Below are 144179 nucleotides of genomic sequence, written 5' to 3'. Positions count from 1 at the left end.
GAGTAGTTGGTTAAACGACCACGGTTGGTATATAGCTAGCAATGGAAAGCAAACTGCAAAGGCTGAGAAATGATGGTTTTGAACTAATGAGTCTTTAATTTAAGTTAAGTTTATAAAAAACAGAAAAGCGAGATGACATACACCTTTGAAGAAAATGTGGATTGTCTATTGTTGTGCACACTATGAAGGACGCTGCCGGACCGCTGGTTCTCGGCTAAATAGCTGTGTATTTTTCTATTATGCAAAGAACACGAATGATTAGACCGGCCCCAGGGTTGTAGGCACACTGCTGTATTTCAAGGACACGATCAATAAAGTCTTGCAACCAAAAAAAATATATATATATTAATGCTGTATAGATATTTCTCCATTTACATTCCAATCGATGATAAATTCTGTTTCCAGTGCACTTCCCAAAAAATAAAGCTGGACAGTTTTGTAAACAGAGGGTCCTGGTAATACCTCGCACTGCCATAATTAATCTTAATCCCAACTCTGCGGGGTGGCATCTGGTGAGCTAACACTTGACCATCCTTCAGCTGGAGCAGAAATGTCAGCAGGTCCTCAGGCCCGGTCTTTTTCTGGACACATAATCTGTGGAGGCCCTCCTTGCCCTCAGCAAGGAATTCCACATCACCCAGTAATGCAGTGCCTGTGATTCTAAAAAGGCTCTGGCATAGAACGTGCATCATGCATGCAAGCAAAAGACAGGTTTGCGTTTATACAAGTAATAAAGACACTCATCAGTACACATCACAGGCAACAACAGTGGTACAGTTCCAGAGGTATTGTGATTACAATCGTCACATCATTCGCTAGAGTAGGAAAGCAATTAGCCCATTCGTGTCATATACAAATATATCAATAAAATGCTAAAATATGTCATGCATATCCGTACAAGGGTGCTGTACACAGCTGTGTTTACTACATGCATAGAGAAAAACAAGCAAGACAACACGAGAGGCAAGTGTAAAGGAGGTAAAAAAGTGTTATAAGGCAGCTTTTCTTTTGTTATGGGGTAGGGTGCCAACACTACAACAAGAACGAGAGGCAACATGGAAATTGGCTGCGAGGGAAGAACCAAACACGACAACAGGAGGGAGGGTGCAGATAAGGGAAAAATACACAACAAGCCATCTAAAAAAGATGCACTCGAAAGGGTGGATAATGCAAAAGAAAAAAATATCTCCTAAATGGGCACACAGTGTAAGGACACAAGTGTATGAGCCTTGCTCCAGGGGAGGGCCACACAGAAGAAGAGGAAGTAGCCACTGCAGAGATGCAAGCAATTAAGAGTGACATGAAGCCAACCAATGGTAAGTAATGGGCGGCCTCCAAGCCCATTGATTATAATCAAAATGTCTTGAAGAGACAGCACATGTGCTGCTTAGCCGAGACCTAAAAAGGTAACCTTGAAAAATGTTACACTCTTGCAATCACTTCAGGTGTGTGGATGGTGGCAAGGACATAGTCTAAAGTGGTGGTGGATGTGTACTAAACAAAACACCTACAGATAGCTATTGCCTCTAAATCCTTCGTCCCAGTCATTACTTGTGAGTAAGATGACCACCTAACCTAGAATAGAGATACCTACTACCTCTAAATCCTTCATCCCAGTCATTACTTGTGAGTAGGATGACCACCTAACCTAACATAGAGGCAAATTTTGGGCAGGAATTGTAAAGCAATCAGGACAAAGCGTGAACATTTCAGGACAAAATGTCAGTTTTATAGACCCTTTAGTGGAGGCCAAGCAAAAATATAAAAGTTAGTAGACGGCTGACACAAGTACAAGTTTAAAAAAAAAGTTTTTGTTCTTTGCTTCGTATAATGGTACTGAGAAAACATCATTTTCATGTATCTGGGCTTACTTAAAAAAAAAATTTTAAACATAGCACACATATGCACATACTCCTTAGCCTGTTTTACACACTCTCATTTCTTTTATGGAACATGTAACACTATGAACACTAGGCTACACTCACCTGGTGTAGGCTTAGGGCCTATAGTTTGTGGTAACTTGCCAGGGCTAACACACTCCAAGAAAACACCAACAGGGAAATGACTAGGTTGCTTCTCCAATGGTTAACGTGCATCAGTGTCTCACCAACGGTTAAATGAACCTAGGTAATAGCCAACTGGGATGTATGCACAAAGCCCTCACCTTTGTTGGACTCAGTCTAGGGAAACCATCAATAAGTAAACGCATACCAGATATCCCAATGAAAGGGAACCACATACCAGGGTACCAGCCAACAGTGAGACACATGCCAGAGAATGCTTGAACAGGTTGATACTTTATAGGAGTCCATCAACAGAAGAAAAACACTCAAAGTAATAAACAAAGAAGGAAATAAATACTAGGAAGCCCATTATCTGAAGCACAAATGTTGTGTAATAGCCAATGGGAATCTGAGCTCCCAGGTCTTAGCTAATGTTGAAGAGTACACACGATAATGCACCAAAAGTTAAACAACAGGGAATTATGCACCAGGTAAACTGCCAACAAAAAATGCGCTCTAGGTCATCCACCAATATGGAACCATGTTCCGCAAACCCAAAAGATAAACAACAGGGGCACATGCACTAGGTAAGCTGCAAACAGGAAACGGCACTCCATGCCACCATCAAACATGGAACCATGTCCCTCAAGCCTCATGGAATTCATCAGTGAGAAGCCCACACAAAGCAAAATATAATCCACCATCGTGCTTCCTCAGAACTAAGCATCATCACTCACTTCCTGATGGAAGGAAGGTGCTAAACACACATCTGGGAAAGTCTCCATTGATTAGCTGTTCCTTTCTTCCACGTAAAGGCTCCTTCGGATCTCCTTCGCCTACATCCTTAGTGCTGTTGAGTTGTGGGGGGCGGTTAAGGCCAGGTTGCTATCTTTAGATATACCCCTTACAGTGGCGCTCAATGGAAGGGGCCCCAGCTGGACGATCACCACATAGACACCGCTCACCACACTATCCATCATGTCATACATCCACTCCGATGCACTCACCAACCCATACTCTTGCCAGTTGTTCAACCTCAGAACCAATCCCAACAGCATAAAACTCACCAGCATCCTCAACACCTCCATTACAACAGCAGTTTTCCCTGACAAACGGAAACAAGCAGCAATCAGACCTCGCCGAAAGAAACCGTCCTCTGACCCCAGCGAACTAAAAAAGTACAACCGATCTCTCTGCTCCCCTACCCTGCCAAAGTACTTGAGTAGGCCATCAATCAACAGTGTACCAAATACTTGGAATAACACAACCTGCTGGACATCTCCCAATCAGGATTTCCATACCAACTACAGCACTAGAACTGCACTCATTGCAGCCACAGACATTATCAGAACTTTCCTCATTCATGAGCCGTCCTCTGCCTCGATCCTTCTCAAACTCTCAGATACATTCAACACTGTTACCTACCACACCTTTATCAACAGAGTCCACAACATTGGCATACAAGAGAACGCTCTCAAATGGATCGCCTTCTTCCTGACAGGACGTAATCAAAGCATCCGGCTGCCTCCCTTCGCCTTCCAACCCAAGAACATCATATGCATCTTACCCCAAGGATTAACCCTCAGCCCCACATTATTCAACACCCTCCTTGCTGACATAATCAGATCCCATGGTCTCAAATAATTTCCTATGCAGATGATATACAGCTCATCGTATCGCTCAGCAAAAACCCCTCTACCAGCAGAACAAACATCCGCAACACCGTGACCAACATAGCCAAGTGGCTGAAAGCACACTGCCTCAAACTCAACTCAGACAAAACAGAAGTAATTATCTTCGGGAGAAATACATCCATATGGCACCACAGCTGGTAGCCAGCCAAACTGGGACCCACTCCCACGCCAAAAGATTACGCACACAATCTCAGCACCATTCTCAACAGCGAACTGACCATGAAGCGACAAATCAATGGAGTCACCTCCTCCTGCTTCCACACCCTCTGCATGCTCCACAGAATCTCCTGATGGATCCCAGTCAACACCAGGAAAACCTCGTTACCCGCTGCCTCGATTACGGCAATGCACTCTACGCCAGCATCTCCAAACCCAACTCCTCAAAAGACTCTAGATCATACAGAACGCGGCAGGTAGACTTATCCTGGACCTCCTCAAAGTGGCCCACATCACCCCCTACATCAGAAAACTGGCATCCAATCCAGAAGAGATGCCAGTTTAAGATCCTCACACACCTGCAAGGCCTTACATGATCAAGGACTAGCCTACATCAACCACCGACTGAACTAACACCAACCCGCCAGACACCTGCCCTCCGACTCACTAGCCCTTGCACACACCCCCCGAGTCTGTCGCAGCCTCAGCGGTGCCGTTCCTTCTCCTACATTGCCACCAATACCTGGAACAACTTGCCCCTCCACCTCCTAACAGCACCCTCCCCTGCAGACTTCAGAAAGAAACTCAATACCTGGCTTTTCGACAGAGACCTCGCACCCTAGCGCCCAGATACTCCCAGGGGTGATAGTACTGTGTTCTATAAATACTGATTGATTGATTGATTGATTGATTGATTGATCATCTGACTCACCTACTTCAGTGCTGATGATGTCCAATTGTAGGAGGGGGTCACGAGCAAGCCAAACCAACGTAATGCCCAGGAACCCAGCCCGACTGGCACTGCCCCTGCTTGGCAGGTAGTTTCCTGCACGTTATTAGAAGCAAAAAAAACCTCTGTTGATTAACACCAAGCACACCAACACCCTCCAACCAACTCAAGTCACTGTACTAAACTTGGTCAGTCAATCACCCATCCCTGCACCAAGGTGAAACAAGCATTTGCAATGCAATAGGTCCCGCATTTCTTTTAGAGTTAGAGCTGTTGACATTGAAATGGAAATGTTTTTTCATTTTGTAAATTTGGGCAAATTACGTATTCTGCCCTCTGCCCACGCTATATGAATGTACAAATTTACTTGAAAAAAAAAGCAGCAATCTTGTATGGGTGGTGGGGGCGGGCAAGGAGTGTTGGGGGAGGGATGAAGGAGTGGGAGAGAGGTCACAGGGCGAAAAAAGTATAAGCATTGCAATTTAAATAAAATAAAATAAACAATCTTGGAGAAGTGGTGTGGTGGGGTGGGCAAGCAGTGTTGTGGGAGGGGTGGGGTATGGGAGGTACAGCACAGGAAGATCATGTGAAAACAGGACAAATAAAGCTGCAGAAGCTAAGTAAATAGAACATTTAACCACAGAGGCAGGGTAACAAATAAAGAAGAGTGCTCTTGAAGCTCTCTACATTGCATCACAACTTAGAACACATGTAACAGGGGCCGTCAAAAAGGAGGGACTACTAAGGGTATCCACCAAATAAAAGCCAACATTTCCAAAGGACAGAAAGAGGAAACAATTGAAAAGATGGGCGGTCCTAAAAGGGGGCGCTAGAGAGCCCGAAGCAGGATGGTCGCACTTTAGTGCTGCTCTGCAGGTCGGGATCATTATCTGTCTAACATCCTGTAAAATCTGGCACCATCCACGGCTGAATGTGGTAAGTAATAACTCCTGAGGCGAAGAGAAATGCTCTGCGATCTGTAAATTGGCTGCCAGATGCCCCTAACAGCACAAACACCACAAGACCTTGTTCGATACAAGATGGCGGCTCCGGAGGACGCTGGCTGCTGAAATCCTCTCCCCAATACGGTGCTTCACACTCAGGGAGCCCACCTGGCGATACTGATCTGCCTACCCGCTGATCAACCCTCGGCACATTGTGAAGCGCTGTATACTGCGCCCTACTGGCCCTGCGACGTGCTGGGCGGCTGCCATTTTGCGACTCTGGACACTAAGGTGAGGTGTTCGCTCTGCGGCCCCTACCTGCTTCGGTGGCCGAGGAGATGTGAGCCGCACTGGGAAATTGAGGGCTGCGGACTTACGAGCAACACACCCGTCGTCTTCTATTGGCCCGTAACACTTATATGCGGGCCTGTAACTCCCGTACGCCTGTGTTCAGTGTCATCCACATTGAGGCCCCTGCACTGACGGCTGCCGCGCCCCGAGTCAGCAGCGCGGCTTCCCAGATAGTACCAACCACAGGTCTGACCTCATACGGCTCTCTGTGTGGCGTTGATCTGCGCACCTTCCAGCTGTGTTACGAGCGTGGTGCCCTTGCTGACGACATGTTTTGGGGAGTGCTATGCTTGAACTAGCTGGCTAATCGTCACAGCACCAGCTGTGGCGCAATCCCATATATCGCTTGTTAAAGGTCCTGGAAATGCTGCTAGACGGAGTTCAATAGTTGTGGGGGCTGAGATCCTCATTGTGCTCTCGGCTGCAGTGTTCACTGCTCGGCGCACCTCACGGGTGAGCATAGATTCCAGTTCTGCTGCTGCTGACAATGCCTAGTACCACTACTATACATCTGCCTCTAACGCAGTTGCACCTGAAACACTGTTAGCTCTTGCTGCCCACGCCTCGCCCACCTATTAGCGCTGGGAGTGAACATAGCACTAGGCCAAAGCTGCATGTACCGCCATTGAATTGCCCTGTGGCTGACCAGACCCATGTGCTCTGTTCTCCGCATGGTGCCCCAGTTAATTATGTCGCCGATTGAAAGCATCTAAACATGGGGAGAATGGACAAGCAGCAGAACAAATTGCACTTCGAAGCCAAAAAACACACTGAATCTCACACCCCGAACGCCTAGGACACTGACCCAGATCCTGAATCTGGAACTTCTACAAAGCTGGAGTGCCTGATGTTAACTATGCAACAAAGCTTGCAATCCATTGACGCTAAAATTGATCACCTCAACTTGCGTATGGATACCATGGCGGCTAAGATCGACAAGCATGGCTCGCAGATCACAGAGGCGGAGCATTCATTTTTACTACGGAGGATCGCATGGAGGTCGTCAGCACAGCGTGTACCAACACAGAGAAACTACTGGAGGTAATAAGTGCGAAGAATGAGGATATTGAAGCCCGCTCCGGCAGGAACAATCTCCGCATATCCGGTATTTCAGAAACCAACATCAACGGTCCCATGGAGACATACGTTGAAACGCTACTCACAACCCTGCTGGGAGCAGAACACTTCTCTAAGGTGCTCATAGTTGAAAGAGCTCACCGTTCCTTAGCTGCTCGGCCAGTCCCAGGTGCCCGCCTTATCCCATTTGTGAGAAGTTGGCCTGATATGTGATGTCCACTATTCTAGTGGGCACCCTGTATCAGTCCAAACAACCCTTATGGTGATGGTTGTAAAGTCAACCTTATAGATCAGCTATCCTAGAGGTAGCATGGACAAAGCAGTCTTAGGCTAAAACTTCAGAGGGCATGTAAAGCCAGCTGTTTTACCATATGTAACCCCTTGAATACCAAATGAAAGGACACCACACAGGTTATATATAAAATATATATGTATTTATTACTAAACAACCCCTCTGAGCTCTTTATGAGATCAGAGGCACAAGCATATAACAAGATACTCAATTATCATACAATAAGTTGCACAAAATTAAGTAGGGCCCCAGGGGCACGCTAAACCATATACTAAAATAGTGGTATAAGAACCACGTCACGGACAATGGATAGGCCTAGGGCCTAGGGAATTGCTGGGGCTACGCTGTACTACCAAAGGATAGGAAGCAGGAGGCCCACGGGAGGCGTGTGCAGTGTCTTTACACACACGCGAGTTACCATAGAGTTAGAATGGGAACGAAAGAAATGGAAACTAGTTCTTTAAGGACACTTCCGGATGGACTAGGAGATAGCTACTGAAAGCTGGGACACTAGGATAGTCAATACCCACAGGAGCACCGGAGTACTCGCGTTACCTCACCCACAGGAAGCGGGTGCATAGGTGTCAAAGTGTGTCGGGTTTTGTCGCTGAATCCTATGGAGCCTTGGAGAAAGATGCTGCAGGCGACCAGGAGAGAAGTGTCCAGGTGGATCCAAGGGCGGATCGAGGATGAAGAGTACCTGAAAGCAGAAGCGACAGAGTCTGGGTCACTAGCCAGTGACCAGGAAGGAACCAGGAAGGAATCAGGCCCCTTGAATACCAAATGAAAGGACACCACACAGGTTATATATAAAATATATATGTATTTATTACTAAACAACCCCTCTGAGCTCTTTATGAGATCAGAGGCACAAGCATATAACAAGATACTCAATTATCATACAATAAGTTGCACAAAATTAAGTAGGGCCCTAGGGGCACGCTAAACCATATACTAAAATAGTGGTATAAGAACCACGTCACAGACAATGGATAGGCCTAGGGCCTAGAGAATCGCTGGGGCTATGCTGTACTACCAAAGGATAGGAAGCAGGAGGCCCACGGGAGGCGTGTGCAGTGTCTTTACACACACGTGAGTTACCACAGAGTTAGAATGGGAACAAAAGAAATGGAAACTAGTTCTTTTAGGACACTTCCGGATGGACTAGGAGATAGCTACTGAAAGCTGGGACACTAGGATAGTCAATACCCACAGGAGTACCGGAGTACTCGCGTTACCTCACCCACAGGAAGCGGGTGCATAGGTGTCAAAGTGTGTCGGGTTTCGTCGCTGAATCCTATGGAGCCTTGGAGAAAGATGCTGCAGGCGACCAGGAGAGAAGTGTCCAGGTGGATCCAAGGACGGATCGAGGATGAAGAGTACCTGAAAGCAGAAGGGACAGAGTCTGGGTCACTAGCCAGTGACCAGGAAGGAACCAGGAAGGAATCAGGCGATGTTGTGAAGCAATCAGGTGAGGTCGGGCAGCTTGTCTCTGCAGCCACGTGGACCAGTATGTGTTGACGATGACCAGGAGCTGGGCACGGACTGTCCCACAAAGGATCTCGCTGTCGGCGATGTCGGAATCCGGATTGGAGTCAGCAAGCCTTGGCAAAGGCAATCCACGCAGGAATCGAAGATGGCTTCTGGATTAGACCAGCAAGGTCTGATGGGCTTCTTCTTTTCAGGGAAGCAAGGGCCAGCCTGGAGCAATCAGGCCAGTGGTGGAAATAAATTTGTAGGTTCATCGTCACAGAGGCCACTAGCCAATGGGCAAGTGACCGGACAGACGCGTCGAGCAGGAAAATGTAGAAGGGCCCCACGTGGCACTCTTGGAGTGTGGAGGGCTGATCTTTGGAGCAGATGATGCTCGGGGATGGGGCTTCTCAATCCCCAATGCACAACTTCGTGGGGGCCTCAGAAGTTGCACGGTAAGCAATTCGCAGGCTTTCCAAGATGGCCGGCCCCACTTCTCTCGTCACCTCCATGGGTCTCAGCTTTGCTGTGGCTATGGATCGGGCTGAAGGAAGTCTGGAAGTCTGGGTCTTGTCAGGCTCTGTGCTTGGGCTCCGGCGGGAGTGTCGACAAAGCAAACCGTTGATCGCTTGATGGTGCCTGCTTGCACAGGGTGGTCACTCCTTGACCACAAGGGAGATTCTTCAGTCTTCTATGTTGAGTAGAATGTCGAAGGTCCAGAGGTTCATTTCAAGTTTCAGTTCAGGATAAATCTAAAGTCTCTTGACTCAGCTCCTACCTATATACCAATCTGAGGGGCTGGATTACCTGCTAGGTCCCTCCTATGGGTGGGACCAGGGAAGGGGGTGGTTACACCCCTTTCCCTTTGTCCAGTTTCACACCAGAGCTGGGGCTAGAGTGCCCCAGCAACTGGTCTCAACTGGACTAGGCATGGAGCATCTTGTGTGCCCCAGGCAGTGTCTCATTTCATTCAGCCCTCCCTGCCCCAATACACTATGGCCTGTCCGGGGTGGTGCTAGCACCTCCCAAGACAGGTCAAGTCAAGTCAAGTCATAAAATTTGTATAGCGCACTACATACCCAGAGGGTTTCAAACCTATTGTCCAAGCCTCCCTCGCTGGAAGGACTCCCAGCAGCAGGAGGTCAGACTTGTGTCTGTGGCAGCAGCATCCATTTTGTGATGCTGAGGCTCTGGTTAACTTTAACCGGGTTTACTAGGAACAACATGTCTTCTCCCTCTAGAAGGGTGGAATGCTACCCCCGTTGCCAGAACTGGCGAAGGGGTAGTATTCCAAAGCGTATGGCACCTTACACGACATGTTTTGATAGAGCCAAACCAAAGTTAGCATTCAACGGCGAGGATGATAATGCACTTAAGAGTATATGGTATGGCTATATCATAGAACAGCTATAAGGACATGGTTCCGAAAGCTGCAGACAGGCTCAGCTCATGCTAGAGCCTCATCTCACATAAAACCAAGCCCTCTGCCTCCAGGATTGTTAAGGCCTGCCATAGGAGTGATTTATAGATGTTTATGTGTCTATATATATGGTTAGATATAAGTATACTATATCTAAAGAAAAGGGTGATTACACCACCTTGCCCCAGCTGAGTGATCAGCCAGTTGTGCCAATTTGGATGGCCAGCCAGGGGTGGCATAATACATGCTGCAGCCCCTGGGTAGGCCTTGGATGCACCTATGCCCTGGGTACCTAAGGTTCACTATACAGGGGCTCATACGGTGACCCAATGTTCAATTGGAGATGTACCTAAAGTACATGGAGTCCATTTTACAGTGAGAGCAGATAGCCTGGGGCCCTGATTAGCAGGATCCCAGGCCAACTAAGTCGAAAACCAGCTAAACAAAAGGCAAAAAATCTGGGGTAACCATAGTCAAGTATCCACCTTCCTACACCATTATCGCCAGACTTTTGAATTACCAGGACCGGGACACAGCACTCCGCCTAGCTAGAGAAAAGAGTAATCTCGACTACCAAGGGATGAAGGTGGAACTCTTTCCCGACTTCACTGTCGCCGTGCAACAGGCTCGCCATGAATTTCAGTCAAAAAGAAATTGCAAGCTCTGCATATTTAATACGCAATGCTCTACTCTGCCCGCCTACGGATTCAGCATGCTGGAAAGGCACGTATCTTCACGACACCCAAGGAAGCACTTCAATATACCCAGCGGATTAAGGGTCAGGAGACACTGCGAGAGAGGGGTGTGGACTCAGACTCTGAGGGATGAGCATGTGAGACTTATACTGGTCATTGTACCTAATTGTTATGTTGCTCCTGCTTTGTAGTTTCTCACATGTACTATGTTTGGTTTACCTTTGATCGCAGAGTACCTCCTGATCTTTGTTGGATCTTTGCAGGTCTTCTTAGTTTGGTACGATTTTTGCATGTTCACTGTATGTAACTTATGCTCCTGACAAGGTGGGACACTCATTGTCTGATATTGAGTCATAAAGGGCTTTTTGCCCTGTAACCTTGCTAAATGTCACTATGCCCTGGGCTGGTTAGCCTATCTCTACTTGTCTCGACCCACCCTATACAACGGGGGGGCTGTTGGCTGCTAGCGACGCACAGTATGGGAATTCCGCAAAATGTTCTGTCTTCTGGTTGGGCGCCCTTTGGAGCACCTGTAGGGTTGAAGTTTTTTTATTTTCTTCTCATGCTATAAGATTCATGGATGCTATTGCTTATTTACTGTTTTGTTCTGTGGGGGGATACTCATGGCATGGTTGCAATGCTGAAGTGGGGGGGTCTGTTGGGGAGCACTTTTAAATTGTGATAGCATTGGTTATGGTATGCTGGCAGAATTTGAACTGTATGACACTTATTTTCTAGACAGTAATGCAGACTTTATCAACAGAATTTATAAACATGGCTGAATCCAGACTTTCTACAATCTCCTGGATAAGTTGGATACGGCAGGTGTTATCCTATCTGGACCGGCACCATATCCAGATTGCCTTATTAGCAGGAGACTCATCTTACCAAGCGGGCAGCCACGCACATAGCCACTAGATGGGTGGGGATACGGTTGGCTGCCTCATATTCCTCGTATGCGCGGGGAGTTATGATTCTTGTAAACAAAAAAAGGCATCCCCTTTGTTCCGACGCATGTAGACGAAGATGAAGGAGGGCAATATATTATAGTCCAGGGAACACATTATAACACAAAGCTGACTATTGTGAATTTATATGGACCCAATGTTGACGACCCCACATTTTTTGATACATTATGGGGTAAGCTCTGCAAACTATCTTCCTCAGCTCTTATGTGTGGAGGCAATTTAAATGTGATTTTGGGTCCTGTAATGGATAGGGTGACTGTTGCTGATCCCCTTCCTAAGAGAGCTGCTATATCAGTGCGTGATGGTCTGTGGACAATAGGCCTCACAGATGTATGGATATTGAGACACCCAAACAGAAGAGAGGGTACATGTCACTCATATGTGCGACAGTCTTGGTCTCGCATAGACTACTGGCTGGGCACATAGGAAGTCTGCACATGGACTACACAGATTAAACACTTGCCTAGAACATTGTCGGATCACTCTCCAGTAGTTCTTAGCATGATTCTGGCATCTCACACCCCTCCTCCCTTTCAATGGCGATTGCATTCGTCCGCCCTATTAGATCAGGTCTTTCAGGCGGGGATTCGTGAGGCCATATCTGACTACTTTTCGCTTAATACTGGGTCTGTCCAAACTATGGAGATACTTTGGGAGGCCTTTAAAGTGACAATTCGGGGGGCATGCATAGGTCTTCAGGCCGGGGTTCTAAAATCTCTGCATCGCACCATGGCAACGCTTGAACGTGAGTTGTACGATTTAGAGCGCAAATACAACGAACAGGCAGATCCCACTACACTGGCGCTTATTAAAGGGAAAATTATAGAATATAACGAAGTGGCAGATCAAGAGATTAACCTTCTGTCGCGCCGGGGCAAAGCGCATTACTATGGTGAAGGTGGCCAACCGGTAAGAACATTAGCTAGCCACATGAGGAGCCTCATGCTAAAGCATGTATGGTTAAGGCGATCATTGCAGATGACACTACGCATTATGACATGCCTGCTATACTGAAAACATTTGCGGATTACTACGCCGGGATGTATGCCCATCGGCCAATTGCAGATGGGGCGGAACTCGCGCAATATCTTGACGATGTCGCTTTAGTATGGCTATCACGTGGACAACAAGAGTTCTTGATGCATCCGATCACTCTAGATGAAGTGCGGGACGCAATCATCGCTTTGCCGAATGGGAAGTCTGCGGGCACTGATGGGTTGCCAGCAGAGTTTTATAAAGAATATATCGATCAGTTAGCCCCATGCCTCCTTCAAGTATATGAGGAGGCATATGAGACTCAGTGTCTGCCACCAACCCTCCGCGAGGCACCAGTGGTCACGCTCTTGAAACCTGAGAAGCCGCTGGATAGGTGCGATTCTTATCGACCCTTATCCCTAATCAACACAGACGTAAAAATATTAGCGAAAGTGTTGGCAACTAGGTTGAAATTACTGCTTCCCATCATGGTGCTTCCTGATCAGTCGGGGTTTATTCCAACCCGATCTATGTCACATAATTTGCGTACGCTTTTTGCTGTGATGCATGTGCTAGAGCCTACTTTACCGGCAGTATATTAAACAAAACAAGAGCCAACACTGGGGTGTCAAATTTAGATGACTGGTCAATTTGTGGCGACGGCTGCTTCGATTGAAACAAAAACAACCTATTTTCCTTTAACCACAGACAAATGTATTCTATTAATAAATCAAACTTTTTGTCTTTTTCTGTTTTTTGAGCACACTATTCGTCGTGCATGGAAAATACGAAATATACAAAACAATGAATTATATATACAAAATATACAAACAGATAAATATACAGTTTCAGACACACTTGGCCGTACATTCATACAACATGCATTCACAACAACAAAAAATATATAGAGAAACAATACGTCCGAGCATCGGTCATTCAGTTCAATGGAGAGAATTTCATTCTATGTTTTAACGATCTGTTCTAGTTGTAATTGTCACAGTCTGTCTTGTAGAACCAAATGAATCGAACAACTGTTCCAACAAAAATTGGTGACCAGATGCGGGACAAAGAAGCTGGTCGACGCGTTTCGAACCCCTCTTAATTAAATGGGGGTTCTCCTCAGGACCGGAATGGTTCTGAAACAAAATAGAAAGGGGAGTGGCTTAGGCAAACAATTCAGGATTTAGATGAATAAAAGGGATCAACTCCCTGTGTTCAACAGGGGCTCCATACCTTAATCCAAAAGTATTAAGAACTCAAACAATGGCGGGCAGGTGAAAATCCAAAGTGGAATAGTATTTCCCAATAGGCGTGATCAAAGTCGCTGTGGGGGAAGACAATACAAAAGACTACATTTAGTGTCTACTCTTTCGCAATGGTTCATTCAGCTCTAGAACGTTACGGGGAAGCGGTCGGGTTCATGAAGACTTACCCGTTCGTAACTTGCTTCGTGCTCGCTGTTCTATCAGCCGGTGTCTGTACGCCCGCTCGTCTGCTGCAAGATGGAGCGATGAGAGTTGTTAGGAGGTTAGCGTGGGAGACGCGTGTGCATTGAATGGAAGGAATGCGTGAAAACCTACCGATGCGGGAGCTAGGCGGGGGACCTACTCCTTCGGCGGTGTCCGTAGTTCACACTGCTCGAGTCGTCGAGTGGAAGTGGTGCCTCGGTGCTTCCTGATTTGGATATGGAGGCCTGGGGTTGCTGGGACTTGTAGTCCAAAACCGCGATTTTTGGCTGGAGAATAAAACAAAGGCTGGCGTGGACTGGCTCATGGACTGGGCTTGTAAATTTCAGAAATTTCGTTTAGTCCCCGTACGGCAGTGTTAAATTTCATTATGAGCATAGCTTCACGTTGGGACAATCTAGCTTCAGTGTCACCACCCCTGGGGTCTTTTTCTATTTTGGACAACACTGTCCATCGCAAATCCATGTTCTCATGCTTACATTTGATCCAATGATTGACCAATGGGGCATTTTCCACCCCCCTGCGGACGCGAGATTTATGTTGCGTGATCCTGTTTCTGATTTCCTGTGTGGTTTTCCCAATGTAGACTAGAGGGCAAGGGCAAATGATGGCATAGACTACGTTTTTGGATTTACAATTAGTAAAGGTATCGTGTTTCCAATGAATATTGTCAAATGAAAAAACTGATTCCTCGATAGTCTCATCACAACAAGTGCATGTCCCGCACTTATGATGTCCTTTAGGTGGAGGTAATCCGAAAAGGCTATGTAATGTAGGTGCCCTCGTGATGGGTAATGCTGCCCTAACAACATAGTTGGCCACACTTTTATCCTTTTTGTAAGCAAAAAGTGGTGGTGCTGTGAAATCCTCATGCAGGTTTTTCAATAAGTGCCAATTGGACATGATCAGCTTTTTATGTAAGTTTGCAGCTGGACCGAAGGTGGTAACACAGACCATCCTTTTGACATCAGGTTTGACTCTTTTCTCCAACAACGCCTGTCGAGGGGTCCACCACGCTCTTTTGAGGGAGTTTTTTATTAGTTTTTTAGGGTACCCTCTCTGAATGAGTCGATTTTTCAATTGTTCAGCATGGATAAAATATTCTGCTTTGCTCGAACAATTTCTGTGAATTCTCAGAAATTGCCCATAGGGCAAGTTCTGTCTCAGGCTGCGAGGATGGTTACTAGTAAAATGCAGCGCTTTGTTCCTATCGGAAGGTTTCCGGAATAGTGTAGTGCTCAAACCTCCATCTGAAGGTTCCACTTTGACATCCAAAAAGTTGATGGATTCATTTGAAGCTGAGACTTAAAATTGGATGTCAGTCGTTCTCGAGTTTAACCAACATACGAATTGGTCCAGGTCATCATGTCCTCCTGTCCAGACCAAAAAAATGTCGTCGATGTATCGCATATAGTGTGTTATGCTGCCGCCAAAAGGATTAGATTGGTAAATGAATTTCTCCTCAAATAACCCCATGAACATTACAGCTAGCTCCGGGGCAAAGGGGCAACCCATCGCCACCCCTTTAACTTGATAAAAAAATTCATTGTCAAACGTAAAAAAGTTATTTTGCAATGCAAACTGTGCAAGGTCTAGGATAAACTTGGTCGGGACTCTGACTGGTCTTTCCCTTTTGTCAAGGAACACTGTTAAGGTTTCCATTGCTTGTTCTTGGGGTATCTGGGTGTATAAAGACACCACGTCCAGTGTAACTAGGAGTTGCCTGTCCTGATCAAATTGGATGGTCGAAATGCGGTTTAGAAAAGCAGTGGTATCTTGGAGATGGGCCGGGATGGTCTGAATGAAGGGTTTCAAGAAATGATCGATATATTTGGCTATAGGTTCAAACAGAGATTCGCATCCTGAAATGATGGGCCGTCCTGGTGGATTTTGTTCGTCCTTGTGCAATTTGGGTAGCACGTAGAAAACAGGCGTTCTAGGGTTTTTATTTTGTAGGAATGCTAGCTCCTTTGGTCCTAAAAATCCTTCATCAAAACCTTTTTGGATGATGTCAAATAGTTGATTCTTTAATTCATGTGTGGGGTCCTTTCCAATGCGTCTGTAGCAGTTCAGGTCATTGAGCTGACGATGTACTTCCGATTTATATTTGTTAATGTCCCATAGGACCACAGCTCCGCCCTTGTCGGCTTGTTTGACAACTATGGTGTTATCATTTTTCATTGATATTAGTGCATCTTTCTCTGCTTTGGAAAGGTTGAACTTCACAAATGGCTTCTTTTTTTCAATTGACGTAATACCTGATAGCACGGTGGTTTCGAATGTTGAGACTTCCTTCGGGATTTTGGGTCCTTTAGGACAAAACGTAGACTTTCTCTTAAGGCCTGTGGTTTCCTCATGGGTGTTCTCAATAGCATCTTGAAAAAAGGTTTTTAAACGGATTTTTCGACAGAATTCCATTGTCTCAAGTTTCAATCTTGTGAAGTCCGTAGGTCTAGATGGTACAAAGTTGAGCCCCTTAGTTAGGATAGATGTTTCTGCTGGTGAGAGCGTCCTATCGGATAGATTGTAAATTGGTGAGGGTTCTAGTTGTTGTAGGATTTCTGGCGCGTCCTCATTTGCCATGGTTGTGTATACCGGGCTCGTCCTCTGGGTTTCGGTTGACCCCGTCCTAAAAAAGGCTGCTGATTTTGGGCTTGTTGTTGGAATTGGTTTGGTCGGTTGCCTGCCCTATTTTGATTTGATCTATTGCTGTTATCTGGTTCGCTTCCAGAGGAAGATGTTGTATCTGAGAAAGTTAGAAATTTTCAACGTGATCGTCCTTGGTTATCCTGTAGGTAGCGTCGTGAATCCGAATAGGTAAAGAAGTCTTTGTTAAGGTATGGATAAATTGATTCTAATGAAAAGTTTTTTTTGTCCACTTCAAACTTATTGTTTTTTTGAGTCACCGTGAAGTCTTTAAATTCAAGTATTTCTTTGTCAATTTTCTCTAAAAGAGACTTAGAATCAGTAATCAATTGGTTGGTCTCAATTTCCTTTGTTAAAGTTTCGATCTCTTCTAGTTCCTTCAGTGATATCCTGTGTGCCGTCTCTATGGTGAGGACCATGAGGTCCCTGCTGCACTTTGTTTCAATGCCGCTGAAACCTTTTTTGTACAATGGATCGTCTGTGAATACCACTGGTATGTTACGGATCACTAGACCCGCTGGGATGGTACCAGCCCGAAGGTGTTGCAGTGTCAGTGCTTTTTGACGCTGCAAAAGCTTTTGATTCGATATCCTGGTCCTATATGCTTGCAATTCTACATCGCATGGGAGTTCTATTTGTTTTTACTAATTGGATAAAATTATTGTACACCAATCCTGTAGGACAGGTTAGAATTAATGGGGAACTATCGTAGAAGATTCATATACAGCGTGGCACACAGCAAGGATGTCCGTTGTCGCCCTTGTTATTTGCTCTCATACTTGAACCGTTAGTTTGTATCTTAAGGCAGCGCCATGCTCAAACTGCCTTATGATTTTTTCAGCGTCCTCTTGCAGTCTACATGTATGCTGGTGACATGGTGCTATATGTTCGCGACCCTGCAAGGTACCTTGCACAACTTATACGGGAATATATCTGATTTGAACGATTATCAGGACTGGGCATCAACTGGTCTAAATTGGTTATATTGCCCCTTATGGATTGTACACATCAATTTGACATGGAATACCCACTAACATGGTGCACAGACACTGTAAAATACTTAGGAATATGGCTCCACAGGAATCCGCAGGCTGTCATACAATCCAACTATGGCACAGCCATCACGCGACTTGAGGGACAAGTGAACCATTGGATTAAGTTGCCCCTGTCATTTGCGGATCGCAGAGCGCTGATGAAGATGGTAATCCTTCCACGCTTTCTGTATCTTTTATCAAACATTCCTGTGCACTTAACGATATATTTTGTTGACAGGCTCTGCTCCCTTTTGATCACATTAGCCTGGGGAGGTGAAAAACCTCGTCTTAAGTGGGAGGCAATTACCCTTCCTTATGATCGTGGGGGGTTCGCAGCGCCTGACTTCCATCTTTACCATCTCTGCGTGCAGGCGCATTACGCCTATTATTGGCAACACGACCCAGCATATATTCCTCATGTGGCGGTGGAGGCGGGTGCTGTGCACCCATTACCGCTCAAAGCCATGAACGTCAATAGGCACACGGTTTTTGAAAAAGGGGAGTTCGACACCGTACAAACCAAATCTAGGGCCTGGCAAGAACTGGGCAAGCGAGCACAGAAGTTGCCATTATATGCGCCTAGCATGCCACTACTGCATCACTCAGAACTATCTGTCACTAGGGAAATTGGCACATTAAAGACCCTTAAAGATATGGATATGTCAACAATGTAAGATGTGTTTCCTGGGGGTCAATTCATAGCTTCAGATAATATAAATGCCCGGGGCACTGCCACCACCATGCAACTATTTGTATACACTAGGCTGCGCTCTGCTTTGCGTGCAGTCTATCTGCAATTTCCTACAGAGCCACCGGCACTTGAAGCACTACAAATTATATATGCTACCACAGTGTGGCTCACTGGTTAGAGGCGGCAGACCTGTAAGCAGAGAACGGCCCGGGACCAGGGTTCAATTCCCGACACGGCAGGGTCTTGGACCAGGGTCAACGGACTTGATAATTCTCGCCTCAGTGCCTACTCTAACCAGGGAACACACTTGGCAACTCTGGGCATTAAGCTTACCTCATCTCCACAACGGCCCCCCACAGATGCCGGGGATGCCTGGTTTCACCCTGGAGATACCCAGTAAGGGACCATCTCACAGGGAAAACCAGGACGTGTTCCCCAGCGGTCTATAGCGCCAGGACACTCGGGTAGAGTAACAGTGCGCTTTACAAGTATCCCACATTTACATTTACATCTAGAGCCAAGCTAGTCACTAGACTTTATCAGGCATCACAGAGGGATGCAACTGCTATGGACACATCTGTGTTAGCGAAATGGAATGCCATACTGCCTGATCTGCTTTCTGAAGATGAGTGGTTTGACAGTTGCCATTTACCAGATCAGTTGACGGCGAATGGCAATTTACGATTAGTGCACTTTACATATTTACATCAGCTGCTTTATACTCCCGCTCAGCTCCATAAATGTGGGTTGCGGGATGCTGACAATTGTAAACGTTGTGGTGCGCCTAGTGCTAATTGTTATCATTTAGCTTGGGTGCATGAGTACTGGAGTTCAGTCACACAAATTTCACGTCTGATGGTAGATGGTCCCATTGAATGTACCCTACAAGTAGGCCTGTTGGGTGTCGTCTCTAATATTAAGGCGTCTAATAGGAAGTTTGTGGCCATAGCAATATTGTTGGTTAAGCGCAGGATCTCCATATGCTGGGGGGGGGGGGGCAGGCCTGTGCCTACCACTAAACTATGGTTACAGGATCTGGCTAACTGTCGGGATCAGCTCACATGTTATGCGGCGGAACTGCCTACGACGTCCAAACCAGGGGATATCTGGGATCCGCTCACGTCTTATCTGTTATCGATAACTGCTATTTGATTCCCATTATGTTTTGTAAGATTGTTTTGCCTAACACGTCCACACAATGCACTTTTAATTAATGTCATGTCTGTATGTACCTGTGCTATTAAGTTCTGTGATACTATGTTCTGCAAAATTAGATATATAACATGTCCATGCTGTACCAATACTCTGATTTGGATAACTCTATGCTGTTTATCACTTTTGAAAAATCATTAAAAAAAAAATGTTTTTAAAGATGGGCGGTCCTCCAAGACCATATTCTGAATACAACGCATCTCGAAGAGACAGAGCAAGCTCTCACTAGGAGAGACCTAAAACTAAAAATTAAAATTGATTCCTCACTCCAAAGTTACCCTTGACACCCAAATGTCATCTGTTTTTCATCACTACGTTTACCTTCTTGGATACCATCTCTCCCAGAAGCCACCTGAGAGAAGGGCTCTACCTTCAACACCCAAATAAGGGGCTTATTACGAGTCTGGCGGTCCATGGACCGCCAAACAAGCAGCATGCACAGCAGTGGCGGTCTTCCAACAGCCCTATTATGACTAGGGCAGATGGTCCGTCCTGGGACCACTGCAACCGCCAGGGATCAGAGGTCCCTGGCTGTGGCTCGTCGGTCTTGAGGCCACAATATGCTTGGTAGGGCTGCTGCGGGCCTGCCAAGCATATTACGAGTTTCCTCGTTTCCATGTTTCATTGCGGTGCAACTACCACGAAAAGTGTGGCGCAGTGTGCCTCAGGGCCATGGGTTGCATGCAGGGGGGCACACGTTGTGCCACCCTGTGTGCATGCGCCCCAGTACCTGCACAGCATGGACTGCAGCAGTCCATGCCATGCATGGACTGATTTTGACGTTCTGATTGTGGTGACTATTTCATAGGCACCATTGTGGGAATGCCAAAGAACCGCTCCCCAGACAGAAGACAAGTCCTAATCTGGAAAGCGGTTCAAACACTGGTTTAGCTGTGTGGGGCGGTCCCACTCTCGCACTGCTAAACTCATAATTCCCTGAGTTAACTCACTTTAGCTTGGACTACCCAGATAGCCACCAACCTTCTTCTAAAAGATCCAAAAAACTACTACGGGACTAGTAGAAGGGAAACAGCATTAGGACTCCATCTCACCAACATTGAAATCTCTACTCTAGTTCCAGTTAATTCCTGAGCCACCTCAAAAATAACAGAACCAACATTATAACACAACAACCCTTGATATGCCATATACTGTTCTGACAAAAGCCTTATCCATATTCAAGAACCCACTGCAGCAGATCAATACCTTTTTTTATTTTTTTTATTTTACGAAGTTTTATATAGCGTGAACTCGAACCGGTATCAGGTATCAGAGCGCTTTACATAGCACCAGTTGCGTTACATGAGGACACTTTCATTTTTGTTAGCCACAGGAAGATTAAGTGATTTGTCCAGAATCACAGGATGTTCAGCGCCATTGCAGAGACTCGAACCCGGTTCCCCAGATTCGATGTCGACTGCCCTAGCCGTTAGGCCAACTTCCAAGTCAAGAGCCTTTACTATTGAATACTCTAAATTAACATATTGAATAAAACCAATAACCTCTCTGCAAAGTTACACACCCCACCCCACCACAAAGAGTCTTGCAATAAACCCAATCACCAAGCACTGTATAGCATAGCAATTCCACATTCTCACTACAATGCTGACAACCTCACAACAAAGCTGACCACAAAGCAACAAGACCAATGACCAGCAAATACACTCACCATGCAGCAAAGCCACTCATCATCCAGCAAAGATGACTACCTTGCATCAGTGTTCACATCCTCTCACCAAAGCTAAGCACTTCTTTCTGAAACAAAAGCTCTCAAACCTTGTGTTCTGAACACTTCTTTTTCCATCACAGCTCTAGGAACAAAATGAGTCAATGCAATTTACATAGCTATGCTATTTCAGTGTTTAAATTCATTGAGCTATTGCCTACAAATCCTCTAAGTAAATTCCTTTGCACAACAGTTTTTGAACCACCGTTACCAGCAATCAAATCTCACCGTCACTGCTGTGAGAGAAATGCAAGCGATGGGAAATTATAGCTAAACATTGCATTTCAATTTGCAAGGCTGAATGAAAAGACTGATTGGCCCGATATAATATTAAACAAGGAATATGAAGACCTCGTGAAGTCAGGTTGGGTGGATTCTTTCTTAATTTCTTTAACAAAACAATTGCAGGGTGCATTCTGCAGTGAAAACACAGAGGAAACAAGGATGGAATCGCAATCTATTTTGTTTTATAAAAATAAAGTTTATTAATTTTCTCAGGGTTGACATACATTCCAGCATGTTACCACATACACAACAGTTGCATTTCTCTGTACCAACAACAGTACAAGTCAAAGAAAACAACAAAATCCCCAACTCGCCGCCTCCCCTATCGCGGCTCCCTTATCAGTATTGTCACATTCATATTTCCTACCTGTAAGCAATTGGTACGGTCTACAGTATCCATATCAGTGATCCATATATTTTCCCTTTACCTTGTCTGTGTCCTCTATTCCCCAGCTCCAGCTTCATCAGACAACATCTGCTTCCATGCAGCCCGGTCATCTCCCAGGCACTCATCTTTTCTTACGTATTTCATTCTTATTTCTTCCATCACAGCCCACACAACCACACAAACATATTGCGCAGCCAATTAACATAACTGTTGTAGTGGTTCAAAAGGAATAAAATCTAGACAACTCCAAGATGAAGTAAGCAAGTATTTAATGGACCTTCTTGAAGATCAGCAGTGTAACTGACTACTGACTGATCTTCAAGACATAACATAACATAACATAACATAACATATTCAAAGACATACAAGTGAGAGATGGAACATTACAAGGGAAAGAATGTAGGAGGAGTCTACCTAGAATGAGCTTGGAGAATTCCAAGGAGAATTCTCAGCCAACACATAATACTACACATCCCCTCCCTTTATAAAATGAAAGAAAAGTTGAAAAACAACTTAATTTATCTATACCATACAAAATCATCAAATCTTTTAGGTAAACGTTTTTGTCTTTTAAATGAACTTTGTACATTAGAATACATATCAGAACAAGTAGGCTCAATATTATACAGCTAGATTCATGATAGGAAATTGCGCTCGCAAAGGGCCAGATTCTGAGAATCTGGGCCTTTGCGAGCGCAATTTTTGCATTTGGGATTCAACATCCCAAATGCAAAAATCGCTATTTGCGAAATCGCATATTTGCGAGGAATTGCATTTAAGGAATCTCTATTAGAGATTCCATAAATGCAATTCATTAACCAATTTTAAATTGCGAATTCGCAATATTTGGCCGCTATTTACCATGAAGTCTGACTTCTTGGTAAATAGCGAAAAAATAGAAAAATGCACTTTAGTGCATTTTTCTCTGTTGCATGTTACACACATACATGTCCTTTGGACATGTGTGTGCGCAACACCTGTGTAAATTTGCATTTCAGGGGTGCTACAGGGTGTCCTTTGGACACCCCTGGCACCCTTGAAATTGCTATCTTATTTGCGATTAGCAAATTGCTAATCGCAAATAAGGAATAACTCCCCATTCATTCCTATGGGTTATACTCCCCATTCATTCCTATGGGCCTTTAGGCCCATAGGAATGAATGGGGAGTTATTCCTTATTTGCGATTAGCAATTTGCTAATCGCAAATAAGGAATGTGTAGGAATCGCAATTTATTTAGCGATTCCTACATGAATCCCGTTTTGCAAGTCCTTAATAGCGATTCCTTAATAATCGCTATTAAGGACTCGCAAAACGGCTCTTTGATGAATCTAGCTGATAGTCACTAATCCAGTGCTCATTTGAGGAAACATTGTTTTCTTTTTCTAAAACAACATCATCAATTGAAAAATCAGGATCAAAAGATAATTGTTTCTTGAAAATTTATGGATCTACTTTAGCAATTCTTGAAATGTTCCACCAAGAACCATAATCCAAGAGAACAGAAGTTTAACCAATTTTACAAATTACATAAATATCTGAAAATTTTGATTGACCTTTTTTAACAAAATAAGGTAATTTTACTTTCACCATGTCACCAACACATAGTTTTGAATTAACACAGCAGGTGGGGTTTTTAAGTTTTCAGAAAGAATGAGCGCACTACCTAGTGTACACGTAAAGGTATGGAGAAGTTTATGGTAGGGTTGTGATGCGGAAAGGCGAGCGGATAAGACCCCTTAACCGTTCTAATGTGGGTTAGAATTCTAACCTACAGGACAACAAATAACTACAATGCCCTCGCACACACAAAATACAGTATGACCATATAGTAGGCAAATTACAACAACATTCAAAGTATAGAGCTCAATTGAGACAACTGCAATCCTGAGCTATAATTTTTCTTAGGTGATTGAAGCACAAAAGGACATAATAGTATCATGGTGTTTCATGAAACAACACAGTAAGCACTATGAAGCATTCTGAAGTTAGATGTTTTTCCCTATGTAGATGTGTAAATTAAGGAATCCATACTGAATTGCATCCTTTTGCACCAAAGAAAAATGTTGTTTCTAGTCTGCACAACGTGCCGTATACTTCTTTAAATTATCACTATAATGTAATGTTTGACATAATCTAAGTTGCAGTAGACTGTGATGAACCACACGACACCCCATATGTTCCGAATAGTCATAGAAACAATTGTATGTTTAACAATATTATTTGTTTACAGTCACATTGAGTGGGGTGATCTTTGCGTGTTCTCTATGACACATGTGTGCGGTCAATCACCTTTATCGAACACTCGGTACTTTGACAAATATAGGAAAGATTAAACACATCGACAATCCGGTCACAGCTGACACGTGTTTATACTATCCGCTGATTTAATCTATGATCTATAATTGTAAAAAAACCTCTCACGCGTTTTTTTAACATAAGAGTATCTACTTTCACCAAAGGATAACTTTTAAGATACTTCTCGGATATCTCTAGATTATATTTGAGGCCGGCATTACTATGCTGGTTCACGCTCTAGTCTTTTAACATTGGAAACTATTTAATTCCACTCCGTTTCCGGTCACGTGACCGTATTTGGAAAATGGCGACCGGGAACCACAGGAGGAGGGATAACACGTTCACGGTGAGTCTCTCTCTAAACGAAATACGGAACTAATCGACTTCAATACTTAAGATAACGTCCTAAGACTCTTTCTAACACTATGGTTCAAATTCTATTATTGCAGACTTTCCGGCATCAGGTAGCAAACACCTGACCCGGAACCTGCCCCAGCATCCCCTCCCGGTCTACGGCTTGATGCACACTAATATCAAGGTACCCTACAGTCTTAACTCTGCAGTCCCAACCCTTTTTTCTGCCAGACCTCTGATCGATCTAAAAACAGAACCCGATTTCACATTCATTTGTGTTGTACGTTTTTTCTTGTCCTAGCACCATTGACGATATCAGTCCTAACTAGACTGCTCGACAGCATTATAGAGATGGGACACACACATGATTGAGAATTAGAATAACTTATCCTTTGGACCACTCACAACTACGGTGAGTAGCTTTTTAGGGTCCTTTTGTCAGTGTCTCGATTTAATTCGAAACAACTGGACCACTCTTACTATAGATATTCTGATACACATAAACCCCATTGTGTTTTTATAATTCGGTTGTAGGAGGGAACCACCACACCTGGGACCCAGTAGATAACAGAAGCTTTCCTACCTCCATTTCTTCCGCCATACCAGTGTCTTCAAAACTCGAACGAAATTGCCAATATTACTACGGTGAGAGGCTATATTAGTTTAAGACGAAGGTCTGCGCACAATGGCAGACCCACATATGAAATTTTTTTAACTAATCATCCAGGATACACACCTATGGATGATTCTCCGTTGTATCTTCTCCGTTCCCTTTCACACCCTTACACTTATATTTGCCCTTCTTTGTCATTTTCCTTGTTGCAGCAATCAGACTGTATAGACACATCGACCGAGACAGACAGGTCTTTGGGTCGTGTCATAAGGTATGCAATTTTGAACGTGTCAACAATCTCACTAAACCTTGTCTAAAAGTTGGGCTCGCATGCACGCACGCACGTTACAACACATGATCAACGAAGAACCATACAGTGCATGCCACGTTCCAACACCAAATATTCTGTGGTGTTTCTTTTCTTCGCTCTTGCTGCTAATTTTCTGGTCTTGGTAAAATCTATAACTCTTTAACACCAAGTATTGTTTTATCAGGAATAAACTTGAAATGTAGTACCCCCTTTTTTTATGTATATAATTTTGACAGATTATAATGTCTTTAGGTTCTCCATACTAGCACGGTGCTCAACTGACTCTTGTGCTTCACTAAGGGACGATCCAGGGGATTTCTTTCTATCCTCTCTTCTTCTCTTTGACACGATAGTCACCAATATATACCGACCGATGTACCTAATGTTAAAGAGTTATAAATGCTGAATCATGTGTATACATGCTTTTACACAATACAAGTACTCTGTACCCATACTATTGTGCTTCCTTCCCAGCCCTGAGGAGTCGCAGTGATCTGTTCCCACGCGACAAAACACGTGTCGGCTGGCTTTTGGAACCAATAAACCTACATCTGATTCCCTAATATACAGTTTTGGATTGCAGTTGTCTCAATTGAGCTCTATACTTTGAATGTTGTTGTAATTAATTTGCCTACTATATGGTTATGGTCATACTGTATTTTGTGTGTGCGAGGGCATTGTAGTTACATAGTTTTTAATTAATTTGTGAAGAAACCATTGTTTTAGCAACACAAGTATTCTCTTTAGCTCTTTTATAAATGCTATTCAAGTCAGATTTCAAATTAGTTTTTTCTAATCATGAAGGAGAAATTTCTTGCTGGGGATTTCTTCCTTTAAATAACAAAAATGGAGTAAATTGTGTGGAAAAATGTGGAGTACACAAATAGGCCCAAACTAAATTTGCTACATGACCTTTAACATCAATATGACTTTTAAAAGCCAATTGTATTCCTTCCACTAAAATCTTGTTAAATCTTTCCACAAGACCATTCAAGTTCGGAGAATATAAAGCAGTTTTGATATGTTTAATGTTAGACTTTTTAACAAAAGTATTAAACAAATAAGAAGTGAACTGTGTTCCATTGTCAGAAACAATAGTTGAAGGTAAACCTTCTCTTTTGAAAATATCCTTTAAAAAACAAATTACAGCGACAGAATCAACTTGTGTCAACCATTTATATTCGACCCATTTAGAAAAGTAATCAATAGCAACAATAATATACACTTTGCAAGACTCAATACCTTCATAAGGACCTAGAATATCAATCGCTATCTTACTCCAAGGAACATCAGGAATCTCAATATTTTCACACTTAGAGTGCACAGGTTTTAAAACTTTATCCGAATTCGCACATAAAGAACATTTCTTAACAAATTGAATAATGTGCTCATCCATATAAAGCCACCAAAAAATGTCTCTTACTTTTTTAATCGTGCTAGATTGACCTAAATGGCCTAAATGGCAATAGAAATAATTTTCTGTCTAATAGACATAGGAGGTACATAGCAATCGCCTTTTAAAATAAGACTATCATTGCAAATTAGCTCATTTTTAACCTTCCAAAACACAGCAAGCTCTTTAGAAAGATTTTTCTCAACAGGCCAATCATCCACAATGTATTTAGAAACAATCTTGAGATCTTCATCCAATTCTATGGCTTTAGACCACTCTTCCTTTGTAATTAAATCTGCCATAGACAAAACAACATCCTCAACCGATGCTACAACACACTCATCAAAATTTTCACAATCATTAACAAAACTAAGCTTTGGCAATAACCTTGAAAAACAATCAGCTCTCAAATGTTGTGAACCAGGAATATAGATAATTTCAAAATTATACTCATACAGTTTTGCCAAAATACGCACCAATCTAGAAGAAGCTTTTCCAACACCATTGTTAGATAACAAAGAAATCAAAGCTTATGATCAGTCTTTATTTTGAAAGACTTCCCCCACAGATACGTCTTAAAATGTTCAACCCCCCATGAGCAACCTAAAGCCTCTCTTTCGATAGTGGAATACTTAGATTCAGCTGAGGTCAAAGGTCTTGACACAAAAGCAATTGTCAACTCTTTATCACCCTTAACTTGGCTCAAAACAGCACTCAAACCAGAAGCACTTGCATCCACCGTTATCACATTTGATGCAAAAGGTGAAAACTGAGAAAGAGGTTTACAATCAATTATTGCAGATTTCACAATGGACACAGCTTGAGAATGTCCATTAGTCCATTAAAACTTGCAACCCTTTTTTAAAAGTGACCTTAATGGTAAAACAATATCTAGAATAGTATTCGCACAGTCCTAAAAAAGATTTGAGTTGATCTTTGTCTTTAGGCTCACACATATTTTTAATGGCTGAAAGTAAATCATTCTTTGGATGAATACCCTGAAAATTAATCATATGTCCCAAATATTCTACTTCAGATGCAAAAAATTTGCACTTATCTAACCTAATTGTCATGCCTCTTTCATCCAAAAATGATAAGACCTCGTCCAAAGTTACTTGATGTTTTTCAACAGACTCAGAAAACACCAAAATGTCATCCTGAAATGCAATAACATACCTTAGTATTTTTAAATAAGGAATTCATTCACTTTTGAAAAACAGAAGCAGCTGATGAGATTCCAAAAGGCATTCTGATATATCTAAATGTACCATCAGGGGTAATGAAAGTTGTAATATCCCTTGAATCTTCTGTCAACTCGACCTGATGGTACGCGGATCTTAGGTCAATAGTACTAAAAACTTTTACCCCGTCTAACTCTGCCAACAAGTCTTGTATTTTAGGTAACGGATGACACTCCATCACAATTTGTTTGTTAACAGACCTTAGGTCAGTGCACATTCTCAACTCGCCATTCTTTTTTTTAACTAAAACAATCGGAGAAACCCATTCTGAGGCATTTACAGGTTCAATAACTCCTTCTTTGCATAATTTATCAATCATTTCAGATAACTCCCCTCTTACTGATAATGGCACATTTCTCAGTTTATGTTTGGAAGGAACTGCATTTTTCTTCAAAACAATTTTATGTGAAAAACCCTTAACTTTTCCAAGTTCCTTCTTAAACACATTGCTATGTTTACCAATAATATTTGAAATAAGACTCTCCTTACCTTCGTTTACAACACTATTTACAAACAAATCTTCCATAAAACACACTTGTTCTTTTGCATTGGGGCGTAAAATGATATTAAACCTTCCTTGATGTTTCCAACCAAAAACTTGCAAGCCATCAACAGCAACATACACTTTTCCATAAATGGTTTTATGCTTAAAATTTATATCTGAAATAAAATACCCCAAAATTTTAATTTCCTTACCCGCAAAACCAAAAACACGAATATCATTGGGCTTCAGAGTTTTGTTATCCTAAGATTTATAGAAGAAAGAATCTGAAATAATAGTATAAGGAGACCAAGAGTCTGCCATAACTTCAATATTCCTGCCTTCCACTGTAATGGTACACATAGGCGGAATGTATGGTTCAGAGTCAACATCCATTTCATTAGTCATAACTTGACCTAATCTATGAATCTCTGTTATCGCAAGAATTGTATCCTTATCAGGATACTCAACAAGAACTTCTTCTTGAACTTCCACATCCGATAGTAAAGCTACACTCTTGTTTGAGATAGTTACCAAAATGACCTATTTTCTTACACTTAAAACATTCTTTTCCTCTAGCTGGACACTGTTTGAATTGAAAAGAATGGGATCTTGAACCACAACGATTGCAAAATATTTTGTTAGGTGGTTTAACATTGCCTTGAATGAAAGTTCCTCTCGCATTATTTCTATATTTATCAACAACTTGAAACTTTGTGTCTTTAGCATTAACAGCAGCTATCCCAGAAGAGACCTTCTCAACATTGATAGTGTTGAAAGATAAAATAGATCGTTCCACACTTTTTGCAATCCTTATTGTTTCATCTAATGAGGGATTTTGTTGTCTTAACAACTGCTCTTGAATTTTTTATTAGAACAACGAATAATTAATTGGTCTCTAATGTAATTATCAATTTGGTCCCCAAAATCGCAATCAGCAGCTAAAATCCTAAGACACTCAACATAAGTATCTACAGGTTCATTGACTAATTGATGTCTAGTATAAAAATGATATCTTTCCATTACTATATGAGGTTGTTCAGTAAACCTCTTTTTCAACCTATCAATAGCTTCATTAAAGCAATCATAGTCTCCGCTATCCATTCCAGCAGGAGTGAGAGAAACTGGTAAATGTATAAATACATCTTCTGCATGACCCCCTAAGGTGTTCAATAAAATAGCCAACTTCCTAGAAGAAGAAAAACTTGCACCATCAATTGCCAGTAAATAGTGATCAAATAACCTATACCATTTTTCCCATTTCATACTGGGCTGATTAGGACCTGAATAAAAAGGAGGAGGTGGTGTGCCACAAACTGTACTCATATTGGACCTTAAAATTGTTAACCAAATTAAAATAATTAAAACATTCCCTCTGAAAAATAACAATTACCTTACTAGTTTTCCTCAGTATTTGTTCCTAATAACTTCATAAAATAAAACATATCTTGTTGTAAACAAATAAAATCCTTCAAAGAAAACGCTCGCAAAAGAATTTATAAAGATCGTGTGGTTGCTAGGCAACTAAGATAGAAACACAAATGGCCACAAATGCCATGCACGCGTGGGTTCGTATCCCATCCTCGTCGCCAATATGTTGTTGTGGTTCACAAGGAATAAAATCCAGACAACTCCAAGATGAAGTAAGCAGGTATTTAATGGAGCATCCACCTTCTTGACGATCAGCAGTGTAACTGACAACTGACTGATCTTCAAGACATAACATAACATAACATAACATATTCAAAGACATACAAGTGAGAGATGGAACATTACAAGGGAAAGAATGTAGGAGGATTCCACCTAGAATGAGCTTGGAGAATTCCAAGGAGAATTCTCAGCCAACACATAATACTACAATAACCCAGGGGTGGAGTTCTCATCCACTTCATGGCGATGCACCTTTTTGCTAATTACAACCCCAGCATAAAAAATGCACAATTTAGGGCCTGATTACAATGCGGGCTGAAACAGCTTTGACCGTCGGTTGGAGCCCTTCAGTCCACATCGTAATTGGCTGGTCGGATTCCTTTCCGACCTACCCATTTTGATGGGGTCAGTCGGAAGGGAATCTGAATTGGATTTCCAAATGGCCTCAGACGGGCTCGGAGAGCCCGTCCACCATTCGGAAAGCCTTCAGTAATCCCTCGGCTGTCTCTTTCCGGCTGAGGGATTACGATGACAGATTCCCAAAACCTGTCTGTGCTGACCTTTCTGACACAGAAAGGATTTGGGAATCTGTCTTTGGGGACCCAGCAGGGCCCCCATGGGTGCCATGCCGCCGAATGGCAGCCTAGGGGGCACCTATGGTAACGCCCCTGCTGATCCCTGAACCCCCTGGGTGCAGGGATGAACTGCACCCCTGCTCTTTACAGTGAGAGCGTGTATTCCGTTCGGAATGCATGCTCCCATTGTAAAGTATTGGATTGCGACTGAACAGGGTTCGGTCACATACTACTTGCTGGGCTGAACCGACGACAGGAGGTTATTTGGTTCCAGTTCCCAACTGATGTCGGATGGACTCCGGTCCATCCAACATCCGAATCAGCCCCTAAGTTTCTTTTTTGGTGGGACCGTTATCAATCCCAACATTACTGCTTTCAGGCTGCATGTTATCTCCCACCCAGTGGCCTCACTGAGATTCTGCATCACCTCTTCCCAGTAGTGCACCAACAAGGAACAGCTCCATACCACATGAGCAAAATCCACAGCTGGCACAGGACATCTAGCACACCTATTCGATCGTGTCATGAAGTCGCAATCTTAAAGAGGCTGTGAATTATTGGGACCCAATGCAGTACGGAAAGAGATGAATGAACAGTCTAGGGTGCGGGTCATGGCTGATACTGGAGAGTGAGGCCCAAAAGTGGCACTGAAAGGTGAGGATCCATTGCTGCCACTGCATGCTTAGTACCCTGGGCTGGAACTGCACGGTGAGAGCTCTGTGAGGTGAGTGACTCGTATTCTGAACACAATGTAGATCTATCCGAGCATAGTATGGTATAGATAGGGCTGAATCAATGCAATATGAGGGCAACGGCTGGTACTGGAGAGTAAGGCCCAAAACTGGCACTGAAATGTAAGCTCTGGGCTGCCCGCACTGCATGCTGAGGGCACTGGGATGACACTGCATGGTGAGGGCACTGTCCTAACTTTTGATGCCGAGGGCCCAGTGCTGGCACACTCTGGTGATGATCTAGTGCTGGCAAGGCAGGGTGACTGGCCAGTGCTGCCAATGCATGCTCAGGTCAACCGTGAAGCGGCAGTGGCAGAGCACCACTGGTTGTGCTGGTGAAGACAAGTCAGGGGCCTGTCGCGTCACTGCTTCATTTGCCTTGTTGCGCACGGACTGGGTCTTGTGTTCATCAATCAATCAGCCAAAAAACAAAGAGAGGCCAAAAAAAGGGCCTCATGCCTCAAAGTAAATGCAAGCCAACTAAGGTCATCAGGAAAGTAGGGTGGACAGTACTAGGATTAGCTGGGCTATTTGCAAGCGGTTCACACAGTGTGGCCTCGGTCCAGAGTGCCATGTGGATGGTTCATACTGCCATATGATTGGCTGCCGTGCTGGAAATGGAAAACAATATTCCATGCCCCCCACAGGTGGAGTACAAGTTGAGACAACAGAAAGGGGATGGACGAACCTTGGGCAGAGTCAAGAAAACCAGAGCAGAGTCAGACACATATGAAATGTCATATATGAAAGTAATTTATGAAAAACTGGGCTAGGGCCACTTTCCTAAATTCTGCTGTTGGGGATCTGCAAGAACATTTGAGGTACTGTCCATCTACCGTTTGTTGTCTTGTTTGTTGTTTGAGGCCCATGGACTAATGTTGTTTAGGTCTCCGCCTGCGAAAGACTGCGCACATGCGCAATCTCGCTGGGGAGACTTAATGGGATAGAGTGAGTGTCTCTAGCGAGGTTAAGCCCTGCCCCTCTTCTCCATTGGCTGGACTCCTAAACGGTGACCAGCTATTGGAGAAGAGGTTCTAGTGACATTCTTCTTTCCATCTAAGCCCCTTCATTTTTAGGTTTCGCCTGGCGTCCAATGCGCAGCAGTGTTCGCGCAGGCGAAATCTTATGTTTAGCAGTACAGGGCTTTGTCCCGCCTCTCTCTTCCATTGGCTAGCTCCATAAATGGAGGCTAGCCATTGGAAGAGAGATCTGTCCGTAATTGTCGGAGCAGATTTGTGGGCGTTCCGGTGATTTTTCCGCTCTCTGCCCCTTTGTGAACGTCATTGCGGCGGTGGGCGGTGTTTTTTTTTTTAAGGTTTGTTTTGGTCATTTCTCCGAAGATGGCGACCGGACAGTAGCTTACTTGTTAAGTCTCCTGTTTATTTTTTTTTAACGTTCACTTGTGTAACAAGTTTCTCATGTAAAGTAACTGGTCCTATTGTACAGCGCTCTGACACCTTTGGGTGCTGTCCGCGCTATATAAAAATGCCCTAAATAAAAAATAAATAAATACTGCTGTGCTGGTCCTTTCGGATCTCCGACCCTGCTGCCCTCCTTGCGGAAGTCGTTCCTGTCCGTTGCAAATCCATAAGCTGTCTTGAGCCAGTGCTGTACCCCCACGGTCTTCTTCACGACACCACCACTCGTGCTCACGGTACCCGCAGGCATTACAACCCCACAAGCAAGCTAATATGCCAGACACATGAGGAAATACGCAACGTCTGAGAAAAGTAGGCTTAGAAGTACAAAACCTCCACCAGGCACGTCAGTGGTAGTGACTGTTAAATGAATTGGAACACTGAAGCACAATCTAGCAATAGCGTGCTTTTCATTAGTCAGTATGCAAGGAGACTTGACCTTAAGAACATGACTATAGAAACTAGACTGTCATTCATTGAAATGGAAGACGGCCGGTCACTTACCACACCACACGCTGTATTATGGGATGGCCATATTAAGCAGGAAAGAATTTAGGAGTGAGCGACCGGAGACATCTGCTGTGACTGGAGCATGAAGGAGTGGTTTAAACGCAAGTCAAGGAGGTGGGCAAGTCACAGACTATTGTAATCGTTTAATATATATAATATATATTTATCCCTTCATTCTACACTTTGACAACATGATATCGATTGCAAATTGTTCAAAGGCGCTTAGTAAAAAGTGAAGCTTTGAGAATACGCGTGTAATTTAGTCGTGGCAGTAAACCATCGCGGTGCTGTATTTCTTTCGGGGGGAGGGGGTGAGCGCAGGCATGTATATAACCACTGTACAATCCAATATGGCTCGCAGGGCACCTTTCAAAATGCCACTGAGTCTTGTGTCGCTTTCATCTACTATCTAGCGCTTACGTTTAGCGGCCATCTTCGAATAGGTCTCCTTCTGTCGCATGTTATAGTCGTGGCTACTGCTTAAAACGCGATCTTCCCTCGTTTTGACGCTGTACTGTGGGATAGCGGTTATAGTTGGAATGGATGGATACACGGATCAGTTGGCCTGAGCCCTCATGCGTACAAGTGCCACTCGGTTGAGGCAAGCGAGATTGATTCGAGAAAGGCTGCGCCCACAAGTCATTCCATCAAGACTTTTATAAATATCTCATACCACTAATCAGGGTCTTCAAGCTTCCCTTCTGAAAGGAACACACAAAATCACCCAATGAAAAGCTTTTCTGGCTAAGTACATGACAAGACGTCCAGTAACCAATCCAAGGTCGCTACACTTACCACCTCTACTAGACTGTTTCCTTCTACGTGATTGGGTGTGAGCACCTAGATGCCACTGTAAAGCGTTGGGCCCCCTTAAATGTAATTGCGGAACAGAAGACTTCCGTTACAAGAGAAAAAATAATGGAGAACGAGCCCATATTCTTAAATCAGTGAGCAGTTTACTGTATGTGATTGCATTCTGTTTTGTACTCTAGGTTGATGTGCGTAATGCCCCATGGCTGTAAGCTGAGTGCTCAGTATGACACAGATATCAGCGTGCTCAGAAAAGTATTGTGGTTGGCAGCTAGGTTTTTGTTTTCCAGCTGGTGGAGCTGATTTTGCACTGTGTATCGTGGGTGACGGGCCTGGGCATGCAGTGTATTTTGGTATAAAGCTTCATGTGTAGGGTATGGTCGTTGAACTGCACATCATAGGCTACATAGGTGGGTGCTTGCAGTGTATTTTGGTGACATAGGTCTGCTCAGTATAGGTGACATAGCAGAGTGCTTACAATATGTGAACAAGCTAGGTTGAATATATATGTACAAAATAAGCATGCATTCTTTACAGTGTGCAGCTGCCTGCAAATGTGTACTCATTACAGAGCGTTGGTGCACAGTCCTCAACTTATTTTCTATACTGTGTGTGTTGGGGCTGTGTGTGTTGGGGCTGTGTGTGTATTGGGGCTCTGTGTGTGTTGGGGCTCTGTGTGTGTTGGGGCTCTGTCTGTGTGGCCAGCTTTTTTTGTAGGTGGCTCTATGTGTGGGTGGCTCTGTGTGTGTGTGGGTGGCTCTCTGTGAGTGTGCGTGTGGGTGCAAATGCAATAGGTCTCGCATTTGTGAGAGATTAAGCTATTGGCATTGTAAATGACATTTATTTATCTGTTTTCAAAACCAACACATAAATAAAAATGTGTCATTTACAATGCCAATAGCTCTAACTTTTACAAAGGCGAAACCGTTGCATTGTAAATGCTTGTTAGATTGGGGGCGTGTTTTTGACTTTCTTACATTCTTTGATGTAATAACAACAGTCATAAACACGCCCCCCAGTCTGAAAAGGACGGGGCTTACAGACAAAAGGCTGGTTCCGCGTCTGACATGATCACATGCGCTCGTGAATAGAGCCTGCCTTTCTCACAAACCGTCCTTGTTTGAAGGGTGCAAACCTCCTCTCACTAATTTTCACCCTCCATGCGAGCAAAATGCCTCCCGTGGACTGTCGTGTCGGTCGACCCAGGAAAACCACACAGCACGAGGTCTTGGTAAACAGGTATGCCTTTATTATTTCTATTCCATCATGTCCAGAGCGCGACCTCTTCCCCTGAGGTCCAATAGCAGAGTGTTCCCTCTCCCCACCCCTTGACCGGATGTGGTGTCCGGTGTCCCCTCGCCCCTGCGCTGTCCCAGGGTCCTAGTGCCCTTGTCCTGGACAGGACATCTCCCCCCTTGTTGCAAAACAAACATTTTTTTTTTGAAAAAGGAAAGAGAGAGAGAGAGAGAGAGTGAGAGAGAGTGAGAGAGAGAGAGAGAGAGAGAGAGAGAGAGAGAGATGTTGTTCGATGGCCCATAGGCCTCTTCATTTACACCTCCTCAATTAGTCTCTTTTGTTCCATGTTTATCCTTCTTGATCGCTGTTTTCTGATGTCCGCTTGAGCTTCTTCCTTTGGTGTGTCTTTCTACAGTTCTTGCTTTGACCTTTCCGCTTCTCTTGCTTCTGCCTTGCTGACATGCGAAAGGTGCCCTGTGACGTGACACTGGCCAAACTGCCGCCTTTGCCATCCGTTCTTTTGCTTTTGTCATCTTCAACTTTCCTCCTGGGATCTCGTTGCTCCATTTCCTCGCTTGTCCTTCTTTGACCATCGCGATGCCTCCTTTCTTTCTTTTTCGTTTCGTCGCATGTCTTCCTTTCTTTTCATGGGCCTTTGTTGTTGTGTTTGCTGTTTGAGCTCTTGCAGCAGTGTCTTCTTGTTCCACTCTTTTTACCCTTCTTGTGTGTGACAGTCTCACTCTTCTTGATTCCCTCATCGCCGTTCCATTTCTGCTTTCTTGTGCCACCATCTGTCTTCGGTAATTTTTTTCTTGTTGATGTTGTGTCACCTTTGCTATCAGTTCCATTTTGTTGCCATCTGAATTTGGCTCTCTGCGCAGCCTCTGGTCAGCGTGTGCTGGGTCATCCTCGGCCGTCATAACAAATCTGATCTCTTTCAATTCTTTGTGGTGCTCTTCGGTCCCTGTGAAAAGTTTTCCTTTGTTTGTTAGCCCTCTCAGTGAGGTGCTTGTGGCAGTATCATCTTCTTCCAGTCTTTCAGTTGCCATGAGACCCATCATTTGCGTTGTGATGTTGCTCAACAGGCACGGCATTGTTTCTTCTGTGAACTTTCCTCGCTCCATTTCCTTTGCGTCTGCTGTCGCTCTAGCCTCCGCTCTTGCTAGGGCCAGGATCTTTTCTAGTGACATTGGCTCTTTTAGTATTTTTGCACGGAACCCCGTGTCACGGCAGCCTTCTATGATTCGCAATCTTATTGCTTGGGTATTGTCAAATTTGTCAAATTCACAATGTGTTACAAGTTTCCTCAGTCTGGTCGCAAAGTCATCTGGTGTTTCGTCTATTTGTTGAGACGCAGTTGCGAAAGTGTATCGTTCAAGATCAATATTTCTTTGCTGGTCAAATTTCGCTGTTAAGCATTTCTTTAGTTTTTTATAAGTAGTTATTTCCTTTGTTGGTAACGTCACTAGGAGGTCCTCAATGTCATTGCCTGCAAAATTTAGTAGTAGACCCAGTTTCTTTGCCTCTGTCACATCCGTCGCTTCCATGTATCTCTCCAGACGTCTGATCCAATTCTCCCACCTTGTTCCTACTTGTGGCTCTGACAAGTTGAATGGTGGTGGTTTTCTGTATTTTGTACTTTGTCTTTCTGGCTTGGGGTCTGTCATTTCTTCTTTTCTGTCTTCTGTGCTCTTCCTGGCACTCTTCTATTCTCTGTGCTCTTCCGGCACTCTTCTATTCTCTGTGCTCTTTCTGGCACTCTTCTGTTTTCTTCTATTGTCTTTTTCTTTCGTCCTTGTCACCCTTTGTACTTTCTTTATTATTTTCTTTGTCTGTGCTTTGTTCTCTTGTATCTTCTTTACGTGCTCTTTTAGTCCCTTATTCCTTTATTTGTACTTGTTCACTTTGCTGTTGTCTTCTTTTCTTATGCTTGCACTTCTGCTGCTTATTCAATACTTATTTATTTATTTGTTTATTTATTTATTTATTTATTTTGTACCCCTTTTGCCTTTACTTGTGCTTATTTATTCCTTTTTTTGTTTCCTTGTGTCTTTTCTTTTCTTGTTTATTTTTTTCCTTTTCTTTGCCCCTTTTTCCTTTAAATATTCTTCTTATGTCCACTGTTGCCACTTACTTGCCTTTATTTGTCCTTATTTGTGCCTTTTTCTCTTTCATCGGCACTTTCCTATCCTTTTTCCCTTTTTGCCTGACTCCAAAATGGCCGCCGCACTGTTCCTCGTTCCTTATTGGTCACTTTGCCTGACTCCAAGATGGCCGCCGATTTTCTCGCAGGATTTCGCAGCCAATCGGGACGCTGCCTGATTTCAAAATGGCCGCCTCTCTATTCTTCGCTCTTATTGGCTTTCGCGCCTGATTTCAAAATGGCCGCCGAGACTCTCGCGAGAGCTCGCGCCAATTCTTCAAACTTCGCGCCTGTAAACAGCGTCTTACCGGCACTCGTCGATTTCGTTTGCAGCGATCGGGGTGGGCTCCCACGTCGCTGTTCTTCTCTTTGGGGCAATTCTTCTTCAGTTGCCCTTTATGGGCAGTATGCGATCCACGGTGGGCTCCTCTTTTTAAATTGCCAATATTTCTCGTCGATCGTCGATGGCCACACACGATGAGATCGTCGCCGCCCTCGTCACCAGATGTCGTGTCGGTCAACCCAGGAAAACCACACAGCACGAGGTCTTGGTAAACAGATATGCCTTTATTATTTCTATTCCATCATGTCCAGAGCGCGACCTCTTCCCCTGAGGTCCAACAGCCGAGTGTTCCCTCTCCCCACCCCTTGACCGGATGTGGTGTCCGGTGTCCCCTCGCCCCTGCGCTGTCCCAGGGTCCTAGTGCCCTTGTCCTGGACAGGACATGGACTTCATTAGAAACATCCGCCTTATAGCACTTTATCAGTGCCTAAATGTAAACTTGGGTGTGAAAATACATTCCTTCCATTGTTAATAAAGCACAAAATAATAAAGCAATTACAATTACTTACAAAAAAAAATCCTGCCCACCAGAACAAATTACCCCTCTGATTTCAAACCAACCCTCCCATGCCCCCCCGCCCCCACCCTTTACTGCCCGAGTTCTTGCCCTTTCGGAACCATCACAACTGGGTACCCCAAAGATTTGTTTTTTCAGTTGACCTCCAGGCAGGAGAGCGCCCCCCCCAAATGGGAGTATATAAAGCTGGCATTAGTACTCAGTTTTCCACAGAACATAGAAAGTACGCTGGAGTCTAAGGCAGAGGGGGTTGGCAGGCAAAACACTTTTGTTTTACCCTAGTCAACAATTGATATTAATACTGTAGTCAAACAATTAATTATCTCTTAGGCCAATCACAGGGTTATAGAGCATTTGGTGGCTCAGTGAGCTGACTCAGAAGGTGAAGGTGACATTTATTGTGCTCTGAAGAGTACAAGTTCAAATTAAGGCGTTTCGACGTTCCACCCTACCGAGGTCAGTAAATTGGGAACTACTGGATTGTCTTATAGCAGCACAATTTATTTGCAGTTTTAAGTGCTTAGAAACAAAAGAAGAGTTTTTTTGAAGCGCTATATAAAAAGATAATAATATTTATGTTATTATTATAATCTAGAATTACTCTTCACCTGCTTCGGCCGGCGTCCGTGGTAACCAGTAGAATGCATTGTTCAAAATTAAACCACCCGCGTGGGCTATCTGGCCTCCGATTGGTCTATTTAAATCACAGCTCTTCAAAGCCAAAGTCCTATTTTAAATGATGCATTCTCATTTGTCCTGCTCCAATTAACGAAGACGCTGGGATATTGTTGTGTTTACATATGAATCCAAAGCGCCAAATCCAACGTGAGAATCTGGATCCTGGCTAGGGATGGGAGCAAGCTAGACATGTCTGCTTAAAAGGTTGTGAGGAGAGAGTCTAGGAATGGAGAGCACGTTATGGCAGAAGGAAGGCCCGACCGTGGCACTGCTACTTGGCTTCTTGTGAGGGGGACTAAAGCGGGGGTGCTGGGCCTCGGCAGTTGGTACCCCCAGGGTTTAGCCACACAGCAGACATTCTGAGCCCCCCTCCCTGCCATGGCAGATGCTATTGCAGCACATGGGTTACAGCATGCGCAGCCACCGTTCTAACGTCTTTCATACATAGAAAGGGTACATACAGGCAGCGGGAGTGAGCAGCCCTCACACACAATGACACAGAGGTGCCGCACAGGCACCGGAAGGGAACAACTCTCATACACAGGTGCAGCACAGGCACCGGAAGGGAGCAGCCCTCACACAGAGGCGCAGCACAGGCACCAGAAGGGAACAACCCTCAAACACAGAGGTGCAGACCGTGCAGCACAGGCACCGGAAGTGGGCAGCCCTCACACACAGTGGTGTACCATGTGCAGTACTCACAGAGGTGAAGCACATGCGCCAGAAGAACATTTTGGGCACCTACACTTCTTCTTTTCAATTTCTCACACAGAACAGCTGGAGCACAGGCAGCAGCAGCAGGGCAGGTTTAACTCGCGCATAGATACATATGGCGCAGGCAGCCACATTGCAAGCTTCCCCTCACACACACAATACGCACAGCACAGGCATCAGGATTGCGAGTTCCTGCCACTCGCAGAGGGAGAGCACGTGCAGCAGCAGTGCTAACTTCTCTCATGTCTAGAAGAGGTGTAGGGCGCAAACACCAGGCGTGCAAGCCTCAATCACAGAGTGATCGGCGAGATAGGGGTAGAGCACCGGCGGTAGACCACCAGTGGCGCAGCAGCATTGGTTTAAGACCCCTCACAGCGACACGATGTACAGAAGGTGCAGCAGCAGTGCAAACCACTCGCATATGTAGTCCGCAGCAATGAAAGCTTCTCGTGCACTGACCAGTCCAGCACAGACAGTAGCAGAACAAGCTTCTCTCATACACAGTAGTTTTACATTCAGGTATGGTAAAAGCTTGACATATGGTTCGTTCAGTGTTGAGAGAGCGCAATTTGAGTAAAATGTAGAAGTGCACCATATTTACAAGCACGTTGCACGAGTTAGTTAAAGGAACACATAAGAGTGTCGAATATATAGAGTGTGTACACATACGAGTGTTTAATTAATATAGAATGCATAAATCAGTGTGAAAAACTAATGTAGTAATGTTTAGAGATGTTAGAATGTTATTAGATTCCATGTTATGTGACTGTTGCAGAAGAGAATGTAATGCTGCCAAACGTAGAAATGTGTAGGCCTCATGGCAGTGCATTAAGAAAGAAAACGTGCCTTTACAATTTCACATAAGATGGACTACTGTTGTTATAATTCAAAGTATTATCGATCATAGACTGAAAATATGTTTTATAGAAGTGTTTCCTATAATCAGTGTGTAATAAGTTAGAATATTGTTTTAAGCTGAAAAATAAAGGTTTATAAAATGCACAGGCCTGTTTCATGTAATTTAGTAGGCCTGGAGAGATAAAGTCGTTTCTTTTGATCTGCATGTGCTAGTTAAAATTAGGTCATGTTAAGCATAAATTGTGGACCATGCTCGAAGTTTTATGACTTGTGAGATAAGCTGGAGGCCGGGATCTGGGGCCCACTTCATGGGTGTCTGTTTGCAGGTGCGAGGGGGTTCCAATCAAGAGAGTGATGAATAGAGCTCCGTTCTGGGAGACAGGCACAGGCCTGGAGGAGGCTTCAGGAATTTCCTGGGGGGTACCATCTTGCCGAGAAGAGCCTGAGAAGCAAGGTCAAAGCTAACAAGGAGCCCAGAGGAGTATCAGCATGGAAAAAGCCAGAACCGACACCACGTGAGAGGTGTACGTGAGGGGCGTCTCTGAGGGGCGTTTCAACTGTAATTGTGATTTTGTATTAGGGACAGCATCCTTGGGTGGAATTAGAGCAGATGGCCTGAGGAACCTTAGAGAGCGGATGGGTAGGCAGAGAGGGCATGACTGCGATGCACAGATTTACAACAGAGACTAAGGGAAAGTGAGTGATCTTCTTTGGAAGTCACCATGGCTGACACCTTTTTAGGTTAAGATCCTCCTAAGTAGGGATGTCACTTAGTCTAGTGTAGGGACAGTCTAATCTGGATTTTTTCTCCTTTTTGTAAATGACGCTCAAGTTACAACTTGTGTCTATTCTTGCAAACTTGCTGATCTTTGAATTAGTCTTGGTGATATTCTTCTGTCGCCTAAGAGCATTTAGAGAATTCATGTTTGTATTGATGCCAGTATATCTTTTGAACCTTATATTGAGATGTTTGTATCTCCAGTTATCTTTGGCTTTATAATAAAACTTTAAAACTTATTCGTGGTAAGTGGTTCTTCAGAGTTGCGTAAAGTCTTGAGCTGATTAACCTGGTAGTGGATTGCTTTTTTTACTCTATGACAGGCAACAAAGGTTCAGTCGACCTGAGTGGGGATCTAGATCTATAGCAATCAGATAAGAGATCAAAAATCCCGCCGTATCAGTTGGTAGCAGATGAGGATGGTTGCCTTCTAGAGGAAGGTGATCTAGACTAGGTTAAGATTACACCGAGGCCCCTAGAGATCGAGAGATGAGCAACGGAAGAATCGCCTCCCGAAGAAGGTGCTGACGGCGCGAGAGAAAAGCAGCAGAGTTGGTCGACAGTGAGTATAATAAGGGTCATGCGTTGCTAGATTGCGGTGTTTTGTGTCGTATTTGTGTTGTACTGTCATGCGGTGTTGAATGCCTGTAGTGTGATTGAGGCAGGGTTGTGAGTGCGCGCAACATGGTAAAAATCTTAAGTTCAGGGAAGAGCTTAAGTGGTTCGGGTGTATCGGACATCCAGAGTAATTGTCGACCATTGTAAAGGGGGTCATGAGGTACCATTGATCGCCCGCAGGACCGAGATAGGGGGAACGCAAGAGTGAGTGTATGGGTAACGGACGCTTGTCGGAAGTTACCATGTGTAAGTAACCTATCAGTTAAGGCGATTGTCTGGACGTTCACGGAAAGACATTTCGTCAGTTAAGGTGACAATTACAGTTAGACTGTGGGCGTACAGTCAAGAAAAGTGATTGCTTGGTCGGAAGTAATCATTTTTCAGAGTATGAATGGGACGCATGCATGACCGGGAGACGAGCTGAGAAAGGAGGGGAACTGCTGCGAAGGGAGACGAGTGACGTCAGAGAGAACCGCGCTGTGATAGGCCGGTTGGTGTGAAGTCGCGCTGTGATAGGCCGGTTGACGCGAACTGCGCTGTGATAGGCTGGTTGGCGTGAAGTGGCGCTGGGATAGGCCGGTTAGCGAGAACCGCGCTGGGATTGGTGGATTGTCATCAGGAAGTAAACGAACGCAAGGAAATAGGAAAATCTTGTAGATTCCGAACATGAAGTGTTTTAAATGTTTTAGAGCGATCTTTAAGCGAAAAAGGAGAGAATTGTATTACGGGGAAGAGGCCCCGCCAGAGGGTACACCAGCTCATTATATGGCTACGAATGTTGGGTTGCATACTATACTGTGGCTTAGCACTTGGAGTAAGATTACAGAAGGGAACGAGGAGCTGACGTTTCCGAAATACGGAACGTTTAGATTTGAAGTGTTGCATCAGCTAAAAGCAGTTATGTCTTCATCGAGACCTTTGCCTAGACCAACACAGTTTGAAGCCCTTAATGCGTGGATTAGAGCGGCGCACGACAGGAATCAGAACAGGCGTAAAGAAAGAGTGAGACGATCGGTAAGAGCAGTACAAGATGCCAAATGGGATGCGGAAGCCAAGAAATGGAGAGTGCAGACTATTGAAGTGGATAAGTTGTACCCAGTGATAGAGGTTACAGGAGATAAGAGAGCCCCAGAGGAGGATGATGAGAGCGAGACAGAGGATAGCCTAATAAATAGGTTGTTGATAGATAGACCGCCTCCGTACAATAGAGAGATGGAAGGTACCGAGCTCCCAAGGGAAGATAGGGTTGGCATAGGGGAGTATAGACCACTCCCTATAACGGATTGGGAACCCACCAAAGGTGAGGAAACACCTCAACCTAGTCCAGTACAGAGAGTAGTCAGAAGGTTTGTAGTACAGAAGGTGCCAGAAACGGAGCGTGCTGAGTCTTATCAATTGCCAGATGCTCTCCAAGTACCCGTTACCATAGGTCCTATAGTATCGATTTATAACCCAGAGAAAGTGCGAGAGGAGGAACAGGTACGGCTAGACAGAGAAAAAGCAGAAATGGAAAGAAGGAACAACATGATAAATGCCCGGAGGCAATTGCCAGGACCGAGATAATGGAGCACCCCATTAGATTCAGCAGTGGATCCCAGAACAGATCAGGGGGGTCAGAGAGGACCGATGGATCTGAGAGGACCACGGCCGAAATCCTTCAAGGAGTTGAGAGCTGACATGAGGGAGTGGGATGCTACCACAGGAACACCGAGTAATAGGTCAAGAGTGGAAGCTGAATGGGGAAGTCAGGGCAATGGGACATTGTCTCCCTGCGGGGCTAGCGAAAGCGGTCAGGAGTGGGACGGAAAGAGTCAGGAGGGTAGACGAGAGATCCGTCATATTCCCGGTGGAAGTAAGCAGGAGCGAGAAGGTGGAAGTACAGAGTGTGGAAGGGCGTCTCGTCTCATTCACAGTGAGGGAGACTGAAGGACGCAGGAGTACAGGGATAGCTTTAAGTGCACTCACCATGCATCTGGCGATATCAGACAGCATTGGAATCGCGGGAACATGGGGAGCCACGAGGTGTCTCACCATGCGTCAAGCGATCATGGACAGGAGCGGGATCGTGGGAACATGAGGAGCTGCGAAGGGTCTTACCATGTGTTGAGCGATAATAGACAGCAGGGGAATTGCGAAAGCATGGGGAATAGAGCAGTGTTTCACCACACACCAAGAGGGGATGGAACTGCATGGGACCTGGAGAGATGGGCGCATGGTAGGACTCCCCATAACACGCCTGAGACCAGACGTAGGACTCAGAGTTGTGAAGGGAGAGACGTAGATGGGCTCTCTAGAGACGGCACACTGAAAGCTGTGACAAAGGCAAAGAGGCTCGATGTAACCAGTTTAAAATCTGACCTGGACGAGATAATAGATGGTACGTTGCCTTTAGAAAGGATTGACATGTACGAGCAAGATGAGGTGCTGTTTATAGCAAAGGATATTACTCGGAAGGCGAGAGCAATTCACGAGAAATTATCTGAACTGGCAGACACGTATATGGTAGACTTGTCGAGAACAAAGGCATTACAGGGTAACCATAGGCTGCATTATTCAGATCAGGACCTCGATGAGAGGAGGACAATTGGATTAAAAACACACATTAGGGAACTGATCACAGGAATAAGGACATGGAGGGATCTGGATAAATGGGAAGAAAGGTGGTCCAAGAAAGGGACTGTCAGGAGGAGCGCGATTGTGATGTCCCCGGAGGGAGGGCCACTGCGGATGGAGGCATACCCTTTGCGAGAAATAGCGAATGGGAGTTATGTACATGTGCCCTGGAGTAGGGGAGATTTGGCTGCATTTACCAATTCATTTCCTAAGTTAAGAGAAAATCCAGTAGAGTGGTACAAACAGGTAGAGAGGTTTGTGAAAATCTCGAAGGTACTGTGGATTGATCTGAACACCTTATTTGATATTGTGGTCCCAGGAGACTTGTGGACAGCATGCAAAGTTAGTGTCGAATGGCCCACAGTAGAACCAGAAAGAAATGCTCAGACTAATGGACCGTCAGAAAGAGTAATGGAAAAATATGAAAAGGTGATGACATGGCTGAAAGAGAAGGTGCCACCGCAGGATATAGATTGGGTGAAAATAGACCAAACTAGACAGGAACCCAAGGAGACAGTCCATGAATTTTATGAGCGATTGCTGAAAACGTTCAAACAATACGGTGGATTAGATGTAATGGATCCCAAAGACATAGGACAGTTTGTATCGAAATTCGTTTTGGGATTGAGACCTGATATTTGTTTGATGATTCAGCAACATTTAATTTGCTGGCAAAACAAACCATTGGATGAAATTTTGAGATACGCAAGGTATTGCAGTGACGAAATAGATTCCAAAGCAAAGAAACTTAAGGAGAAGTTGATGAGGGTTCAGATGCAGTCGGCTGGAAAGGGTGGACAGCAGCAACAGGGAACAGGGACAATGGGAAGGAGATCAAATAATCAGAATAGGGACAACAAGGAAAATCCGAGACCTAGAGTAGACCTTGCTACCTTGAAAAGGACGACAAAGTGTCACCAGTGTCACCAGGTGGGACATTGGAAACGCGAGTGTCCCTATAATCCTGAAAACGGAGAACTGGAAGTAGAGGAGGAAGAAGTTCAGACCATTCCAGTAAAAGGGGTGACATTACCTAAGGGTAAGGTGGTCAAAGGGGGGACATTGGCTCCTCGAGCCTAGTTCCCTCAACCACCAAAGATTGCGACAGGAGGAAAGACCTATATACAAATGCCTCTTTTAGTAGGAGGAGAAGAGTGTTACTACATTGATCCACTAACTGGACGGCGAGTGAGTAGAGAGGAGGACTGTACTCTCGGGGCAGTTCTCGAGGTGGACCAAAGGGGACCGTTTGATGAGGCTGAGGTGGCAGGATGTCCTACGACATTCTTGGTAGATACTGGGGCTACTCGATCAACTTTGAGATCAGCAGTGGTTCCGGACCTGCCAATGTCGGGGGAGACCATTCAAGTGGTAGGAGTCGCAAATAGGAGAATGACTAACCCTTTGACGGAACCAGTGCTAGTGAGAATAGGGAAATACAGCGATGAACATCAGTTTGTAGTATGCGATTCTAGCCCTGTTTGTCTGTTAGGAAGAGACTTATTGTGCAAGCTAAATTGCACAATATATTGCACGCCTCAGGGAGTAGAGGTACAGACTAACGACGATGATGCCGCCTTTAAAATTCAAAGGTATGCGTAGAGTTGTATCCTACCCTGACGGTGGAAGAGCTCCCTTGGGACTTAAGGGATACTGTGTCATCCGAAGTATGGGATTTCACTGGAGAAGAGATAGGATTGATTAAAGGAGTAGAACCAGTGAAAATCATGATAAAATCAAATGTTGAATATCCAAGAACGCCTCAATATAAATTGACCCCGGAGACGATTGCAGGAATAAAGCCCGTGATCGACTCCATGATTAAGCAGGGAATACTGAAGGAAATCGTGGGTAGTCCATGTAACTCCCCGATTATGGGTTTGCAGAAACCTAGTGGGAAATTCAGAATAGTTCAGGATCTCCGAAAGATTAATAACATAGTTGTTTCATGTTGTCCAGTGGTACCGAATCCATCAGTGATATTGTTTCAGATACCATTCCAAGCTGAGTGGTTCCCAGTGATAGACCTTTGCCAGGCCTTCTTTTCAATTCCATTAGATGAGGAGAGCCAGTTTCTTTTCGCATTTAAGCTGGAAAACCGCGTCTTAACATGGTGTCGTATCCCACAGGGGTATACAGAAAGCCCATCGATTTTTAACCAGCTGCTGAAGAAAAATCTTGAAAGTCTAGTACTGCCACAGAACTCGGTTCTAGTTCAGTACATAGACGACCTACTTGTTGCGTCAGAAACAGAGGAAGCTTGTAAGATAGACACCATCACCTTGCTGAACCATTTAGCTGAAAATGGACACAAGGTGTCTCCGAGCAAATTACAGTACTGTCTGACAGAAGTACAGTACTTGGGTCACCGAATTGAAAAAGGGAAACGGAAGGTGTCACCAGACAGGATAGAGGGGATCATGAAAATGAATTCGCCCACGACACAAAGAGAGGTCAGGATGTTCCTAGGAATGGTTGGTTATTGCCGACAGTGGATAGCTAACTTTTCCCTGAAAGCAAAACCCTTACAAAAACTGACGCACAAGGAGGTGAGTGATCCGGTACCATGGGACAAGGATTGTTTGATGTCATTCCTACAGCTGAGAGAGGACTTGTGTCGTGCTCCTGCTTTGGGAATGCCAGATTACGAAAAACCATTTTTACTTTACTGTTGTGAAAGAGAAGGTTGTGCTTTGTCAGTCCTAGCTCAAATTCATGGAAATGCCCGTAGACCAGTTGCATATTTCTCGGCTACTTTAGACCCAGTAGCCGCAGCGTTGCCCGGATGTCTCAAATCCGTTGCTGCAACGGGTGTCAGCATTGAGAGGTGTGAGAGTATAGTGGTGGGACACCAATTAGTGGTGTATGTACCTCATTTTGTGCAACTGTTGATGACCAGGACCAAGACACAGCACCTGACCAATAATAGGCTCATGCGCTACGAGCAAATTATTCTTGCTGCGGAGAACGTGACCCTTAAGAGGTGCTCTGTTTTGAATCCTGCTACTTTGATGCCACTCCCTAATGATATAGAAGACGAGGAATGTGAAGATCACGATTGCCTTGATGTGACTGAACTATGTACCAAGCCAAGATCAGATATTGTGGATGAGCCGTTGACCGACCCTGATGAAATTTTCTTTGTTGATGGCTCATGTGTAAGAGACAATACTGGTCAGTTGAGAGCAGCTTATGCTGTTTGCACCATTACTGGAGTTGTGGAAGCCGCTTGCCTGGAAGGAGTACACTCCGCTCAGGTAGCTGAAATCATTGCATTGACACGTGCCTGTTTAGCAGGTAGCAAAATTCGAGTCACCATTTACACAGATAGCCAATATGGTTTCGGTGTAGTTCATGACTATGGGCAATTTTGGTCTCAGAGAGGTTACATGACCTCCTCAGGTTCACCTATTCAAAATGGGGAGTTTGTGCGACTATTGTTAGAAGCATTACAAGGTCCGGCAGCAATTGCCGTTGTTAAATGCGTAGCACATACCAAAAATACGGATTTTGTGTCCCAAGGAAACAGGTATGCAGATGAGGTTGCTCGCTACTGCGCAGAGCAAGGATACTCTTTCACGGAAGTGGAAGTAGGTGGGACACAGGAAAAGACAGAGTTAAGCATGATGTTAGAAACAGTTGATACTTGGGACGATCTAAAAGGCATGCAAGAGAACGCATCAGATTTTGAGAAAAAGACATGGGAAACTGCATGTTGTGTAAAAAGTGAAATGGATTTGTGGATTTCAGCAGATGGAAGGGCAGTATTACCAAATGAATTAGTGAGTCCAATGGCACGTCAGATACACGGTCCAGTACATGTAGGAAGAGATGCCATGTTGCGGGTATTTAGGCAGACCTGGTATAACCCCAAGTTTAGAGTAGCCGCAGAAGCAGTGTGTCAGAGGTGTTTAACATGTCAGCAATTGAACGTAGGGAAAAGGACACCAGTTACATTGAGTCACATTGGGAGGTCGGGTGGGCCTTTCAACAGAATGCAATTAGATTTTATTGAGATGCCGAAATTCAACCGTCTCAGGTATGTTCTGGTGGTTGTATGTATATTTTCCAGATGGGTCGAGGCATACCCTACACGCAGGTGTGACACACTCACAGTAGCAAAGTTGTTGCTTAGAGAGTTAATACCACGCTTCGGGGTGCCGGCCTCTTTGGAATCAGATAGAGGAACACATTTCAACAGTGAAATTGTGAAGATGCTTTGCTCTGCATTAAATATTGATCAGAAGTTGCACTGTAGCTATCGACCAGAGGCTTCGGGAATTGTGGAGCAGATTAATGGGACGATAAAGTCCCGAATTGCCAAAGTGTGTTCATCGACATCCTTAAGCTGGCCTGATGCTCTGCCATTGGTACTCATGAGTATACGTAGCACACCAGACAGCAGAACAGGTCTCTCTCCACACGGGGTTCTAATGGGGAGGGCAATGAGACTTCCATCTGTTCCAACTGCAGCTTTGTTGAATATCACAGATGATCTGATCCTGGATTATTGCAAGGGACTTTCTGATGTCATTCATTCTGTGTCTCTTCAGGTGCGGGCTGCTGAAATTCCATCTTCCAGAGACCTATGTCATGACCTGTGCCTAAGCATGGGCGGAAAATCCGTTTCGCTCGCGGATTTTGCGGATTTTCGGGAAATTCGCAATCCGCGAGATTCGCAAATCTCCCGCAAAATCTGCAAATCCGCGAGCAGCGGATTTTGCTCGCACTGCTCGCACTGTTCGCGTGAGTTCGCGGCTTCCCAGTACAACTTCGCGCCCCGCGAATAAGTGCTAAATTGCAGAAATACGATCTTAGCAAAACTGAAACTACTTACCAGGTTCAAAAGTTCAGGCTCATCATTAGTAGCCATTTCCTGTAGTGCTTCCTGAGGGGCCCCTCCAGAGTTCAGTTGCCAGTTGCAACTATTATGTGACCCTGCTCTGAACCTCAGAATAGTTACACATATGCCACAAAGGTCCTGAATTACAGCTAAGGGAGAGAAGCAGGAGCCAGGCTGGAAGTTAAAATCCATTAATCAGCCCCTAATTCATTATTGTCAGTTGGGGCAGGGCAGGTGTTGTAACTAATTTTGCAACAATGAAAGCACTTAGCAAGTGCAAAAGATCACTAATCAGGGCGCACTAAGGAAGCAGGTGCCAGCTAAAAAAATATTCTGTGACACATTAATCAGCCCCAAATTAATTCAGGTCACTTGAGGCAGGGAAGGTGTGCTTTGCTTTGCCGAAAATAATGTACACTGGACAACCAGAGGGTGTGGTGATGAAACAGAGGGTGGCATGGGTGGGCCAGAGGGTGGCATGAGTAGTCAGAGAGTGGCAGTGGTGACAGAGAGTGGCAGTGATGAAGAAGAGTGTCCCAAACAGGCTGGACACGTAGAAACAACAAGTTCGCAAAACTTGCGACCCGACAGGTAAGTTCGCAAATTGCAAAATTGTAAAAACCCTCGCGAACTGGCAGAAACACGGGCGAACACAAAAAAAAAAATTCGCGGGAATTCGCGGATTTTGCGGATTGCGAGTTCGCAAATCCGCAAAATTCGCGAACGCGAGATTCGCAAAATTCGCCCATGCTTACCTGTGCCCTGGTGATTGGGTGGTGGTGAAGAAGCACGTCCGGAAGAACTGTCTAGATGTGCGCTGGAGAGGACCCTACCAAATAATCCTGACAACGAATACTGCTGTCAAGTGCGGAGGGCTGCCAAATTGGATACACGCCTCCCACACTCGAAGAGTTCCAGCACCCCTGGAAGAAACAGCTCCTCTCACAGATGAAAATCCAGTTGTGGACGATGAATCAATAGAGGGGATCAGTCAAGCTGTGGGGGTGTCGGAGGAAGCTGGGAGCGCATCAGATCAAGCGGAAGAAAGACAGGACGACAGTGAAACTGACGTTGCCACAGAAGGAGAAAGTTGTTGTGAATACGACTCAGACACTGATCAAGCCACAAGTGACCAAGAATCGAGTGTGAGAACAAGAAATAGGAGAACAAGGAGTGGAGAAGCTAGTTGGCCTGAAAAGAAGAAGAGGCCGAGCTTGAAGCCAACTCCAGGAAGAACCCTTGCTCCTATATCCGAAGACTCAGATCTGGACGAAGGTGCACATAATCAAGAACAGGAGGGTCCAAGAAGATCAAGGAGGGTGCGCGTGCCCTGCAGAAGATACGCCACTCCTGAGTGGACCTACCTAGCAGCAGATGTCTTGTGCACGGAGATCCGGGAGGGTGAGGGAAGTGACAGTGACCAGTACTGACCCAATCATAACGTTGGAAGTGGCATTGTTGGTACCTGGAGTTGAGGCCGAAGGGTTGCTGACACTCACTGTCCCCAATCCTCCATATCTGAGTAGAATAAGAGAACTGGTTTTAAACAGAGTAGAATTTCCGACTTTTGGTTCAACGGTACCAGCACTCGAGGAAATCATCCTTCGCTTGGAACTTTTAGAATACGTGATTAGAGCTGCTGGAACCCGCATGATTGTAGACACCTAAAGACTTTGTAAATAAACAAGATTGAGAAGATAACCTAGCGCCAAGTGGAAGAAGAAGAAATTTAGGGACTCTCCCATTTAGTGGATGGAGAAGGGCTAGGGTTGTCTGTTGCTATAATTCAAAAGACTGATTTAGCAAGAAGGATTGTCAGCTTCCAGGTGTAATTCGAAAAGACTGAATAAGCAAAGAAGACTGTTGAAGGAGCAAAGAAAAGAGACTTTGTGTTGTAACAGAAAATTAGAACTACACTGTCTTGAGATCATGGAGGCCGGCAATTCGAACCGCAAAGCAAAATGCACAGTAGGCACACTTTTAGTGGGAGTAATTTTTCTTATAGTTCTAGTAGTTACCGTATCATATATAGTGGGACATGAAAATGAAGTGAAGGCAACAAATGAAGCAAAGGTTGTAGTAACATCGAAACCTACTACTGCTGGTAAAAAGGGGGACAATACAGAGAAAGATAAAGCTTTACTAGCAGCAGAAGCTCGTAGGTTGCACGTAGATGAATCACAGGGAAACTTCAAGTCAAATGCCTATGCTAAATTACTGTATGAATACATTGATGCCATGGATGCAAAAGACTGTTACGTCTGCATGCAATTGCCAGCCTCTGTAGACTAAGGTATTAGGTATCATCATCTTCCATTGACTTATGAAATTACATGTAGTTTGTTGCTTAGTATATTTTATGAACGCGATAGCTTTGAGTATTATTTTTCAAATTTTGACGCTGTTTTACCAGAAGTCCCGGCCTACAAGCACATGAATAGATGGGACTATTACAAGAGTGAGGATCGATTAAGGAAATTTTTCATTCCTTGGAGAACGCTAGATACTTCATATGCCCGAAGAAATAATTTGACCTGCAAAGTGTCAGAAATTGAGAAAAAGTTTATAGGGCAGGTGGATGATCGATACAGGAGGCAGAAGATTCTAAAGGCTTCAGGTCAATGGAAAACAGATTGGACCGAGGAGGAAAAGTCGCACAAGAGGAAGGGTAGTAACGGTCCAATAGCTTTAGATCGAGAGCAAAGAGGGAAACTATGTATATACAGGGGTAAAACCTACTATGAGAATGTGTTTGTGGGACAAGTAAGTTGTGAACATGCTTTCCAAATAGAGTATTATACAAAGGATTTCTTGAAGGGAATGCAGGTGATTCCGAATGTATATTTTGTCTGTGGAAGAAATGCATACGTGAAACTGCCGGATAATTGGTACGGATCATGTTATTTAGCAATTGTCTTCCCCAAAATATATCATGCGAAGGATCTAGAAATCATAGCGGGAAGAACTCAAGCCAGAGGGAGAAGGGATGTAAGCAATGATGAGGTAGTTGGGGACATATTTGGTGCTATGTTCCCTCTTTTAGGGTTAATACTGAATGATGTCAAGATCAGGAGATTGGCAACAGTTGTAGATAGATTATCTGCCAGTACTGCTAGATCATTAATGCTGGTGGAGGAAGAGATGCAATTGATAAGGGCAATGGTTCTCCAGAACCGAGTTGCGTTAGACGTTCTGTTAGCCAAAGAGGGCGGAGTCTGTAAGGCTTTGAAGGTCCAGGAATGTTGCACTTACATTCCAGACAATTCAAAACCTCTTGAGAAATATATACAGAATATCACTGAAATTCATCATGAGATTGAGGATCTGACAAAGGTCACTGTATGGGAAAAAGTGGGTCATGGAATGGGTAAAGTTGGAGGTTGGTTTGCCAACCTAGGGAAGAGTTTCATTTGGTACATACTGAAACCTATCATCATAATAGTGATTTGCGTAATCACACTGTGGGGATTGGTGAGGCTGTATCAATGGTATAGGTCAAATAGGTTGCAAAGATCCATGAGAGAGCAGGAGCAGAGGTTAGCTGTGATGCAGGATAACCAGTACAAGAGTCTGAGGGCTCTAGAAATGATAAAGCGAGGGAGTGTTGCAACGAGTTCTGTTTGATTCAATTCATTCCTTCAGGGATGGTGTTGTGATGGTGATGACCTCTAAAGGTCATCAAAGGGGGGAACTGAGAGAGCGCAATTTGAGTAAAATGTAGAAGTGCACCATATTTACAAGCACGTTGCACGAGTTAGTTAAAGGAACACATAAGAGTGTCGAATATATAGAGTGTATACACATACGAGTGTTTAATTAATATAGAATGCATAAATCAGTGTGAAAAACTAATGTAGTAATGTTTGGAGATGTTAGAATGTTATTAGATTCCATGTTATGTGACTGTTGCAGAAGAGAATGTAATGCTGCCAAACGTAGAAATGTGTAGGCCTCATGGCAGTGCATTAAGAAAGAAAACGTGCCTTTACAATTTCACATAAGATGCACTACTGTTGTTATAATTCAAAGTATTATCGATCATAGACTGAAAATATGTTTTATAGAAGTGTTTCCTATAATCAGTGTGTAATAAGTTAGAATATTGTTTTAAGCTGAAAAATAAAGGTTTATAGAGTGCACAGGCCTGTTTCATGTAATTTAGTAGGCCTGGAGAGATGAAGTCGTTTCTTTTGATCTGCATGTGCTAGTTAAAATTAGGTCGTGTTAAGCATAAATTGTGGACCATGCTCGAAGTTTTATGACTTGTGAGATAAGCTGGAGGCCGGAATTTGGGGCCCACTTCATGGGTGTCTGTTTGCAGGTGCGAGGGGGTTCCAATCAAGAGAGTGATGAATAGAGCTCTGTTCTGGGAGACAGGCACAGGCCTGGAGGAGGCTTCAGGAATTTCCTGGGGGGTCTTGCCGAGAAGAGCCTGAGAAGCAATGTCAACGCTAACAAGGAGCCCAGAGGAGTATCAGCATGGAAAAAGCCAGAACCGACACCACGTGAGAGGTGTACGTGAGGGGCATCTCTGAGGGGCGTTTCAACTGTAATTGTGATTTTGTATTAGGGACAGCACCCTTGGGTGGAGTTAGAGCAGATGGCCTGAGGAACCTTAGAGAGCGGATGGGTAGGCAGAGAGGGCATGACTGCGATGCACAGATTTACAACAGAGACTAAGGGAAAGTGAGTGATCTTCTTTGGAAGTCACCACGGCTGACACCTTTTTAGGTTAAGATCCTGCTAAGTAGGGATGTCACTTAGTCTAGTGTAGGGACAGTCTAATCTGGATTTTTTCTCCTTTTTGTAAATGACGCTCAAGTTACAACTTGTGTCTATTCTTGCAAACTTGCTGATCTTTGAATTAGTCTTGGTGATATTCTTCTGTCGCCTAAGAGCATTTAGAGAATTCATGTTTGTATTGATGCCAGTATATCTTTTGAACCTTATATTGAGATGTTTGTATCTCCAGTTATCTTTGGCTTTATAATAAAACTTTAAAACTTATTCGCGGTAAGTGGTTCTTCAGAGTTGCGTAAAGTCTTGAGCTGATTAACCTGGTAGTGGATTGCTTTTTTTACTCTATGACAGGCAACAAAGGTTCAGTCGACCTGAGTGGGGATCTAGATCTATAGTAATCAGATAAGAGATCAAAAATCCCGCCGTATCAGTGTGAAGCCTGACAGTGCTTCACACTGCTATTGCGATGTTTCCAAACAAGACGATGAAAGGTTTATAAATCTAATTCGAGAAAAGGAATTCAAAAACATCCATCCAATGTATTTAAAACAAGCACTGGCAAAAACAAGAGGTCTTGCATTGGCTGCTGGACTTTTTAGTTCTCGGCCTGCGAAAGACTGCGCACATGCGCAGTCGAGCTGGCGAGATTTAATGATGTAGGGAGAGTTTCACTAGCGAGGTTAAGCTCCGCCCCTCTTCTCCATTGGCTGGCCTCCTAAACGGTGGCCAGCCATTGGAGAAGAGGTCCTAGTGACGTTCTCCTTTCTCGCTAAGCCCCGTCCTTTTCAGACTGGGCTCCTTGACTTACGTTTGTGGTAAAAGCTTTCTTATCTTCTTTATGGGGCCATCTGTTTTGCCCCATAAAGAAGATAAGAAAGCTTTTACCACAAACGAAAGTCAGGCCAAGCCAGTCTCAAAGGAACAGGGTAAAAGAGAGGAAACTGTCATAACGTTCCACAGTAGAATTCTCGCAGTGCCCCAAATACCGCGAGAGCTGGGATCTCAGCCGATAATCGGCGATGTGTGGTGCTGGGATCAAGTATCTTTCACCGTCTCACCTGAGGCACCGCGTGACTGGGGCCGCGGTTTGTTAGGCGGGCCGCCCACTAATCCTTATGCCCAGCGCCGCTGGTCTCGCCTGAAGATGGCTCGGCGCTCTACTAGTGCCTGGTGGGACGGCTTCAAGTCGTCCCTGCTGAGGCAGAGGGACGCGCCGCAGTACCTCAGGGACAGCAAGTGTATTACTTCCGCAAGTATCCCGGGGGCGCAGACGATGAGGACCTGCCTTGGTTTAGCGAGCTCCGAGTGGTGGTGGCGGCCGCGCCCGGGCAGGGAGGCACTCTCTCCTCCAATGATGACTCTTTGCTGGACCGAGACCTACTGAATGCCTGCGTCCAGCCCTCCCCCCTGCGAGCCATGCACCGAACACCGGGAACTGTCCAAGCTTCGGCGGGTCCGCAATAGACTGGTGGCGGCGGCAGCTGGGCTTTACCTGGTGTTCATGGTGGGGGAGCTAGTGGGTAAGGTGCACTTTCACCGGCACTGCCAGTCTGCGGGGCAGGCTGCTGCTTTGCATCCCCTTTGAAGGGTGGGGGGAGGGGGTTGTTAAATTCCATACTAATACATTACGAGGGGGGATCGGTGGGATGAGCTTGGTCCAGTGGAAAGAAACTGCTCCTGCCAGAGCGCTATATTAACAGGGCACTAGAGTGCCACATTTCAGCGTGAGGGCCATTCCATCGCATGGGGTAGAGAGAGCTTGTACTCCGTATTTACCACTGGAATCTAGACAAAAGTAGCTGGCGCTGTTCACTGTCCATGCAGACACCTTCTTCCTAGGTTGTGGGGTGTATTAGTGGTTGTGGAGCAATTTTCAGGGTGAATGTTGCAGAGATCGCGATTTCATTAAGCAAAATGTTAATGTGACATAACAACCCTTTTGAATGATGAGAACTGGGTCGTTGGCTTTCAGCTCTGCTTGTGCGTGCAGTAAGTGTGAACTGGAAATATTCAAGCAACTTCTTAGCATAGTGATTTGGGCTGTAATCTCGTTTTGTAATTTGGGGGGGGGGGAGCAATTCCCCAGTCATTGTCTGTTTTTTTTTTAAGCTTGATGGCATCAGCACATCTTCTCACTTATTGAGAGAACCTGTTGCACGCTTGAGATCACACAAACACACTTGCCTGAAAATGTTGAATGTTGGTCCCTTTTGAAGTGCCCTGGAACACTTTGAGTAGTGGTACCACTAGAGACTTGGCCATGGTCAGGTAGAGCTGATCTGCACTGGGTCTTTAATGGGAATCTTTGAGTGCGGTCAAAAAACCCTAATCTGCAATACGAGCAGTCTTGTGTGATATTTCCAGACTTTTTAATTATAGAAACTGATATTTATATTTGGTAAATCTTCCATTAATAGTACCGCTTTTTGTGATAGATTTGTATGATTTCAAGAAACCGTACTACTCTGTGTGTGTGTGTGTGTGTGGCTCTGTGTGTGTGTGGGGCTCTGTGTGTTTGTGTGTGGCATTTGCAAGAGATTAGGCTATTGGCATTGTAAATGACAATGCCATTTATTTAACTGTTTTCAAAACCAACACATAAATAAAAATTGTCATTTACAATGCCAATAGCTCTAACTTTTGCAAAGGCGAGACCGTTGCATTGTAAATGCTTGTTCTACCATTACAATTTCTGACTAGACCTACTTCTATATATGAGCATGGGCAAAAGAAAAGGAATTCCTGGTGCCCCGAGCGCGCCACCACTGCAACCTACATGTTCAACTATCAATAATTATCTAAACCGGGCTGTGGATATGGTCTCAAACAAAATAGGATTGGTGGAGCGACGCCTCTCATTTACTCCAGTGGACCATGCTCTACACTTGCCTCGGCCCCATCCCTAGTCTAACAATCAAAGTCCTCCAGAGCCTGTACATCCGGCCTTAACAAATGTGTACTCACAGGGGAAAGGGCCCAAGTTACCAAAGTTACTAACAATGCGATGGCCTCTCCGTGGCTGTGTCACATTTACCAGTAAAAGGAAAGGGAGCTGACCATAGCGACCAACACTGTTGAATGGATCCAGAAAGCAGTCCTAAACCCAAACGCAGGAGAAAAATCACAAAAACGACAGCAAATATCCTCAAGGGTAAACCGAAGCCTCGAAATACGCATAGCAATGAGGAAGGGTCAGTGCCAGCATCTTCCATTATCGAAGATACTTGAAATCAAATAAGCAGTCGTATAGGTGACCTATTGGACTCTAAATTACGACCCATTATTGATCGCCTAGCACTAATTGAAGACACACTAGCGAAGTTGATTTCCCCCAGGAGAGCCAGTGCACCTTCATCCCTCCCCCCAAAATCAGAATTTTAACCATGGGGGTGGAGCAGTAAATCAAGCCACTGCAACCAACTTTAGTTTGGCTCCAAATAAATCTGCTCGGAGTAGCATGGTGTATCCCACGGATAAACTAGTTGTCAAACAACCGGAAATATGTGATCCCAGTCTGGTTTCTCTTCCTGTGATTGATCTACCCCCGCATCTGCTCCCTATGTTATTGTCCTGGCGAATGTTCCCAGACTTCCAGCTGGCAGCACGGAAACCACAAGGGGACACATGAATAAAAGTATACACTGGCCGAATGCTAAACTTACTGGTCACTGGGATATATCTAAAGAGTCACTACTGTCTAGACACGTGGGGGGTATTGGTGAGAAGGGTAAAATGTACAATGGCGATGAGATTGTGGTTAATTTAACCAACCCTATGGTTGTTCAAGATATATTGTGTGAAGCTAGTGTAGGAATGGTCAAGACCAGCATGGTCAAGTTACTGGCACTTGGTTCCTTTTATAAACTTTTTGCCATTCCATTCTATAACATTGATGTGCCAAGCGATTTAAAGAGTGTATCCTTTAGACCTTCCCTGTAACCAACAGTACCCCTGAAAAATAGATTAACTGTTTTATCTGGATTGGAGGATGACGATTGATGGTGCAGTAAGGAGCGTGACTGCTCCAGTGTTCTGGAAAAGGGTGGGGAAGCCTCTAGTACAACTTCCATTGCACAAGCTCAGAATTATCTCCTTAAAGGGATATTTCTGAGCCTTTAAAGGGATAGTAGCGAGTGGATCCACGTCAGAAGGTTGCACAGACTCTGCATGTATTAACGGACAATCTTTTCTTTAAAATGATGACATAGTTTTTATGCAGGAAACCTGGGACCAGAAGGAGATAGCCTTTGATGGATTTACGTGTTTTATTTTGCCAGAAGTACTGTCGTCTGCGGGTAGAGCCAAAGAGGGGTTGACCACTTGTTTCAAAGTAGGTATTGGTTGCTCTATTTCTCCTCTACTCTTGGATCAGGGGGAGGCACAGGTTCTTTGACTTAGCTGTCATGATAATCTAAAGATTTATATGGTGAATTTTATAATAACATCTTTTCCAGTAAAGGTAATGGTAATTTCAGGCTCTTTTTTTTAGCATTAATCTATATGCTAGTGGAAATCGAGCGTCGGGCCGAACGCCCCCTTAAATTGCTGGTGGCAGGTGACTTTAATGCCAAATTGTGGCAAGCATTTTGGAACCATCGAACTGTGAAGTTGATTGTAATGTAATGGATACTAGGGGGTGGTATTATTTTCCCTGTTGGTTGAACGGGGTTTGGCCAACAAGATTTTAAATCATGCTGGCTGTGACGGTCCTACCTTTATAGGGAGGGATTTTGGAAGCACTATAGATTATATTTTTATTTCCTGGAGCATGTCCCCAATTATAATAAACAGTGAGGTCATCCCTCTGCTCTATAGTGACCATAATCCAATTTTTTCACAATTAATTATCCCTTTTGTGTGGCATACGTTTAAGCCAATGCCTCCCCAGGATTTATTCAGTAAATTTATTTAGTAAGGATGCGGGGCACAGAGTGGTGTGGCATTCTGCGAACTTGCCAAACATTATATCATAGGTAATCTGCAATAGCATGGCATTGGTAGATAGTTGCAACCCTGTTACTTGTAACCCATCCCTTACCTTGACTTATTTTACAGACCTTTTATTGTGGATAAAAGAGAAGCTTTCTAAACCTGTTGTCCAGCCATGCCTCCAGATCAAATCATGGTTTGACAAAGAATGTAGTGCAACAAATAAATCACTACGTAGGGCCTTAATGCAATCCCCCAGAGATCAACGTGTTATTTCAGCCTGAAGAAAGAGCTATCAGTTAGCTATAAAGAGTAGAAAACTATCAATGAAGGAGGAGAAATGGGAGTCTATAACTAAAGCCTGTCAATTAAAAGACCCACAAGCCTTTTGGAAAGTGGTGTGTTCTGTTTTATCACCTTTATTATCTCGAGACAAAGTAACAGTCCATATTTTGTTCAGCTGATGCTTGGTTGGCAAACTATTCTGGGATGTATTCTATCGATAGCAAGGCTGACGATGCATTACAGCTGCTGGTCCAATTGCATCCAAACCTTGAGATCAGGGAGGAAGAGGTCTTTAAAGCGATTTTAGACAGCAGATGTAAGAAGGCTCCAGGGCCAGATGGAGTCCAGCTAGATTTCTGTAGGGAGGATCCAGGGTTTTGGACTCCAATTCTTACATCATTATTTAATGCAGTCTGTAGCCTGGGAGTGCCCAGGTCGTGGCCCATTTTAATAATCGTCCTCATTTAAAAAAAAGGTAATGTGAATGATGCTAAGTGTTATCGTCCGATTTCACTTTTAGATTCCACAGTTAAAATCATTGGGAGAGTTAGTTCTGGACCGTTTACTTGACTAGATCAATAAAAAAAAGTATACTTGCCCAAAGTCAGTATGGGTTTAGAAAGGGGCTTGGGAATATTGAACAGTTCCTCAAGCTTTTGTGGCAAAATATAAATATGCCAAGGGAGTCTCTATCCATTTGACGTTTATGGATCTGTCAAGTGCTTTTGAGTATCCAGATCAAAGCTGTGGGCTATTTTAGAGAGTATGGATATTGATGCGGGTTTGGTTTCCTTTTTAAGACACTTACATCATGATCTTACAGCATCAGTCAGGTATGATAGTGCTGGCGAGTGCACAGAGCCATTTAGCATCAAGCGTGGGGTGCGCCAGGGAAGTGTCCTATCCCCAATCCTTTTTCTCCAATATACGAGCAATCTGGAGAAAACATTGATATCTGTTGGGGCAGACGTTCCGTATGTGGAGAAAAAGGCGGTGGCCGCACTTTTATATGCTGATGACACAATCCTCTTGGCAAGGACAGCCAACAGCTGTAAGAAGCTTATTTTTAGTTATGGTAGTTTTATGAAATACCTGGATCTGGAGACCAACCTTAAGAAAACTTTTACCATGGTATGTAGTCCTAGAAATACGAAAACCTGTAACTTAAATATCAATGGTAAAATATTAGATAGGGTCAGTACCTTTTCTTATCTGGGCCTAGATTTCGATGATGATGGATGTACATGGTCAACTTGTACTAAAAATAGGATAACTCGTAACACCCATGCTGTGGGTACCACCTCCGCGTTTGCCATGTCCATTTGCAAAAAAACTATCGTCCCGATTTTAGAGATATATTATTGGAAATGCCTCTCAATTTTAAAATATGGAATGCATATTTGGGAATGCAGGGATGTTCATGCGATGCATAAGGACGAGAATAGATTCTGTCACTGGTTATTAGACGTTCCACCCTCAACCCCACATTTCCCACTGCATCAGGAGCTAGGCATGGAGTACGTTGAAGATATCATCAATGCCGCCCCGTTAGCTCTTTATAATAAAGAAGCTACTCCTAATCGGGGCGTCCTTAGAGACTGCTTAGCTTGTGCTCATGGTCTGGCTATTCCATGGCCAAAATATATTAAAGATAGTTTTTTGGCCCTTGGTTGTGTCCAGATGTCCGAGCATCCTGAGTCCATACAAAAAATGGACAAAAAATGGATTTAGGATAGCTTTCATAAGCTTAAACAAGAGAAGAGGGAACTAACGGTAGTGTCCAAACCTCAAGTCAGAAATTATTGTATTATTCAAACAGTGCCTAATATCGCTCCATATTTATTATATGTGATCAATGTGTATGAGAGAACACTGTTGGCAAGATTTAGGCTAGGTTCATTTGTGCCGGGTAATATGTTTTCCCTTAGGCCAGTACTCACCTGCCTCTATTGGCATCCGTCCCTGTGATGAGCAATCTAATCAAACTATTTTACAATTTGTCTTTTTTTGCCAATTTTACTTGCCGTTCACTAGGAAGTTTTTATTACCTTTGCTGCGTAGATACAAATTTTCCAAGTGCAAAGCTGATCTATTCTTTTTATTGCAACTTCATGACTGTAATGTATGCTACGCAGTTGCTAGTTTTCTGAAATGCCCTTTAGCTAAACGAAGGAGTATGATGTTTTGACTAACAAGCTTTTATATTTGTCTTAATTAGGTATTTCTGGCTGTGTACTGCAAAAAGTATACTGTTTTTTTTATATTCCTTGTTTTACATTGTGCAGTCTCATCTGGTCTGATGTTTTTGGAATTAACTTTTATGCAATGTCACTTTTCAAAAGTGATTTAACTAATGATCTCTCCTTTTTTAACCATGGATGCTTCTTTTAAATATGTGTTTGTTATAATGTACACTTATTTAATTGTGTGTATCTTTTATGATCTGCCTCTGCAAGACCGAATAAAGACAATTGGTTGAATCAGAAGGCTCAACGTAGATTGCGATTTGCTAGAGAACATGAATTATATACCCACTTATGAAAAATGAAAGGATGTTATCACCCTCAATCAACCTAAACTTGGTAGCAAGGGCACGAATATTTACCAAGCATTGGTAAAACCAACAGGTTGTGCCTTTAACGTATTGGCTTTGTCAATGGAGTTTGCTGATGCTGTAAAGTATTAGCAAACAGAAAAATGCACACACATTCCAATCCCTTGATTCTCCGAACATGCACATACATCACCACGAAAGTGCATGCAAGCCTACAGAATGGAGCGGGTGCCGCCATTTTCCCTTTTTTTTATTGACTAACCCAAGATGGCAAACTCCACTCAGATCAGTAAATAGAAAAATTGTTTTTTTTGTCTCAAAAGGTAAAATAAAAATAAAAAAGGACAGTGGGTGAGTGGGGTCAACAAAGGATGTGGGTGGAGAAAGTGGAACACAGCACACAAGTAAGAGAGCAACACTGGGGATAGGGGAGAGCACATAATATAAAGAGCAACACAGAGCATGGCCGAGGTGGGAGGAAAGAAGCACAAGAGCAAGACAGAACACAACACATGAGAGAGAGAGAGAGAGCAAAACGTGGCCGGCGGGGAGAAGCACATGAGGTAAAAAGTAATAGGGGCCAGAGAGTTTGGGGGAGAAGCACATAAGAGAAAACGAACGGATTACAAGGGAGAGAGCAACAAAGTAACAGGGGCACTGGTATATGGTGGGTGGAAAAGTACACAAGGGAGAGAACTGGAAAACACATGCACTCCCATGGAGTGCTTAACCAAAAAGGAAAAAGTTGTTCCCTAAATGAGATCTGTGGAAGGATAATCAAAAGGATGGTAGTGAGACTATGCTCCAGGGGAGGGAAACACACAAGAAGAGGAAAGAAACCCAATGAATAAGAAGCAAGCAAATGAGACTGACAATAAAGCCAACCAATGATAAGCAACAGGTGGGCTGCAAGCCTACTGTAAGTTAACAAAAGGTCTTTCACAAGCAACAGGTGGGCTGCAAGCCTACTGTAAGTTAACAAAAGGTCTTTCACAACCAGAGTAGTTGAAACCTAAAATGAAGGTGATGATATCTCGAGCTGGGGGTAATTTACTTCAAGACAGGATAAAACCAATCTATCACTTTTATTCATCGAATTCTTTAGCAAAATGCTACAGTCACTTCCATTTCACTTGTGTCTGAGACCACCACCATGTTTGGTTTTCTCCTCTCGGAGAATAACAGAGGAGGGTTATTTCCAGTTCATAAACCTTGTGAACATTACTTAAATTTCTATCCAGGATAAAATCTGAGAGAATTTCCCCCAACTCATGACGTTTTTGTCGTGAGACACCTGGCTCCTTAAGATGACCATACTCCCAAAATTGGTCAAAGATAACCCTGACAACTAATTTCGTGTTACATTCACCAGCTAAAGCAATGGAAGGACCTAAGCTGATTTCTGAATTATAAAATAACAACTAAGCATCAAAGAAATTGAATAGCCTTTAGAAAGTAGCATAATTGTTAGGGACAAAATTATCATTATAAACATTCAGCAGAAGGATGTTGTATTTCCTGTCATGTTTAATGGACTAGGGCTGAATATTTGAATAACTGATTTACAATGAACTTACAATACAGCCTAAGGAAACCACCACCCAAATAATTAGCCCCCCCTTCGCCATCCTAGCTGCAGAGGCAATACTAGGCATGGTATATGTTACATATCTATCTAGGTGAAACTCTAAGATGGCCGAGGTCTCCTGAAAAAACACAATGTGAAAGAGTTTTATAAAAGTTATCCATTCTTCATTGCGCACTTTTATCATGAGATCACCATTATGTTCCATGACAATATTCTCAAATCCCCCTTTTTAAGAGTGAGATATGATTTCTACACAGAACTTTAGATTTGACCATCAAAATCTCTGCCAGAACAACTAAACTATTTGTCAAACCAAGATCGCAATCAGGATAACATGGTCAATTATTATCCAATGACCTGGTGTAAAACGATTTGTAGTTGGAAGTGAAATTGGGTCTGGAAGAAAAAAATCTGTTAGGTGTAATGAAAGCAGTCTGCGATAAAATAGACTGAGTTTATAAACAAAACCTGAAGGCAAAACCTTAATCCTACTTTCTTGTGATTCATTAGATAGGTGAACTTGGACAAATACATTCTTCTCGTAATCATTTTTTATATGAATTACAGTGGGGTGGAGCTAGCCACTGAGGAAGATGGCAGTGCCTCAATAGAGCTCCACTTGAGCTGACATCCCTAGCAGCAACAACACAGGCCCCAGGGCACCAGAGACCTGAAAAAGGCCTTCCGGACATAAGATGAGTGGTGGCTCCTCCGCTAAGGCAGAGGAGCGCCATCCCACTGCTTAGTGAAGTAAAGGAAACATAAAATGATAATAACTCGCATTATTATAATTTTATGTTTCCTTCTGCTGCAGCTTTGCATTTTGGGCGGGGCTGCTCCGACGACAGAGGAGCAGGGGAGGAGTGGTTTGCACACTCCTAAGTGCCCATGACTGTTTGGTCAGCCAAACATTCACGCGTTCTTTGGATCTTCTCCATGCAGAATGCATTACAGCCTGCGTGGAGAACATCCCCAGGCCCCTATTCCCTGGCTGAGAGCCGATCCACGGCGCTCAAACCAATCACAATGCTGCATTGCAGTGTTCTGATTGGCTGTCGGGAGGCTGGGAGCCGGGTGCTTAGTGTTGCTTCTTGCTGCATCCCGGAATCAGGAAGAAAAGGTCATAGGAGAGCGGCAGCCGGCCAGCTGTCACAGGTAAGTGTTTTAAAAAAAAAAATGTGTCCCCCCACTCCCCTGCTCCCGCTTCCGCTCCCGCCCTCGCCCCACCACCCGGGTCCCATAGTGCTTAAGATAGCCCACTGAGAAGAAGCATACATACGAACCTCCACTCAGTATTGGTGTCACATTATATCATACCTTATATCATACCACGAAGGCACGGCCACTGGTGCTTGTGAGCTATTGTTAAAACCTTGTGAGCTATTGTCACAACCTAATCAACTGCCATTGTTTCCAAAAATAGACATTGTTCCTAACATCTCTTTCTATAATAGGTTTGTTCTCTTAGCTGATTGTAGGAAGGTTGATACCTGACTATGGTTATCCTAGATTTTTTGCCTAGTGTTTAGCTGGTTTTCGACTTAGTTGGCCTGGGATCCTACTAATCAGGGCCCCAGGCTATCTGCTCTCTCTGTAAAATGGACTCCATGTACCCTAGGTACATCTCCAATTGGATATTGGGTCACCTTATCATCCCCTGTACAGTGTACTATAGGTACCCAGGGCATAGGTGCATCCAAGGCCTACCAGGGGCTGCAGCATATCTTTTGCCACCCCTGGCTGGCCATCCAAAATGACACAACTGGCTGATCCCTCAGCTGGAGCAAGGCGGTGTAATCACCCCTTGCTTAGATATAGTATACCTATAGCTAAACCTATATCTGGACACATATACACCTATAAGTCACTCCTATTGCAGGCCTTAACAATCCTGGAGGCAGAGTGCTTGGTTTTATGTGAGATGGTGCTCTAGCATGAGTTGAGCCTGTCTGCAGCTTTCGGGACCAACTCCCTTAGCTGTTCTGGGATATTGCCATACCATATACTCTTAAGTGCATTATCATCCTCGCGGTTGAATGCTAACTTTGGTTTGGCTTTATCAAAACATGTTGTGTAAGGTGTCATAGGCTTTGGAATACCACCCCCTCGCCAGTTCTGGTGATCGGGGTAGCATTCCACCCTTCTAGAGGGAGAAGACATGTTATTTTGCTTAAACGCTGTTAAATCTAACCAGAGCCTCAGCATCACAAAATGGATGCTGCTGCCACAGACACAAGTCTGGCCTCCTGCTGCTGACCAAAACTCTGGCAGGGGAGGCCTGGACAAATGGTATCCTGTCACAGGGAGGTGTTACACCACCCCAGACAGGAGATAGTGGATTGGGGCAAGGAGGGCTGAATGAAACTAGACACTGTCTGGGGCGCACAAGACGTCCCATGCATAGTCCAGTTCAAACCGGTGCTGGGGCACTCCAGCCCCAGCTCTGGCGCGAAACTGGACAAAGGGAAAGGGGTGTAACCACCCCCTTATTGGATCCCACCCATAGGAGGGACCTAGCAGGTGATCCAGCCCCTAGATTTGGAATAAAGGTAGGAGCTGTGCCAATGCAAACTAGATCATCCTGACTGAAACCTTGAAACTAAACTCTGGACCCTTCGACATCCTACTCAACGTAGAAGACTGAAGAATCTCCCTTGTGGTCAAGGAGTGGCCACCCTGTGCAAGCAGGCACCATCAGCGCATCAAGACTTCCTTTGCCGTTGCTCCCGCCGGAGCTCGAACAACAGAGACCAACAAGACCTGGACTCCCAGACTTTCAACAGCCCGATCCACAGACCTAGCAAAGCTTAGACCCGTGGGGGCGACTTGAGACGTGGGACCGGCCATCTTGAAAAGTCGACAAAGTGCTTCCTGTGCAGCTTTTGAGGCTCCCTTGATGCTGTGCTTTGGAGTTTGAGAAGCCCTAGCCCCGAGCAGCCTGTGCTCCAAAAATCACCTCTCCACACTCTCCGAGTGCTGCGTGGGTCCCTTTTGCACTTATCCTGCTCGACGCATTGTCCGGTCGCTTGCCCATTGGCTAGTGGCCTCTGTGACGACGAAACATCAAAACTACACCGCTGGTCTGGTTGCTCCAGACTGGCCCCAGCTCCCCTGAAAAGGAGCCATCGATCTGACCTTCCCGGTCCGATCAAGAAGACATCTTCGAGTCCTGCGTGGGTTGCCTTTGCCAAGGCTTGGTGACTCCGATTCAAGTACCAACACCGCCAACAGCAAGAGCCTTTGTGGGACAGCTCGTGTTCACCAGCTGGTCATCCTCGATCCTTTCTGGTCCACGTGGCAGCGGAGACAAACACCTCAACATCACCTGATCGCAACCCGACATCGCCTGGCCCCTTTCTGGTTCCTCGCTGGTCACTGGCTAGTGACCTGAACTCTGTCCCCTCTGCTTTCAGGTACTCTACATCTTCGATCCAACCTTGGATCCAACCGGACTCTTCTCTCCTGGTCCCTGCAGCATCTTCATCTCCAGGCTCCATAGAACTTCACGACGAAACCTGACACACTTTGGCACCTATGCACCCGCTTCCTGTGGGTGAGATAACGATATAACTCCGGTGCTCCTACAGTGGATTACACCTCTAGTGTCCTAGTTTTAAGTGGCTAAGTTCTAGTCCAGTCGGAAGACTCCTAAACCTATAACTTTCTGATTTTCACGCGCCATTGACTTGTATGGTAAACGCGGTTGCCTATAGACACTGCACCCGTATCCTGTGGGCCTCTCCCGACCTAACCTCCATTATTCCAGTGTAGGCCCAGCGATTCCCAAGGCCCTAGGCCTGTTCATTGTTCGTGACGTGGTACTTATACCACTTTCTTAATATATGATTTGAGTGGCCACCCGGCCTATGCATAATTGTGCAGCTTATTGTATGTTATACTGTGTCCTTTGTTTAACGCTTGTGCTTCTGTGCTCATAAAGAGTATAGGGGATTATTCTAGAAATAAATACATATATTTTGTAATATATAACTTGTGTGGTGTCCTTTCATTTGGTATTTAAAGGGATTGCATATGGTAAAACAGCTGGCTTCACATGCCCTCTTGAGTTTAGCCTAAGACTGCTTTGTCCATGCTACCATTAGGATAGCTGGTCTATAAGGTTGACTTACAACCAATCACCATAAGGGTCGTTTGGACTGGTACAAGGTGCTCACTAGAATTAGTGGTCATCATATACCAGGCCAACTTCTCACACTGATGCAGAGACAATCTCTGAGTTTTCTCCCACACGAGAGACACAGATCACAATTCCTGCCTAACCTATAGTTAACAGTGCCCTACAGATGTAAATGTTGATACCTCCATGCCATCTACAGACACTGGTGACTCTCTCACTTTGTATTGCAAACTGGATAACTTGAAGCACTTAATCATTTCTTTAACATGAAGAATAAGAAATACAGAAAGCAGTTCCATCAGCAATTGCTCTTGCAAATGCTTCTACAAGCGGGGAGATGAGGGGCTCCAAGAGGGGTTTCAATGTGGAAAACGTTTGCTGTCGGGAAGCCCTTGGGTCTCTCGGCTCTGATGCAGGCTCTGTTGCAGTCTCATCCTTGTGCCCAGGAAATAAATAATAATGATGTGAATCAAGCACAGCCTTCAGGTACTAAATCTATGCAGAGTTTGGATCAACAGATGAGAGACCCATATATGCGACAGAACAAGATGGACTCTACATTTTTTGGGCTTACCTGACAGGCCTTCTAAATGCTTGTATGGCCCAAGACAATCTCATGTATGTTGCATCGATCAGCCCACTGTTCGACCAACCCCTTTGGAGTAAGAGAAACCACTTCCACCAAACATCTGGACCAGCATCGTCCAAATTCCGTGCAGAGACCCTCCTATTCAGATCATGGTGAAAATCCCAGAAGGGTAGTTTTTTTTTACTTTGGTTCCTAAATTGGCACCAGAAGCATTTGAAGATACAGAGTCCTTGATTAATAAGGTAGCAAACTGGATCAAGGTAAAGTGTAATTGTCTTTCTTTAATACGGTCTGACATTGAATATGCAAGACAGTGTAATGTGGGCTCGGCAATTTCTGATTTCATTCTTATGTCATTTAACAATGAGAAGCTGGTTGACGGCCTTATAAATCTTGAACTTCGCACTTACCATCTCCAAGGGTCTCCAGTTTCTGAAATTAGTCTAAAACTGTCTTGCTCGAGTCCCCAATGCACTTCTAATAATTCAAGGCACCCCCTCGACCCAAGGTTCCATGTGCCACAATCTGCTGCTGGACCAGAGGTATCGAGTCTGAATACAAACGATTGACTAAGGCATCTGATCCATCCCGCTGCACTGGCCGATTGCATTGGACTGATATTATAAAACCAGCTGATAAATGGGTTATCGAAAGTGGGGAAAGATACTGGTAACCAAGCTGCTCTAGGATTAACATCGAGCAGGCAATTATCTAATTACTATTCTACAGATGTGTGTGCACCACAAGTAAACTTTTCTATGATCTCATGGAATTTAGCAGGGATGAAATCTAAAATAATTGACACTGAGTGGTCATTTTATATAGTAGATAATGAGGTATGTCTGTTCCAAGAAACCTAGGTAGTGAACAAAGTCTTTGTTAATAGTTTTACATGATATTGTGTTGAAGCTAAACCCCCAGGGAGACATGGCAGGGCTGCTGGTAGGTTGTTAATATTAGTAAACAATCATAGAAAATGCAATAGGTCTCGCTTTGATTAAGTTAAAGCCATTTGCTTTGCTAATGGTATTGTATAGCAAAGCAAATAGCTTTAACTTAATGAAAGGCGAGACCTATTGCATTTGTAATGCTTGTTTTTATTGTATTTACCACTCCGTCTCAGATGAGTGATTAAAAAAGGGGGCAAAGCGCATACATAATTTTACAGGCACACGCATAGCGTACATAGTGATGCATGCGCTCATTTACAAAATGATGTGGCAGCAACGTTCGCGTAATAGCATGTTGTTTTCTCTCTCTACAGCATAGCTATACCGGTTGACGAGCCAATACGTCCTAAAAGCGAGATGTATTGGCTTTGCCAGTGCTTGTTTTTGAAACAGTGCATGTCGGGAATGGGGACAGAAACAGGTGGAAGTGCTCATTACTGACAAGCATTTAAAGTCACAAAGCGCTGGACCAAAAACCACAGCGCCCACCGTAGATTAATTGACACTAGTACAATTTATATTGTTTATTTCAACAGTTCAACATTTCCCGGGGGCATCAAGAGAGCTACTCAGAATTGTGTGCAGTATAAATATTGCAATTCATTTGTATGTGTCGTAAATATAAAATACGTGCTTTTTTTTTCTCTCGCTACCGCATCGCTATACCGGTAATGAGCCAATACGTCCTAAAAGTGAGATGTATTGGCTTTGCCAGTGCTTGTTTTTGAAACAGTGCATGTGAGGAATGGGGACAGAAACAGGTGGAAGTGCTCATTACTGACAGGCATTTAAAGTCACAAAGCGCTGGACCAAAAACCACAGCGGCCACCACGGATACATCAACACCAGTACAATTTATATTGTTTATTTCAACAGCTTGACATTTCCCAGGGGCATCAAGAGAGCTACTCAGAATTGTGTGCAGTATAAATATTGTAATTCATTCGTATGTGTGGTAAACATAAAATACGTGATTATAACTACCAGGTGACGCCATGTCAAAGGTGCAATACTTTTGATTTAACAAATCACTGAATTCTGGGAGTTGCATGGTTAGTTGTATTCAATTAATACAATTAGAGTAATGCATTAGGGTTTAAAGGAGGCTGGTGATAGTGGCCTGCTGGTTATTCTCTGCATGTGAGGGCGCCTGTGGGGAATCCAGAGCGCAAGGCCTTCAGCCTTGCCTAGGAATGCGCAGTGTGCTCTGCAGCCAGCAGCCGAGAATTGTTGAAGCAACCCCAGCTCTCCTCCGAGAACAGCGAGGCACATAAAAGAGAACAAGCACGGTCGAAGCGTACTGCACTTGTTTGGTAAAATAATTAATAAAATACACACGCGTGTCCGAAGTGGACCGCACTTGTGCGATGACATAATTATTTAAATACACAAGCGCAGCCGAATCGGACCGCGCTGCTGAGATTAAATAATTAATTAATTGCACGCGCTGCTGAGATGAAATAATTAATTAAATACACAAACGCGGCTGAAACGGACCGTGCTTGTGCGATTAAATAATATAAAACAACGAGGTGGGGGGCTGAAGCAGGAGAGGCTGTCCGAGCGGTCATTACAAGCGTGGGGACGGCGCTGCAAATGAAAAAAAAAGTGCTTACTATCCTTTAAAGGAAAGCGTTTAAATCCGCCTGTAAAAGATCCAGTCCCAGTGGGCGTGGCCAAACGCAGACAGGGTGGTAACCAGGAGGGACTAAAAAGCCTCCTGGACAATCAGTACACCCCATTTCGCATAATTGGTGACGTCAAATGACGCACACCAATCAAAATTACGGCCGGAACCAAAAGTGAACTTCGCAAACCAAATGATTCAAAAAAGCCTCGCAGGGCAAGAGCAGCGCATGCGCTGCTAACGCCAGGCGAGACCTAAAAATAATGTTTTGTGTTCACATAACTGACGGTTGACTCCTCTGATTTAATGGGAGTCTCTTATAAGTTCCCTTCCGGGTTGATTATTGTATTATTTAATGCCTATGTTAGGTCAGCACCTGCCAGCTATGACTCACCTGTTTTGGCTCTTCTTAATGAGCTTATGGAACTTCAACAACAGAATGCAAAAGTAATAGTGACAGGTGATTTTAATGTGTCTTTTGAGCCTTTACTGAACATCAATCCAATAGTAGAACAGGAGGACGAACAATGGAATATAGCTCACTTAGTTGGTAGCCATCATCATTATTTTATTAACAAAGCCCTCCAGCTGACAGCCATGACTGTATCCCAGGGTCTAAGGGCCTGATTCCGATAGGGAACCCACCTTTAAAAGATGTACCTATTTTATTTTATTTATTTTATAAAGTTTTATATAGCGCGATCATGATCCCAAGGGATATCAGAGTACTTCACAATTTCGGTTGGTCAAGGTTAGGCAGGGGTCAAATACATAACACAGGAAACAATTACAAAGGGTGCAAACACAACATCAGAGTAAGTCCAGTAACTTCAAGCAAAAGATCGGAGCCCCATTAAGGTAAGAACTTGCACATAAGGAATTGTTATACTTCAATTTTGAAGGCAACCATGGAGGTGAGACTGTGAATTTCAGGGGTGAGAGAGTTCCAGATCCGTGGGGCTGAGCCGGAGAAAGCTCTTTGACAAGTTCTCTTTTTTCAAAATAGCTGTGGTTTCAGAAGGAAGGTCAAGGTATATTCCGGGAGGCCACATAGTGTAGCACTGCCATAATCTAGCCTCGTTAGAATCAGCGCTTGAACAACCTGCTTGAAGTCAGCTTGTGGGGGGAAAGGTTTGAAATTCCTGAGTAATCTCATCTGGTAATTTTCTCCCTTGCAAACCTTTACTAATGTAGTTCTTCAAATTTAAGTGTTTGTCCAGGGTGATTCTGAGCAATTTGGCTGAATCAATGATGACTGAGGGAATTGAAAGCAATGAGATGGTTCAACCAAAGGTACCTTGGGGGTATGATTCGGAGGAGAAATGAGCAAAAATTCGGTTTTGGAAGTGTTGAGTAGGCGGTGGTTCTCCGTTAGCCAGTTTTGAGTGTTCATGAGGGTAGTGTTCAGTGATATGAGATTGTCAGGGGAGGAGATTTTCATGTAAAGTTGCGTGTCATCTGCATCCATATGTAAGAGAATGTTCATTGAGTTTAGTGCATTTGCAAGTGGTTCCAAGAATGGGTTGAATAGAATGGGAGAGAAGGCGGACCCTTGTGGAACACTCGTGGGTACAGGGAAGGGCTGGGATAGAGAGTGGTTCGCCTTTATTCTTTGGGATCTCTGATGGAGGAAGGACTGTAGAAGCTGAAATAGAAATAATAAGGAATAATACAAATAACACAAGTCTCTCTCAGCACAACTGTTAGTACGATTTATTGAGGGAAAAACAAATAATGCAAAATTACGTGCAGCACGGAGGCAGACAATATAGACACCGAATGCCCAAAGATGTGACGTTGGTGACAGCTTTTATAGGCCAAAACCACAAAGGAGGCGGCATCATCACATAATTAGCACAAATTAAGCCCTATCCATTTGACCAATTAGCAAAGACCTAGATTATGCTATATCTTTTAAGGTCTGAAATATACAGTTCCTAACCACGTGTCCCAAGTGGGCAGCTATGTGTACTTTCCACTGTAATGCAATCTATCAACGTTGGTACCTTCCCAGATAATTATTGCAACATAACAGAAAGGACCAGCCATATTGCAAAAAGTGCTATGCTGAAATGTCTGTCTACGTGAGCATCTTCCCTGTCACATATTATTCCTGAGCAAACCTTGTGTTACAAAAGCTGTGTCTCTGAAGCAAATGGAAAAGTACAAGCATTTTGTGCACAGCTTTTTATGTCAACTTAGCAGGGCCTAAAAGCTTACAGCATTTGATATCATACAAGACAGATGGCTTCTACATTGCTCCATCTGATACCAAATCACTATCTTTTAACCCCTCACCTACCTGCCGACCATTGATGAACGGTATTTCAATGTCTTTTTTTTTTTGGTTGTAAGACTTTATTTGTAATTGCCAGAGATACATCTTAGTTCAATATAACCCGGTGGTTTGTCGTTAATCATACAGAAATTCACCTTCATTGTTACACAGCTCTTCAGCAGACAACCTTCCGGTCCGGCAGCGTTTGTCGACACTTTACATAGGGCATTCGCATAGTATGTATGTAGTATAACTAGTCTTACTTTTATTTTATGTAACAAAACATTAGACTCATTAAGTTTAGGTATTTACAGACATCAAAGGCAGTGTACCTTAAGCATCTCATGCTGGTTGTGAGTCTCAGGCATCCCTTCATATCCCTCTCCTGTCCCCATGTCCTAGTGGAACTTAGATGCGTTCGTGTCCCAGTTCCCTTCCCGACTCCTCCCAGCCGTCCTCTGGTGTATCAGTCATCCATCCCTTCTTCGTCCCCTGAACTATCTAAGTCATCTTCAGGTAAAGGTTCGCACAGATCCCCCCTATAACTGTTCCATGCTTGCCAAATCTTATTCCATTTGCGAGGGTTAGCCCTCATTTTGTATACTGCTCGCTCAATCACCATAAGTCTGTCCATTTCCCTGCACCACTGCGCTAAGGTCGGTGACTCCGCCACCCCCCACTTCTGCGCTATATCTCGCTTGGCAACCATGACCCCAATCGTCACCCACTGCTGCCCCCGACGCGCCAAATCACTTCCTTCCCATACATTCAGTAAGCATACCCGTGGGTCCAGTGCAAGTGACGTCTCTAAGGTTTGGGAAATGGTGCGCATGACTTGCCTCCAGAATGCAGTGATAACCGGGCAGCCCCAAAGTGTGTGTATCAGTGTTCCTTCCTCACCACAACCTCTAAGACAGTTCGGGTGTTCCGCTCTCTGTATTTTATGTAGGGTGGATCTAGTGTAGTAAACTCTGTGCAGTATCTTAAATTGCACCAGTCTAAATCGTGCTGAAACGCCTGCCTCTCGTGGCGATGCCAACGTGGCATTCCAGTCTGTCTCATCCATGGCACCCAGTTCAGCCTCCCATTTCTCCTTTAGTTTAAGCAGGGGGTCTGGAAGATTATTCAATAGCTTCCGGTAGGTGAGGGATGTGGCGCCTGTTTGCATAAGATTCAGGGACTGTCGACCCTGGCTCAATACTGTTATCAATGCATGCCGTATTTGTATGTATCTGTAGGTTTCGTTGGAGCCTAACTCGTACTGTTGCTGCAACTGTGAGAAAGGGACCATCCCGTTACTGGTCCATAAGTCTCCCACTGTTGTGATTCCGATATTATCCCATTGGGTAAATCCCTTACTTAATCTCAGGCAGCCGAGCTGTTTGGCGTCCCACAATGGTGTAAGCTTAGTAATAACCCCACTCCATTTGAGTCGCATCTGCGCCTTATGCCAGAGCAGCACAGTGTGTCTGGTTGGGCCAATCAGCTTCGCTGCGAGGCCTTTATTATATAGTGGGGCCAGGAGGCTGTGTGTACCTAGTTGTGCTCTGTCTGCTAGATACGCTGGGTCGTTCTGCGGGGCGTGGATCCATTGATTTATCACCTTAAGTTGTGATGCCCAATAATACAATTGTATGTTTGGCAGGGCTATTCCCCCGTCATACCATCCTCGATTAAGTTTTATATGCGCCACCCTGGCTGGGCGTTCTCCCCATAGCAGGCCTGTCACCACCGCAGTCACCCTCCGAAAGTAGGAAAGTGGTACCACGTCCGGGGTGTTTTCCAATATATACAGGAGACGAGGCAACGCCATCATTTTAAACAATGCCACTCTTCCCAGAAGCGTTAGAGGGAGGGCCTTCCAATGTCTCACGTCTGCTTTTAAGCGAACGAGTGGCGGTAGTAAGTTCTGTGCATAGAATACCTCCGCGTCTCGAGTGATATAGACGCCCAGATATTTAAACGAGGTGCTTGCAATCGTTAAAGGGCAGTCAGTAGGTAGGTTCGGGGCAGGACCTCGTAGTACGTAGATGACGATTTTGACCAGGTAATCGTATATCCAGAGTTTATTCCATGTTTATCACATAGTGCCAATAATCTCGGGATGCCGGCCTCCGGGTCAGACAGATAGATCAGCATGTCATCGGCATATAGGGAAACTCTATCTTCCCAATTATCTCTCCACTGCACTCCTTTTAATAATGGGGTAGTCCTAAGGACCGTGGCCAATGGTTCTATGACCAAAGCAAACAGTAGGGGAGAGAGTGGACATCCCTGCCGCGTTCCTCTGGCTACAGGGATTTCTAGGGATATGAGGACATTGGCAGCTACGTGTGCGACAGGGTCCGTGTATAATAGTTTTATCCAGGAAATGAACCTGGGGCCAAAGCCCATATGGGCTAGTACTGCGAAGAGGTAGTGCCATTCCACCATATCGAACGCCATTCTGGCATCTAATGATAGTATGGCCGCCGGGTCTGTCAGCATGTGGGCCCTTGCTAGCGCTCCGTGCACGCGTCTGAGGTTCAAAGCCGTGCTTCTGTGTGGCATGAAGCCCGATTGGTCTGGGTGAATCAGGTGTGTGAGGTGGGGCAGCAGTCTATTGGCTAGCAGTTTCGCCAAAATTTTTGCTTCTGCATTAAGAAGTGAAATCGGACGGTATGAGGTGCATTCAGTGGGTGACTTACCCGGTTTCGGAATGGCCATGATGGTCGCCATTCATTGGTCCAGGGGCAGTGTTCCTCTCCCCTGACTCTCCATGAACATGGCTAGCAAGGGCTTGCACAGCACATCCGCAATAGTCTGAAACCATTCGATCGGGATCCCATTGGGGCCCACCGCCTTACCCGTGTGGAGCGCGTTAATTGCCGTCCGTATTTCTTCCACCGATAGGTCTGCTTCTAGGTCGTCCACAGCCTCTTGCGGCAGGGTCTCGGTCTGTACATTAGTAAGCGCTGCCATCGCCGCCTCCGCTGTGACCTCCGCCTCCGGGGTATACACCCCTTGGAAGTGATCAGCTAGGATGTCTATAATTTCGGAGGGGCGTGAGTGTATCAGCCCCTCTGCGTCTCTTAATTGCAGTATATTCCTGCCACCTTCTTTTTTTTATCTAGCCATGCCAGGAGTTTACTGGCTTTGTCCCCTATATCATATACTCTGTGTGTTGTCGCCTCTATGTTCTCAACTGTCCGTCGTCTGAGGTGGTCGCCATGTAATTGTTGGCAGAGGCGAAGCGCATGAAGCGCGTCCTCCGTCGGGTTTGCCATGTGTTCCGCGTTAGCCTTTTCCAGTTTCAGTTCTAAATCTATTAGTTCTTGTTGTTGTGTACGTTTATGTCCTGCTATCGTCGCAATCGCCTGTCCCCGTAATACTGTTTTATAGGCCTCCCATAGGGTCGTGGGGGATGTTACAGAGTCTGTATTTTCAGAAAAGTAATACTTGGTTGTTGTTTTCAGGACCTTACGGATGTGAGGGACCCTAAGATACCCTGGATAAATTGGATATATTCTTTTGCGTGTACTTTCAGAACATGACAAGCTCAACGTTAGTGGGGAGTGCTCTGATATACCCCGGGGTCTGATCTTCATGTCGCTTATTGTGAGGCGGCCCTCTCCCAGTGTGAGAAAGTAGTCAATACGGGATAGGCTGTTGTGGGTTGCCGAGTAATAGGTGTATTGTTGGCCTTTGGGGTGAAGACGCCGCCGTATGCCCTGTAGACCTTGTGCTTCCATGAATTCACTAAAGCGGGATGGGCCGGGTGTCTGGGTTCTGACCGGAAATCTATCCTGTGTATTATGAGCTACAGCGTTAAAGTCTCCCCCCACTATTAGATCACCTTCCGGGAGTTCTAACAGGAATCTACCCAGGTCTGGAAGTGCGGCCGCATGTAGCACCGGTGGAATATAGACAGATACTATGTTAAGGGGCGTTCCTTCCCATTACCCACATGCCGCTGCGAAGTGGCCGTGTTCATCAGTTTTGATGGTCTGTAGTATGAACCGGGATGTCTTCTTCATTAAAATACCTGTCCCCCGGGATCCTGAAGTGAAGTCTGAGTGGACTATCATGCGATAGCCTCGTCTATCTAGTGCCTTACTGGTGTCACCTGTTAGATGTGTTTCCTGTAAGAGGACCAGATCCTGATTTACCCTTCTGATGTTCTGCAGTACCAATCCTCTCTTTATCTTGTCCCCCAGTCCCCTCACATTCCAGGACATCAATTGCAGTGGAGTCACCGGGCCCGATTGAGGACTCCTCTCTATGTTATCAGTCTGCGCAACTTGTGCCATCGCTTAATTGCAGAGTGTTAGTGTTGGCCTGTAGTGGTGGGTCTATTCGTGCCCCGGACTGATGCCATCGTGACTGGCGTGTGTTAACCAGCACATTGTGCCATGTAATGTACCTCGCATATTCCTTAAGAGTCAAACAGTTCAAACAATCAAACCTTAACTTCCCCCCTTTCCCCCATGGTCCCCCCACCCTGCCCCCCTGCTACACGGACTTTGAACTGCCCGCCACCCCAATTTAGCAGAGTGCCTAACCCAACCCACATATATACTCAAAGTTACTTGCTCGTTGGGGGTGAAGAACACTCCAGAGTCAGCGACCCCTCATACTCTCCTCAGAGGTCCTCAGCCCAGTGTCCATGGCAGCCCACTCGGCAATTCCATCACAATTAAATGGTCCTTGTCCATAGGACTGTTATTCTTCCGTCTCTATGTCCCCGTGAACACTGTTTCTTGTTGGTGAGTGACTCGCTGCCTCAGGTCCCATCGTTTGAGCGTCCGCCCAATCATCTGTACGTTGCTCTCTAGTGTTCCTGCCCGGGCGGCGGGATTGAGAAGACGGTCTCCAGCTATCCAGCCAGTCTCTGGCTACTTCCGGATTATCAAAAAACCATGTCTTGTTTTTGGCTACCACACGCAGTCTAGCTGGGAATAGCATGGAGAATGGGATCTCTCTTTGTCTCAATTCTTTTTTAATTTCTAGAAATGTCTTCCGCTTACGGGCCACCTGCGCTGTGTAGTCCGGGAAGAAGGCCAGAGTGGAGTTCTGGATCCTCACCGGAGGGGATACTCTTTCTGCCTGTAGGATGGCATCCCTGTCCCGAAAGTTAAATAGCTTTGCTGATAGGTCTCGGAGATGCCCCTTGTTTTGGCCATCCTCCCGGCACTCTATGCGCCCTCTTGACCGAGAAGAAGGTCGACAGACCCTTAGGTTGGAGTTTCGATTTAATCAGGTCTTCCACCAAGAGATCAGTTGCTCTGGTACCTTCAGATTCCGGAACTCCAAGGATTCTTATGTTTTTTCTTCGGGAGCGCCCTTCCTGGTCGTCCAGCTTTTATTTCAGCGCTTTGTTCATTTCAATGTCTTTTGCAAATATTATTATGAGCGCAGTCACTATTATCCCTGGGACTGATGTCAATATTGCTCCTAACACTAATGGCTATTTTCAGTCCGTTCTTCTGGTACTTGGCATTGTTCCTTTCTTTCACTTGTTCAGTTAATGTCTCTGATAAGACCAGATCTGTTCTCTTCTATTGCATAAATCACACAATCCAAAATGTCAGAATGCGATATCTTGTGCTGTTGTTTGATGTCCAAAAGTGGGGAACAAGATGTCTTGCAAGATCAGGTCTCTTAACCCACTAAATAGCGGAGGATTTGGCACAGTTAGTTCCAGCCCACTATTTAATTTTATTCCAGGACACAATAACCTTATATGAATTATTAGTTGTAACTCTTCTACCCTCACTTGTGTAGATCTAGGCCTTCCAGATCTTGTTGCTGGCATTTGTCGTAATTGTGGTCTACTTAAGTTGTTGCATACCCTTAACCAAGTGTTCAATTCAGTTCTTTGATGTTCCAAAGCCTTGTCCTTGATATTTAACTAGCGGGTGATGCACCACCATGTGCCTAATTAGAGCATCACCAGCAACTCTAACTAGCGGGCTCTGCACCTCCTAGGTGTCTATTGGTGCAGACACCAGTCAACCATTTGGAAGAAAACGTTGGTGCCTTCATGGTGTACCGTCAGAGGTTACTAGCACATGACAGTTGGCACTCCCTTGGAAAGCAGACAGACGTCTTTGGAGGAGTGGTACCTAGAGGCATGGACTTATTGTGCGCAGTAGGTGACTGCCTCTGGTGTCTTCTGTCTTCTGTTGGAGGCCTAGCCAGCCCTAGCAGGTATCTGCCTCTTATTTCCCGTTGATCTTGTCTTGCATGGTGGATCGAAGGTTGTACCTCAGAGGTGCCTCAGACGTCACTGGTGGTGCTGGTGGAGCTTATTCTCTGCTGTCTGGCCCTTCTGCTTTCTTGGTGTGGGAGCGGTGAATCCAGGATGTCAGTCTTGGCACTTGACTGATGATCTGGTGTGGTCCCTTCCACCTTAGATGGAGGCAGTGCCGTTGGGTGTGGGCCTTTACCTGGATTCAATCACAAGGCTGCAGGTCATGTGGCGGTGGAGTTGCTGCTTCTGGAAGAGCCTGCAGATCCTGGCGGTGAAAATAACGTAAGGTCTCTGTTAATTTCTTGCAAAAACATAAAAGCAGGTCGTCTGTTATTGATAGTGGAGCTGTGGACATATGGCCTACAATGTTCATTGGGCGGCCAAATACTATATCGTGGGGGCTGAGCTTTGTTACCCTATCTGGCGTGCTTCTCATTGCCAGCAGGGCTAGTGGTCGTGCATCTACCCATGAAAGTTCAGTTGATGCACAAATTTCTCCAATCTTATTCCTCAACACCCCATTCTTCCTCTCCATCGCACCCGCAGCGGGTGGGTGATAGGCGCAATGTAATTTCTGTGTGACCCCAAGCCCCTTTCATAGTTCCCCAATCACATGGGAGATGACCGCAGGGTCAGTATCTGAGCTCAGGAGGGATGGAATCCCAAATTGCGGAATGAGTTCTTTTAGAAGGCATTTGGCCCCAGTCTGTGCAATACAGTTCTTGGTGGGACACGCTTCTGTCCACTTGCTGAACATTCACACTATTACCAAAACATATTTGTACTTGTGGGTGGGAGGCATGTCTATGGAGTCCGTCTGTAGGCTTTCAAATGGTCCGTGGGGAGGAGGGAAATGACCAGGTGCAGTTGGTGTGGCCTCTCCAGTATTGTATTGTGCGCAAACTGTGCATTGTCTGTAAAGTCTTTCTGCTATTTGGCAGACCTTGGAGTTGTACCAACATAGGGAAAAGAGTCTTATCATGCCATCTCGGCCAACATGTGAGGGGCTGTGAAAAAGGTGTGTGATGGAAGGAAGGATTGCTGAAGGCAGGCATATCTTCCCAATGGGCCCTGTCTATTAACTCCACCTTTGTTTGCACACATCCTCCTTTGGCCCATTCCTCTTTTTCATCCTCCTCTAACTTCCTCTGAATATTTATTGGGTCAGAGTGAAATGAGTCACTGTTATCTTTAGTGTTCTTCTCGCTGCTTGTTATTTGTACCTTTTCTAACTGCCAGCCTGCCAGTGCTATTCTCTTTTCTTCCCCATCAATAAATGCGTTGCCCTTCGATACATACTCCTTTGATGATGTGTGCACACTGCACATTTTAATATAGCCACTTTGAAGGGTCCAAGTAATGCTTGGAGGAGGGCACTAATTAACTGTGCATCTAGTATTTGTTGGCCTGTGGATGTGAGGAATCCCCTCATGGAGAGAGAGGGAGAGAGAGAGAGACAACCTTTTAATAAACACAGAAGGTCATTGTTCATGTCAGACCTTCATCCACTTTTATCTAACCTCAGAAGAATTATTATGTCTGCCATTTTCAGTATTAAAAAACCAACCTTTCTCAGCATGGGATTTCTTTTTAGAGAAGAGCTGGTGAAAACCCTTAACACATGCAAGTTAGTAATTTTGCACATACTCAAAACGGCCTTTCAGACCTATAACTTTTTCTTACCATTACCTTCAGCCCCTGTATGTAGATCTGTGGAAGGTGGCAGCATAAGGTAATAGTTAGTATTCAAACCCTACTATGGAAGGAGCCCTGGCATAATCAGAAATGCTATTTTAGGGATCTTATATAATGATATTGCTGCCATAATTTGTCGCCGCATTACATGGCACAAAAGGGACAAGTGGTTTTTTGTTACAGAACACCTATTCACAAACACCCCTAAAGACTGCACCTGTATATTAAAAGACATATTAAACCTGGACACATTGTATCCTTAAAACATCATAATACGAAGCACAGTTATTCAATGCACACTATCTTTCTGCATTGGCATATACTCATTACTAATGATCAATAAAAAAACATAATATTACTACTCTTTGTCCAATTCTTTGTAGCCCCTGGTGAATGCACTGCTTCAAAAAGCATGTTAGCCCATTCACCTTACAATATAATTCGTTATATTTCCTGCAACTCTGAAGAACCTAGAAATGAAAACATTATTAGACATAAACAATATTTCTTTTAGATGTGTACATAAAATAGTACTTCTCCTTGCGCCATTCAATTAGGCAAAACCCTTATAATCTTGCCCCCTTCCAGAACTTTTCTAGCCGTGCCCACTGTTTAAGAATTTTGCAGTGAGCTTGTGTTGTTGCTGAAGCATGAACCAGAATTAGAGCTACATCTCCATCGGGGAAAGGTGTGCCTCTGTAACCAATTGGGAGAAATGGGCCAGAGACCAGATCTAGGTATGTAGGGTTTTATTTTAACAATGGACTTCTTCTTCTTAAGTAAATGTCTTTCACGGGAAGGAGCAGCTGGATCTGTTGTGGCTATGAAGGGCTTGGGGGTTCCCCGTCAGAATGTCTCCCTCCTCGTCGTTATCCAGAGCCAGGGCAGGAATTCGGGGTGTTTCAGACTCTTCCTCCGAGGTACAACGTGTTAGAACAAAACAGAAAGGCAAATAATCAGACCTCCGCCTGAGGACTAGGTTGTTTAAGGGACCCAGGGTGTGGGGGAAATCACCGGTGCTCTAAAGAATATAGGCGTCATTGTAGCCTTAAGGGCAGTGGTGAAACAGGGTGCAAAGGACAAAGAGAGGGGGCAGAGGAATGTGGAAACACAGGAGAAGTGCACAAACTACAATAAGCTTCCACTACCTCTTTTCAGACCCACCCCGCCTCCCAACCCAGCTCGACACCCGTTGTCGTACCTGGGAAAGCCACACTCCTCCGTGAGTGTGGCTTGGCGATCCGCCGTAACGGTGGCATCCAGGCTTCGCTTCTTCTTCTTTGGGCTCGCGGTTTCCTCGTTTCGCTTCTCCTTCTTCTTCCCTCTGGTCACAGGAACGAAACTCCTCTCGTTCTTCTTCGTCGGTGACGTCACACACCGACTGTAGGATTTTCTCCCTTTTCTCCAATGGACTGCCTTCCACATCATTCCAGGGTGGATCTTTCAGCCCGGGATACGCCCCCTTAAAGTGAAATACATCTTTTTCCTTCTCTTGTGGTCCCCAGAGCGGGTCTTGTCCGTAGCTCCAATCATTCTGCGTGGATCGGAAAGAGGGGAGAGTCGAGGCGTCAGCAATCCACCATTCCAGTGAAGGAGCTTTGAAAAGTTACCACAGGGATAACTGGCTTGTGTCGGCCAAGCGTTCATAGCGACGTCGCTTTTTGATCCTTCGGTGTTGGCTCTTCCTATCATTGTGAAGCAGAATTCACCAAGCGTGGGATTGTTCACCCACTAATAGGGAACGTGAGCTGGGTTTAAACCGTCGTGAGACAGGTTAGTTTTACCCTACTGATGATGTGTTGTTGCAATAGTAATCCTGCTCAGTACGAGAGGAACCGCAGGTTCAGACATTTGATGTATGTGCTTGGGTGAGGAGCCAATGGGGCGAAGCTACCGTCTGTGGGATTATGACTGAACGCCTCTAAGTGAGAATCCCCCCTAAACCGTAACGATACCGCAGTGCCGTGGAGCCTCGGTTGGCCTGGCATAGCCGGCCTCTCTCGGGGGGCCGGTGCGTAGAGCCGCTCGTTTGGGGACCGGAGCGCGGACGGAAGGGGGCCGCCTCCATCGCCCTTAGTGCACCGCATGTTCGTGGGACGCCCGGTGCTAAATCATTCGTAGACGACCTGATTCTGGGTCAGGGTTTCGTAAGTAGCAGAGCAGCTACCTCACTGCGATCTATTGAAAGTCATCCTCTGAGCCAAGCTTTTGTCTCTCCGTGAGTGGGTGCCCGCGGACGCCTCCCTCCACCACACCCAGGGGTGGGTCCCTCTGCCGCCGGGCCGGTGGGAGGGACGCGGAGGGGGTAACACGGGTCAGTGGGAGGCTGCCTCCACCACGTGCCCTTCGGCACTGGAGACTCCCCCTCCTGTCCCTGCCCCACCAGGGTGCGGGGATGAGGGCCACCATCCCTTGCAGGTCAGCAGGGTGACCAGATGGCCCGCTGCTCCTGGGCAGGGATTTGAGCAGCAGCCACCCGGGGGAAGGAAGCTCCAGAGCGTCTGCCTTGGTGCACCTGGCCACCCTCGCCGGACTGCAAGGGCGAGTAGGTACGACAGCCTCCCAGGCCATCTGAGCGCTGGGTCGTCGCGGGCCATCTGGTTGCCTGGCTGCGCGACCAGATGGCCCTGTGGGCTCGGTGACCAGATGGCCCTGCGGGCTGGGTGACCAGATGGCCCTGCGGGATGGGTGACCAGATGGCCCTGCTGGCTGGGTGACCAGATGGCCCTGCGGGATGGGTGACCAGATGGCCCTGCGGGATGGGGGCCGGGCTAACTCCAACTTTTGTCCCCCCCCAGAGTTCTGTAAGCCCCCAATACATGGGGGCTTAATAGTCGAGAAAAATGGGTTCCCCAGGCAGGCAGTCGGGGAGTGGACGTGGCCTGGGCTTAACCCTCCTTGGGTCCGGCCAAGGGTCCGTGCGCTGGGGATGGGGCTTCCAGGGAGGCTCTCCCCGGCCTGGCTAGGGTTCAGAAGGTGGGACTGGGCCCAGGGCTTGAGCTCTGTCCGTCTGGCCCCGGGGTGCATGAGCCCCCGTCCTGCAAGCCATCAGAGGGTCCGGGCGCTGGGGACGGGGCTCCACCGGGGCCCGGGGAGGCTCTCCCCGGCCTGGCTAGGGTTCGGAAGGTGGGACCGGGCCCGGGGCTTGAGCTCCGCCCGGCCGGGCCTGGGGTACGTGAGCCCCCGTCCTGCAAGCCATCAGAGCGTCTGGGCGCTGGGTACGGCTCCACCGGGGCCCGGGGAGGCTCTCCCCGGCCTGGCTAGGGTTCGGAAGGTGGGACCGGGCCCGGGGCTTGAGCTCCGCCCGGCCGGGCCTGGGGTACGTGAGCCCCCGTCCTGCAAGCCATCAGAGCGTCTGGGCGCTGGGTACGGCTCCACCGGGGCCCGGGGAGGCTCTCCCCGGCCTGGCTAGGGTTCGGTAGCTGGGACCGGGCCCGGGGCTTGAGCTCCGTCCGGCCGGCCCCGTGGTGCGTGAGCCCCCCGTCCTGCAAGCCATCAGAGGATCCGGGCGCTGGGGACGGGGCTCCGCCGGGGCCCGGGGAGGCTCTCCCCGGCCTGGCTAGGGTTTGGAAGCTGGGACCGGGCCCGGGGCTTGAGCTCCGTCCATCCGGCCCCGGGGTGCGTGAGCCCCCCCCGTCCTGCAAGACATCAGAGGGTCCGGGCGCTGGGGACAGGGCTCCATTGGGGCCCGGGGAGGCTCTCCCCGGCCTGGCTAGGGTTACAGAAGCTTGGACCGGGCCCGGGGAGCAGGTGTGGCTGGCTTCATCCACTACGCTGTCAGAGCATAGTTTTCTGCCCACCCCTAGTCAGGATGAAAATTACAGATTAAGGAATTAATGACAATATTTCAGAAATGGGGAGAATTAGACAGGTGAAAAACAAGGTGGACCAAGAAAAAGGAGGAAGCACAGGTAAATAGGACCGCATCAGAATATTTATTAAGGGAACCTAAAAAGACAGAAAGGTTATGCCCCATGAGGGAGGTACCAGGAGAGGATATGTACATGTTCCAATGACCAGACAAGATATTTTGTCATTTACTAATGATTTTCCGAAACTACCAGAGAAGCCAGTTGAATGGTATAGACAAGTTGAAAGGTTTGTGAAAGTTTCTAATGTTTTGTTGAAGGATTTTGATGGTCTGTTTGACATAGTAGTACCTGCAGATCTATGGACAGAATGTAAAATCACAGTCTATTGGCCTAGTGATGAGTGCCCAAGAGAGGAGAAAACAGGAGCACCCTCAGAGGAGGTAATAAAGAAATATCAAATCAAATCAAATCAAATTCGTCTTTCTTCGATCATGAGTAATCATAAAAGACACATAACACAATACAGGGCAAATAAAAAAAAAACATAATAACTTCTCCTAAATAGATATTAAACAGCTCATCATCAAATTATTTTAAAATTTTAGGCACATGTCAGCAATAAAATGAATATAAAATAGTTATATATATATCCTTTCCTCTATAAAAACCAGATACAAAACATTAAAAAAATTATATCCATTTTACAAAGTTTTAGCAGCAAATTTCATTCTTATGAGCAAGTAGATTGAAGAAGCTAAGAACACAGTGCACTCTGCATTATCATGGTACGTAGACCCCTGCAAAGTAGTCCTTCTAAGGGCCACGTCCAACTCCAGATCTTGGCCATAGCAATAACTATGACTTCACTAGTATCAGTTTTTAGGATACGCAAAGCCGATTGAGAAGATCTTGTGCCTAGTAAAGTGCAAACCGGCTTGAGCCATTTGTGACGAGGGCCCTTGTAAGCAGGGCACATGAACAAAACATGCAATAAGGTCTCTTCCTCACATGGGCAGAAATAACATTTGGTGTCTTGATTGGTCCCCCATTTTTTAGTAAAAGATTTTAGGGGGAGAGAGCCCACTCTAAATTGGTGGTAGAGTTTCCTGCCACCAGAGCTCATAATGGTGTCAGGGTTTGCCAAAGGGGCCTACAGAACTACATGACCCACAAGGCCCAGCGGCTGGGAGGAGCAGGAAAACCTATTTAGTTTGCTAAATTGCATTGTGGGTCGTACGTGATTTGCTGCTCGAACCTGAACCTGAGCTTTGTACTTTTCGGACCCGTTCTAGGCTGAGCTGGCAGCTCAGCAGAGTGCTACTTCTGTTGGATTTGTAGCGTTGTAGGCGGCTGCCGAACGCTGTAGCCGGGAGTATCTCGTTCCTAAATGACGAGAAGCCCGGTAAAATCGGAACCGCTAGTGTGTCGGCTGATACGCTGGTACGGCTATCTGTTACTCGCTGTTTGACTTCGTGCGCGGCGGCTGCCGAGCACCTTCCTGGGACCCCTTGTTGTTTGGACTTAAATCAATAAAGACGGGGCCGGTTGAAGAGTTTCTGAACATTCGTGAGTACATGCGTTCTCGGATGTGACGCACTTCGTTTCTTTACACTCCCCTCTTAACTGGATACAAAGGATTTCAGTGAATGTTAGTGGAACTTACAGGTTGAGACTTTGTTCATTACTTGGATATTTGGATATAAAGGATTACCAGTGACTGTCTATGGAACTTGCAAGTCGTGACTTTGTCTAGTCCTTGGATTACAAAAAAACTTGTCAATCCCCGGTTTTCTTGGATTTGGTTCGTGCACAACTGGGTTAATCTTGAATCCCTCTACAACATTTCTTTTTGTTTCCTTTTTGTCCTAATAACAATATCTTTGGAGAGGGTTTACTTATTTTGTATCCGATTGGGAAGACTGGAAGGTATGCATGTAATACAGAGTGACTTGATCTAGGGTGATTGGTGTTTGGTATCGTTTTGATGATTGTTTATTCTTGCTTGTGTATTGCAGAAGAGCTAACAGGGTATAGAGACGTTTATCTGATACCTACCAAAAGGGAGAAGAACAGCCTACAGCTAGTTAATTTGGTAGGTGGGGTTTTAGCGAGAAATTACTGAGAGTAGTTCGAGATTTCATGTACTCATCAGTGTGTTTTCTTTTTCTTCTCGTTTCAGCCTCCCTTTCCCGTTCCAGTCCTTTCCTTACCTTTTCCCTCGCCTAATTTCCTTTATACTCTGTGTTGCTATACAGTCAGAGTGTAGGGCAATTGGGAGGTGGACCACTTTTAAGCATCTACCTGATCCTGAGGAAACAAGGTCGTGACAGAATCACGTACCCAAGATTGTTTTTCCTCCCGGTCAGGGGTGTTTGGAAGATGGCCACTATGGATGATGTGTTGCATGCTTTGGGTTTGGTGCAACATGAGTTGGAAGCATTACGAGCTGAAACAGCAGCTTTAAAGGAACGCTTAGATAGGAAAGCTAGAAACCCATTTGATGCAACGGCTAGCGGTTCCCCAATACAGGTTACGGTATCACCACCTAAACCTTTGGCTAGCCCGGAACGCTATGCTGGTGACCCTAACATTATACAAACCTTTCTGACTCAAATAACTTCACATTTCTTATGTAGGCAGCATCATTTCCTACGAATTTATCTAGAGTAGCGTATGCTATTTCATATCTGACCGGGGATGTGGCTAATTGGGCTGTGCCGTTGGTAAGAAAGGACGATCCTTTGCTGGCAGACTGGGAGGACTTTCGGAAAGAATTCGAGAGAGTCTTCGATAGACTGGCAACCACGCTCAGTGCAGATAGGGAACTTCTGGGGTTGCGACAGGGCAGAAAGGAGCTTGTTACATATATGACCGCCTTTAATAGGTTGGTGGTGGAGACATCCTGCCCAGAAGAAAAGAAAATGGCCTTATATTACCAAGGTCTGAATGAAGACCTTAAGGACGTATTGGCACAGATAGATCCCCAGCCTCGCAACTGTACTGATTTAATCAATCTTACTTTACGGTTGGATCATCGTATGTCGGAAAGAGGAGGAGACCGCAAGAAAGGTGACAGATCTGGAGGTGGGTTGGAAGCTGCTGTACGCACTGGAACTAGAGATACGGGTCCAGAACCCATGGAGATAGGAGCAGTTAGACCTCCTTTGACTAAGGCAGAGAGAGAGAGCAGGCGTGCTCAGGGTCTCTGTATGTATTGTGGTAGCAAGGGGCATTTTGTCAGGAACTGTACAATGAGACCAAAAAAGAATAATCCCTTTTCTTCCGGTAAACAGGTTGCAGTTATGAAGGCAGTTACTAACCCAGTATGCCCGCAGGATAGCTTGAAAGCGCTCATAGACCCTAAGTCTTCTCAAGAGTGGAAGATACCTTCTTTGGAGGTGTCCACCTGTAAGAATACTGAAACACATATTGTGTTATCCATGCTATTGAACTCGGAATGTAACAGATATCCAGTTTCCACCATGATTGATTCTGGAGCAACCGGAAATTTTATCGATCAAGGCCTGGTAGATAGATTGGGGTTAGTGAGTGCCGACTTCTAAACCTGAGGTAGTTCTGGCTGTGGATGGCACACCATTGAAGTCAGGTCCTATTACCGCACATACTGAAGCTCTGGAACTCCCAATGCTAGGAGAGGTTAACAACCACATTGAGAGGATTGTGTTGAATATCATTGAGGCTCCTCAGTATGAGGTGATATTGGGTATGCCATGGTTGTGGCAACACAACCCTTCCATTGATTGGAAGAGTAAATCTGTTAGTTTTGAGTCAGAGGGGTGTGTGTCATTGTTTGCAGTCTTCAGTGTCACATGCGTATTCTTTGGCGCAGGCTTTCACTATCGCCACTGCTGCTGAAAAGGAAGTAGAGGTACCTCAAGCATACACAGGATATCTTGGTGTGTTCAGTGAGGCGAAAGCTGAGACACTTCCCCCCACACAGGGATTATGATTGTCGAATAGATTTGGAAGACGGGGCGGTGGTGCCTTCATGTAGGGTATATGCCTTGTCCGTCTCAGAAACAGCTCATCTGAAGACGTACCTGGAACATTTTTGTTCTATAGGTTTTATCCGTCCCTCGCGTTCTCCTGCAGCCTCTCCATTTTTTTTCATTTTGAAAGCGAATGGGGAATTGCGCACATGCATCGATTATAGACAGCTTAACAAAATCACCATCCGTAATCGATACCCGTGTCCGCTCATTCCCGTCCTGCTGGATCGGGTTCGGGAGGCTGTGATCTACACGCGCCTGGACCTGAGAGGGGCTTACCAGTTGGTTCGTATCAGGGCGGGTGATGAGTGGAAAACGGCTTTTAAGACTTGTTTTGGCCTGTATGAATATCTGGTAATGCCGTTCGGGCTATGTAATGCCCCTGCGGCATTCCAGTTTTTCTTGAATGACATCATGAAGGACTACCTGGACCGCTTTGTGGTCATATATATAGACGACATCTTGATCTATTCTGAGTCCCCAGCCCAGCACGTCAGTCATGTCCTTTTGATCTTGCAGAGGTTACAGGAAAACAGCTTATACTGTAAGCTAAGCAAGTGTGAGTTTGATGTGAATGAGGTGGAGTTTCTGGGAGTGATTCTTAACCCAAAGGGGTTCAGAACAGCGGAAAGAAAGGTGAAGGCGGTGCAGGAGTGGCCTATTCCGGTAAATGTGAAGAATGTGCAGTGCTTTCTGGGGTTTTCAAATTACTACAGAAGGTTCATTTCCCAGTTTTCTCAATTGGCTTCACCAATCACTCGTTTGTTGAGGAAGGGTGTACCAATTTGCTGGACTCCTGAAGCCACGGGAGCTTTTGAACTGTTAAAAACAGCTTTCAGTTCTGCTCCTATTTTGTCGCACCCTCAGATGGATGTGCCTTTTGTTGTGGAAGCGGACGCCTCTGATGTGGCTATCGGGGCGGTGTTGTCACAAAGGGATAAACAGACTGGTCAGTTACATCCTGTGGCTTTCTTGTCAAAACAACTTAATCCCGCCGAAGTGAACTATACAATAGCAGAGAAGGAGCTTCTGGCAGTGAAGAAAGCCTTCCAGGAATGGAGACATTATCTGTGGGGTGGGTGTCATCCAGTTACGGTGTATACCGACCATCGCAATCTTCAATATTTAAAAACAGCAAGACACCTTTCTCAGCGTCAGATGCAATGGATGCTTTTTTTTGCGGAATTCAACTTCACTATAACATTCCGACCAGGAGCTGAGAATAGAAAAGCAGACTCTTTGTCCCGGCAGATGGATTTGGAGGGGCATTTGAGAACTGATCCAAAACCCATTCTTTCTCCAGATATAGTGTTGTGCTCCATTCAGGTTGAACAGTTCCTGGAAGCGGTTGCTAAACAACGTTCTTTGCTTCGTTGGAAGGAGTGGGCAGATGCGGATGTGCATCGTTCTTTGAAACATGGTCTTCCGATGATGCACAATTGACTGTTCCTCCCAGTGCACGCCCTTCGGTTAATGGCTTTCAATTGGTGCCACAATGCTATGGTAGCTGGTCATCAGGGACATCAGAAAACGGTGCATGCATTGCAAAGACATTTCTGGTGGGAAGGTATAGTTCAGGATGTTAAGCTGTGGGTAAATCAGTGTGAAACTTGTGCTAGAGCGAAGAGTGACCAAACAAAAGCTGAGGGACTGCTAATGCCGCTTCCGACTCCTTCCAGACCATGGCAAGTCATCAGTTTGGATTTTGTGTTGGGTCTACCTTTGGATAAAGGTAGTGATGCCATCTTGGTGGTAGTGGATAGTTTCTCAAAAATGGGACACTTCATTCCATGTAAAAACCTTCCTACCGCTTCTCAAACTGCTCACCTGCTATTGACTCAAGTGGTTCGTCTTCATGGTATCCCTCAAGTCATTGTCTCTGATAGGGGTCCACAGTCCATCGCCCGATTCTGGCAAACCAGGTGTAAGGCGTTGAATATTTCAGCTGCTCTATCGACAAGTTTCCATCCTCAGTCTGATGGACAGACGGAGAGGTTAAACCAAACCTTGAAGAAGTACTTGCGCTGCTATGCCGACGAGGCAGCGGACTCATGGGTGTCTTTGTTGTGGCTGGCGGAACTCTCATATAATAATGTGTGGCACTGTTCCACAGGTGAGACACCTTTCAGAGCTAACTCAGGTTTCCATGCAAATACTCTGCCAGTGACGGTTCCCAGCGATGTACTGAATCATCCAACGGTGGCTGGCCAGGTAAGGCTCTTTTGAGGATCCATAAAAGGGTACAGGCACATCTGGAGAAGGCTAAGGTTACTTACAAGAAATGGGAAGATCGGCATTGTCAAGAAGGACCGGTGTATAACGTGGAAGATAGGGTATGGCTTTCCACCAGGAATATTTGCTTCCGTTTTCGAAGCATTTTTCATCCTCGCTTCATTGGGCCTTACACAGTGGTGCGATGTGTGAATCCGGTGGCTTACAAACTCAAACTCCCGGCGTCTTTGAAGATCCATCCGGTGTTCCATTGCAGCTTGCTGAAACCGGCTAGATCGGCTCGCCGAAAGGCGGTACCCCCAGTTCTTCGCAATGGACACTTGGAATATGAGGTGCGTCGGATCCCGGATTCACATTTCCGGCAGGGGAAGCTTTGGTTTCTGTTGTCATGGAAGGGCTATGCCGCTGAAGACAACTCGTGGGAACCGAGCACTGGTGTCCATGCCCCCCTTGCTGTACGCAGGTTCTTTGCCCGTCACCCGGAGAAGCCTGGTTCTAGGAGGCGCTTGTGAGGGTGGGCATACTGTCAGGGTTTGCCAAAGGCGCCTACAGAACTACATGACCCACAAGGCCCAGCGGCTGGGAGGAGCAGGAAAACCTATTTAGTTTGCTCAAAGGTTCAAAATATGCTTTATTCGATATTCAGCAAAGAAATATCATATAAGCGTAAAATTTCATAAAATATCATACAAACATACAATTACAAAAATAATATAAAACAAACAATTCGGTCAATTCATTAAAATAAGTAAATGACAACCATTTAAAAAGGAAGATCTGGAGAGCCAATAGCATGTACGAGAAGATACATATATACAATTGTTAAGAGCATATTGGGCTTTTTCCATTTTACATGTCTGGGTATAAGAATGGTAAACACATGGTGGCCAGAGTCCCCTTTCACCAAGTGTTATTGTTCATTACTCTGGGGCCCGGATAAAAATCAAACAAGTCCCAAGTGGAAATAGGGCCATCACCGGGTTTTGGTTGGGAAAGTCTTAAAAAGGGGACAATGTTCCTGTGTTTAAATCTGATCAATATCAGGTCTCCTGAAATGTCTTTAGGCAATCTGCCTAGCCACCCCACCCTCCTGACGCTCACAATTCCGCCATCTAGGGCGGGCGGCAGCGGTCTGTTGTTGTTAAGCCAAAAGATGGTCTTATTTAGCAGCTCCTCGCTTGTTTCGTGATTGCCCTGACCAAGTTCAGGTACCCCGGAAAGAACGGACACGTAGGGGGCAGCTTTAGGGGGTAAATTAATTCTATGCCTTCTTGGCTGAGGATAACTAGAGGCTTTAAAAGGAGGACTATTATGGTTAAAAGTGTTATTATGGCCTCTTGGGAAGGGTATACTCAGGACAGGGTCGATTGTTCGTACTTTTCTGAGTTCAGTAGGAATTGGCTTATCCGGGTTTAAACAGAGCATAGAACGTGGGGAGACAGCCGAATTTACGGTTGGTGGGTGAGTCATTTTTACTATTTGTTCCACACTGGACAACCTGTCTCCCAACTCCTTAACTTTAGTGACCAAGGGTAGCAGAGCAGCGTTCAACAATCGCTCAAATTCGGCCAGTAGGGTTGATTGAAGGGGGGAAACAGGATTATTTAATGTAGACCCTGCTTTATGTGGCGTTAAAACAATTGGATTGGCGGGGAGGGATGAGGAGCTACAACACATTAGATTAGCATTTGAAGGAGTTTCCTCGTTGTTAAACAGGATTAAATCAGGGGATACAGGAACAGCTTGGGTGGTACAGGTTATTAGATCAGTGTCTTTACCCACTCTGGGGGGTGTTAATATATCAGGGACATAGCTAGTGCCGCACACGGCATTAAGCTCTTCCCAAAAAGACATCATGGGAGGACTATGTAGGGCCCGATGACGACACTGGACGAATGAACATAAATATGCATACGGTGTTATCTCTCTGTACCTCTTATGTTAGGGCCAAGTGGGGTGGCCCGCCCCGTCCTCCTCAGGTCCTCCGAGGGCCACAGAGGGCCCGCCCTTTGCCCGGGCTTAGCCCGGCGGTCCCGCGCGCGTCGCGCGGGGCGGGAGGTGTTTCGCGGTCTTGAGGCACCTCCAGGCGCAGCGGGAGCGTCACGAGCGCGCCAGGACCCGGGGCTGCTGGGAAATGTAGTCGTTCTCTGCCCGCCTTGGCCAGGAGACTCCCAGGTGGTCCGCTTGCTCCGTTGCCTTTGCCGTTCCCCTCACGGCTGGATGAGTGGAAGGCTCGCCCTGCCGTTCCCCTCACGGCTCCCCACGAGTACAGGTGAGTTCAAAAGAATGCCCCCAGGCCCGCTCGGCGCTCCGCGGTCTTGAGGCGCCTCCAGGCGCAGCGGGAGCGTCACGAGCGCGCCAGGACCCGGGGCTGCTGGGAAATGTAGTCGTTCTCTGCCCGCCTTGGCCAGGAGACTCCCAGGTGGTCCGCTTGCTCCGTTGCCTTTGCCGTTCCCTTCACGGCTGGATGAGTGGAAGGCTCGCCCTGCCGTTCCCCTCACGGCTCCCCACGAGTACAGGTGAGTTCAAAAGAATGCCCCCAGGCCCGCTCGGCGCTCCGCGGTCTTGAGGCGCCTCCAGGCGCAGCGGGAGCGTCACGAGCGCGCCAGGACCCGGGGCTGCTGGGAAATGTAGTCGTTCTCTGCCCGCCTTGGCCAGGAGACTCCCAGGTGGTCCGCTTGCTCCGTTGCCTTTGCCGTTCCCCTCACGGCTGGATGAGTGGAAGGCTCGCCCTGCCGTTCCCCTCACGGCTCCCCACGAGTACAGGTGAGTTCAAAAGAATGCCCCCAGGCCCGCTCGGCGCTCCGCGGTCTTGAGGCGCCTCCAGGCGCAGCGGGAGCGTCACGAGCGCGCCAGGACCCGGGGCTGCTGGGAAATGTAGTCGTTCTCTGCCCGCCTTGGCCAGGAGACTCCCAGGTGGTCCGCTTGCTCCGTTGCCTTTGCCGTTCCCCTCACGGCTGGATGAGTGGAAGGCTCGCCCTGCCGTTCCCCTCACGGCTCCCCACGAGTACAGGTGAGTTCAAAAGAATGCCCCCAGGCCCGCTCGGCGCTCCGCGGTCTTGAGGCGCCTCCAGGCGCAGCGGGAGCGTCACGAGCGTGCCAGGACCCGGGGCTGCTGGGAAATGTAGTCGTTCTCTGCCCGCCTTGGCCAGGAGACTCCCAGGTGGTCCGCTTGCTCCGTTGCCTTTGCCGTTCCTCTCACGGCTGGATGAGTGGAAGGCTCGCCCTGCCGTTCCCCTCACGGCTCCCCACGAGTACAGGTGAGTTCAAAAGAATGCCCCCAGGCCCGCTCGGCGCTCCGCGGTCTTGAGGCGCCTCCAGGCGCAGCGGGAGCGTCACGAGCGCGCCAGGACCCGGGGCTGCTGGGAAATGTAGTCGTTCTCTGCCCGCCTTGGCCAGGAGACTCCCAGGTGGTCCGCTTGCTCCGTTGCCTTTGCCGTTCCCCTCACGGCTGGATGAGTGGAAGGCTCGCCCTGCCGTTCCCCTCACGGCTCCCCACGAGTACAGGTGAGTTCAAAAGAATGCCCCCAGGCCCGCTCGGCGCTCCGCGGTCTTGAGGCGCCTCCAGGCGCAGCGGGAGCGTCACGAGCGCGCCAGGACCCGGGGCTGCTGGGAAATGTAGTCGTTCTCTGCCCGCCTTGGCCAGGAGACTCCCAGGTGGTCCGCTTGCTCCGTTGCCTTTGCCGTTCCCCTCACGGCTGGATGAGTGGAAGGCTCGCCCTGCCGTTCCCCTCACGGCTCCCCACGAGTACAGGTGAGTTCAAAAGAATGCCCCCAGGCCCGCTCGGCGCTCCGCGGTCTTGAAGCGCCTCCAGGCGCAGCGGGAGCGTCACGAGCGCGCCAGGACCCGGGGCTGCTGGGAAATGTAGTCGTTCTCTGCCCGCCTTGGCCAGGAGACTCCCAGGTGGTCCGCTTGCTCCGTTGCCTTTATTTATTTATTTATTTTTTATTTATTTATGGGCTTGTAACGCGCTGGCATCACACCCGAAGGTGTACCTCCGCGCGGTGCTGTGAAGAACAGGACAGACAGCGCTCCAACTAGAATAGAGTTGTCTTTAGGAGTTTCCTAAAGGCTAGATGGCTCGGGCACTCTCTAAGGGAAAGGGGGAGATTGTTCCATAGGCGCGGGCCCATAATGGAAAGGGCACGACCTCCCTGTCTGGTCTTGTAGTGTCTAGGAACCTGGAGTAATAGTTGGTTGCTGGACCTGAGATTGCGGCAGGGGCGGTGGTATACAAATTTCTCGGCCAAATAGTGTGGACCGAGGTTGTAGAGACTCTTGTGTACCACGCAACAAATCTTAAATTCCACCCGTTTCCGGATGGGAAGCCAGTGGAGGGCCTTGAGAAGGGGCAGAGATGGAGTTCTAGGGGGGGCATTGGTCACCAGGCGGGCCGCGGTGTTCTGAACCACCTGAAGTTTATTAAGCACTCCTTCGTTAGCTCCCAAGAGAAGGCCATTACAGTAGTCCAGGCGGCTCAGAACGAGGGCCTGGACCAAGGTCTTTCTTGTGTAGTCTGGAAGAAGGGGGAACACCTTCCGCAGGAGGCTTATAATGTGGAAGCAAGATCCCGCCGTGGTGCTGGCATGATGGGCAAGGGTGAGGTCATGATCTAAACGAACCCCCAGGTTTTTCACCACCTGTTTAGGGGAGGGGGCCTGCCCCAGACTGGAGGGCCACCAGTCAGGGGTCCACAGGATTTTTGCCTCTCCGAATAACATGACCTCAGACTTTCCCACATTGCACTGGAGAAAGTTTGTGGCCATCCAGCTGGCGGTCGCAGTCATGCCGTTGGAGAAAGATTGTCTTATCTCCGGAGTAAATTTTTTAAAAGTGAACAGCAGCTGCGTGTCGTCAGCGTAAGAGATGGGCATAAACCCGAAGGACCTCATAATATTAGCCAACGGGGAGACATATACGTTAAACAACGTAGGGCTAAGACAGGAGCCCTGCGGGACTCCTCTGGTGATGCTGGCCGAGGGGGAGCTGAAAGAGCCCATATTCACCTTCTGGGTACGCTCGGAGAGAAAGCTGGTAAACCACGCCAAGGCAGATCTATCAATACCAATCTCCTTTAATCTGGTAAGGAGGATGGCGTGGGATATGGTGTCGAATGCTGCGGACAAGTCCAACAGCACCAACACCACTGACATTCCTCTGTCCAGGGACAAGCGTATAGCATCTGTGACGGAAAGAAGAGCCGTTTCGGTGCTATACCTTTGCCGTTCCCCTCACGGCTGGATGAGTGGAAGGCTCGCCCTGCCGTTCCCCTCACGGCTCCCCACGAGTACAGGTGAGTTCAAAAGAATTAGTTTGCTAAATTGCATTGTGGGTCGTACGTGATTTGCTGCTCGAACCTGAACCTGAGCTTTGTACTTTTCGGACCCGTTCTAGGCTGAGCTCGCTGCTCAGCAGAGTGCTACTTCTGTTGAATTTGTAGGTTTATACGCGTCACACCACCGCGCTCCCTACAGCAGCGCTGGTGTGATTTTACCTTCCCTCAGCCTGTTGTTGACAAGGCTGACTCGGCAGCGTATTGCTGCACCGCATCACGGGGATAAACGCCGATCTTTACGCGCGAGTGATTAACCCCACGTGACCTTCCACCCAATAATGGGAGGGCTTATTAACACTCCCTCGCCAGCTGTCGGTACCTCCGCAGATGGCCAGGACGCCGGCCAGGAGTACCGACGGTTAGGTAAGGTGAACCCTCGCGTTTTTGCAAGCATATTCACAACAGGGCTATCTACACACGCTGAGCTCGCCTTTTTAAACATTCAATTACTCTGATTGGTTTAGATGACCATGTATTTTCTGCTATTGGAAGCCACAGGAGCCTTGTTTCTATCACGTGCAATTTATGTGTTAATGTGTGTCCTACATGTTTTCTAGAGCGGTGCTTCATTTTTCCCCTGAGCCACTGCCAGGTGGGGTGAGGCCATCTGACCTTACATGTTAAGGTAAGAGTTTACTAGCATTTGGTATTACAAACTTTTTACCCAAATGTATCTAAATCATGTCTGCATTCAGTTAGTGCTTTTCTTAATAACACATTGTTGTGTTCCAGTCCAAAGCATATTTGATGGTTGGACCATATGGCCCATTTATTATTTGAAAGCCTTTCTCCTCGCCTTCTTCCCACAGTGTTTTGCACAGACTGTAAGGACACCCAGAACGTACAGGTGACTGTATGCACTTGTTTTGTGTTTCTAGGGTGTAACTTTGTTCACTTGGTATAGTAGCTTTTATTTTTAGTTATTGGTCCTGAAGAAAGCAATGACAAAATCAGTCCTTTAATTGCTGAAACTAGTCGACCATATTGTCCTGAGGCTGTCCACATAATTAGACAGTCAGCGGGCGCACTGTTTTTAACATTGGTATGGTAAGCACAACTAGAATAAATCTTTGCTTGGTGCTTATTCTTAACCAATTTTAAACCCACTTCTTTTGGTTTTTTTCCTTCACACCTTCTTTTGCACTGCACACCCCAGTCCCATCCTTTCTACCACTCACCTACATCGAGTGGTATACCACACTGTCGTCTCTTTACTCTAGTGAGGATACCCCCTACCACCGGGTTGACCTCCTAGGAGAGTACCAATAATCTCTGACGGGTGGTACGGATAAAATCCCAAATGATGAAGGGCGGATCCGAATGGTGACTGATGGGTATTTGTCCTCATCCACGGAGAGCTCTCTGTGACATAACCTGGTTGTAAGGGTGAGTTCTTGTCTGGTTTTTTGTGTTCATGGGCACATTTACCTGAGACCCTCTGGTACCTTTGTTGTGTATTGGTTTGTAGGCGGCTGCTGAACGCTGTAGCCGGGAGTATCTCGTTCCTGAATGACGAGATGCCCGGTAAAATCGGAACCGCTAGTGTGTCGGCTGATACGCTGGTACGGCTATCTGTTACTCAGCTGTTTGACTTCGTGCGCGGCGGCTGCCGAGCACCTTCCTGGGACCCCTTGTTGTTTGGACTTAAATCAATAAAGACGGCTCAAACTCAAAACGTATCTTTTCTCACAGATTTCATTTTCGTTGATTCTGACAAGTCTCCTGGGTCGGAGAGTGTTAACAACTATTTAGGGGGTCGACTGCAAGCATAGCGCGGGGACACACTGTGCTGAGTGTAACCAGGCGCTTTAGAAATGGTTTTATTATTATTATTATTATTATTAGACTGGGCCGGTTGAAGAGTTTCTGAACATTCGTGAGTACACGCGTTCTCAGATGAGACGCGCGTCGTTTCTTTACACTCCCCTCTTAACTGGATACAAAGGATTTTCAGTGAATGTTAGTGGAACTTACAGGTCGAGACTTTGTTAATTACTTGGATATTTGGATATAAAGGATTACCAGTGACTGTCTATGGAACTTGCAAGTCGTGACTTTGTTTAGTCCTTGGATTACAAAAAAACTTGTCAATCCCCGGTTTTCTTGGATTTGGTTCGTGCACAACTGGGTTAATCTTGAATCCCTCTACAACATTTATTTTTGTTTTCTTTTTGTCCTAATAACGATATCTTTGGAGAGGGTTTACTTATTTTGTATCCGATTGGGAAGACTGGAAGGTATGCATGTAATACAGTGGAGTGGTGTGGCTCACTGGTTAGAGGCGGCAGACCTGGAAGCAGAGAACGGCCCGGGACCAGGGTTCAATTCCTGACGCGGCAGGGTCGTGGACCAGGGTCAGCGGACTCGATAATTCTCGCCTCAGTGCCTACTCTAACCAGGGATCACACTCGGCAACTCTGGGCATTAGCTTGCCTCATCTCTACAACGGCCCCCCACATTCGCCGGGGATGCCTGGTTTCACCTTGGAGATACCCAGTAGGGACCATCTCACAGGGATAGCCAGGACGGGTTCCCCAGCGGTCTACAGTGCCAGGACGCCTCAGGGCAGCAGTGCGCTTTACAAGACCACATACATATAGAGTGACTTGATCTAGGGTGATTGGTGTTTGGTATCATTTTGATGATTGTTTATTCTTGCTTGTGTATTGCAGAAGAGCTAACAGGGTAAAGAGACGTTTATCTGATACCTACCAAAAGGGAGAAGTACAGCCTACAGCTAGTTAATTTGGTAGGTGGTGTTTTAGCGAAAAATTACTGAGAGTAGTTAGAGATTTCATGTACTCATCAGTGTGTTTTCTTTTTCTTCTCGTTTCATCCTCCCTTTCCCATTCCAGTCCCTTCCTTACCTTTTCCCTCGCCTAATTTCCTTTATACTCTGTGTTGCTATACAGTCAGAGTGTAGGGCAATTGGGAGGTGGACCCCTTTTAAGCATCTACCTGATCCTGAGGAAACAAGGTTGTGACAAATGGTGCCCCAGTAGGCCTCCAGCTTGAATTCTATTTTGTGATCCAGAAAGATACCGGTTAGGGAAGTACAGTTTAGCTGAGACAAAGACTTTTAGCTAACCATATCCCTATATAGAGCTTTAAAATCTGTTTTTGAGGGGAAATCATTCCCTTCAGGGTCCTCCCAGAGGTGGGCGAGACCCATTTTGGATAGGGTGGCCTTGATCTTTTGCAGCCATGTGATTTTGTTAGATTTGTCGGCATCTCTAGTGTACTTAACTGCTTGTGCATAAGGAGCTAACTTTGGGGTAGTCCAAAGTCTTCGCCAATAGGCGAGTGGTCTAAAGCCCGCAGCTTCCTCAAACGAGATATAACCCAGATCTGCCAGTAGTGGTCTGAGTGGTGTCAATTGTGGGAGGCCAGTCAGTGCCCTCAGAAACCTGTTTTGTGCTTGCACTAATGGAACTAGATTATCGAAGCACCAAAGTTCAGCGCCATAAGTAATTGAAGCTCTGACCTTCCCTTGATAGATAGTTATAGCCGGAGCAACTGGCTTAGTTTGGGATAATCGGTGTTCTTTTAAAAGGGCCCCTGCTAGTTGGTTGTGCCTTAAGACTAGCAGATCCGTCTGTGGCTTCCAGTTCATCCTTTTGCCCATAGTTACGCCCAAATATGTAGAGGAATCGGTTTGTTCCAAGGACGAATTATTAATTTCCAGCCTAGCTCTGACATTTTTATGTTTGTGTAAGACCATAAACTTAGTCTTGTCAACATTGACTACTAGGTCATGGTCATTATAAAAAAGACTGAAGTGGTCGAGGGCTCTTTGCAGACCAGCTTGAGTTTTAGACAGAATCAGAGTATCGTCTGCAAACATTAAAAGAGGAACCCTCGATCCAGCAAGAGTAGAGGCGTCTGTGGGATAATCAATGTAGTATGAGATAACATTATTTATGAACAACGAGAAGAGGGTAGGAGCGAGGACACACCCCTGCCGAACTCCCTTGTTCACAGGAAAACGTTCTGTTAACTCACCCTGTTGGCCCCATCTGACTTAGGCATAGGTAGATTCATGTAATTTTATAATAAAATATAAGACCTCCGCGGGCATCCCTTGTTACTTAAGACTGTCCCACAGCTTGTTGCAGGCACTAGATCAAATGCAGATTTAAGATCTATAAATGCTGAGTACAAGGTCCCCCCAGCTAAAATCACTGTGTTCCTGTCAGAAGGTGTGTTCTCACCAATGCACAGGAGCAGAATGTTGCAAGTTCCCAATGCCTCTCTAAGGTTTCTCAGCAACACACAATTTAAGCATGTATGCCAACTAAACCCCAGGGGGAAAGGGGATGGGATAGAGATGAGACAGCCACACCGCGTCTGGTTCTTTATTCAGCTTCAGACGTCTTCTTCTGTAGTCTTCTTCAGATTAGTACGAGTTGAAGTTTTCACTGTGAGGAAAAAACACTCATTAATGCTCAACTTTCTGCCCACTACTATTGTGCTGTATATTCTATTTATAGGTCGGCCTACGGCACTGTGATGGACACTATGAGTCCCCCCACCTGATGGGAAATAATAGCATGGTCTATAGAAAACCCCTAAGGGCAGAAGAGAAATTTTACGATGACAATGCCCTTCATCCCGGGACCCTAGACATTCCAATAAGAATCTAACTACGCGTTCATTATTCAAATTGGCAACCACAAAGTCACCCCCCATCCTTGGTAGAATGTCCAACCCAAGACGAGCATCTAGCCATGATCAATTGATTACAAATATCCCACCCCTGCCTCCTTCATATGTACATTGAGCCAGTACTTTGGTTTTGCCATTAATTGCTCAGTGGATTCATTTTGCCCGGGGTGTAGGGAAGGGACATTCCCCAAAACCACCATCAGTGGAGCGGCGGCAGGAGGGAGATGTAAAGCCTTGTGATCCATTCTGGGTAGGTCAGGAACCATACCACAACCCACTACTGTGGAGCCATGACCAGGTCGCCCAGGGGCAGAAATAGGTTGATTATCTAAACCACAAATATAATTATTTGGTTGTATGTTACTCGCTAGCCTTGCTGTCCTTGAACAGGGTTTATCACCCTCCACCCTTGGAGTGGTCAGAATGAGCTGGGAAAACTCGCCTTCATAACCTCCATGTGCCACCACACCAACATCAGAGGCAATGGTGGTGTGGTGTGGCTCACTGGTTAGAGGCGGCAGACCCAAGAGCAGAGGACAGCCCGGGACCAGGGTTCAATTCCTGACGCGGCAGGGTCGTGGACCAGGGTCAGCGGACTAGATAATTCTCATCTCGGTGCCTACTCTAACCAGGGATCACACTCGGCAACTCTGGGCATTAGCTTGCCTCATCTCCACAACCGCCCCCCACATACGCCGGGGATGCCTGGTTTCACCTTGGAGATACCCAGTAGGGACCATCTCACAGGGAAAGCCAGGACGGGTTCCCCAGCGGTCTACTGCGCAGAGATACTCCTTCAGGATTCGATTCTAGCGCATTACAAACCCACAATTAATTAATATCAGCCACATCATTCCTACTAGATGATGTAAACATTAGATTAGGTGTTATTGAGGTGGCTAATGGGGGATTAGGATTTACAGAATTTCGGAGCACATTTGTTAACGTTAAAGGGGACCGAAGATTTCCCCCCAATGAGGCTTTAGTAGAACCAGAGTTAGACACAGCAAGCATTTCAAAATTAGATCATTTCCCCTCAATTAATGACAACCTCTCAAGAATTAGCAGCATAGATTACGTGATTAGAGCCCCCAATTTAACCCAAAAGCCCTCGTCAATATGGGGCAGAAAAACACCAACTGGGTCCAGGGTTGGAGCGCCCAATGCGGGAGTAATTGACTAAGGCTCTGTTATCATTGGCAATGCTGTAGTCACAGACCCACCATTCTTGTTCGTTTTGGGCACCTTTGCATTTTTTTGTCTTTGATGGGCCCCCTCCCCGCTTCCTCTTAGTAGCGGGCTCTGGTACTTGTTCCATTTCTTGGGATTGTACATAGGAAAAACAAATCAGGAAATCAGACAGAGATTATCCCAACATAAATCAAGGATAAAGAAAAAAATCATTACAGCACCTCTTGTACAACATTGGATTGATGCGTCACATGGAGACTTGGCTTTTCGATGGACTGTCATCTCTAAATTAGAGCATGACCAGAGGGGCGGAGATCTAGAGGCCAAACTTAAACAACGTGAAGCAATGTTGATCCTGAAATTCAACTCAGCCACTCGTGGCTTGAATGAAATGTCGGAACTCTACAACTTATAAACAGAATTGTATTGTCCCCCACAACCACTATAAATTTACAGACCTTTGGACCACTTTCTCCAACACACGATCTATAATAAACCCACATGCTCTTAATTAATTTGACTCACGTTATTGCGCTACTTGGAAGGACCAAACAACAATGTTCACAACACTACCATTACCACAATAAACTACGATTCCCAGAAACCCGAGCACCGTTTTCCAACTATTTTTTACAACCGGGTCACCCAGGTCAAACACCAACGCGCCTCAGCAATGGACGCGGACGCGTAAGAGGGAGACTTGCAGAATTGATATCGGTAAGATTTCCACCCCGCGCAACTGCATTATAAACTCAGGTCACACTCGGGGACTCGCATGCCCGTTAAATACATGATAAATCATGGTTCATTGTAACGCCGAATTGCAGGATTCACTCGGGGACTCGCATGCCCGTTAGTACACGTTAATTCATGGAGCTCTGAAACGCCGAACCCCACGGGACTGCCTACTATCTCAGGCTGCACTCGGGGTCTCGCATGCCCGCTGACACACATGCCTATTCACGGAGCGCTGCAGCGCCATTTGTCACCGATTACCACCCCTCCTCTCCACCACAGTATCATGGTTGCACTCGCACGCCGTCCACCCGTCCCCCGAGATTCAGGCACCCGCTGCAAGCCCGGGTTTTAAATGTGAGCCAACATAGAGCAAACAAGCGCAAAAGGATATAATATATCCCTTTCCCTTCCTTATAGACTCTGAAGAAAGTGAATGATCTAACCACGCGGCCAGACCGCCGAGACATGTAAGTTTTTGAACTGATGCAAGCTATCATCTAGATTTGCCTATCAGGCATTCCACTTTTAAATGACGCTCATTCAATTCTAAATATTACAGCTACATCATCAAACCAGACTCTGGGACATCTACCACTGAAAAATAAAAATACAGGTATGATCTGAGTGAGTGCGGGACTGTTTCGAAGTTGGGTGTTGCGTAGCATGACTGACTGAATGTTTATTTATTTATTTTGTAGATTGATTCCACATGGTCCTGATGAGAATCCCTTTCACATAAGGGATTCGAAACGCGTCGACCCCTGTTCGCACGAACCTCCGTTCCCTTAATAGACCAATCCCCCCATGATTGGAATTCAAAAATTAACTACTGGATGGTCTATTGCATAAAATATGCTTAAACAAATCTTGTACTAAGCACTATTACCCGCACCTGTTGCTTCAAAAGAACTTTATTAAAAACAGGGCGTGTACATTCACTTCAGAATAGTGAATTTTGGGCACATTTTTGTCAATTTGTCTTGTCTTGTATGTCTATGTCCCTAAGTGTACTGAGTGTAGTCTTTTGAATGTTTCATGTGTTCACAAAACGTTTTGCAAAATGATACATATTGTTTTTGAGTTATGATATATTGTCTATTTTGGTGTTCTTGTATATATTAGATGTTTTGTATATACCTTACAAGTCCCTTCTTTTGAAAACAAAGGCTCATATAAATATATTGCTATAACGTCAAAAGAAAAAATACAAATGAAAATATAAAATAAAAAGATTTATTCATAAGATTTCAGACTAAAAGATTGGTCTTTCAGAATTGAGGATTGTTACTCAATTGTCTAAAATATTGAATTGTAGTGCAGTACTGGCATCTCTTTGTTGATTCTCACTGGTTAGAGGCGGCAGACCCAAGAGCAGAGGACAGCCCGGGACCAGGGTTCAATTCCTGACGCGGCAGGGTCGTGGACCAGGGTCAGCGGACTAGATAATTCTCATCTCGGTGCCTACTCTAACCAGGGATCACACTCGGCAACTCTGGGCATTAGCTTGCCTCATCTCCACAACCGCCCCCCACATACGCCGGGGATGCCTGGTTTCACCTTGGAGATACCCAGTAGGGACCATCTCACAGGGAAAGCCAGGACGGGTTCCCCAGCGGTCTACTGCGCAGAGATACTCCTTCAGGATTCGATTCTAGCGCATTACAAACCCACAATTAATTAATATCAGCCACATCATTCCTACTAGATGATGTAAACATTAGATTAGGTGTTATTGAGGTGGCTAATGGGGGATTAGGATTTACAGAATTTCGGAGCACATTTGTTAACGTTAAAGAGGACCGAAGATTTCCCCCCAATGAGGCTTTAGTAGAACCAGAGTTAGACACAGCAAGCATTTCAAAATTAGATCATTTCCCCTCAATTAATGACAACCTCTCAAGAATTAGCAGCATAGATTACGTGATTAGAGCCCCCAATTTAACCCAAAAGCCCTCGTCAATATGGGGCAGAAAAACACCAACTGGGTCCAGGGTTGGAGCGCCCAATGCGGGAGTAATTGACTAAGGCTCTGTTATCATTGGCAATGCTGTAGTCACAGACCCACCATTCTTGTTCGTTTTGGGCACCTTTGCATTTTTTTGTCTTTGATGGGCCCCCTCCCCGCTTCCTCTTAGTAGCGGGCTCTGGTACTTGTTCCATTTCTTGGGATATGGGTTTAGGGGTGGACCTTGTAGTAACACGAGGAAATGTACTGCAAGCAGCGTCCTCTTGCGCTGTTTCGGCGGGCAGAAGGTTTGAAGGAGATCCCGATATTGTAGAGATGCTCGCAGGTTCCTGAAGAGACTTGCTGTTACCTCCGCCCAATTCAAGGGGGTTAGTGCCTGTGACAAAAAGATGTTCGGGAGAGCGCTCAGACATTAGACCTCCCAACGAAGATCGTTTAGAATGCTGGGGGTCTAGCGATAAGAGACGCTCAGTCATGGCAATTTCATGGGCTACTTCTTAAGTGGCTCTGATTATGAACTGGTTCAGCGTCCCTGCCACACTTCCGTCCATTATAGCATTCCTCCCCTTTCCCTTACGGGTGGTCATCATGGACTAGATACTGTCCCAGGAGGTCAGACCCCAGACCAAATAACAATGCACAGATAAACAGACACAGAAATAAACTGACCTTAAAGTATTGCAGAGTTTAAAATGGGGGGCCCGGCCGAGCCTCTAACGGGCTCAAACGGGCCCATCCTTTGCAGCGAGAGCCCCAACAAGGCTTTATGGGCCGGCTGTCGCAGCCTGAGGTGGCTCCTGCCGCAAGAAGTGCAATGCCCCCTGGGAGGTGGAGTCCTGGGGCAGCGCGCTCGGGCGAAGGCAGAATGGCAGAATGGCAGAGTCTGCTTAAGGCCGGTGGCGAAAATGCAGCCCAAAAAAATATAGCAAGGTTTGATGTAAAAGATAAACAGGTAAGGGGCACCCTAGCTCGTCCAGGGGTTTTAATGACGTTGCTAGAGTTGTTATATATCTTATCTCCTGGAGTAGAGTGCTTTCTGTGGTTGTAAACTGTTTTCTGTGGTTCTCTGTATTGGCAAGGTGTGGCAGTAGGTATAAGTTGACCTTAGGCTTGTCCTAGACGGGTCGTCTTGGCAGTCTGCCCGCAGCCCTCCTCGGTTGCCTCAGTTGCCGGCAGCCAGCACCACACAGGTGTAAATGCCAATAATTACACTCAGTAGTAGGGAAGGGAGAAAGTGGCAGCAGCAGATCAATATCAGGCCCCCCTGAGAGGTCCGCCCGTCAGGCTCCTGCGGAGGGGACCGGGGACCATGAAAACGAACTTTGGAAGGCAACTTCAGACATGAGAGGCTCGTCAAAATCATCAAGATCACCCGCAGCAACACGACGCCGCGGGCGGATTCAGCTCTCACCTCGTTCGTCTCCGCTGACCGTAGACCTTTTGCCCATTTACCTGAGATCCCAACCGTCAGGCAGCACACAAACCTGTACGCCCGGTAGGCATGAGGCTTTCCAGCTTCAGATTAAACTCAGCTGGAGTGGGAGCAGGAGAGGGAGCAGAAGCGAGGGCTCTGCCTCAGGGCTCTGCCCCAGGGCTCAACCGCTCTACCGCTCTACCGCGTATGGGTTGCGGGTTCCAAGGGTTGCGAATTTACGGGTTCCAAGTTTTGCTGGGCGTCCAAATGTACAGCAGTTATTAGCCACTTCGATAGCTTTCGGCAGTAAAGGACTCGGTTTGGTGATGAGGAGTGGCGCGATCTCCCCCTCCTTCCTCTTTCGAAGCTCGAAACGCTCTGAGCACAGCTCCAGCACCAGAAATGAAGAAATATCACCAGGTGATAACTTTCTTGAAAGGGAAAATTGCCCAAAAGGAAACATGTTGGATACAAATAGACAGAACAACTCAAGAAGTAAATGAGACTGAACATGTTTATTATGAACGTCTGTTACAGGTTTTCCAGCAGTATAGTGGGTTTGAGAATATTTATGATAAAGGTATGGGACATTTTGTGTATCTGTTTGTATCTGGATAATGCCTAAGATTTGTCAGATGATTCAAAACCATATGTTGCGCTTGCAAGGAAGACCAATTGATGAAGTATGCAAAATACTGTGGATATGAGATCCAAAATAGACGCAAAGATTTAAAAGAAAAAGTAATGTGGGCTCAAGTAAAATTGGCAGAACAGCAAGAGCTTAAATGAAATAACCAGAATAATGATCAAACTACAGGATCTGGTCAGAATGAAAATAGTGGGGGGAAATCAAGAGGGGAAAATGAGCAGAGAGGAAGCAAAGAAGAAATGTCCTGGTCATGGGGCGGAAAATTGGGGCACTGGAAAAACAAATGTAAAAATATTCAGAATAATAATGGCCCAAATCAAAATTTAAATCTACAGACGTAGAATGAGGTGATATTGAGTCAACCGCAACCGGTTGTTAATCAACAGAGTCAGTTACCCCCTGCCTCTATGCCAAATTTTGTGAACAGAGCAAAGTACATTGTGGGCACCAGATTTCCAGGAAAAAGTGGTAAAATAAATTCTATAACTTCACAATTTCTTTTACAGAACAGTTGTTCTTCTGAAGATGAAAAATGATGGTGCCTGAGGGGGGAGGATGAAGAGTGCGCACTTGGCGCATCCTTACCGGTAGATCAGTCAGGTCCATATATTGATGGAAAGGTAGAAGGAAAAGATAGTACCTTTTTGTTGGATACTGGTTCTACCCATTCTACTGTGAGAACAGCAGACATACCAAACCTACCCCTCTCGGGTGAAGCAATACAAGTAGTAGGAGTTTCAAATAAACAATCAGAACTCCAATCGCAGAACCCATGGAGGTATGCATTGGTAATTTTAGGGAGATGCACAAATGTGTAGTGTGCGATTCTAGCCCTGTAAACTTGTTAGTAAGAGACTTACTATGCAAGATGAAATGTACCATTTATTGTACACCGGATGGTGTTGCAATTCAGACCCCTGATGATGATGATATTTACAAAACAATGCTAGCAAAACAAGGTACAGAGGTAGATGAGTTGTATTCAATGACAAAAGATGATCTATCTGATTAATTAAAATTAACAGTAAATCCGGAAGTGTGGGATTTCACTGGAATAGAAGTAGGGTTCATGGCAAATGTAGATCCAGTAAAAGTGACTGTGAAAGAAGGGGCTGTCTACTCCCATACAAGACAATATAAAATGAGCTCAGAAATCAAAGCAGGTGTCATAGCAGAAATAGAACGAATGATTCAACAAGGCATTTTGAAAGAAATAATGAGCAGTCCTTGTAATTCACCTATAATTGGCATTAAGAAACCTAACAGAAAATATTGGATAGTGCGGTATCTGCGAAAAATAAATAAAATTGTGGTGCCTTGTTGTCCTGTAATGACGAACCTAGCTGTAATTCTGTATCAAATACCATGGAATGCAGGATGGTTTACAGCAATTGATTTTTGTCATGCATTTTTCTCCATCCCGTTACACCCAGATATCCAGTATCTCTTTTTGTTCAAATTTGAAAATCTTATTTATGTGTGGAATCGGGTTCCTCAAGGGTACAAAGAAAGTCCTTCAATTTTTAATGAAATTCTGAAGAAATGTTTAGAAACTCTAGTAATGCTCTGAAATTCAGTTTTAGTCCAATATATCGATGACTTACTTGTTGCATCAAAGTCACGAGATGATTGTGTCCTTGATTCTATTGCTTTGTTAAACAATTTGGCAGATGGAGGACACAAGGTGTCACCAGAAAAATTGCAATTCTGTCAAACCAGAGTTAAAGATTTGGGACATTATTTGGCGAGAGGAGTGAGAAGAGTGACACCTGAATGAATAAAAATAATAAAACAGATGCAGTTACTGCAAACCCAGAGAGAGATCAGAATGTTTCTTGGTGTAGTAGGGTATTGTAGGCAATGGACTGTAGGAATTTCCTTACTGGCCAAACCACACATACAAATTACATGAAAAAGAGCAAAAGACCCTATAGAATGGGATGATGAAAGCATGGAGCTCCTGCTCTCAGTATGCCAAACTATACAAAAGAATTTGCATTATTTTGTTGTGAATGAGATAATTGTGCTTTATCAGTACTAACTCAGCGACATGGTTTTTTTTTATTGGCTTTTTACATGTTACACACAGCACTTGGCATTTAGGTACAATTATAGGATACATGTACATATTTCGTCGTAATATACATTTCTGGTTTACACATCAGGCAATATTCATTACTTTCTGTTCAAAACTAGATTGTCTCCACCATAGCGAGCCACAGGTGCTCCCGAAGTCAGCGACATGGTTTGATGCGACGTTCAGTGGCATATTTGTCTGCTACTTTGGACCCTGTAGCTTCAGCTTTAACTGGTTGTTTAAAAGCAGTGGCTGCTGCTAGCACAAGTCTTGAACAAAGTGAGTCCATTATGATGGGACACCCAGTAAAAATCTATGTCCCTCATTCAGTGGAAATTCTCTTAACTAGAACACAAACTCAGTACCTTACTCCAAGTCGAATAACCAAATATGAAAGGATTATTTTAGGAGCAGAAAATGTGACAATAATCAGGTGTACCATCCTAAACCCAGCTACACTACTATATGATGTGCATGGAGAATAAGTGAGGGATGATGTTGAACAAGATTACCTAGATGTTACTGAATTTTGTACCAAACCTCACCCAGACATACAGGAAGAGCCCCTGAAAGAATGTGAAAATGAGCGATTTGTAGTCGGCTCGTGCATGAGGCATGAGGAAGGAGGATTAAGTGCTGCTTATGCTGTCTGTACATTGGCTGGAATAGTCGAAGCATCCTATTTACCAGGAGTCAAGTCTGCACAAATAGCTGAATTGATAGCTTTAATTAAAGCATGTAAAATTGGGAAGAATTGGAGAGTAACCATTTACACTGATAGCCAGTATGGTTACGGGGTTGTGCATGACTTTGGCCAACTTTGGATGCAGAGGGATTTCATGACTTCTTTAGGAACCCCTATTGAAAATGTAAAATTTTGGAGGAGGAGCTACGCTGGCAAACAAGATGGCTGCTTAGGCTCCCGGCTCCGCCGACCTCCGTATCCCGCCACAAGATCCTGTATATTATCCTGATTTTACGCCCAGCCCCTGTGTGAATGAACTGTTCCTCACTCCGATGGTGAAATCCGGAAACTTTTATCAGCTGTTTTGACGAAGTTACATCGAGTTGAAAATTGTGGCCTACTCCAGCGGTGAAGCCGGGGCCTCGAGTATCTGCAAAGCCGGGCTGCAGTGCAACAACATCGGCTGAGAGACCCAGGCAGGGTCCGGTCAATCGTAGTGGAGACTTCTTTTACGCCTGAATTTGGCGGCGATTGTTTCTTGGCTCAACATTGATGGAGGAGTGATTTTGCTGCTGCTGACTGTGGGCGGGGGTCCCCATCCCGCGGACCCGGTGTTGGTCCCCGCTGGGGTTCGGTGGGTCGGGGCCCCGGCCTGCGGCGTTAAGTCGTGTGAACGCGGCTGCAGATAACGACGGGTCACCCTCCACATTTGCTCTTTCGTGATCCTGTTTGTCCCCCCCGGAGATGCCAGATTCACCCGGGGAGTAGATTGTGATTGGTATCGGACGTGAGACTATGGATCAAACGGTGCCTGTGCAATCGCTGAGGTCAATATTGGCAGAAATTTGGGCGTTTCACTCACAAGTGGATGTTTTATTGAACAAATTGGATGCAAGCCTATCTGAGATGTTGCTTGTGGTACCGGACCCTGCCCCACTGTTGGAACAGCAATCTGCAGCCATTCAAGCCGTGGCCATTTTGACTCCGTGCGAGGACCCCGAGGGGAAGCGAGTATTGAAACCATCAGATGGTGCCTTGGAAGAGGGTGTTCCTGAGGTCGTGAGTGTACAACCGAACCTTCCATCACTACTGACTTTGGAGGTATTGAAAGGCGTTCCCCCACCGGAGACTTGTGCTGTAGACTCTTCTTTCATCTTGGGGTCGTCTTCTCCCTTCTTGGAGATTTTACGACTCCGGGGCAAGATACATCGGGACTGTCCATCTAGGAGAAGGAGACTTTCTGTGTCGGAAGTTCTCGTGGACTTACTATCTACGAGTGGTAATGGCTTGACTCTCGATGACTTCCTTCTCCTCTGCGACTCCTCTGTATGCTTTTGGGTCTCGCTGGGGGGGGTTCGTGTGCTGGTTCGGAAGGGTCAAGGTTAAGATCAATTAGATCGGGACGGTTTGGAGTGGCTATTATAGATATTCGATCGGCAATTGTTTGATTTAAGAGGCTGGGCGGTGTATCACGGTGTACCCTAATTTCTTTTATAAGGGTGGTTCTACATCGGTCTTTTTGCGATAGGGGGTGTCTGTTTCTGGCGGGTCGTCTAAAGGGGCTGGGAGCACACACAGATATGCCCTCCTCCACTCTTTTTACTACTTTTAGGGTTTTAGTTATTTGGGGCGACAGGCACGCTGCTAGTGGGGGTAGGCTGTAGCCATCTGCAGGGGTGCAGGGTGGGGGGGGTTGGAGTTTTTTTTTTATTTTGCCTTTATTATTTTCAATGGCCTTTTTCTTCCTCTTCTTACTTTTCTTTAGGATCAGTATAGCTCGTGAATTATTCTGATTTTTACGGTGTTCTGGAGTTTGTGCTCATGCTTCCTACGTCATCCGGATTTCCGGGTGGGCAGGCCCTGAGAACTGGCGCTTACGAAAACGTATATTGTATTGTTGTTTACTCCGATTCATATGCTTTTGGCGCCAGAGTTCCAATTATGGCTGTTCTTAGGTGCATATCCTGTCTCTTGGACTGTCCCCCGCATCCCTTTTGTTTGATTGTATGGCACCTGATCCATTTATTTAGATAATATAAAATAAAACCTCTATCTCATCCTGTCGTTTACTTAAGCGTTCTAATACAAGTTCTATCCTGAATCGCTGCCGAACCTCAGGGTTGTCGGCTGATGAGCTGTGTTGTACCATGATATTATGGGTCCTAATTATGTTTAGCGGCCGGCCCCTGCGGTTGTAGGCCAATGCTTGTATTTTATGAATGCTGCAATAAAGGTTTTTCCAAAAAAAGAAAAAAAGAAAATGTAAAATTTGTAAAAGGGCTTTTAGAAGCAATACAATTGCCAAAGGAAGTGGCTGTGGTCAAGTGTACTGCACATCAGTGTGGAAACAACTATGTGACTGCTGGTAATCGATATGCTGACCAAGTTGCCCAGTACTCTGCCTAAACCAAATTGGCAGTAAACAAGAAAATTGAAACAACTGGAATCAGATACCAACTTATGCTTATCTCTGCAATAGAAACATGGGATGAAGTAAGACATTTACAGGATGAGGTGGAAGTAAGTGAAAAGGAAGGTTGCATAAAAACAGGATGTCAAAGGAGAGCAGAAGATGGTATCTGGATTTATCCAGATGGTAGATCGGTCATGCCACATTGCTTGCTCTCAAATTTGCTAAAATGTACCATGGAGATACACACATAGGTAGAGATGCCATTATCAGACTCTTTAGACAAGATTGGTACAATCCGAAGTTTAGGAATGTCGCAGAGAGCCTTTGTCAGAGATGCTTAATTTGTCAACAGAATAGCCCAGGTAGGAAGACAGTGGTCGGTTGGGGAAGATTTGGAAAGGCAGAAGGACCATTTGTGAGGTCGCAGGTTGATTTCATTCAGTTACCCCCATGTAAAGGATTGAAGTACATCCTTGTCATAGTATGTTTGTTCTCACGATGGGTGGAGGCATATCCTACCAGAAGAAATGACAGCATGACAGTTGCAAAAGTATTATTGAGAGAACTGATACCTCATTTTGGTTTTCCAGTAGCTGTGGAATCAGATAGAGGATCTCACTTTAATAATGAAATAATTTGGTTGATCTGTGAAGCATTTAAAATTTAACAAAAATTGCACTGTGCTTACCGTCCGGAGGCTTCTGGGGTAGTAGAACAATTGAATGGCACAATAAAATAAAGGTTGGCAAAGGTGTGAGTATCTACATCACTGCTTTGGCCAGGTGCATTACCTCTCGTTCTGATGGGACTCAGAAACAATCCTGACAGAAACACAGGGTTGAGTCCCCATGAAAGACTCATCAGGAAGAACAATGAGATTAGCCATTATCCAAGGACACAGACTGTTAAGTATATCTGATGATCTGGTGTTAGACTATTGTAAAAGATTGGCTGCCCTAGTGCGTTCTGTCTCTCACCAGGTTGTAGAAGATGCAGTTGCCGGGCAGCTGGATCAAGCACATGATCTAAATCCTGGAGACTGGGTGGTGGTGAAGAATCACACCGAGAGACGTGTCTAGCACCCAGGTGGAGTACTCTGAAACCGGTCATACTGGTTATGCCAACAGCAGTGAAATGTGCAGGTTTGCCTAACTGGATACATGCTAGTCATACCAAGAGAGTACCAGCTCCTGATGAGGAAAATCCTCACCCGATACCAGTAGTTGAGGTTGCAGAAGGTTGTGCAGCTGAAGAGTCTAGAATAACAGATTCTGAAGTAGATGAACAAGAACAACCAAGCACTAGTCAGGGGGATTGGATGCCAGTTGTTGTAGAAGTAGAACAAATTTAGAAAAGAAAGAAACTAGAGAGGACCAGACAGGTATAGAAGAACAAGCTCAGGAAATTGAATTTGAAATTGTTGGAGAGAAAAACACACTCAGACAGAGGTGAACCAAAAAATTCACAGATCTGAGGAGGGACAGATAGGCTTAGAAGAACACGTTCAGACTGCAAAACAGTCAAGTGCAATAAGACCAGTTAGGAAAAGAGGAACAAGTTCAGGAAGAATAAGAGCAAATTAGAATAAAACTTGAACAGGACCAGATAGAAGAAGCAGAACACGCTCAGACAAATGATGTCACAATAAGCAGCCCTGAACTAGGTCAGTTAGAGAGGGATTCAGAAGACGAAGACAATCAAATTGTGCCACAACATAATGTAAATAAAAGAACTCGAGAGAGTGACAAGGAAAGTGAAAGCGCAGTGCAAACAAAAAAGGTTAGAAAGGGTGATAATTGGCCTAGATATGTCAAAAGATTAAAAGATCACCTAAAGACAATAAATGAAAAACCTGACCAAGTGAATGAAGTCACTAGTCAGTCAGGACAGATAAACGCGAACACCAGGCGAAGGAGTCAAAGAATAAAAATACTGAATAATAAATTCAAAGCCCTGAATGGACCTATGTGATTCTTGAGAAACTTGAGAATTTAGATTTAAATGAAGAAAGCAGCGAAGAATTAGTTGCTGATAAGATTGATGAAGGAGAAGTGAGACCCCCTTGAAATAATAAGAGAGATTTAAAATTATAGAAATAAAGTAAAGGAAGAAGAGAAATCTTCTTAAAATGGCTAAGGATAGAGTTGCTGAAAGACCAAAATGAAATTGCTTAAAGAAATGCTGTAGAATATGCATATGTAGCATTTTAGTAGTGATTGTGGTTAATTTTAACTATAGCAATACCAGATTTGATGAGCATAGAAAACAGAAATAGTACAGGCACAAAGGGAAAATTAGCTAACTTAAAGGGAGATAGAATAGAATTAGAAGCATAAGATGAGTCAGAAATGCATCACATGGTAACAGATAATAACACAGACTTAAATGTTATCACCAAGTTATTGTTTCAATACGTAGACTCTATGGAAATTAGTGATTGTTATGTATATATGAAATTACCAGCTTCTGTAGCAGAAGGTGTCACATATCACCATTTACCACTAACATATGGCATTTTTATGTAGTGTATTAACAAGTCTGTTTTATAAAACAGGCAAATTGTAGTATTATTATTCAAACTTAGATGTAATATTTTCAGAGGTTCCTGTTCGGAAGAATATGAATCCAGTACTTAGTAGTCTAGCATCGCAATTTATGGTTGAATTATTCTTAACCCAAAATGCAATAGATATAGCCGAAGCTCACAAGCATTATTTAACATGTTCACTAAAAGAAGAAGAAAAGATATTTTTGACTTTAGCAGAAGAAAAGAGAAAGGATTTCCAGAAAAAGGCCAATGAACAGAAAATGCATATTCCACCATGGGCTGAGAAGGAAAGAATCCATACATCTGGCAAGGCTCAGGCTGCAATGTCCCTAGATTTTGAAAAGAAAGGAAAAATCTGTCTCCATAGGTTAAAGACTAACTATAACAATGTATTTATTGGTTCCAGTGAATGTGAACATAACTTTTTGGTTATTGGAGGATGGAGATTAAAAGGGGGAACCGATCCTGTATTTCCTGGAATTTATTACATATGTGGAAATAAGGCTTATTTTAGGTTACCTGCAAGATGGAATGGGAGTTGATATTTTGGAATAGTATTCCCTAAAGTTTATCATGTAAAGAGAATCACTGGAAACAATGAAAACAATAATGAACTAATCCGTAATAAGAGAGCTAGTTTTGCAGAAATAGTAGGAGACATATTTAGTGCATTGATACCTTCAGTGGGAATTTGTCAATTGTCCACTGTAGTTGATTGTTTATCAACTGATACTGCTGGAGGTTTTTTGATGATCAATACCGAAATGGTTGCGATCAGATCAATGGTTTTGCAGAATCGACTTGCCGGAGACATATTATTGGCAAAAGAGGGCGGAGTCTGTAAGATGCTGAAAGCACAACATTGTTGCACTTACATTCCTGACAAAGGTGTACAAATAAGGAAATACATTAAAAAATTACAAAATTGGAAGAGGATTTGAAACCGCTGGAAGTTGACAGTGTATGGAAGAAATTAACAAATAGTCTATCATCAATAGGGTCTTGGTTTGCTAAATTTGGTAAAGAAGTTGTAGCTCAATTAATACTACCTATACTTGGAATACCTATGATAATTGCAAATGTTGTAGAAGGAGAAGAAGGTACGAAGTAAATAAACAGGGAAAGAAGAGAAAATACGAAGAAATTAAGCTTGAAGAATTGAAAGGTGAATTTTACAGGAAAATTAAAAACATGAAAGAGAAAGATGAAGTGGAAATTGAAAAGACAGAGAAGGGAATTGAGATGTGCTAGAGTTGGCATTTGGTTGGGTATAAGTAGTTTATGATGGCATAAATGCCATCAGAGAGGGGATTGATGGAGCAAGGACTTGTATAAAAGAGACTTGCTCAGACGCAATCCTCTCATATAATCCCGTAACGAAGTATTAATAATGTTTGTAATACTAATTATGCACAACATTCCGTATATTTCTAGATAAAGGAAGCTTGCCTATGTGTTTTACTAACAAGTAACCTGAATGTGATTAAGATGGCTGCTAACGCGAGAAAATTAACTGCACATGCGTCAGCTGCATGACGTCTTAACGCTTGGAGAGAAAATTCTGCTTCTGCGCAATAGCATCTAATATGGCCGCTTGGAAACTCACGTGCTAACATCTGCTTTGCTGAAACTAAACTGAGTTATATACTAAGTGCTAATGCATAAATAGTTTTTATAAGTAAATGGGATTAGAGTAGAGATAAGTGGTAGACAGTGAAATGATTTTATATTGAACTAGCAGCCCGTCCCGACGTTGCCCGGGTATGAATTAGAATGTGTGCAATGTGTGTAATAGGCAAGGGAAATTTATTTTAAAATCTCGCGGTAGACAAAATTTTTAGCATGAAGGGTCACAATAGTTAGGCATCTATGTGCAGATACTGTGTGTACCTCGGAGTAAGAAGTATTAGCAGATGTCTCTAGTGTGTATGTACTCCACTTCCGTAGGTAAGCGTGTATGAAAGTGCATTCAGTTGTAAATTTCGTGTCCCCGCAGGAACGCTGAATAGCGTCATCCCCCGCTTGAGGCCCGGCTCCAGTTTTGTTTGATGTTGTGCTTGTGGTGCAAAGTCGTTGATGCAGAGAGTTGAGTGGGTGAAAGCGCGCGCTGAAGACGCTGCACGTGTGGGAAAGTGCAGTCAGTTCAAAGGTTAGTGTCCCAGCAGGCGCACTTAGTCACGTCATCCGCCGCCTGAGCCCGGCTCCAGCCCTGGTTGATGTTGTGCGCCTGGTGTCAATTTGTTTATGCAGAGAGTTGAGTGTGTGACAGCGCGCAGGAGACGCTGCAGTTAGTGTCCCCGCAGGCATGGTCCTTTATGCAGAGAGTTGACTGGCTGACAGCGCGCAGGATACTGTGCAGTTATTGTCCCCGCAGGCACGATCAGTCGCGTCTGCCCCCGCCTAAGCCCTGGCAATTGCCGTGCCCATCGGCCACGCCCCTTGCTCCCACGCAATTGCCGCACCCATTGGTCTTGGCCTCGCCCCCGGCCCAACGCACACGTTTTTTTCCACATGTCCTCAAGGCACGTTTTTTTTTAGGGATGTGCCACGCGATTGTTGCCGTTTGTCGCGCCCATTGGCCACACCCCTTGGTGCCGCGCAATTGCAATTGCCGTGCCCATTGGCCTTGTTCACGCCCCCAGCACACGCCCCCAGCACAACGCACACGTTTAAGGAACGCTTTTTTTTTGTCATCATGCCGCGCCCCGCCCACGCCCACAAGGGACTACTTCGCTGGTAAGGTTCTTTTAACTTTCAAATGTATATGGTGGGCAACTGTATAGCCTATGTCCTTCTGTTGCAACTGCCCTTTCCAATGCTATATTGGGTGTTGTGATTGGTGCTGTAGTTCCTGAGATTACCCGCCTCAAAGGTTTGGGCTCTCTCTTTCTAATATTAGTATGGATTTAATACTTTGTCTTTTGACCTCTCTATTAGTTCGTATTTGGGCCTCTGAACGATGCTACAGTCTGACACCCACGTGGGTTTGCCCGCATGTGCAAGAGGGACAACTCCGAAACAGTGAGCTCAAGTCTTGGGACTCCTTCAAGGACTTTTTTCACACATGTCCTGGGAACCAGCTGAACATCCTGAAGATTCAATGGACAACTGTGAAATTGTATACATTGTTGTTGATAAAGTCTACAAATATGGGTGGGAAATAAAGCTTGGGAGAACACATTAATTTGGCGGGAACTTAAAACAATGAGCTAAAGAAAATTATTAAACTTAGCATGGTGTGATGATCATTCCCTCAACTCGTCCAATCAAAAATAGGAGTTTCATAAGGTTGAAACATTTGGGGGTGGTACATGCCATTAAGAAAGTACAATTGGGTTAGTTAGTTAGATTAGGGAGAGCAGTCGCAGCCAAACGCTGAGAGACCGAGATGCTGTCTGAATGCTGATCGAAAACCTGAATTAGAATTTCAAAGCAAATTAGAATTAGGAGAAGATTGGGAAGAATCGAGGAGGAAGTTAGTATCAGAGAGGGGTGAGACACAGGCGTCCAATCCAGAGGAGGGGTCATCTATCCTGTCCTATCCTGTCCTGAAGTACCTGTCACCTGAACTTTATAAGGGGCCCATTAACTCTTGGCCTGAGGGGTCTGATTTTTGCACCATCCTAGGTAAATATAATTCTGTGTATTGTGTCAATGTGCTTTCTCTCTCTATACACTCTTTCCTGAGGTACTAGTTGTTGCTAAATCTTATTTTAAATTGGATAGACTGATTTTACTTCCTCTGAAAGATAGAATTAACACTGTAATTTGTTTTGCTCTTATGATTAATTTGATAAACATTTAAAATGTACCCGAGTCTGTGGTTAATCAATGAGATAATCAGGTAAAGGAACTTATGTTATAATCATCAACTCCTATTCAACTAAAATAGATCCATAGTTATAGAAAGGGTTTTGGATCAGTAATAGATTAGAGAATGTATAAACAAATGAGCCTACAATTTTAGCCCTATAAACTTGATCCCTAGCGGTGTTAACCGGCCAATATGAGTGAGTGTGTTTATGGGCCCAGATGAATATATAGTGATATGTGTCCGCAGGTTGGTAGCCCGGTTGATCACCGGATTGGTGTTGGTCTAGGAGTTTGAAATTTTCAATGTGAGCACAAAATTGAGATTGGACAATTTTTTTCAAGGAGTTTGGCCAGAGTAGTGATGTTGGAGATAGGGCGGAAGTTGTTAAGGTCTACACTATCAGAATAAGGTTTTTTTAAGATAAGGGAAACCTGACTGCTTTTAGGCAGTCGGGATCAAACCGTGAGACAGCGAGGCATTAACAATCTTTGTCCAGAGTGGTGTGAGGACTTCCTTGATTTATTTGAAGACGGAGAGTGGTAGTGAGTCATTGAAGTGATTGGATGGGTTGATATTCTGAAGAATGTTGATGATGTCACTTTCACTAAAAGGGGTGAAAGTGTCCCAAGAGGCATTGTTTTTGGTGCTCAGACTAACTGGATCAGGCTGTTCAGCGGGGGATGAGGGTGTCGCAAGGCAAAAGGTTGGTAGAAAGGCCTTTTTAGATTCCAGTTCAATATTGATGAGTCTCGACTTCTCGGAGAAAAATGTAGCCAAAGCGTCACAAGAGGGTGGGCTGTGACGTGGGTCAGACCGAGAGGGTGCTTCACACGATTGTTGTTTAACAATTTCATAAGTTTCCTGAGATGATTACAGGCTTGGATAAGTTGAGATCGGAGGTAGCCGGCCTTGGCACTCTTGATTTGTTTGTTATGGGAGCTCCTTACTGTTCTGAGGACTTTTAGCAGTTCTGAGGAAGGCTTAGATTTCCAGGATCGTTCAGTTGCCCTTAGGTTACGTCGTTCAGAGTTTAAATTGTTGTTAAACCATGGTTTTGAGATTTTTTTTGATGCATTTTTTTGTTGGATCGGTGCAACGGAGCCCATGATACTTGAAATAGTAGAGTTGTGAAAGTCAGTGAGTAAGTGAACCTCAGGCTTGACAACTTGGGTGGAAAGGGCAAGTCTACATTGGGTTGCTAGCTCAGCTGTATTGATATGTCTAAGGTCCCCTTTCCATACCTTTAGCTTCTTCGATAAAGGGTTCCTCTTGGACACCTCCCAGTTAATGTAAAAGAGGATGATGTGATGGTCAGACCAGTCACAAGTGGAGATGTTATCCAGAGATATGATGTTTCCTTTGGAGATGATGGGAGACCTATACGAGTGTTATAGATTATGTCCTGTTGGTTGTGAGGCTCTGGTCACTGCTTGTTGACATGAAAATTGAAGGCCTCATGGATAGCAAACACAACACTTTGACTACATTTTTTACTGGTGATGCCCTTCGGGGGTTTCACAATTTGTCACACTGCAGTCCCAGAACCTATCCTGATGAATAATCAAAGGAGAGTTTCTTGGCCAAATATCTTGCTTGATCATAAGCTACACTGTAAAATATATTATTAGTATGTGGCCTTTCGGTCATACTATGAAGTCCTGCCACTGAAATTCCTATCCTTGAGTTACATGAAACGCATTTTAATAAACTACAAGATACGTTTTATTAGGAAGTTGGTCATAAGCAAAAATCTTCTGTGAAGGAAATAAAATGGGTTAACTCTGAGTGTAAACTTGCAAAATAATTCTTATGGAGAACAGTTAAAAGGTGCATACGCCTGAGGTTGTAGAAGCCAGGTGGATCTACAATGTGGCTCTTGCAAAAGCTCAGAGAAATTGGAAAGAAAAGAATTGACAGGACTTGATGCGCGCTGTCAAATCGAATGGTAATAGATCATTTTGACACATAATATTCCATGGAAGCATTGATCTTTCCACTACCACATTCAACCTGAGAAAGGGGTTGCATATGTTTCTACCCTCTAGGCTCAATTGGAGTCCGATGACCTGCTAGTTTGCTCAAAATCTAGAATACCTCCTAAGGACAGACACAAGGATAATGCCTGATATGAAAGTGTAATAACTTTTAGCCGAGGAGATACTTCTACTGATATAAACTGCTTTAAATCAGCGAAAGCTCCTTGTCCCGATAAAATATCTGACAAATTGTTTAAATCAGAGCCCCAAGTCTGGATTAGCTACATTAATCTTTTATTGAATACATTGCAGCATGGGGGGATGGAATAATTCCTGTCTATAAGAAGGACAATGCCTGCAGCCCATCTAACTATGGGCCTATAAGCCTAATTGACAATTTGCAGAAGGTATTTTAAAGGCAAGTCCTTGATAAATTGTAAAACTGGATAAATGAAGAGTGCAAATTGTCTTCACTTCAGGCTGGGTTCCATATGAAAACCAGCACCGCCAACCAGGTTTTTAGATCTGCCCTCTTGCATTGGAAGTTTTTATTGCTGAACAAACAAATATTATATGTGGCTTTTGTAGATCTGTGAGTTGCATTCAATATTGTTCCCCGTGAGAACTTATGGAGAATTTTAGGGGAAATGGGAGCTCCTGGGAACTTGATTAATCTTATTGCAACAATGCATTATAAGAACTATGCTCAGGTCAGCTGGGGCAGGCAGGGCAAATTGACCAGCTGCATCCCCATTCTATGCGGTGTATGCCAGGGTTGTGTTCTTACCCCTGCCCTGTTTACGCTGTACATCAATGATGCAGTCAATGGACTTATTACCTGTAGAAATGAATAGCCCTTCTTGAATTGTGAGTAGATCCCCATACTCCTCTTCACGGGTGATTTTTTCTTTATTTCTAAGACCCCGATGGGGCTACAGAATTTAATTGATAAATTTGTTGGGTTCTGCAAAGATGGAGCCCTCGAGCTGAACACTTCAAAAACAAACTATGTAGTGTTTGGAGCTGTTGCATCCAGAAATTGTACAATGAGGGCCGAAACAAACTTCTAGGAAGGGTTCATTGCTTTGATTACCTGTGGGTCAAACTATCTGATAAAGATAGGTGGAACCCTCGGCTTAGCAAGAGTTTTCTGTTAATACAACACATATCCAAGCCAGCCAATCATCCAGAAGCAAAACAGAACTCGTTCCCGATCAATTTCCCCTGCCCCTCAAGCCTATCGTGCCGTGGCACAAAGTGCATTACTTTTTGGGGCTGAAATATGCAGCTTTGCAGACCTCCAGAAGCTGTCCGCAGCAGCGAATAATTTTGCCAGATCACTTATTTTAGTTCCAGCTAGTACTACCCTCAATCCTCTGTTTTTTAGATATGGATATTAATAGAATATCTGATGTGGCACAACTGAAGTCCCTAATGTATTGGGTACGTCTCTGGTCCATGTCAGAGTAGATAGTTTATGGGAATTCTTTTAGGGAATTGATAAAAATGACCAATGCAATAAAGGGTCTCTGGTTCAACTTTGGTTCAAGAAGCTAGTGAAAATCCAGGCAGTATTCATAAGGTTGAGATCACAGATCTGAAATCTCGAGATTGGGCCTATGTTTGTGAAAAATATGCTCTGAGTGGGAAAAATGAGCACTCGACAAATCAGTTCCTAGAGTTTTAGATTAATTCATGTTTTGAACTATTTTTAGATATTATTACACCACCTTTAGCCAGGAGTCTGTATGTCCACTTTCGTCTGGTTAATTTGCCCTTGAGATCACTCACAAGTAGATGGAGCAAATGTCAGACCTCTGATTTGTGTCTTTCTTGTGGACTGGCACCTCAGAGACAGATGAGCATTTTATTTTTTCTTCTGCTCGGAATATCTTGGGTCTCGCAGCAAGTGGATGCGCCCATCGTGCCTGAACATGGGGGTGACACGCTATCTGTTTGGCAGGAGAATTTTGAAAACTGATACTTGTATTTACTGTTAGTCACTTTCTGTTACAAGTCTGGTACACGCGAACCAAGCTCTTGCAATAAAAGGTACATTGTGAATCAGGTATTGCTGTAAACAGCGTTGCTTCAGTATTGTTAAGGGGTAGGCCCTCTGCCTTTGAAACCAATTAGCCATTTCTGCACTATTTCACAACCACATTTCATTGCCATATTGTTAAATCATTGCACTTTTATGACTTTGCACGTCATCTTTTTATATCCTTCAGGCTGGTTGATAAATAGTTTTAATGTGTATTGTCTTATATTTAGCTATGTTTTTATGCAGAGTGACTGCGCCATTTTTAACCATTTGTCAATCGCTAAACTTTTAATATTTCTTCATCTGTATTTATATAATGCTATTTTTACTGTCAGTTTTTACTATCTTTTTATTGTATGCTTTGATGGCTAAGACACCGAATGAAGTGCAATTGACTGAATGACTACATAGTTGAGCAGTGGTCAGAACTTTTTCTAAACCATATCAAATGCCTGTGCGAAGCCCGGTTGAAATTGGTGTATTATAAAATCATACATAAAAGGCACCGGTCTTTCTTAAAGGTAGTTAAGAGCTGGGATTTCTACATCTTAGGAATGCTGGAGATGCCACCAATTGGATGTTGACATCGTTCACATAGTCTTGGAATGCCAAAAGCTAAGGTCCCACTTAAACAAAATGTAGAAAGTGATGACAAACATTTCCGGTGTCACAGGGGACTTGTTAGAATCAGCAGTATCGTACCCGGAGATTGCCCCACAATTAGGTTGATGGTTTGCCACAGCTTTGGCCGTTGCTATACATCTTGTGTTACATCACTGGAAAATGCCACCGATAGCAACACTCAATAGCTGGCTACATGAAATGTATCAGGTGGCATTCCACGAACAAATAATCTATAAATTGAAAAAACGCCTACCTGATGTTTGCTAATATCTGCAGAGGGTTTCTTAAGAGATGAATGTGATCCATGGATCATGTGGCGAGGAGGATTCTGGGAGTGTAATAATATTAGGTCCTGTGAGAGTGTATTTGGGCGTGAGGTGAAAAGCATAGAATGGTACATCTCCAGACGCAATTTTGTGGCTAAGTGTTCGTTGTACAGATATCGTTCTATTCATAGAGTGCATAGGGGGCTTGTAAATTCTTTTTATACTTGTTGTTGTTATGGGTGGGTTGATCTGGGGGAGGATTGGGAGGGAAATGGGAGGTGGGTGGGGAAGGTAAGGCCCATAGGCCTTAGGGATTGAACACTGATTACTGTATAACACAGAAGACTAAAAACATGAATGAATTACAAATGAATGTTCAGTTAAGTATTTTGTCAATCATGGCAGCCACAGAGTGTGCTAGAAATCTCTCTGTTTGTAGGTAGGTGCCTTTATCATGAGAACTAGCCGCAGGAATGGCACTGGCTTTAATTCTGCCTGTGTTATATAGATAGTCCAGGAGAATGGTCCGGGCCCAGCCTCTTCGGGCTACTGATGCTGCAGAGGAGTCCACCTTCAGAATGGGCTTTGTCCAGGGACATCCCGCGCTACAGAAGGGCCACCCTTAATTTATGTTGCACACTGGTCAGTGATTCCCAAATGCTTCCAGAGGACCTCAGTACTTCTGTAAAGTGCCCTCCCACAGCAATGTATCCCGTGCTTCTGGAGTCCCGCCTTATGTTATGTCGCACACTGGTCAGTAAAGTCTGTTGACACCAAAGATTGTGGACGTTGTGGTCCCCATCCAATCACAGAAGGACCTCCGCGCATTTGTAAAAACCCCTCAAGCATAATTGCATTCCATGCTGCAGGAGTGCTGATTTGATTTTATGTTGCTCTCAAGAGGACCTTGGTATGCCTATAAAGTCCTTTCCAGCAGCAATATATCCCTGGTTCATGGCGGACTTAAACAAGATCTTCCTTCCTGTGTTCAGAAGAACCCATCTTCATTCCCTGTTATCTTCATTTATTTATTCGTGTATTTATTAGTTTTGTGTAGTATGCTACTACACACATGGGCATCTTGGTGCTAAAACACTGTGAACATAGACAGAATCATAAAAGTTAAAGCTTAAACAGATATGTCTTCAACAGTTCTCTGAATCCATGAGGATTGGAAGTCAACTGCAGTGAGAAAGTGAGCAAATTCCATACTCTGGCAGCAGAAAATAAAAAAGTTTGTCCACCAGCTCTAATCCTGTTGATTTCTGGTAGCACCAGTAGTTCTGACACAGCTGATCAAAGAGTTCTAAGAGGCTGGTGTGAAATCAGTATGTAATGGAGAAATATAGTACTGTTCCTGTAGATGGTTTCATGGCTTTATAGCAGATTCAAATGCTGTTAAATTGAATAATCTTGGCGATAGGGAGCTAGTGATGGGTGTCTAAGATTTTGAGAAATTGCTGTCTATTGAGGTCTACCAGCAACCTAACAGCCAAATTCTGAGTCAGCTGGGGCTTTTATAGTTACTATTTTAGAAGGGCCAGATAGAATGCAATAAAACAGTAAAGTCTTCACCTGACAGTTATGTGAATATCTTGAAATCTTGTATCGGTTGTAAGAAAGGGTTGTAACTTTATGAGTTGTCTCGGAAGAAATCCGCATATGTCATGATTTCCAGTTTGCAAGATCTAAAAAGCTTTCCTAAAGGGACACACATAGATTAAACAATGTAGGGCTCAGAATTAAGTCCTGAGGCACCCCACAAGACACGTCTCAGAATGTTCATCCAAAAGGTGGAATAGTGAATGCCTGAGCCAATCCAGAAACAAGGGATCTGATCCAGCCTTTAGCCTGGTCCCTAACACTGGCAACCTGTATTCGTGAAAGTAAGATTGAAACGCCGTGTGAAATGTCCCTGATAAATTGAGTAAAATAGGCACTGCAACACTTCCCTTATCCCAGATCATGTGCAGTTGGTCCATAACTGATACAAGCGCAATTTCAGTTCCATGAAGTATCTGGAAGCCTGCTGTCTCCCTATCTAGAAATGTGTGTATTTCACAGAAGCTTGTGAGCTGTTCATTGACTTCTCTTTCGACTATTATTGCCATAAAAGGCAATAAAGAGATTGGTTGAAAATTACTTAGAATACCTCAATCAATACATTTATAGAGCGCGCTACTCACCCTTGAGGGTCTCAAGGCGCTGAAGGGAGGGGGGGGGGGGGGGGGGTGCTGTCACTGCTCGAATAGCCAGGTCTTGAGGTGCTTCCTAAAGGTGAGATGGTCCTGGGTCAGTCGTAGGTGTGCGGGGAGGGAGTTCCATGTCTTGGCGGCCCGGTACCTGGAGTAGATGTACAACAGCTTGGACATTGTGGGGAGAGAAAGAAGTATTGATAAATGAAGTAAGAACAGGTACAACGGTATTGTTAATCAGATAAAATATTTTGCTGTGCATGGATCCGGGCGGGATCCCCACCTGATAGCCAAACACTTTGGCTATTAGTGTCCTCAACGCTGACCTGGGCAAATGGAGCAATGATAGATTTTCCTTGGTCTGAAAATTCTGACCATTAGCTATCTAAAGAATGCATAAATGCCAAACTCTGAATAATTAGTTAGAATTTTAGAAGAGACAAAAGAAAAGATGGACAACAAATGCCAGCTTCCTAGGGCAGGGTGTGATACTGTACACCAGGCTTATTCAAGCCAGATTGTCAATGATAGAAAGATGTACATTCTCAAATTGAAAAAAGCTCATAGCAGTATATCATGTATGAAAACAGTTCCAACTTCAGGTTTAACTGTGTATTTTATTGGTGAGATTGAACATAGTTAGGTAGCATATGTAAGTCACAGAGGGAGCACATTCCATGGCACTGAATGCTGACAGGCTGGGGGCTTTGGCAGAGTTACACCATCTGTCCATATCTGCAGTTTACATCAATGAACAGGACAGGGCAATGTCCACACAGATAAACCTATTAGCCTTTTCCCTTCATCACAGAAACTGTCTTTGTCTCCATTAATATTTCAGAATGTGTGTAAGAAGTTTGGCACACCATTTCAGAACCTATTTGCTGCTAGGTGCAATGCTGAGCTCCCCAGATTTTACTCCCAATCCACAGAACCAGGAGCTTGGGGAAGTCGATATGCTGTTGCCCAAGACATTACTACATGTTTACCACATTTTATCTGACTCTAGGATTTCTGAGCAAAGTTCAGGTGGGTGAGGCAAAAGTTGTGGTAGTAATTCCCTATAGCAACTGAAGTTCATTATTTGGAAAGGCACTCAAACAGATGCCGAAAATTTCATCATCAAGCTCAACTGTAACAGTTATAACATTCTTCTGTCAGGCAACATCAGCAATAGTCAAACTGAATTTTTGGATGTCAAACTTGAGATTAAGGACCACAAAATCTGTACTTCACTATATCGTAAGGCCACGGCAGGTAACAGTGTTCTGCACGCCCTCAGCAGCCATCCTGAAGCTCTCAAATGGAGCATTCCCTACGGGGAGCTGCTGAGGGCTAAGAGAAATTGTAACACCACTGATTCCTACCTGAGAGAACAGAATACCATAATGACTAGATTCGAAAGCAGAGGCTACCCCAGTTGGGTCCTCAAAAAGGCCAAAGAAAGAGCTAGTGGCATTGAAAGATCCCAAACCCTAGAAGACAATCCTGTCACTGATACCAGTGAGAATGATGAATCTACCAGACTAATTTTGACGTTTAACTCTGAAGCAGAGAAAGTCAAAAAAATCCTTACTAAAAACTGGGAGATTCTCAAAACAGACTCCATTCTGGGCAATAGCATACCAGATCGACCCACTATTACCTATAAGAGAAATAGGAATATACGAGATCTAGTGGTCAGAAACGACATCACTCAATATTCCAAAATCTCAGAACATGGCTTAGTGGGTTTTTACCCCTGTGGCCATTGTAAGGCCTGTAAACACAGCAACTACAGGGGCTCTGTAGAGTATAATGGTATCACTAAGAAATTGACTCCTTTCCTCACCTGCAGTACAACTTTTGTAGTATATGCCATCGAATGTACTTGCAAACTCTGGTACATTGGCAGCACCAGTTGTGCTGCCAAAAAAAGAATTCTAGAACATCTCAGGGCAATCACAAATAAAGACCCCAAATACCCTGTCACACGCCATTTTGAGCAACAACACTTTTCCAATATTGCTGATCTAAACTTCTTTATATTGGAACATGTCCCTAGGCATCCCAGAGGTGGAGATAGGGTATTGAATCTGAGAAAACGGGAATCTAAGCTCATAATCGAGTTTCAAACAAGATTCCCTGGGGGTCTCAACTTGGATGAGGAACTTGCGAGTCATTTGAGAGAATAATGCAGACTATCTGGGAATTGGTCAGCAGTCGCTCTACTACGAGTTATATGTAGCTATGTAAACTCTTCTTCTGTCATTGCATTTAAATTTATGTATCGTTGATTTTAACATGCACTTTGTTATTGTCTTTTATTCCACAGGAGGAAAGGAGGGGGCCCATCACTGGAATTCACTTGCACGGGCGTACCCAACCTTTGCACTCCGGGAATCACTGCTCGTTGTTTAATCACAATTTGAGACACCGGCATATAAGGTTTGACTTATAATCACTAGATTCTGGTGACCATATACATATGTTTCTCAATATGAAATCAGGATTTATGCACGTCTGTGACTGACAACCTTGATCTGGACTTCCTGTGATCTGTATGGACTATATTTGAGTCTGATTTTTGACTTAAGAGAGTACGATATTTTCTTTCATACATGACCTTCACTCAGGAAACTTTAATACTTACCAGTGATACATATCAGCGCTTTACGCTGTATGGGATAGTAGCTTCCGGTCACAGCTCTGGACCTATTTTCTTCATGTTAACAACATTAGGAGCACAAACTTTTGGCTGACACCACACTATTCCAAAATGTTCAGGAGCAGTGTCAGGTTCATCACTTATGTATTTTACAATAATTGAATGAAATTAAGTTTGAGTTAATAACTGTGATAATCACTGGTATTAAGAAGTCACCGGATTGTCTGAGAATTTTGGATCCATGGCATGCTCATCTTTAAGTATTATACAGGGATTGTTGAACTTATTTTCATTTTCATTTGTTATTGGCATATTTTATGCTAGTTTAAATTATCGAAATGAGCTTAAAATCATGTTGACAGTATTTTACCACTCCAACATGTCTGCCATTCATATTCTGTAGTCCTATGTCGATGTCGACTTATGGTCCACAATGCTGAACTTTATTTAAATGCCGGTGTCATTTGTGTGAGGTTACATGTGAACAAGGCTGTTGAGCTGAAACGCGTTGTGTAATAAACTGCAAACCCCATACTTTGGATCCCTTTGCCTTTTTGCCTGAGAGCGCAAGATGAACTTCTTTGTTCTTTTGGATGTACTAAATTAACCGGACTGCTTCGCCGGTATCTACGCCAACTTCCTCGGGTCCCAGCACTCCGGAAGAAGCGTTGTTTCTCTGTATATATATATATATATATATATATATATATATATATATATATATATATATATATATATATATATATATATATATATATATATATATATATATATATATATATATATATATATATATATATATATATATATATATTCCTCCAGGTGCCCCAGTACTACAGAGACGCTACTCCACGGGCGATAGTTTTCACAAACTTTATTAGGATGAGCCACAAAGACAGCCCCGCCTGGTGTGTGTCCCGTCCCTACGCGTTTCGGTGCGCCTGCACCTTAATCATGGGAAGGGGAGATGGCAAGCCCGGACTGGAACATCAAAAGCTTTGTCCCTTATGGCATCACGCTCTCCAGTGAGCTGAATGCCGTGTATTGAAGTCCTGATTAACCCTCTCAGTAGGGTCCGTAGTTCATGCCACATGTTTACTCCCGTTTTTCTTTCATTGTTTTAAGCCCTCCAGTGGGCTGCAGGGCTGTATTCCTGGCTCCGTTTTGAATCGTCCGTGCTGGCAGGCTGATGAAGTTCCAACCTCGCAGTCCTGTAAAAGTTCACAAGCGGTGCATCTCTCGCGGCTTGGAGCCTGCCGCGTGTATTCATTCCTCCAGGTGCCCCAGTACTACAGAGACGCTACTCCACGGGCGATAGTTTTCACAAACTTTATTAGGATGAGCCACAAAGACAGCCCCGCCTGGTGTGTGTCCCGTCCCTACGCGTTTCGGTGCGCCTGCACCTTAATCATGGGAAGGGGAGATGGCAAGCCCGGACTGGAACATCAAAAGCTTTGTCCCTTATGGCATCACGCTCTCCGTTTTGAATCGTCCGTGCTGGCAGGCTGATGAAGTTCCAACCTCGCAGTCCTGTAAAACAATGAAAGAAAAACGGGAGTAAACATGTGGCATGAATCAGGACTTCAATACCCGGCATTCAGCTCACTGGAGAGCGTGATGCCATAAGGGACAAAGCTTTTGATGTTCCAGTCCGGGCTTGCCATCTCCCCTTCCCATGATTAAGGTGCAGGCGCACCGAAACGCGTAGGGACGGGACACACACCAGGCGGGGCTGTCTTTGTGGCTCATCCTAATAAAGTTTGTGAAAACTATCGCCCGTGGAGTAGCGTCTCTGTAGTACTGGGGCACCTGGAGGAATGAATACACGCGGCAGGCTCCAAGCCGCGAGAGATGCACCGCTTGTGAACTTTTACAGGACTGCGAGGTTGGAACTTCATCAGCCTGCCAGCACGGACGATTCAAAACGGAGTCAGGAATACAGCCCTGCAGCCCACTGGAGGGCTTAAAACAATGAAAGAACAAGCATTTACAATGCAATGGTTTTGCCTTTGACAAAATTTGAGCTATTGGCATTGTAAATGTCAAAATTTTCACCTATGTTTTTTTTTGTAAAACAGAAACAAATGGCTTTGTCGTTTACTAGTAAATCGCTTTATGGTTACGAAATGTGAGACCTATTGCATTTGCACTTATACACACATAGGTATATGTACACAGAGCTATACACACACACACAGAGCTCCTCCTCTACACACATTGACAGGCTTTGTATACACAGCTACATACACACACAGCTACAGACATGCACAGTTATGCAGACAGACACAGTTACACACACACACACACAGTATTATACATACATAGCATCACACATACATAGCATTACACACAGACAGCATCACTCAGCTCCTGGACACATCTGCACACATACACAGCTACAGACCCACACATACACATAGCATAATACACATATAGCATCACACACACATACACAGCATGACTTAGCTCTTGTACACATAGCTGCACACATACACAGGTACGCACAGTCCGTCAGTCTGCACAGTCAGTCTGCACTCACAGCCTGCACTCACAGCCTGCACTCAGTCTCACAGGCACGAAAACGGAGGCACAAGCAGGCAACAGGGGCACAGGCAGGCAACAGAGTCACGGCACGAAAACGGAGGCACAAGCAGGCAACAGGGAGACACGAAAACGGAGGCAGAAGCAGGCAACAGGGAGACACGAAAACAGAGGCACAAGCAGGCAACAGGGAGGCACGAATTGTAACTTTAAATAAAAGCAACCTTTCTCACCGATGTGTCTGTGTGTATTTATTTATTTAATTCTATGTTTGTGTGTCTCTGGCATCTGTTGGTTGTGTCTACCCTTTCACACTGCACAGTCGAGTGGGATCACCGACTGACTGCTCAATATAAACCAATGTCTGCAATTACCCCCCCCCCCCCCCCCCTGCCGCCCTTAGAACAACAGTGCGCTCTAAACTGGCTTCTCGAATGCCACTGTCCCAAAAGCAACACCTCTCTACTACTCTGTCGTCCTCACACACTACAGACTCACACTCAAGGAGCCACACTGTGGTGTACACGCCTTGTGGGTGTTTTGAATCGGTCTTGGGGCTTAACAAACCCCATGCAAATTCCTTGTTGCATAACCGGTGGACTAATGCAGTGATGCCCTGCTGCAGAAGGAGGCCAGGGGCACCTGACGCTCCCTATCTCACAGAAGTTCATAGACTTTGGGCTTATCGGGACCCCTTACGGGACTGCGTTCTGCCCCGGGCATTACACGTGCCACAAATACTCTGAGCCCCTGGCTAGCACTTGGTATTAAGAAACTGCTATAATTGTGGTGCGCCGGTCCTTTACCACCCGAGCCTGGTGCCACTGCACTGGCTGTACTGACAATAGCCACACCCTTGCCGCCGCCACCACCACAACACCTGTGCTCCCTCTGGCCTACGCGTGGTCTATGGACTCCCCAGCCAGGAGAAAGCCCCGCCCCCTGAGCTCTCAAGAGGAGGGGCCGGTACTGACAGGCCAGTGACAGAGCGAGTTGCCAGTTGCTCAGTGCTAACATTAACCCTTTCACCCCGACCCTACCCGTCACTGATGGCAAACAGGAGCCTCGGCAGGTCTTCCCATCTGTCCTCGGCGGACAGGCTCCTCACAGGAGGCGCTGAGCCGTGCATTCCTGAGGAGGGATGCACCTCTCAAAGGCTGTCTGCAGAAGAGAGCTGTAGCTCTTCCTTTTAGTGGTTTCTGTAAATTCTTTTCACAAAAGCTCGGTCTCGCTCCCAGTGACGCCTACCAAATAATTGAGCCAGGCGGTCTCTTTAGCAGGCTCCCGTCTCCCCCAGCCTGCGCTCTTTCTGTAAATGAATGGCTGCTTCTGTGCCTCATGCATTGGCTAGTACAGGTGCCTTCCAACAAGACATCAGTCATCCTCTCCTGTGATCCAACATTGATTTTTGGTTTCAAGTATCCTTTGTTCAGAGGTATGAGGGACACTGCCTCTCTCTCGCCTAGTAGAAACTAACTTGAACAAATAAAACATTTATTTTTGATTCTGAGAGGCCCAGACCTATAGAAGGCCTGCTTGGCTCCTCTGCAGTGATGGTTTCATGGCAGGTTGTAAGGAGCACCGTTAGGCACCGGCTGATAAAGAGTTAACCCCATTCCTCCCCAGTGTTTCATGTTTTTTTTCTTTCTAGCCCAGGCAATGACAGCATTGTCTGATGGCGCTCTGGGAAGAGACGGAGAGAGAGCGCCTTGCAAAAGCCTCGAGGGATGCGCTACACATTGCACATTTACAAAATAACATACAAAACATAAACCAGCACATAAGTATGTGCGCTCCACACACGTCACGCACCTATCCCGGCCGCAGAGGGCTCTGAGCGCGGCTGTAAGACATGGTTCTGAACTAAAAATTAAACAAAGCGTTCACGCGCACTGCCCTCAAATCACGGCTTGGTTATGTCACGCGCGTTTAATATAAAGCTGCAATAAAATATATTTTAAAAAATGAAATTGAAGTTGCTGCATAGACAAAAGCAGGTCGAGAGCAGTCATCCCGGATTCGTTATGTCTGCGCGGAGGCTCAAGGACGCCATGCATGCTCGTGGCATATAGCGCTTCAATGAAAGCATACATTCCCCCCAAGAAAGCCCTTCATGGACAAAATGCAATTTAAAGGCGCTGCTGGGACACGGGGAGACGTGTCTGTCGAGTGTGTTGTTCGCATGTGTCCTGCAGCTGCCGTGACTCATACTTCATATAATGCAGGCTGTGGGTCTCCGGGGGTGCGGTAACGGGAGCCGAGGCAGCGATAGGGGGGCGGGAACTGGGAGCCGAGGCCGCGTTTAATATAAAGCTGCAATAAAATATATTTAAAAAAATGAAATTGAAGTTGCTGCATGGACAAAAGCAGGTCGAGAGCAGTCATCCCGGATTCGTTATGTCTGCGCGGAGGCTCAAGGACGCCATGCATGCTCGTGGCATATAGCGCTTCAATGAAAGCATACATTCCCCCCAGGAAAGCCCTTCATGGCCAAAATGCAATTTAAAGGCGCTGCTGGGACACGGGGAGACGTGTCTGTCGAGTGTGTTGTTCGCATGTGTCCTGCAGCTGCCGTGACTCATACTGCATATAATGCAGGCTGTGGGTCTCCGGGGGTGCGGGAACGGGAGCCGAGGCAGCGGTAGGGGGGCGGACAGCTCTCAGGGGCAGACACTTTACATACTGCCGAGGGGTCTCAATTTCTGTCTCATAGTTTCCTTTTACACGTTAAAATCACGACACGGCCCTCTACCATCTGACAAGCAATCCGTGGGCGTCTGTAAACCAGCCTAAAATGAGTATGCAGAGACTTTCTGGAGCGCCAGCAACTTATCTCACGGGGTGATAGAGGGGCAGAGGGGTGACCCAGCACTTGAAGCGTGTCAATGTGCAATTAACCATCGAGCCGCACGTTGGGCTGTCTTTACCTAAAATTCGTCATCGCCGACTTTACAACAGAACTTCCTTTACTTTGAAACCATACTCACTGTCTTTATTTCTAAGCACATTTACCCTCAACCTGTCTTCACGGTCTATAATTTTAAGCCGGCAAAATCAAGAACACAGAACGAAGCTGCGGCCAATCGCAGGGCGGCTCCAGCGATGACGCGACGGCTCAAGAACCAATCCTAGTGCGGCGGCACTGAGGGGGCTCGACCGCCTCAGCCAATGGGAGGGCAGCTCCTTCGTTCTTGCTCATGATGCGGCGGCTCGAGAACCAATCCTAGCGCGGCGGCACTGAGGGGGCTCATCCCACCAATAGGCAGGAAGGCAGGAACACCGGCAATGCCGGACCAGATTCGGGGGCGTTCTCGGCTTTTGGCTGACGTAGCGTGACGTCGCCAAAAGCCAAAAATTCTCTGGAACGCCCCCGAATCTGGTCCTGCATTGACGGACAGGCCAGTCTTCCAATGGATAGCCTCCATTTATGGAGCTAACCAATGGTTGACGGGGGCGGATTCCAACCCCTATACTATACTCATTAGTTTTTTTCTAGCGAATGCTTACTTCGTAAGCATTGGCTAGGCAAAACCTAAAAACGGGAGTAAACATGTGGCATGAACTACGGACCCTACTGAGAGGGTTAATCAGGACTTCAATACCCGGCATTCAGCTCACTGGAGAGCGTGATGCCATAAGGGACAAAGCTTTTGATGTTCCAGTCCGGGCTTGCCATCTCCCCTTCCCATGATTAAGGTGCAGGCGCACCGAAACGCGTAGGGACGGGACACACACCAGGCGGGGCTGTCTTTGTGGCTCATCCTAATAAAGTTTGTGAAAACTATCGCCCGTGGAGTAGCGTCTCTGTAGTACTGGGGCACCTGGAGGAATATATATATATATATATATATATATGTGACGCTCAAAATCCTCTCCGTCCGAAAGGAAAACAGCACTCCCGGGGTCGCAGTGAGAAAACTTTTCTTTAATCACAAAATAAACAGACGCGTTTCGGCATTAGCCTTCGTCAGTGTTACTGACCATCTACACACAGTGCTCCTAATAAAGTTGTGTTACAAATGATAGACATGAACAAGGGACCAGCCCAGCCATAGCAAATATTGGCGCCATTTTGTAACGTGTTTCCCAAAATGAGAAGCCTAACAAATTAATGTCAATAACCAATAAAATGGCGAAAATGAGATGGGCATTTTTTGAATAAATGTACAATTTCATGACATAAAGCCGTGGATCGGCATATATCCCATTAAAGAACATGTATCATGCAAGAAATACCAATGAGTATGCTGGTGTGATAGTTATTCGCAGGAAATGGGTATAGATATATAATACATAATTCCATACTTTTCAATATCAGTTCTAATGGAAGATACCACGTTGATGAAACAACTTAGCCCTTGTTCCAAGAAGAGTAGGCATTAAAGATAAATAAAATATAATGCAGTGGGATATATCAGACAGATCTATGTAAGGAGAAAGTTCATACGATAGATACAGGAAAATCCTAAGAATAGTCAAAAAGGCACTTATATCAAGACATAATTAATCCCATTAATGGTTCAAAGCAGCAAATCACAATAAAATACAAGTTTCAGTCGTATATCACAGTTATAGATTATATCACAGGTATGGGTAGGCAGAAGTCTAAGTCTGATGTAATGGGTATAGTTCATTTACCTAAATGGACTGCCATTTCCTCACCACTATTTAGACCCTTTGGATGCTTGGTAGATAGATCAATGATGTACCTGGATTCTAGGCGTCTCAACCGTCTTAATCTATCACCACCCCATGGATTGTATGGAACATGATCCAGCCCAAAGAATTGTAGTTTACTCCTATCTTTCTTGTGGTACTCCGCGAAATGCCGGGCTACTGGGTAAGAAGGATCTACCCTATCTATGGCCCGGAGATGTTCTAACACTCTCAGCTTGAGCTGATTGATAGTGCTTCCAATGTAGCGGAGACCACATGGACATATTAAACAATACACTGCATAGGTAGTGCTGCATGTGATGAATTTTGATATTGTGTTAGTCCTCCCTGCATCTGGGATGTCATAATGCAGTATCCTCCGGCTGGTGGAGCACGCCTTGCAGTTCCCACAGTGATAAAACCCACTCATTTCCTTGAGAGTATTAGGCTTTGACATGAATACCTCTAGATGGCTATGTACCAGCATATCCCCCAGTGACCTAGCCTTGCTAATGGTCACTAGCGGGTATGGTGGCAGATCTTCTCTAAGCACACCATCAGTTAGCAGAATATGCCAATTTTTTCGCATCATTGCCTTTAGATTGGTTGCTCCGAGAGAGTAAGGTGTTATCATTCTGAATTTACCCTGCTCTTCAGTATTAGTAGCAGCAGGCCTCTTTAAAAGTAGGTCCGCCCTAGGGATCCTCTTAACTCTCCTCAAAGTGTTCTGTAGTAGTGGTTCCTCATAGCCTCTGAGGCGGAAGCGATCCAGGTATTCTGAGGCGGCCGCCTCGAATTCCTTGTCCTGTGTGCTATTCCTTTTGATCCTTAAGAGTTCCCCGTAGGGGATACTCTTAATGAGCTTAGATGGGTGACCACTGTTCGCGAAGAGAACGGAGTTGCCCTCTGTCTCTTTCCTATATAGCGAGGTATGGACTTGTCCATTTTCAATGTACACCCATAGGTCCAAGTAGTTGGCTGCCACCCCGCTAATTGTCCCTGATAGGTTCACATTGAAGTTGTTGTTATTAAGACATTCAATATACTTCTCCGCTGTCTCCCTCGTACCCTGCCATACGATGAACAAATCATGGATATAGCCGTACCAGTGTACCACCCTCCCAATATCAGGGCCAATCTTACAGCTCCTGGGCACCTGCTCCTCCCACCAGCCAACGAAGAGGTTCGCGTAGTTGGGGGCAAAGCAGGTGCCCATCGCCATGACAGAGGACTGCCTGTAAAGTTTATCCTCAAAAAGGAATATATTATGAGTCAGACAGAATTGTATGAACTCAAGAATCATCACATTGTGTTGTGCAAAGCGGATCTGACGGTTATCCAAGTAATGTTTAACGGCTGCTAAACCGTGTTCATGGTCAATGATGGTATATAGGCTGGTGATATCCATCACCAGAAATAGATAATCTGGCCTCCAGCCCATGTCTGCCACTTTATTCAGGAAATCTTTAGTGTCTTGAATATAAGATTCCAAGTTCATAACCAAGGGAAAAAGGATGTTATCAATAAATCTGGACATGTTCTCGGTTAATCCATCAATTGAAGCAACAATGGGACGGCCCGGCGGTGAGATGCTGTTTTTATGTAGCTTGGGCAAGTGATAAAATGTCGGCGTCATTGGGTTGCTGCTGCGTAGAAAGAGATGTTCATCATTGTCTAGCATTTTAAGATTATACCATTTCCGAATCAGGTCGTCATATTCCCTGATGCTGGATTCATAGGTTTCCCTTGTAATGATGGTATAATACTTATTGTCTGAGAGTTGCCTAATGGCCTCTTGTTGATTGTATTTTCTAGACAACAGAACAACATGTCCTCCCTTATTCGAGGGTTTTATGATGATTTCCTTATCGGCCATCAGATCTTGTAAGGCCTTGTTCTGTGCCATCGTGATGTTCCGAATGCTCGGGCTTGTTGCCTTTCTATGCTTGACCAAATCCATAGTCATGGCTTCTGTAAAAGCATCAATTGCATCCCAAGGTGATTGAGGGATGAATGTAGAGGGGGGTTTGAATTGACTTTCTTCCCTCTCCTGTTCAATCCCCTGTATTGCAGCCCTCTGTACCATATCCATGTCTGTTGTCTGCACAGATTCCATCTCAGTTCTCAGAGATTCCATAGCCTCAATACATGACATATCTTTGCCACTTAGGGCATCAGTAGCCGTCAGTCTAGTCCCTTGTTTTGTTGACACCTTGGTGTGTGGTCTCAACTTGAAATATTTGTACAATTTTAGTTTCCTGGTAAAACGAAAAAGATCGATTTTTGTTTGTGTGTACTCCAAGTTTGTGTTGGGGCAGAAAGTAAGTCCCAGGCTCAGGAGTTCTCGTTCTTCATTGGTAAGGACTTTGCTCGTAAGGTTGACCACAGTCAAATTGGTCATTCCTATATTCTCGTTGGACCTTCTTAGTTCTTTTTGGTGCGGCTGGTCCAGTTCTGAGTCTTTGCTCTTCCCCGTCCTCTTCCTTTTGCCACCACCGCCTGATCTCCTGGTTCGCCTTTTCGTGCCTCTGGGGGCTTGTTCTTTCCCCCTCTTAGCCAATTCTGTCTTATCAGTTGAAACTCGGCGTGAAAAGGGACAGCCACTCTTCTACATTCATTAATGGGGTCCCGCTGCTCATCACTCGATTCGCCGGCAGTTCCTTCAGACTCAGAGGTCGCCGCACTAGAACTTGGTGTTGATTGTGTGGATTGAGTGCCTTGGGTATCTTGATGCATTGCTTTTCTAGTGGCATCGTACTTATTAGCAAAGGTTAGAACACGCCCTTGGAGGTAGTCGTTCTCATCGCGCTCGAACTTCTCCTGTTTGCGCGTCATGATCTTCTGTTCATATCTCACCAGGCGTGCTTTCATTGCATCCTTGAGTTCTTGTACCCTTGTTGTGTCCTCCTCTTTAGCGACCTCTTCTTCAAGCGTTTGGATCTCTGCCAGAGCCTTATCTCTATCGCTCCAGGCGTATTTTAGCAAAATCTTGAGTGTGCCCTCGCAATATAATGCTGTGTGTTCATGCCAGTCAGTGAGCAGTTGGGGATCGGGGTGTTCGTATGAGGGAACCGTGTAGACCCTCAACTGTCTTGGCACCCGTTTTTCTTCAATGTAGCTGCTTAACCTGGTGGCCTCCCACCATTTGCGAATTTCACGCTTGTGTAATTTCTCCAATTTCTGCATGATATAATTTAATTTACTACTCCCTGTTTCCAAGGGCGGAGCCGTCACAGTTCGTGGTTTGTCTCGTCTTTTAAACATATCCTGCGCCAGAGCCCAACGCTCTGTTTCACCCAGCATGCTCATATTGGTATTTTAAATTGGTCAGTTCACTCTGTAATGCTCAGATCCCAGTCGATCGAGCCTCCGCTCTCACTGCTGTCCTCCAGACGCTCTGCCGCATATCTGCTGTATAGTCACTTTCGTAAATGCAAAAGGGAAATGGGCTCACCGGTACGACGCGTATGAATGGTCCCGTCGGTAAGTGCAGAGAGATTTCACTGTGTTGATCCTCTGTGTCCTCTCTTGTATCCAAGCACAGCTGCAGCGGTGCTGGAGATGTTAGGTCCAACGCTCAGTTCACCACGAATAACTCGAGCACTCTGGAGCGGGTGCTGTTAGCGGGCCGTGGACACCCGCAACATATGACGCACAAAATCCTCTTCGTCCGAAAGGAAAACAGCACTCCGGGGGTAGAAGTGAGAAAACTTTTCTTTAATCACAAAATAAACAGACACGTTTCGGCGTTAGCCTTCGTCAGTGTTACTGACCATCTACACACAGTGCTCCTAATAAAGTTGTGTTGCAAATGATAGACATGAACAAGGGACCAGCCCAGCCATAGCAAATAGTGGCGCCATTTCGTAACGGGTTTCCCAAAATGAGAAGCCTAACAAATTAATGTCAATAATCAATAAAATGGCAAAAATGAGATGGGCACTTTTTGAATAAATGTACAATTTCATGACATATATATATATACATGATAAAATGGCTCGTAAATACAGAAGAAAAAAAAAGAGCCATTTCATGTCAAGTTACTTAAAACAATTGTTATTGACAAGGTGACATAATGTCTCTGAAAGTGTTTCAAAGAAGTCTGTTCTCTTTGAATAGTTCTAGTATAAGCAGATTACTTTGCCAAAAAAAGAAAAATACAAATTTGGAAGAAAAAATGTATCAAAGGAAAAAGTTCCAAGTTTAGTTTTTGTTTGGAAAAATGAAGGGCAAATTCAGAGTCTTCCCGCAACACTGTGTGCTGAATCAAAAGTCAGTGTATGGGGATGGAGAAAAAATGAAATCTTCTCATCCTGTAGACAAAAAGTCATCTACCGTTGTAGGTGAAAGTTGGATTACCTCGTTTAGAAGACTAACCGCACATAGATGGGAAGCATCCCCTTCAGCATTGGTCACATCAGCAATGTTCGAATCGGATGATACAGAGTGCACGAAGTTGGGAAGTATTCCGAGGACTGCTTAAAAAGGTGCTAACAGTCCTGAACACACGTTCTTAAATATATATACATTACATCTTGTATCAGACATGTTTAAGATACGTTCCAATATTTATGAGAAATGTATAGGGCAGTTTGTATTCAAAAGGGCTTGTATCTCTGCTGAAGTCCTTGCGACTTGTAGATCATAGGTTTCTTTGGCCGAGGTCAGAGGCACTGTTTGTTGTAAAAGAATCAATCAATCAATCAATCATAACACTTGTATAGCGCGCTACTCACCCGGATGGGACTCAAGGCACTTGGGGGGAGGGGGACGCTACTGCTCGAACAGCCAGGTCTTGAGTTGTCTCCTGAAGGCGAGGTGGTCCTGGGTCATCCGAAGGTGGATGGGGAGGGAGTTCCATGTCTTGGCTGCCAGGTAGGAGAAGGATCTGCCTCCGGCGGTGGCTCTTCGGATGTGTGGAACGGCGGCGAGGGCGAGGCTAGCTGAACGTAGCTGGCGGGTGGGCGCGTGGAAGGTCAGGCGGTCGTTGAGGTACTTGGGACCCAGGTTGTGGAGAGACTTGTGTGCGTGGGTGAGGAGCCTGAACGTGATCCTCTTGTTGACAGGGAGCCAGTGCAGGTTCCTCAGGTGGCCGGAGATGTGGCTGTGTCGAGGGATGTCCAGGATGAGTCGGGCGGAGGCGTTCTGGATGCGTTGTAGTCTTTTCTGTAGCTTGGCTGTGGTTCCGGCGTAGAGGGTGTTTCCGTGGTCCAGCCGGCTGGTGATGAGTGCCTGGGTGACCGTCTTCCTGGTTTCGATCGGGATCCATTGGAAGATCTTGCGGAGCATGAAGAGGAGACGGCGTTGACTTGTCTGGTCATGGAGAGGGAGGAGTCCAGGATGAAGCCCAGGTTGCGTGCGTGGTCTGTCGGCTTGGGGGCGGTGCCCAGGGCAGGGGGCCACCAGGAGTCGTCCCAGGCGGAGGGTGATGGTCCAAGGATGAGGACTTCCGTCTTGGCTTTCATTCTGCTTAGAGTATCAATTCGTATAGAAGAGAAATTCAGTGAACGCCATAGAGGCGACTCCATGACTGTCTTATTCGGGGGAACAAGACTTGCATACAGCAAGTGACACTGGATGTAACTGTTACTAGATATAGAATGCCTGGCAACATGCCAAAAAGCAAAACCAAAGGGGATGATGAACGGAGTGCTGAACATTGCAAACACTCACCCCCAGTCAACTGATCTGGGTTTAATCCATCATCATTCTTTAGCTCACGCCACCACCCTGGTTCAGACATGGCCATATGAAAATCAGTCTGACCCTGATGGGAACAGTCCAGCCCAAACCGCCAAGCCATGTCTTCTCTGGACCGGAAACAAGCATTCTGGGACCGGTTTCTGGCTAATCAGCCATTGACAGACAGGCTGACAACATGCCACAGTAGCTGTGATCATTCAACATGAGGTAACTTCCATTCGAAAGTTGGCCAAAAATTGGATTAATCACTGCAGCTGGTGAACCTTGCAGGTGGCAGGATAAGTTTGAAGCGGAACCTTCACAGGCCCCATGTAAATTAATACCCTGACATAGGAGAGAACCGCTTAGAGCGTTTTCACAGTTTGTACTGCTAAGAAACACTTCACGCCCCCCGCTCCAACATCTGGGTGGGTAAGGTAAATCCCAGGATGTCTTGATGTATTCTTTAGCCAACCTTTCATATTTGCCTGCTGGTATATGTTTTAGGCAATACTGAAAATGGAAAGTAGTAACAGGCAAAGTAATTTTACCATGTATGATCCACTCAATAGCAGTTTTTTCTGCCACCGTGAATGGTAATTTTTCCAGTTTTTCAATTCTCAGCACCGTCTAGTCTGCTCCCCTTTGTGCCAGTTTGATTTGTTTGTCAGTGAGATTGAATTCTGAAAACAGTGACGTAGTGTTAAATTAAACGCCAAGGCACATAGCCTACACGCACGTTTTGAAGCGTCCAGCCGAATAGCATGATAGAACGTATTTGAGGCTGACCATGTTGCAACATGACCAAGTCCTGTTCCATAATGTCTATGACAGAGGATACTATGCTGTCCAATGAATACATCCGGGACGACAGAGTTGTCAACCCATTGTCTACTACAGCAAGAGATTTCTCTAAATTAATACGATCAATTTCTCATATTGTTTCTGCAGTTTCTGCTTGGGTAACCTTCCATATTTTATTATATTCAGCGTAGATACAGGCATATATGAAACGTTTTGGACGCGGTTTTCCTGGACCTAGCAAGAATTCCCTATGGTCTGCGGCTTCTTTAAGTAAAGATAAGTGTTATTTCATATTCTAGTGTAGCTTTCTATAGCCAATCAAGGCAAAGTTTCCCTCTACTGTATGTTTTTACTACCCCTGGATGCTGTCTTTGAACATAGCGTGGGTCTGGTCCAGGGCCGGACTGGTAACCAAAACCGGCCCTGGCAAAGTGCTCGGCCGCCCCCCCACCCGCGGGGGATTGGGGGTGCCGCCGAGCTCTTTGCCAGGGCCGGTTTTAGGCCGATTTTGTTACAGGGCAGTTTTTGCAGCTAAAACGGGCCTGTAACAAAATTGGCCGTCAGGGGCCCAAAACCGCCCCCCACCCGTGCGGCGCACCGGGGGAATGCCCGGTGCCCGCTACAGCCAGTCCGGGCCTGGTCTGGCCTATTGATAGTGAAACCCTGTGCTTTGTTCATGAATCGCTCTTGACAGTTGTTTGTGTCTGTGGGCCAGAGCAACCATTTGTTTCAATCTGGATCTGATCTGTTGTGATACAAAATAGTATGTACATCGACCTCTCCCAGTGTAGTGCTATTACTTGCAGGTATGGACGGAGTGTTCATGTCTTTGATCTTAGCTAACCCAAGGCAAGACGTTTGTTGGACAGTGACAATTTGACAATTTTATTAATAAACTGCATGATTACTTAAAATCTTTACAGTATAAAAGGGAAAAAAAGAATAAAAAGCTTTATGAACGTCCCGACTCCCCCACTCTCAAGTCCCATCCAAACATAAAAGTGAGAGTCACTTTAAGTTAAAATACTAACATATTAGTCCTGATTAGCTGTCCTAAACATGGTTCTTTTAAAAGGAGTGATGAATAGGTTGTACAAGTGTTTCCCAGCTGATAAAGGGGGGCACATGAAAGTTCGGTAGAGTCAATTCATGTACCAAGAGCTGTTGACGAAAGATGGATTCTTCGTGGGTCTTTAAACCAGCCCAAGTTAGATAACTGGGGCAGAAGGCTTCCAGTTACTTTGCAGACAATGCCGTTAAGTGGGAGTCGAGTGCCATTTTTACCTGGTGTATAAATTTCCCAACTCTGGCTATTAAACAGGTCGTGGAGACTGAGAGGCACCAGTCCGAGGCCTCTCTACAAGTTCTATAGGCCGTGTTCCGTAAAATCGGAAGCAGCAAGCGATGGCGGTCATTGGCCAGCTTTGTGCAGCAGCACAGCAAGTGTAGCCAGGATTCCCTACGGTAATTGCATAGACGACAGGCCAAGGTGCCATCCGTGCGGGCCCATTTGGGGTTGAAGTCCATGATCCTGAGGGACAGTGTCATTCAAAAACATCATTTGCTCAGGGATGATACAGGCTCTAAACAAAGCTTTTACCCCCTGCACTTGCCAATCTTTTGACCCCAGACAGATTTT

The sequence above is a fragment of the Lissotriton vulgaris genome, chromosome 1_1 (genome assembly GCF_964263255.1).
Source record: "Lissotriton vulgaris chromosome 1_1, aLisVul1.2, whole genome shotgun sequence".
Taxonomy (NCBI): Eukaryota; Metazoa; Chordata; class Amphibia; order Caudata; family Salamandridae; genus Lissotriton; species Lissotriton vulgaris.
Note: the sequence above shows the minus strand (reverse complement) of the source record.